This window comes from Indicator indicator, chromosome 24, assembly GCF_027791375.1.
Source record: "Indicator indicator isolate 239-I01 chromosome 24, UM_Iind_1.1, whole genome shotgun sequence".
Taxonomy (NCBI): Eukaryota; Metazoa; Chordata; class Aves; order Piciformes; family Indicatoridae; genus Indicator; species Indicator indicator.
The window spans coordinates 16,159,847-16,298,144 of NC_072033.1; the positions used below are offsets into that span (position 1 = coordinate 16,159,847).

The following is a 138,298-nucleotide window of genomic DNA, read 5'->3' on the forward strand; positions in this document are numbered from 1 at the left end:
TCCTGGAGGAGTTTTGGTGGGTTCCTGGAGGAGTTTTGGTGGGTTCCTGGAGGAGTTTTGGTGGGTTCCTGGAGGAGTTTTGGTGGGTTCCTGGAGGAGTTTTGGTGGGTTCCTGGAGGAGTTTGGGGTTCCTGGAGGAGTTTTGGTGGGTTCCTGGAGGAGTTTTGGTGGGTTCCTGGAGGAGTTTTGGTGGGTTCCTGGAGGAGTTTTGGTGGGTTCCTGGAGGAGTTTTTTGTTTCTGGAGGAGTTTGGTTTGAGGTTCCTGGAGGGTCTGAGGTTTGTTAGCAGTGTTTCCCACAGAGGCCTGATTTGTGTTCATTTGTCCTGCTCTGCTGAGGGGCAGGTTGGCTGCAGGATGACTCTGGAGTCACTGTGAGTGCAGCTGGTTTCACATTTCTTTCTAAACTACCTGGTTTTATACCTTGTGTGGAAAATGTTTTCTAAAGAAACCAAAGAATTATTTTATGATACAATTCTCTGTCACCAGAGTCCTTTTCTAGTCTCCTTTGGAGGAGAAGCAGCAGTGTGCTGAGCCCCAGACCATCACCTCTTGACTCTGCTTACCCCCTTGACCACTTCTCACTTGTGCTTCACCCCCTGATCACCCCCCATCAGCCACCCAGTGCCCCACCAGCCCCCCCCCATCAGCCACCCAGTGCCCCACCAGCCCCCCCCCCATCAGCCACCCAGTGCCCCACCAGCCCCCCCCATCACCCACAAAGGCTGCTCAGAAGAGGGCTGCAGCCTGGCTGCCTTAGGATGTGCCAGGGGCAGGGCCAGGGTGAGGCTCACATCTCCTGGGTCACCCCAGCTGTGTCACCCTGACCCCCAGGCCTGCCCCCAGCCTCTGTGGCACACAGAGATGCTGAGTCACCCAAGAGCTGTGCCTGGGCCACTTGTGCTGAGTGCAGGAAGGGGTTTTGTAAGCCCTGCAGCTTAGGGAAGTGACCTCCTCAGGCACACGATGACACAGAGCTGACAGCTCCTGCTCTGAGGCTCTGAGACTTTCTTAGAGCTCTTCTTCAGCTGAGTGCTTGCCAGCAATAGTTTGTGCTTGCATGAGGAAAATCTTCCCCCAGCCAGGAGCTGTTGGAAGTGCCTTGAGCCATGAGCAGGGTGGAAGGTTCCCCACGCTCCCCCCAGCTGTGTGAGGAAGGCAACCAAGGACAGGAGGGACTGGCACAGCCCAGGGCAGTGGGGGAGTCCCCATCCCTGGAGGGGTTTCAGAGCTGTGGTGCTGAGGGCCATGGCTTGGTGGTGCCCTGGCAGTGCTGGACTCCATGACCTTCAAGCTCTCTTCCAACCAAACCCATGCTGTGACTCTGACCAGCCTGCCTCCTGCCAGGTCAGTTGGACTTTCTGCCCAGCACAGCTGCTCCACTCCCAGGGAGAGTGCCAGCAGGGGACCTACCTGGCAAGCACTGACCTTCAAAACAGCATCCAACCACCCAGCACGTGAGGCCTGCTGGGCTCCCAGGAAATGAGCTGTGCTGGAAGAGCCTGCAATGAGCAGCCTGTGGGGCTGCCCCAGCTCCATCCCCACCACCCAGACCATGGCAGGCAGCCACAGACCAGCCTCAGATTACACTTGAGAAGGTAACTGAAGAGGACAAAAGCTCTTTTTGGTTTTCACTGAAGTTTCCAAAGCCTGGAGAGAGAAGCAGAGCAGGTGGCAGCTGAGCTGATGACTGAAATGCTGTTTAAATAAGTCCCTTCCTGAAGAGCTGAGGACATGGTAACATTGACAGGCGGAAGAGCTTAGAGTGGTCTTCCAGTACCTGAAGGTGGCTCCAGGAGAGCTGGGGAGGGACATCATGCAAGAGGTTGTAGTGACAGGATGAGGAGAAATGGATTTGAGCTGGGAGAGGGCAGATTGAGTGCAGATTAAGAGGAAATTCTTTGCAGTGAGACACTGGCACAGGTTGCTCTGCAAGGTTGTGGCTGCCCCCTCCCTGGAGGTGTTCAGGAGCAGGTTGGATGAGGCTGGATGAGCAACCTGGGCTGGTGGGAGGTGACCCTGCCCATGGCAGGAGGCTGGCACTGGATGATCTCTAAGGTCCCTTCCATTCTAGGATTCTCTGCTCTTAAAGGTCTTTTCCAACCAGAACAATTCTGTGAGTCTATGAAACCAGAGGGGGAATTCTGGAGGTATGCAGAGGGATGCCAGGGGATGTGACCAGTGCAGAGACAGGATCCTGCCTGTCCAAACAGCCTCCAGCCACCCTTGGCCCTGGGCTTACAACCCAGCTCCCAGCCAAGCCACTTCACTCTCTGCCTCTGGCTTTCCCCATGGTTTTGTTTTGCTGGAGGTGCTGCTTTGCCCCCTGCCCTCCTGTGTCACTGGCTGCTTGGTGCTGGGCTGAGCCCTCCAGACACTGTGGGAGAGGACCTAGGGAGTGCCAACAACTGAACTTGTCTGAATTAGCTCCTCACTGGCACCAATTTGACCTCCTTTTGAAGGATCCCTCCTGATGGCAGGGGTTGGTTTTTTGCTTTCACTTGCAGTCCCCTGAGCTGATTTGCCCTGCTGAGAGTTGTACCTCCTGGCACCTGCCACATCTGCAGTGACCAAACCACAGAGTGGGTTGGGTTGGAAGGGACCTTAAAGCTCATCCAGTTCCAAGCCCCTGCCACAGGCAGGGACACCTCCCACCAGCCCAGGTTGCTCAAGACCTTATCCAAAGGATAGGAGCAAGCTCCTCCAGTGCAGGTGGCAGGTGCTGGCCCTTGTCCTGTCACTGGGCAGCACTCCGCAGAGTCTGGTTGGCACCTGGCCTCTTTGTCTGGTGTAGAAAGCTCAGGCTGCCTTCAGGGCAGGCTCCAAGGTGCCTGTTGAGCCTCAGCCAGACTGCAGCTCCCCTGCTGCTGGTTTCTATTTCCCCTTTGGCTTCCTCTGTGACACTGGTGATTTATCGACCTTCTCTCAGGCTTCCCACAAGTTAAGACAAAGGCTTCTTCTTTAGGAAACTTTGCAGATGAGGAGTTGCCATTCCCCACCTCATGACTCTGAACCTGAAACAGCAGCTGGGCTCTGCCAGGCCCACCCCCACGTTCTTCTTTTGCCTGGTTTCGTGTGCTGCACCCACGGCGGCCCCCGGGACTGGGGCTGTGACTCAGCACCTCCTGTGTACAGCCCCAGTCCCACTCGCACAGCCCTGCTGGGGCTTCCACAGCCTGTCCTGTCAGCCTGCCTCTCCCCATGGTGTGAGGATGAGCTGGCAAAGTTTCCACCACGCTGAGGCTGTGGGCATAGGCTTGGGAGCTGCCTTCACACCCTGCTGGCATCTCCAGGGGAAAGATTCCCAGCCCAGGCGTGGTGCTCAGTGGATGTGGTCCCACAGGGAAAGAGAAGCTTTGTTTGTGGCAGGGGAGGGAGGATCTCTCTGCTCAGCTTCTGCCCTGCTAGGAAAGCAGTGGGCAGTGATCACAACACCCAGCAGAACCTCAGGGTGAAATCCAGAGGGCAGCTCTGGATACATCCCAGGCACCCTTCCCAGGGGTGCTCTTTGCCACACCAATTTCTGGGAGCAATTCCTTGTTCCTCTTTATGCCCTTCTCACAGAACAGCCTTCCCTTTGCCTCAAAAATGACACAGGCACAGAAAGCTTGGGGTTGGAAGGGACCTCTGGAGACCACTGAGTCCACCCCCACCCTGCCAAGGCAAGAGTCACCTAGAGCAGGGTGCTCTAGGTGGGGTTTGAATGATGTGAGAGATGGAGGCTCCACCAGCCCTCTAGACAGCCTAGAGGGTTGAGAGGCTGTTGGATGGAGGAAGGATCAGCAGTGCCTTTGTGGATGGTAGGAAGCCAGTACCACCTCTGGGCAGGCACAGGAAGAAGTGATTGCTCCTGAGGTAGTGCTGGGAGTGAGGATCAGTAGCTGTTCCTCCAGCAGGGATTTGGGCTCAAGGAGAGGATGCTTCAGCCCCTGTCTGCCTAAGCAAATACAGAGAATCCCAGAATGGGTTGGGTTGGAAGGGACCTCCAAAGGTCATCCAGTCCAACCTCCTGCACTCAGCAGGGACATCCTCCACTAGAGCAGCTTGCTCACAGCCTTGAATAGCTCCAGGTTGCCTCCCTGGGCAACCTGTTGCAGTGTTCCAGCAGCCTCCTGCTGCACAACTTGTTCCTCACATCCAATCTCAATCTGCTCTGCTCTCATTTCAAACCCTTGCCCCTGCTCCTGTCCCTGCAGGCCTTTGCACACAGTCCCTCTGCAGCCTTCTTGTAGCCCTTCAGCTACTGTCAGGCTGCTCTGAGGTGTGCCTGGAGCCTTCTCTTCTCCAGGCTGAACACCCCCAGCTCCCTCAGCCTGTCCTTGTGGCAGAGCTGCTCCAGCCCCCTGAGCATTTTCCTAGCCTCCTCTGGACCCTCTCCATCAGGTCCATGTCCTTCCTGTGCTGAGGGCTCCAGAGCTGGGCACAGTGCTCCAGGTGAGGTCACACCAGAGCATCTCCTGCCTCATCCTCACAAGGGCTGTTGACAGCACATGACATCATGACTATGGCAAAGGTGAGGCTGTGGCAAAGGCATCCTCCAAATGCAGGTGGGGAGCGTGGGAGGACACCACTAATGACATCAACACCTGGAAACTCACTGGGAATGGGCAGCTTTCAGGCAGACCAATGGAAACCTGAAGGAAGGAGGAGATTCCTGCCTCCAGAAAGTCATTTTGTTTCAGAAGGTCAGGCAGAATTCCACAACTGCCTCAGACACTGCAAACCTTCCTCCTCAGCTGCTGAAGTTGAGGTCATTTGTTCTCTGGTGATACTGAGTGCTGTGCTCTCCACAACATTCTCCCTGAACAAAGAAACCAAGGGGGAAGAGTGGGAAAGAAACCAATTTGCTGCTTGCTTTCAGCAGGAAATTCAAGCAGCACTCCCTCCTGAGGTGCTGAGTGTCAGGGGTGAAGGCTTTGCCATCCAAGCTGGATGGATGAAGCTGTAGGAGAGCAGCAACTCCTGGCAGCTGGGACCAGACCTTTCTTGAAGTGATTTTGGATTTTAAAAGCTTTAAAATGTGCATTGAGAAAGCAATGGAAAGTCCCCAGCAGCGGATGGTCTTACCAAAAGGGCAGCAAAACAACTCTTGAAAGGTTTTCAGAAGGACAAGAAGCAAAGAGCAGTGCTGGAGGAAGTGCTGTGATCCAGCAAACAAAACAGCCTTGTGCTAGGCACCAGGAATGTGCCAGGTGGGATTTCCACCCTGGGTAAAAACCCCAGTGTGAAAAAGCACCTGCTCCACTTCCCCAGCAGCCTTTGTCCTGCTCAGAGCCTTTGTCCTGCTCAGGTCAAAGGCTCCTCCCACACCTCTCCACTGCCTCTTACCTCCTTGGAGTTGAGCTTTGAGAGAAACTGTGCCCAGAAGGGGTTCTTGAGAGGGCAGCCAGCCTGTAGCCTGCCTCCTGGCAGAGTCAAGTCCAGCCTGGAGTTTTTCTCAAGTGGCTTTTGAGAAACCTACAAACACTTGGAGTAAATTTCTTTCAGTTCCTGAAGATGGTCCCAGAGCTGGTGGCAAGCTCAAGCTGCAGTGCTTCTGCTGGGAAAAGCTTGAGGAGGACAAGCAGAGCTGCAAGCACTTTTCTTTCCATGGGGATGCTGCTGTCTGTGGCTGCCAGTTGCCATCTCCACTCCTCACATCATTTTGTAATTTAAAGGAATATTGGCCAAGGTCTGGCACCAGCATCCCTGAGAAGCAGTCATACAAATGCTTGGATTAGAAGAGATCTTGAAGATCATTGAGTCCAATCCTTACCCCAGCACTGCCAAGGCACCACCAAACCATGGCCCTCAGCACCACAGCTTTGAAACCCTTCCAGGGATGAGGACTCCACCACTGCCCTGGCCTTGATAACCCTCAAGGGGAAGAAATTATTCCTCATGTGCAACCTAAACCTCCCCTGGGACAACTTGAGGCCATTTCCTCTTGTCCTGTTGCTTGTTCCTTGGGAGAAGAGCCCAACCCCCACCTGGCTCCAGCTCCTTCCAGGCAGCTGTAGAGAGCCAGAAGGTCTCCCCTCAACCTCCTTTCCTCCAGGCTGAACACCCCCAGCTCCTTCAGCTGCTCCTCCCCAGCCCTGTTCTCCAGACCCTTCCCCAGCTTCCTTGCCCTTCTCTGGAGCTGCTCCAGCCCCTCAGTGTCCTTCAGACAGGATCAGACAGCCCCAGCAGAATGTGCTGTAACTCAGTTATTGTCTCTTGCCACAGGCCAACAAGAAGTTGCCACTGGATGGCTACCACTGCAGGTCACACACGCAGAAGCACCACAGGCTGGGGGCTGTGCTTCAGGAATGCTCTTGCCTCCTGCTACCAGTATGTGCTTGTAGCAGCAGGAACATTCCAGAGGGGTGAGAGAAGGTTGACCTTCTGCCAATGTTCTCATCAGCTAAGGGGAGTAAGTGCCATGGTTATTAGACACTCAGCTTTACCTCAGTGATGGAGGAAAAGGTGAATTGGTTTCACCTTGGGAAAACTGAGAACCTCTCGAGAGGCTGTAAAGAGGCCTGGGCAAACCAGGTCCATCCCTAACTGATTAAGGTTGAACTCCTCTGAAATGTCCTCACTCTGGGTGGGGATGTTGCAGGGAAAGGTCATTTGCAATGCAAAAGGCTTTGAAACAGAAGTCTGTGCTTCCTGTAAGGGCTGAAGTAAAGCACAAGTCTGACATAGGAGCAGTTAGTGATTGAATTACTGATCAGAACACAAGTATCAGCTGTCAGCACCCTGCCTTAGACCATCCCAGAGGGAACAGCAGCCTGGCTGGTGGGAGGTGTCCCTGCCCATGGCAGGGGGTTGGAACTGGATGACCTTTGAGGTCCCTTCAACCCAACCCATTCTCTGATTTTCTTTCTGTGGAGCTTCTGCACTGGCTGCCCTCCCTTCCCAGAGAGCCTTGCCAGGTCACTTTGGGCCTCTTCCACTGCTCTGCAGCAGCAGAACAGACCTGGGAAGAGAACCTGAAGCTGCCCTAAGAGCGGCAGGAAGAGGAAGCCACCAGTGTCCCTGGACAGCCATTGATGGCCACCCAGAGCAGATCCACCTCCCCAGCTGACTCAGCAGCACTCCACTTGTCTCTGTGCCTCACCTAAAGGAGCTGCTCATGGTCCAGGATCCAGAGCAGATCCAGGTTGTGCTGGCACAGCACGATCTTCACCTTGCACCTGCCAGCTGATCAAGCTGGATTCCTTCCTTGCAGTCATGCTGCAGCATGGAGGCTGCAGCAAAGCAAGCCAGCAGCTGCCATATTTACCTGCCAGGCCTCCCCCAGCATTCAGGGAACCTTTCAACAGCATGAGGTGGAAAAATCTGGGTATGAAGCTCTTTCCTAAAACAGACTTTGGGAGCCAAGCAGCTGCATCCATGTGCCCCATCGTGTACCTGCTGCTCCTGCTCACTCTGAATGCGCTCAGCTCCTGACTGCTAGTGGCTGTGGACATCAGTGTGTGCTCTGACTCCTGCTCCACAGCTGATTCCTCTTGACTCTCCCAATCCTGAGATCTTGGAATTGTGAGGTCAAAACTTCTGCTGTAATTAAAGCCTCCTGCTGCTCTGTGCCACAGAGGCTTTGTGTCTAGAAACTTGTGACAACAGCAACATTTGAGTCCAAGCAGGAAATCTTCACTGACATTGGCACCTTGCAAACTCCAAACTCAGGGACTGCTGTTACACTTCTTCTAACAGCAGCAGAGGGGCTTGGTCTCTAACCTGACAGTTTGCCTCCCTTTCTCCTATCCTAGTGCTGCTGACAAGTAACATTCTGCATTCCACTGTGCAATTGTTTCCACTGACTTCATCTGCTCAATGACACACCCCAGCTGCCCTCATACTTTGACCCAAATGTGAGGGAACGAGTTATGTTCTCCCATTAAAAAGAAACCACATCTGCCATGAGTTGCATGCAGAAAATGTAGCAGAAAGTACTTCAGCAGATGCCAAGGAACTTCTTGTTAAACAGACTTCTGCTAATTGCTCAGACAGAGCTGGTACAGAACTTGCAGCACAAGAAGGACATGGACCTGTTGGAGCAGGGCCAGAGGAGGCCACAGCAATGCTGGGAGGGCTGGAAGCCCTCTGCTGTGAGGCCAGGCTGAGAGTTGGGCTCCAGGGAGACCTTCTGGTGGCCTTGCAGTGCTCCAAGAGGCTCTAAGAAAGCTGGGGACAGACTTTTCAGCAGGGCCTGTTGGGCCAGGACAAGAGGTGATGGTTTGAACTCAAAGAGGGAGATTCAGACTGGAGAGAAGGGAGAAATGTTTGACACTGAGGGTGGGGAGAGCCTGGCCCAGGCTGCCCAGAGAGGTGGGAGCTGCCCCATCCCTGGCACCATTGCAGCTCAGGTTGTGTGGGGCTCTGAGCAACCTGCTCTGGTTGCAAAGTCCCTCCAAGGAGATTGGAGTGGATGACCTTTAAAGGTCCCTTCCCACCCAAACCAGTCTGTGGTTCTATGAATAATGTCCCCTTAGTTCTGTAAGCAAACAGCACCCATTGCTTAACGCTGCCAGGACAAACTGAAACATGCAAAGGACAACAGCCACAGCCAGAGCACTGGAAACTACATCTGGAAAAAAGAGCTCTTGAGGGAAACGGTGGTGGTAGCTCAGCAGAAGGACCTGAGCAGGCTCTAGGAGAAGTGGGCACTGCTTATGACCTTGGGAGCTACATTTCTGTTCTCTCCTGCACTGCAAAGCACCAGAGGGCTCAGCACACCATCTCTGAACATCACTTGTTCCAGCAGCAGAAGTCCAAAGAAGTAAGAAGCTTTATTGCAAACTGATTTCTCCCTGCCTAGAGGTTCAGCTTTTGGCCTAGGAAGATCACAAAGGGCCTCATTTCACTCCACTTACAGAAGACACCAATTATTTTTATGATTAGAGAGAATTTACAATGGGAAGACTGGCAGCATGGACATGGCACCCATGTCCTGCTGCTGCCCACCTAAAGAGTGAACCACAGTACAGATGTTGCCTTCCACATCTGCATTTACCACAGGTAAAAGTTACAAATCAACAGGTTGGCTGAAAATTGAGTGATAATCAACCTTCTCTCCCCCCATTACACAAACAGCAGCATAACAGGGCCAGGAACACCACCTGCAGCAACCACAGGGCTGGAGCAGCAAAAGGGTTCCTCTGGGTGAGGAGAGACAGCCACTGCCCAAGCTCTCCCCTTCCTTCTCCACCATGACAGGTCCTTCAGGAGGTCCTTTCATGGCACTGGCCACCAGCCCAAGGATCACAAAGTAATACAGCAGAAGATGAAGTCCTGTGCAGCTGACCAAGTGTGGCTTGGCACTGGGTTTGTGCCCTCAGTGAAGAGATTCCCATCCCCACCCTGCTGCAATCCCTTGCTCAAGGCTTCTTGGTTTGTTTTTTTTTTTTTTGACACAGAAAAAGGTTTGTCTCCAAACTCAGGAAAGAATCAGCTGTAAGAGGAATCCAGTGGGCCACCTTCTTTAAAGGGAACACAGAACTGTGTGGAAAGAGACTGTCCACTCCTTGGCTGAGGGAGGAGTCCTTAGGTGATGTCCTTCTTCCTGGGGGGGCGGTGGATGTTCCTCACCACACACTTCACCATCCACTCGATCCCCTCGTGCACACCCTGGCTGAGGGGAGAGGAGCAGCCAAGATTAGAGGACCCCCACTGCCAGCCAAGGGCACCTCCCCTGCCAGCCAAGGGCACCTCCCCCTGCCAGCCAAGAGTACCACCCCTGCCAGCCAAGTGTACCTCCCCTGCCAGCCAAGGGCACCACCCCTGCCAGCCAAGGGCACCTCCCCCGCCAGCCAAGGGCACCTCCCCCTGCCAGCCAAGGGCACCTCCCCTGCCAGCCAAGGGTACCACCCCTGCCAGCCAAGGGCACCTCCCCCTGCCAGCCAAGGGCACCTCCCCTGCCAGCCAAGGGCACCTCCCCCTGCCAGCCAAGTGTACCTCCCCTGCCAGCCAAGGGCACCTCCCCTGCCAGCCAAGGGTACCACCCCCTGCCAGCCAAGGGCACCTCCCCTGCCAGCCAAGGGCACCACCCCTGCCAGCCAAGAGTACCACCCCTGCCAGCCAAGGGCACCTCCCCTGCCAGCCAAGGGCACCTCCCCCTGCCAGCCAAGTGTACCTCCCCTGCCAGCCAAGGGCACCTCCCCCTGCCAGCCAAGAGTACCACCCCTGCCAGCCAAGTGTACCTCCCCTGCCAGCCAAGGGCACCACCCCTGCCAGCCAAGGGCACCTCCCCCTGCCAGCCAAGGGCACCTCCCCTGCCAGCCAAGGGCACCTCCCCCTGCCAGCCAAGGGTACCTCCCCTGCCAGCCAAGGGCACCTCCCCCTGCCAGCCAAGGGCACCTCCCCCTGCCAGCCAAGAGTACCACCCCTGCCAGCCAAGGGCACCTCCCCTGCCAGCCAAGGGCACCTCCCCTGCCAGCCAAGGGCACCTCCCCCTGCCAGCCAAGGGCACCTCCCCTGCCAGCCAAGGGCACCTCCCCTGCCAGCCAAGGGTACCTCCCCTGCCAGCCAAGAGTACCTCCCCTGCCAGCCAAGGGCACCTCCCCCTGCCAGCCAAGAGTACCACCCCTGCCAGCCAAGTGTACCTCCCCTGCCAGCCAAGGGCACCACCCCTGCCAGCCAAGGGCACCTCCCCCTGCCAGCCAAGGGCACCTCCCCTGCCAGCCAAGGGCACCTCCCCCTGCCAGCCAAGAGTACCACCCCTGCCAGCCAAGAGTACCACCCCTGCCAGCCAAGAGTACCACCCCTGCCAGCCAAGGGCACCTCCCCCTGCCAGCCAAGGGCACCTCCCCTGCCAGCCAAGGGCACCTCCCCCTGCCAGCCAAGGGTACCACCCCTGCCAGCCAAGGGTACCTCCCCTGCCAGCCAAGGGCACCTCCCCCTGCCAGCCAAGAGTACCACCCCTGCCAGCCAAGGGTACCACCCCTGCCAGCCAAGGGCACCTCCCCCTGCCAGCCAAGGGTACCTCCCCCTGCCAGCCAAGGGCACCTCCCCTGCCAGCCAAGGGTACCACCCCTGCCAGCCAAGAGTACCACCCCTGCCAGCCAAGGGTACCACCCCTGCCAGCCAAGGGTACCACCCCTGCCAGCCAAGGGCACCTCCCCCTGCCAGCCAAGGGTACCTCCCCTGCCAGCCAAGGGCACCTCCCCCTGCCAGGTTCATGCAGCCCCTCAGTGAGAGAAGAAGGCTCTGCCCTGCAGTTTTTCGTTGCCATCCCTGCTGCTTTCTCACAGACACACACAATGAGGAGCTGCTGTCCTTCTCCTCTCTATGGAATCTCCATCCTTCCCTTTTCTGGTGTCTGTGCATTATCTACATCAAATGTAGTTAGTCACCAGCTCTGTGGGAAGCTTGGGAAGAACACACCTCAACCCATTTGACAGCTGCTCTGAGGTTCATTTTGCTACTAGCCTCAGGCTGGTTGGATCAGATCTCCCACTCCTGGCTCCAGCTGTTTGCAATCATCAGTGCTGGGGCTGTCAAGTCACCATCTCACTGAGGTCTGCACAGCTGCCCAGCCACTGCTTCCAGAACTTAAACTGAAAATTCCACAGAGATCAAAAATAGAAGTGGTTGGAAAATGCTGCACTTCATCAGATTATTATCTAAGCCTTCTCCTCCAGACAGTGCTTAACCATTGTTCTTGTAGTCATTCCTCTGCTGATTGGCATCTCTGGCTCTGAGCAAAGCAAAAAGATTTTTCCCATGGTTTAAAAAGCTTTTTCTCATCCTTTGCTTAGCTTGGACAAAACCAGGGATTGTTTGTGAGAGTAAAAATAGAATCAAGGAATTGATTTGGTCGGAAGAGACCTTGAAGGTCATAGAGTCCAACCCTTACCCCAGCACTGCCAGGGCACCACCAGACCATGGCCCTCAGCACCACATCTCCACAGCTTTGAAAGCCCTCTGGGGATGGGGACTCCACCACTGCCCTGGGCAGCCTGGGCAGGCTTTGACAACACTCAAGGGGAAGAAATTGTTCCTCATGTCCAACCTCAACCTTCTCTGGGTCCAGATCCCTCTGTAGTTCCTCCAACCCTTAAGCAGATCAACAATCCTACCCAGCTTGGTGTCATCTGCAAACTGAGTGAAGGTCCTCCTCAATCCCCTTGGTGTGAAAGTACTGAGCCCTGGAGAACACCACTTGTAACTGGCTGCCAACTGGATTTTACTGGATTTCACTCCATTCACCAAAAAACAAAAGGTCAAAGCTCTGGACTCAGGACAGGCAGTCAGACAGGAGCATTTCCAGCCATCTGAGCTCTTCACTCCAGGAACTGAAAGTGCAACCAAAGTCCGTGAGTCTCAATGTGCAACAGTGATGCTGAGAGGGTTGGTCAAGGTCACAGTGTGTGCCTGTGTAATCCTGAGTCTCCCAAACTCTGTCCCAAACCACAGGTTCCCCCAGCGTAAGAACACTCAGGGATTGCTGTGTTGTCTATATAACAAAGCTCATCTGCAGGCCAGAGCAGCAGAGTGGCTCTGCCAGCAATGGGAGACCTCTCCTGCACAGACAGCTCCAGCTGCAGCTCACCTCTTACACAAAACCCAGGAGCTGCAGCAAATCAACAACTGCAAAAGTGATTGGGTGTGGAGAAGGGATGAGAAAGGAGAAGCAGCAACATCTCCACACACCTCTCAGCCCTGCTGCTCTCAACCAGGAGCAGAGAAGTAGAGAAGAGAAGGCTCTGGGTAGACCTAATAGTGACCTGCCAGTAGCTGAAGGGCTACAAGAAGGCTGCAGAGGGACTGTGTGCAAAGGCCTGCAGGGACAGGAGCAGGGGCAAGGGTTTGAAATGAGAGCAGAGCAGATTGAGATTGGATGTGAGGAACAAGTTGTGCAGCAGGAGGCTGCTGGAACACTGCAACAGGTTGCCCAGGGAGGGAGTTGAGGCCCCATGCCTGGAGATATTCAAGGTGAGACTGAAAAAGGCTGTGAGCAAGCTGCTGTGGTGGAGGATGTCCCTGGAGTGCAAGGGGTTGGACTGGGTGACCTTTGGAGGTCTCTTCCAACCCAAACCATTTTAGGCTTCTCTGATTTTCACCCTCTTTCTTTCACAGGTAGGATTTAGAGGTGAAGTCAGTGACCTGGTGCAAGCCCAGGGTTGAGCAGGAAGCAGCTGTCAGTGCTGGGAAGGAGGCACAGCTCCCTCTCAGGGGTGATTAAATCTCATTGTGCTGCTCTGCCTGTGTGCCACCCTGCAGCTGTTCTGCTAACCCAGACATCCCCCATGCCCATACTCACCCAGTCAGAGCAGAGCAGGCCTGTGTCAGGCAGTCTCTCTTCCCAATTTTGATAATGCAGTCACTGAAGGCTGTCTTGATGTCAGGGATTGACAGACAAGTCTGCAAGGGAAAGAAGAGGAGAGTTTGTTTTCTATGCCAAAAGAGATGGGGACCTTCTTCCAAAATGAATCCTACCACATCCAGGGCTCAGATTCCCTCAGGATGGCACCACCCTGTTTGGCCAACCTCCTGTGCACCACTTGCAGTCAGATGTCACCACATGACAACACTAAAGGGTCTGCAGCACAGGTTCTGTGAGGAGGAGCTGAGGGAAATGGAGCTGTTCAGGCTGGAAAAGAGGAGGCTCAGAGGAGACCTTCTGGCTCTCTACAAGTCCCTGAAAGGAGGTTGGAGTGAGGTGGGGTTGGTCTCTTCTCCCAAGGAACAGGACAAGAGGAAATGGCCTCAAGTTGTGCCAGGGGAGGTCTAGGTTGGATATGAGAAGCAACTTCTGAGGGTCCTAGAATGGTTTGGGTTGGGACTTTAAAGATCCTCTAGTTCCAAGCTCCCTGTCACAGGCAGAGACACCTTCCACTAGACCAGGTTGCTCAAGGCCTCATCCACCCTTTTCTTCACTGAAAGGCTTCTCAAGCACTGGCACAGGATCCCCAGGGAGATTGTTGGATCCCCATCCCTGGAGGTGTTTCAAAGAGGCAGAGATGTGGTGCTGAGGAACATGGTTTAGAACCAGACTTGGTAGATTTAGAGATGATTGGACTGGATGAATTTAAAAGGGCTTTTCCCACCAAACTGACTCTGTGATGCTGTTTGGAATCTCCTCACTTCCCCCTGGGATGAAGCAGAGTAACAGAGCAGAGGGGAGAACACCACTGAGCCATTGGTTCAGAGAAGCTTTGTTTGAATGTTCAACAGGAAGCCACAAGCAGGAATCTTGTCTCACAGCAGGGGAAGAGGCAGAATAGCCACCAAAAAGGAGCATTTCAGCTTCACATGCTTGGGAGAAATGTCAGTGTCAAAGTTCCCCTTCTTTTCCACCTCCCTATCTGCATTACTAAATATTTGTTTACAGTGGTTTTGTTTCCCAGCTAAACCACACAAACCACAAGCAAAGCAGGGCAGTTGGTTCAGTGATCACATCAGCAAAGTATCCTTACAATACTAAATCCACAGATGACCTTTCTGAAGAGATGGTATCTAACAAACAGTTGAGAGGAAGCTCACACAACAGCTCTTATTTCTACCTCAACTTCCCCAAAAGAATGCACAGCAAAAAACAGCTTCTCATGAAAGTTCTTCAAGGCAAGAGTCCAGCCAGGACTGAGCTCCCTGCACAACCAAATTCCTTTTGTGAAGGCTTCAGAACAGCACCAACCAAATGAAGACTCAGGAAAGCTCCATTTCTGGAGTCACCTGCAAAAAAACCTGAGGTGTAGGCTGAGTTTAAATCTAAAAGGTTGGGTGGTGGAGTCTGTATCCATCCTCTGGTGAGACCTCACCTGGAGCACTGTGTCCAGCTCTGAGCCCTCAGCACGGGAAGGACGTGGACCTGATGGAGAGGGTCCAGAGGAGGCCAGGAAAATGCTCAGGGGACTGGAGCAGCTCTGCTATGAGAACAGGCTGAGTGTTCAGCCTAGGGAAGAGAAGGCTCCAGGGAGACCAAATAGCAGCCTGCCAGTAGCTGAAAAATCCCTACAATGATAAGCCTGGAATCACAGAGTGGTTTGGGTTGGAAGGGACCTCCAAAGCTCACCCAGTCCAACCCCCCTGCACTCAGCAGGGCATCCTCCCCTAGGTCAGGTTGCTCAGAGCCTTGTTGAGCCTCACCTTGAATATCTTCAGGGATGGGATGTTCCATTTGCTTCCAGAGGTCTTTGATTCTACTAGATCAGCAGAAGAGAGGCAGCTCTTCTGGTTGTCTAAAGCTTGTTGAAGTTAACTTGAATAATCCCAGAATCCCAGCATGGTGGGCTTGGAAGGGAGCTCTGGAGCTCATCCAGTCCAACCCCTGCTCTAGCAGGGCACCCACAGCAGCTTGCCCAGGAGCACAATGGCCAGGGGGGGTTGGAAGCTCTCCAGAGAAGGAGACTCTACAAAGGTTCTAAATCTGTGGACTGGTCTTGAACCCTCCAGACTGGGCAAGAAGTCAGCCCAGCTTTTATCTGTTCCAAACACCTCTTTCTAATCCACTTGGTCAGTCATGTCTCTTTAGCCTGGCTGGGTGCCAGAAGAGCTTGGCCTCTGCAGTGTGCCCAGAACAAAACATGGACATACAGCCATAAGGAAAACTGGAGCAGATTTCCAGGTCACTGCACAGAGTTTCTCTCTCAACAGCTGAAGGCAAGAGCACAGCCTGCTCCCTGCTGTAGAGCTGCAGTGTTCATGGAGACAGAAGAGTTCATATTCTGATTTCCACACAGAAAAACATCCCCCAAATCCCCCCCCCAGTCCCACAGATCACAGCTAAGTCAGGAGTTCTGCCTCAGTCTCACACTGTTAAGTAGAACTGTATTTTATTTCTATGACTGGAGAATCTTAGGATCATCCACAAAGCTCTGCTGTGCTCCACATGTGAAGTGTAACCAAATCCTCCTTTAAAGCCAAAGTTATTCCTCGGGAATTCTCAAATATTTCCTCCAAGGACACTCACTGAGGTAGGTGTAAAGGCCAGGGGAAGAAGCTGGGAATGATTTGCATACTTTAAAACCTATCCTTGATGATCACAGCTGCCAAGGCTGGGCCTCCAGATTCCACTGAAAGACTCTGGCTCCATCTAGAGCTTCATGACTCCAACTGCAGGACAGGAATTCCAGGTTCAGGAAATGTGGGAAACATCACAGAACTGTGGAATGGTTGAGGTTGGAAGGGACCTTAGAAATCATCAAATATGGGAAATATCATAGAATCCTAGAGTGGTTTAGGTTGGAAAGGACCTCAGAGATCAACTCCAACCTCCCCCACCACAGGCCTCCACACCCTCCCTAGGCAGCCTATTCCAGAGCCCCACCACTTTAGACATTCTCTTTCCCTTTTTTCTGTGCCAGGCTAGGTGAGGGCAGCCCTGGATGTGTCACCTCGACAGTCCCACTGTAGCAGGCACTAACTTGGCAAAGGAAGAGTTTTGCAGTTCTGGATGCGTAGGAAGAATCCAAGTCAAGCTCTCAAGAAGCAGCATTCCCTGCCATCCCCTGCTCTCAGTGATGGAATGCTGGAGGACAACCAGACAACCTGACCTGCAATGGGGCCAGGGATGGGGCAGCTCCCACCTCTCTGGGCAGCCTGGGCCAGGCTCTCCCCACCCTCAGTGTCAAACATTTCTCCCTTCTCTCCAGTCTGAATCTCCCTCTTTGAGTTCAAACCATCACCTCCTGTCCTGTCCCAACAGGACCTGCTCAGAAGTCTGTCCCCAGCTTCCTGCTCAGCCTCTTTGAGCACTGCAAGGCCACCAGAAGGTCTCCCTGGGGCCTTCTCCAGTCTGAACAACCCCAGACACCAAGTCACAGTACAAGAAAAACCTGCCACAGCTACAAAGTCTGCTCTGTTTGCATACAGACTGCCTGATGGATGCACCTGTAATTGATGCCACTGGAAAAGGGTTGGAGGAGAAAGGGAGAAAAACAAAGACTAAATTCAAAGATCAGTCCAGGCAAGAGAAACAAAGTTCAGATGAATGCAGAACTCACCTCTTCAAGGTTCATTTGCTGACCTAAGAAGGAAACTTGCAATAATCTTACCTCTACATCCTGCTTGTTAGCTAACACCAGAATGGGAACTCCCTCCAGAGCCTCACTGGTGATCATCTTCTCTACAAAGCACAACAAGAAAACCAGAGGTTTAGCCAGTTCTGGAAGACAGAGTTGTGCAAATGCCTCACACAGAAGAGGTGGACCCAGGGGTGAAGCAAGAAGGTCTCACACCATGGTTTCATTTGATAGAACCCTTTAGAACTATTTTCCTCACAGAATTTTTTTCCAGATCAAACTCCAAATTTTGTTTTGATCCACATGCAGGTTACAAAGGATCAGTGAGGTGCCAAATATAGAAAAAGGAATAAAAAAAAAAAAATCCAAAACCATTAGCAGAAGCACAGATTCAAGACCACTACAGGCAAAAAAATACATAAAATTGCAAGTTCTGTGTTACAGACCAGACAGACCTCAACAAAAGAAGTGCAAAAGCCTTCCATATGTGTCACCACACAGCTTACTTCAGGGACATAGGAACAGATGTGACAGTAATGAGAGAAGAGTGCCACAATCCATCACAAAAATCACCACAGAGGTAAAAGAAGGTGCTCACCAAAAGCTCTTTTAGACTCTGAGAGCCTCTCCTCATCAGTGGAGTCAATAACATAGATCACTCCATGAGACTCAGCATAATACTGGAAGGAAAACACAGAGAACAGTAAATCCATCCGTAGTAAATCTATCCCCACAGGCCTATTTGGTCCTCTTCCTGATTGCTTTTTAATAATACAGTTAGAACCAGTTGTTTCCTGGAGCTAGTGAAGGTGAGGCTGGAGAAGGCTGTGAGCAAGCTGCTCTGGTGAAGGATGTCCCTGTTGAGTGCAGGGGGTTGGACTGGGTGACCTTTGGAGGTCCCTTTCACAACCCAAACCATTTTAGGAATCTATCTAAGAGCCAAAAACAGATCTAAAAGGAAATAAAATACATCTCCAACCTTATCCCAAAGAGCCTGGAGCTCCTCCTGGCCACCCAGATCCCAGAACATGAGGCGAGTTTTGCCAACATCAATAGTACCAACTAGAGAGAAAGAAAAAAGAGATGAAGCAGTGAAAAGTGAAAGTGTTCCCTAAGGCACTAATATCAGAGTCATATCAGGGCAAATAATACCAGAATCAGGGAAATCCAGTGAGATTCAGCTCAATCTCTGAGTGTAGCACTCAAATGGGATACTTGGCTTGTAAGACTTTGGGGGTTTTAATTCCTAGACTATGAAATCCTGTTTTATTCTGTTACAAAAAGAACTGAAGAGTTGGGAGGTAAAATCTCTACTTCCAGGAACTGGGGACAGGCTGGGAGAATTGAGGCTGTTCAGTCTGGAGAAGAGAAGGATTCAGGGAGACCTTGGAGAAGCTTTCCAGTACCTGAAGGGAGCTACAGGAAAGCTGAGGAGGGACTTTTGACAAGGGCTGGGAGTGACAGGATGAGGGGCAATGGCTTTGAGCTGGGAGAGGGCAGACTGAGACTGGAGATGAGGAAGAAATTCTTGACAGTGAGGGTGGGGGAGACACTGGAAGAGGTGGCCCAGGCACCCTGTGGCTGTCCCCTCCCTGGAGATATTCAAGGCCAGGCTGGATGAGTCCCTGAGCAACCTGGGCTGGTGGGAGGTGTCCCTGCCCATGGCAAAGGGTTGGAACTGGATGATCTTGAAGGTCCCTTCCAACTCAACCCATTCTAGGATTCCATGATTTTCTTTTTGCCCTTGTCAATTCGGAACTGTGCAGGAAAGCTGACAACATTCCAAACAGATTTACTCACTGTTTAAGCCAACAGTTGTGGTGATCTTGGACAAACTCATCCCTTTGTAGTTCTTGTTAAATCGAGTTTTAGTTTGTTCAAGGAAGGTCTGAAAAGGAACAAGAAAAAAATAAAAGTAAAAAGTGTTTACTCAAACATTTTCCTAGCTGGAGCAATCCTCACCCAAAGGTCCCTTTTCATTTCTGCAGAATCCTCCTCCCAACAGATCCTACCCTTGGAACAAAGCACTCTCCTGTTTTAGCAAGGAAAGAAGGGATCACAGGTGATTACTGGATGACCAAACCCTCAGCTGCAGCAAGGAAAGCTTCTGCCACATTTAAGCAAGAGGCAAAAGTTGGTTCTTTGGCATGACATCACTAAAATGTCTCACACCACTGACCTGGCTGCTGGCAGTTTTGTCTGAGGAGGATGTTTGTAATTTCCTGTGCCCTCCACACAATTAGGGATAAGCAGCACTTACAGTTTTACCAGCATTGTCCAAGCCAAGGATCAAGATGCAGTACTCATCCCTCTGGAACATGTATTTGTAGAGGCCAGACAGCAGAGTATACATCCTGCTCCTGCAACAGGTACCAGGAAACCATTACCAAACAGCTCACTTCCAAAAGGTTCTCAGTCCACAGCACAGGTAAATACATCAGTCTCCAATACCAGCTAAATAAATCATAGAATCAAAAGGTGGGAAAAGATTTCCAAGAACGTGGAGTCCCAGCCAGCACTGCCAGGTCACCACTAAACCACGGCCCTCAACACCACAGCTTTGAAAACTATTCAAGGGTGGAGACTCCACCACTGCCCTGGGCAGCCTGGGCCAGGCCTTCACAACCCTCAAGGGCAAGAAATTGTTCCTCATGTTCAACCTGAACCTTCCCCTGGGGCAATTTGAGGCCATTGCCTCTTGTCCTGTTGCTTGTTCCTTGGGAGAAGAGACCAACCCCCACCTGAGTCCTGCCTCCTTTCTGGGAGCTGTAGAGAGCCAGAAGGTCTAAAAATAATACACAGAATGGGCATTTTGGGTAAGAATGTATAAGCCAGTCCTCCACTCCTTGCTCCTAATCCATGCAATAGTATTATGGGATCTTTGACGTTGTACTGAGTGCAGCATCTCTTCAAGGCAGATAAAACCCTCAGCTTGAGTTAAACCTCATCCAGCAACAATCTTGTGTTATGATTCCCACCACAGAAGTATTTCGTCATCTTAAATGCCACGAAGATGAGACAGGTCAGCTGACAAACCAAAAGCAGAAGAGCCACACTGAAGACAAAACAACACTAACAGCTCCAGAAAGGCACAGGGGGGTTGTTGTTACAGGATTTGCACAACAAAAGCAGAGATTTACTACGATTCAGGAAATTTTGGTAACAAGTGCTAGAGCTGACTCACAGAACATTGCAACAGCTCTTCTGTTTAAATACACAGAAAGCGAACCTCAAGGCAAAGACTTTGAGAGGCACCGGTCTTTGAGCAAGCGCGCCGATAAACAATCACTTTGAAGTCAACCAACGTGCCGAGAGCGAAAAAAAAGGCGTTCCGGGCCAGAAGCAAGGGATTTCTTAGCCTGGGGCACTCGGAGTGAGGACAGGGCACCTCAGGGCGCGAGGACTTTGCCCTCAGAGTGAGGAGGGTCCCTCCATCTCCACGCCACCCTCGGGAAGGCACCAAGGCCGCAGGCTAGGGACAACTCGCCGAGGCCCGCTGCCCTTTCGGGCCGGCAAGTGATCCTAGGCGTCCTGAACCACTAGCCCGCTCCCTCCAGACCCAGGAGATCCCTACCCCGCCACAGCCAGACAGGGCAGAGGGGGACGCCAACGCTCCTCGCCATTCCCCCCTCACAGCCGGAGCAAAGTCCCAGGCTAGGCCAGGCCAGGCCAGGCCGGACCGGCAGCACCTCACAGGCCCGTCCCAAGCCCAGCCGTTCTTTACGGCCATCCACCAAGGCTTCTACTCGTCCCGCGAGAACAGAAGGCGGAAGGCAGAGCCCGAAGCTCGCGGCCTCTCACCAGGTCCCGTAGACGCGTCCCGCCGCAGCTCCTCACCGCTCCCCACCGGCCCCGGCCACCGGCGCCATCCCGCGCGGCGCACTCTGGGAAAGGCAGTTCTGGTGCTGCCGCAGGCCGGGCCGGGGCTGGTGGGAGGACTGCAACTCCCAGCGTGCTCCGCGCCACGGCTTGCCGCGAGAACACATCGCGCTAGTGCATCCGCGGGAACGATCTGCCTCCTGAGTGGCGCAATGCGGTTGGCTAGAAAAACGGAAGTGGCCGTGCGGGGGACCGGAAGTTAGTGGGGCGTTATGGTGGCGGCACAGTAGGGGAAGGGGGAGCTGAGCGGTGAGCGCAACGGCTGAGGCGGTGTCAGCGTTGGGGATTGTTGCTAGCCCCGTGGTAGAGAGGTCGGGCTGCAGGATCTCAGGCTGCCAGGATCTCAGGCTGCCAGGGGAGCGGTGGCGAGATCGGGCAGTGTGATCGAGCGGGCGCCGTGGCAGGGAAGGGCAGGCCCCGGCCTCTCCTCAAAGACTCTTTCACCGTTTGTCTGCTGCAGAAGCATCGGCCTGGTTACTTCCGAGGGAAGAAGCGGGACGGCGGGGTGTATGGTTGCTTTTGTGACCGAGGGCTTGTTATCCAAGAAGCTGCTCGCCTTAAGTAAAGTCTGACTATGTTCTGAGTTCCCGGGAAGGAGTCGGTTCGGGTGTGTTTACACCTTTGTTCTGCTGATAATGGATGAAGAGAATCTGGAAGCTGCCATTCAGACCTACAATGCCCAGTTGCAGCAAGTGGAGCTGGCTTTAGGGGCAGGCCAGGACCCGTCACAGCAGTCAGACTTGATTCAGTTGCAGGAAGATTTAAAGCAGCTGATAGAACTGACCGAATCCAGCCTGGTGTCTGTGAAAAAGAGCAAACTTCTGGCTACTTTAGACCCGAATGCTGCCTCCTCCTCCTCCCTGGTAGGCCTGGAGCAGAACACCAACCCAGACAGCTCTGCCCAAGATGAGGAGTATGCAGCTTTTAAGGAAGCCATTGCTGAGCTTGGAGGTGATGAGAAGCATTCAGCTAACAATGATGAGATAGCATCAAAAAGAGAAACTGACAACAAAAATGAATCCAAGCACAACGAAGAAGAGAAAGAGTCAGACAGAGAGGAGGAGGAGGAGGAAGAGGAGGAAGAATTGAGTGGGATGAAGGTTAAAGCTCCTTACTACAGTTCTTGGGGAACTCTGGAGTACCATAATGCCATGATTGTGGGGACAGAGGAGTTGGAAGATGGCAGTGCAGGAGTCAGAGTGCTGTACCTCTACCCGACTCACAAGTCTCTGAAGCCTTGCCCCTTCTTCTTGGATGACAAATGCAGATTTAAAGAGAACTGTCGGTAAAGAAGGGAAAAGGGGAGGGAGGGCAGCATGTGTCCTTCCTCTAGGGAATGGTCTTGACCTTCAGAGGGATGAACCTCCTCTGACAGTACCATGTTTGGCGTTTTTACCCAGTGAAATTTTGCCTTTAAGCTTTTGAGGTATGTTACAGTAAGCAGTGGCTTCCCTCTGGCAGAGATGAAATGGAAAATCCCATGGAAATGGAAATTTCCTGGGCCAAGTTGCAGGAATTTGACATCAAGTAGCTAAATTAATAACTGATTATTAAATGAAGCTACCAAAGCTTGTCTGTCAATAGCTCATCCTTTCCAGATACACAGAGAGCTTGTGGAGTCTCCATCTTTGGAGACCTTCAGAACACAACTAGAAAAGGTCTTGAGCAGCCTGATGAGTATTGGAAGTTGCTTTTGCTCTGAGCAGGAGGTTGGACTGGAGATTTGTGTGACTCTGATCCTCCTTATCTCCAAGGGAATGTGAGCTTTGTAACTGAAGGAAGGAGAGTTTGGTGCTCTGCTTTTGGTGCATGGCCAAAATAATAAGATGAAGATGAAAACTGAATACCTGATGTCCCTGCAATAATCCACCACCAAACTTCTGGGGGTACTGATGAACCATAGAATGCTTTGAGTTGGAAGGGGCCTTTCAGGGTCATCCAGTCCAACCCCCTTGCAGCCAGCAGGGACATCTGCAACTAGAGCAGGTTGTTCAGAATCCCAAACAACCTCCAAGGATGGGGAGAGATGAGGATTCACCACTGACAGCTTGTTAGCTTTGCCTTTAAGGAGAGAAAGAATTTTTATTCCAAGCCTGCTTACATGAGGTAGAGATAATTCTTCTCCCACCTTTCCTGGCAGGTTTTCCCATGGGCAGGTGGTCTCTGTGGAGGAGCTTCAGCCCTTTCAGGAGCCCAACCTGAGCACACTGGAGGTAGGCTCAGCCTGCCTGGCCAAGCACAGTGATGGGATCTGGTACACTGCAAAAATCACTGGTGAGTTCTTGGAACCTGTTCTGCCAGGAGCCTGTCTGCAAAGTGGAGGCAGCTCAGCAAGAGCTAAAGGCTGGGGGACACAAGAGACTGGGGCCAGACTCTTCTCAGTGGTGCCCAGCCACAGGACATGGGGCAATGGACACAAACTGGAACCCAGGAGGCTCCATCTGAACAGAAAGAGAAAATTCTTTAAGTGTGGGGGAGTTGAAGCCCTGGAGCAGGCTGCCCAGAGAGTCTATGGAGTCTCCTTCTCTGGAGAGCTTCCAGCCCCCCCTGGCCATTGTGCTGCTGGGCAAGCTGCTGTGGTGTCCTGCTGGAGGTTGGACTGGATCATTCCAGAGCTTCATTCCAACCCCCTGTGAAAAAGGAGTGGAAAGAGGAGGAACATTGAAAGGAAATGACTCCAAGGTCATTACTGCAGTGAGGGAAGGGGCAGGGCTGGCAGAAATTTGCATGTGTTGGGTTTGAACTGCACTCCTCTGCTCTTCTTTAAACCAAGCCAGGGCAGCTGAGCCCTGCCCAGCAGCTCCCCCAGTCCTGGGAACAGTGAAGGTTTATTCCCTCTCCATCCTTCTCTGGCTGTTATCAGGTCAGATGGGAGCAGGTCACTTTATTTCCATTTCTCAGCAGCTCATCTCTCTTCTTTGTTAGAGATAAACCTTTAGGTGTTCTCACAGGCCCTGTGGAGATGGCTTTTCATTGCTTCTCCCTCCCAGCCAGAAATAAAAACCACAAAGAAAACTCAGATTTGTTGGAAATTCATTTTCCTTGGGCCTTCCTCTCCCACATCATTTCCACTGGAGCTGACTGCCTTGGAAAGCCCTCTGCCAGTTGCATACTGGAAACCCTTGGGGCTGTGGAAACTTCTGGAACTCTTGTCCTTGTTTTTCCTTCTGCAGATGTGGACAGTGGTTACTACACTGTGAAGTTTGATTCCCTGCTGCTGAAGGAAGCTGTGGTGGAGGCAGACAGCATCATCCCCCCGCTGCGCAGCGAGGACGGCACCCGGCCCGGGGACTCTGATGCAGAGGACAGTGATGATGACTCTGGTTATGCCAAAGGTAGGAGAGAGGGGACAGAGTGGGCAAGAGCAGCTTCTGATTGAGCTCAGCCTTGCCCTTGGACCTGCTGAATTGCTTTCCTGGAGCTTTCACTGTAAGTGTGTCATCTCTAATGAAATTTCTGGTGCCCCCAGCATAAGAAGCAAATGAAACTGTTGGAGAGGGTCCAGAGGAGGCCATGAAGATGATCAGGGGCTGGAGGACCTTCCCTACGGGGACAGGCTGAGGGAGCTGGGGCTGTTCAGCCTGGAGAAGAGAAGGCTCCAGGGAGACCTTAGAGCAGCCTTCCAGTACCTGAAGGGCACCAGGAGAGCTGGGGAGGGACCTTTGACAAGGGCTGGGAGTGACAGGATGAGGGACAATGGACTGAAGCTTGAGGAGGGTAGATTGAAACTGGAGATGAGGAAGAAATTCTTGAGAGTGAGGATGGTGAGACACTGGCACAGGTTGCCCAGGGAGGTTGTGGCTGCCCCCTGCCTGGAGGTGTTCAAGGCCAGGTTGGATGAAGCCTTGAGCAACCACGTCAGGGGGTTGGAACTAGATGAGCTTTAAGCTCCCTTCCAACCTATCTATGAACCTATGAACTAAGGAAGTCTGGAGAAGCAGCTGAATCATTCTGGGGTGGGAGAAGTTATTTGTACTGCCTTGTGAGAGGGGTTTGTGTGGTGTGAGTGCCCCAGGTGAAGGCTCTGTGTAGCAGCTTTGTGTCTGTGTTTCACTGATTTCTTCTCTTCTGTGCCACAGTGATAGACTCAGGAGTTCCAGAGAATGGGGAGTGGACTCCTGCCTGCAGTTCTTCTTTTGGTGGCTGGGAAGCTCACACTCGTGGTATTGGCTCCAAACTGCTGGTTCAGATGGGATATGAGTTTGGAAAAGGTAAGGGGAGAAGGTGGGAGTGGGCCTGGTGCTGCCAGAGCTTGACCACCTTGATGAGTCCTAAAGCTGGTTAAGAAACCCAAGCGTTTGCTAAGCTAAGCCTTTCCTGTGCTGAAGGAACCTGTGAGATAAGGCCTAAGCTGTGTGATGAGCTTAAGAGGTAGCTCCTTTGATTGAAGTTCAGAGCACCAAGGCCTCCATGGTAACAGCAGAAGGGGAAGGCATTTGGAGCCATGGTCAGGTTCATGATTGAAGCTGTGAGAACTGTTGTATGAGCTGTTCAAAAGGAGGAGACAACTGATCTCTGAAGCTTCTGATGTCTGTGTTGAAGCATCTCCTGGCTCTAGACATAGACTTCAAAGCCTGCTGAATGAGCTTCTGGCTACACAAATGAGCCTTGGGGGCCTTAGGAGGGCAACCTGCTGCTGCTTGGCTCTGTCCCTGCTTCTCCCAGAGGAACCAAACCAGTTTGAAGAAGAACCTGGCTCCAGTGAGAAGCTGGGAATGTCAGGTTGAACCCAGTTTCACAGAAACCAGCCTGATGGATGGCCTCAGGTTCTTTATCCTGTAGAAGCCCCATGCCTGGAACCATTCCAGGTAAGGCTGGATGGGGCTCTGAGCAGCCTGCTCTAGACTGCAGCAGGGCTGAACTAGATAACCTTTAAAGGTCCCTTCCAACCCAATCTGGATCAGGTTGCTCAAAGCCCCATTCAGCTGTGATCTGCTGCAGAAGGCTGCTGAGGTGGCTTCCACATCCCCTGAGCTGTGGCCTTTGCTGCTCCGCTTGGCTTGGGTGGTAGCTCCAGCTTGCTGTGCCTCCACTGCCTCTCTGCTTGATCTAAGCTTGTGACTGTCAGCATGAGCTTGTGGTAGGAAAGGGAGGACAGCCAGAGGGGATGTCCTCCCCTGCTGCAATCTCCTGAGGTGACCCCAGAGGGGATGTCCTCCCCTGCTGGAATCTCCTGAGGTGACCCCAGAGGGGATGTCCTCCCCTGCTGGAATCTCCTGAGGTGACCCCAGAGGGGATGTCCTCTCTTGGTGTCTCTCCACAGGGCTAGGGAAGAACTCTGATGGCCGAGTGGAGCCGGTGCAGGCTGTGGTTCTGCCCAGGGGGAAGTCCCTGGACCAGTGTGCTGAGGTGCTGCAGCAGAGGCGGCGCGGGCAGTGCCCGGGGCAGGGTGGCAGCTCTGGGCGGTGGCCCCGGGGCAGCCGCAAGGCTCCGCGAGACGTCTTTGACTTCTTGAACGAGAAACTGCGAGGGAAGAGCTCTGGGGACAGGGCTGCAGGCATGGCACTGCCCAAGAGGAGCAGCAAGGAGATCTACCATGCCAGCAAGAGCAGCAGGAAGGCCCTGAGTGTCCACCTCTTCCAGACAATGGAGAAGATTGACCAAACGCAGAGGGACATCATTGGGATCCAGCAGGCCCTGGAACGCAACCTCGGAAGGTAGGAAAGCGTTGGGACTGGGAATTCTTCTTGGAAGAATGGGAGGTGTAGGAGGAACAGTCACAGAATGGTTTGGGTTGGAAGGGGCTTTAAAGATCATCCAGTTCCAACCCCCCTGCCAGAGGCAGGGACAGCCTAAGATGAGTCCTGTAAGGAAAGAGGTCCAGCAGAAAGCTGGGGACAGACTACTGAGCAGGGCCTGTTGGGGCAGGACAAGAGGTGATGGTTTGAACTCAAAGAGGGAGATTCAGGCTGGAGAGAAGGGAGAAATGTTTGACACTGAGGGTGGGGAGAGCCTGGCCCAGGCTGCCCAGAGAGGTGGGAGCTGCCCCATCCCTGGCACCATTGCAGGTCAGGTTGTTTGGGACTGGATGGCCTTCAAATGTCCCTTCCCAGCCAAACCAGTCTGTGATCTTCAACTAGACCAGGTTGCTCCAAGCCCTGTCCAGCCTGGCCTGACAAGTGAAACACATCTGGATGAGACCTCAGGGGAGGTGGAGAAGAGACTTCAGCTGGTGCCAGCTTGGACACTGGCAGATGTGTCTGAGTCCCTTGGCTGGAGTTCAGGCTGTGGCAGTGGGAGAAGTTCTCTGAGGAAAGGTCCTGGAGTCTTTCTCATGCCCAGTGCTGCTGTTGAGCATGGCAGGAGGATCTTTCCTCACCTAGGTTGTGCTGAGCATCACATTCTTCCTGGCTTTCAACAGATCCCTTGTGCTTATCCCACAGGAAGGGGCAGAGCCTCCTGGGCTGATGACAGGGCTTTGGTCTCAGCATGCAGGGTGACATTGCCATAATGCTTTCTGCTTTCAGGCACAGTGTGGCCACAGCCCAGCTGAAGGAGAAGCTGGCCAATGCCCACAGGCAGCTGGGGCAGCTGCAGGCCCAGGAAGCCAGGCTGCAGAGGGAGCAGAAGACAGCAGACACACACAAGAAGATGGCTGAGTTCTAGTCTCTGAGGAAGGTTGGACTGCACTCAGTGTCCTTCTAGCCAGCCCCAGTGCTCATAGCTTCAGAGCCTGGCTGAGCCATTCCTGCTCCTCTGGGCTTTGAGCCACCCAGCCTGAAAACTGGGCTGAAAAGCAGCAGTTTCTGCAAAGTGGTGGTGCTGAGCTCTGGGAGAAGGGAAGGAGAACACATCTGTCCAGTGTTTAGTAAGCCTGAGCCTGCTGTCAGGGCTAGCTGTAAGGAACACTCATTCTCTGCTCTCTTGCACACTTCTGGTCCCTGTTCTGGCTGTGGCAGCACCTCAGCCACAGCCTGCAGCTCCTCAAGGTGACACTGCTGCTGGCAAACAGCTGAGAAGGGGCTCTGAGAGCCCCACATCCTGCCAGCAGCTGTGGTTGTGTTGGCAGCCAACTGACAAACAGGAGTGGAGACAGGGTCCTAAGCACATCCCAGTGAGGATGAGGCTTCTGCTGGGTAAAAACAACCAAGGCAAACTGCTTCAGCTGCTCTCTGCCTTCTGGGGTTTGCTATGGGATCCATCTCAGAACTTGAGCTTTCAGGGACTAGTTCCTTGTACTGAACAGACAGAAAAGTGGCAGCTTGGAGCTGAGTTCTAGAGGCCTCAAGCATCAAATGTCATCAGTGAGAGCATCCCTAGGATTTGCTGTAGCCCAGCTCATGACCCTGTGTGGAAAGCTGCATGGTTCCACAGGCAGAGTGCCACAGCTGGGGGAGGAAGGCAGCAGGGAAATGGGTTCCAGAACCTCCCAGCTAGGAGCAGCTCCCAGGGAGTGATTTTTGCCCTAGCTCTTCTCTGCTGGAGCTCTTCTGCCCTAGGTGGCTCCTTGAACATGGGTCCTGTCATTAAAAAAACCCTCAGGACCTAGATCCAGGTTATTGAAAGACCTCAAGAGCCACATCCAGGTGGGACTAGACCCTGGAGGAGCACAGGTAGGAGGTCTGTGTGTGCCCAGCACACAGCCCTGTCTGTGGGAGAGCTTCATGCCCTGCTGGAAGCAGGCCAGGCAGCAGAGTGTCCATCCCTGCAGCATGGAGAGTCCTTGGCCAGGGAGGATGTCTTCTGCCCTTGGTCATGCTCTGTGCCCCAGAGGAGATGGTGCTTTCATCAGAGCCAGTTCCTGGTGGGACTTGTGCACTCTAACTGCTTCTGTTGGCAGATTTTTGCCAACACAGGACACATTTTGGTCTCCACTTCAGAAGGGCTTTTATTCCAGGAGTAATTTTTCTCATGGGAATTTTTTCTCCCCTTGCTATCACCTTTTTTTATCTATCCCTAAGAAACTTCTGAAGCTGTCAGTCTGGGCAGGGCAGGGCCACACCAACTTGTAGGGTCAGGCTGCCAAACTAACCAGAAAGTCTGAAGCTGAAAGAGAGATAGGATCAGAGCTGTTCAGGTCGTGTGGGATTCAGCAGAGCTGCAGACACACCTCAGGAGAGACAGAGTGACAGCAAAACTTGGAAAACTTGGAGCTGAGCATCGTCAGGAAGCCCCAAGAGCTGAGGTGGAACCAGCAGGACTCTCTCTCCTCTGGGGAAGCTCTTGGATCCTGCTGTGGTGGGCACTGTGTGGATGAAGGGTGGTGAAGGGCTGGAGTCCTTCAGTCTCTTGGTTTGTAACTCAGTTGGCTGTAGGCTCTTCATTGCTCTGGGCTGGTGTTCTCCACACACTGGGCTGACCTCAAGGGCTTAGCAATGGCTGCTTAGGGCCCTGCCCTCACCATCAGCTGCTTGTTTCCCACCCTGGTATCAAGGATTAAAGCACCCAGCTGGCAGAAGTGGCCTGTGACAGCTAGCTGAGCTGGACAGACATTCCTTGGATTTGTTTTGTGTTCTGCCACTTTCACATCAGCATCTGTTGAAGACTTGGGGATATTGGTTGGCTCAGTCCTATTTTGACCCTTCCTTGGGATTTCCACAGCATCTCTTGGCAGGCTCCTCCTCAACCTGCCTCCCACCCAGGACACTTCACACTCCCTGGTGAATAAAGTGGAGGTTTGTTTCTTTCTCCTCTGTCCTTGTATGGTGGTGTTCATTTGCGAGGTAATTATGATCCCTGGCAACTTGTTCTTCCCCTGTGGGGAGAGAGCTGGCTCCAAAACCAGCCTGGTGGGAAGCAGAGCACAGCAGAGGTGCCCTGATGAGCTGGGAGGCGGGGACCAGCCCAGCCCCTGGGTGAAGCAACCGCCAGGAAGTGAGCTGTGGGCTGGGCTGCAGGGGGGATGCTCACAGCTGCCTGCTCTGGGAGGAGATCAAGAGATTGAGGTGCTTGACATGTTCAGCAGCCCCTAATATGGGATAGCAAAGCTCTGCAGCTCTGCTGGAGGAAGAGAGGATGGTTGGAGGCCTGCTCCCCATGCTCAGCACTGTCTGAGTCGTGCACAGTAAGTGGTGGTTGCTTTCTTGCCTGGCAGATTTGGCCAGCTGCAGCCAAAGCAGGGCTTGAAAAATGCTCTGAAACTCCTTGGTCTGTACAGAACTTGGGAGCTGCTGCTGCAGGGGGCTGGGCTTGGTGGGTGGGATTCCTCACCCTGCTTGGCTGAGCTTTGTGCCACTTAATCCTTTGTGCTCTGGAAGCATCTCAGCTTAACAAACAGATTAAAAGGGTGCTGAAGCTGGGCAGTGCTGCTGGGGTGCCATGGCTTGAACCTGGAGGCTGAGTGGGAGCTGTTTGCTGTTGTGGTGAATGAGTTGAGCTCAGAGGTGTGGGGCAGTGATTTTAGCAACAGCACATGCTCCAGTTGTCTTGGGAGGGGGACAAGAGTTTGTGACTGGGTGTGGAATGGCTCCTGGAGTGGGTGCTGAGCTCTTGGCTGCTGGTGAGGAGGCTTGAGAGGGCATGGGCATTGAAAAGCTGTCCCCTCCAAACCTGAAATGGACCCAAGCTGCTCCATTTGTGGCAAGAAAACCTCTGCAATAGGCAGGTGGCTGGGGAGAAAACATCCAAATCCTTACAACACCCACCCTGTGCTTTGCCAGATCTGCAGCACTGAGCTCTCTGCTGCTGTCCTGCTGTGGTTCAGCTCAGCAGAAAACACCTCCAGCAGGTTCTTGGTTTCTGCTGAGAAGATTTCCGTGCCCAGGCAAATGCAGAAGGGCAGGAAAAGAGAAAAGTAGCCTTGAGAGCTACATGGTGAGATCTGATAGAACTCAGCATGGCTGGGGTTGGAAGGGACCTCTGGAGTTCATCCAGTCCAACCCCTGCTCCAGCAGGGCACCCACAGCAGCTTGCCCAGGAGCACAATGGCTCTCTAGAAAGAGACTCCACAACCTCTCTGGGCAGCCTGCTCCAGGGCTCTGCACCCTCACAAGTTTCTCCTCCTGTTTAAAAGGAACCTCCTGGCTTCCACTTTGTGCCCATTGCCCCTTGTGCTGTCCCTGGGCACCACTGAGCAGAGTCTGGCCCCAGCCTCTTGACCCCCATAGCTCCTTTAGCTCTTGCTGAGCATTGCTCAGCTCCCCTCTGGGGCTGCTCTTCTGCAGGCTCTCAGCCCCAGGGCTCTCAGCCTTTGCTCCTCACAGAGCTGCTCCAGGCCCCTCAGCATCTCTGTAGCCTCTACTGGGCTCTCTGAAGTAGTTCCCTGTCTCTTAACCTGGGGAGCCCAGAGCTGTGCTGCTGCCACCCCAGCACACGAGGAGGGATCAGGGCTGTCACTAGAGCTGTGCAGCTGCTGCCATTCGGGTTGGTGCTTAGGGATGGAGTTCGTCCTTTCTAAAGAAAACATCTCCAGAGCAGTTTGACCACCGAAGAGTTTGACCATCAGCTGCTTTGACCATCAGGTCTCTCCATCCCTCTGCAGAAACACAAGGGAGGGGCTGAGATCTCATCCCTGTGCTCCACCTTCAAAATAGAAACTTTGCTAACTTCAAACTTCACTCACTGCATCCTCTGGGCTAGGGCAGCTTCAGCCCTGCTGATTTGACTGTTGCAGGGTTCTCACTTTTCAGAAGGGGAGAGCAAAACCAAAGATCTACTTCTGCTTCTGGGGCTTTTTTTTTTCTTTCAGTGCAAGTCCCCAGGGCACCTGAGCTGTGCTCATAATCACCTCTGCAGATCAGCTCAAGATGTTTGTCCTAGTTTCTTGCATGAACCCTTCTGGTGCCTTCACAAACTTTCCTCTCGTCACCCTGTGGGGTTTTATCTGGGTAGATGAATCAGAAGCCAGGCAAAAGCAGCAGCAGCAGCAGCACTGAATTCTGCAGTACAAGTTATCTCATTTTCATGAAAGCTGAGAAACCTCAGCTGCAGCAACCTCCAGCATGCTGAGGAAGAAGCCTCCTGCATTCCCCATGCAGGGATCAGGGCAGGGTTTTGCTGCCTGCTGGCTGGGCTGTGGGTGTGTGTCACACGTAGGCAGCAGCTCTGCCTGCTCTCAGCTTCAAAGCCATCCAGGCTGGTGGAGCCAGAGCCTTAGCAAATGCTGTCTGCTGAGTCTCCTGCCCCGGGGGAACAGTCCCAGGACTGGGAGATCGATAACTCTATCGGCATGAAATTCAGGTGTAGATTTTGGAAGGTCTGGTTGAAGCTTTGCCTTGCAAACCTGAGCAGTGCTACTTGAGAGGCTTCAGCCAGGCGCTGGGGGTTTAGAATCACAGAATCACTTCGGTTGGAAATGATCTCTAAGGTCGTTGAGTCCAACCTCAACAAGTTCTCTAACTCTGCCAAGCCTGGTGCTAAACCATGGCCCTCAGCACCACATCTCTGTGGCTTTTAAACACCTCCAGGGCTGAGGATTCAACCACCTCCCTGGGCAGCCTGTGCCAGTGAAGAAGTTTCTTCTAATCTCCAACCTAAACCTCCCCTGGGGCAACCTGAGGCCATTTCCCCTTGTCCTGTCTCTTGTTCACTGGGAGAAGAGCCCAACCCTGGCTGGCTCCAGACTCCTTTCAAGGGGTTGTAGAGAGTTGTAATTTGTAATTCTAGGATGGTGTGGGGGAGAGCCCATGCCACATGGCTTCTCCAAGAGCATGAGCTGGGTAGCTTTATAGGTCAGAAATGAAGGGGCAAGCTCTCAACCAACCTCCTGCAGAACACAAAGTAGGTCAGAAGAGTTTCTCTGTACTCATTTCAGCTTTGCAGGATCACAGCCTGGGTTGGGTTGGAAGGGACCTTCAAGATCATCCAGCTCCAACCCCCTGCCATGGGCAGGGACACCTCCCACCAGCTCAGGTTGCTCAGGGACACCTCCAAGGAGGGAACAAGTTCAGAAGCCTCTCCCTTCATTCTTCAACCCTAAAAGCTCTGGATGGAGAATCCTCTGCTCAGGGGAGCTGTCCTGTGTGTGCCTGCCAAACGCTGGCTCCTCAATGCCGCCACGGTGCCAGCTCCCAGCCACCCCCCTCGTGATCACTTTGTCTGCTAGACCTTGGAGCCTGCTCAGTTCCTCCTGAGAAGCTGATGCTCTAATGAGCTAAACAAGTTCAGCAAGGACTGGCTGCAGCTACTGCCCCTGCTGCAGGTAATCCCTGTAATTAATTCTGCTCAGACAGAGCAGCACTGCTGCCTAATTAAAACATGGCTGGAGAGGGAACAACCTTCCCAGCCCTTCCCAGCTCTGATCTGAGCCAGTCTGTCCAGTCCCCCAGACCTCTCTGCCTCACTCCAGGGGTTAAGGCTTCACCCAGGGATGTTTCCAAAGGCGTGGGAAGCTCTCAGCTAAAAGGGTGCTGCCCAAGGGCAGGGACTTGCTGGGTGCTGGGGTAAAGATGCACCAAAGATGCTGCCTGCTGACAGGGGAGAGCTCGGTGGGCACAGCCCTCCCTGCTCACCATGGGGCTGCTGCAGCACCCAACATTCACACAAGGTGAGGAGACATCTACCTGGAACTTGTCTGGGTGTTTGTTGTCTGGATTAGGAGGGTGAGAGGGTGAGTAGGAGGTGCTGAGGGTGTCCCATGGGATCTGTGTCCCCAGCCACACCAGTGGAAGATGTCCTGCTCAACTGGGCCAGTCCTGTCCTGTCCTGTCCTGTCCTGTCTGGGATCGTGGCTGCTTTACTTTGCTGCTGGGAACTGTCTGGACCAGGCCTTTTCCAGATGCTGATGGACACATCTGGAGGAGCACAGCAGCCTTTCTGGGGAACAGAGCTGGGAACAGCCACCACCATCTCAGCTTCAGGGCAGGTGAAGTGGTGTCAGCCTTTGCTTTGGGCTTTGCAGGATGCTGATGGCTGAGTGAGGACAGGGATGATGGAGTGGGATTGTCACCAAGAGCTCCCCTGGGATCCAGATGGGCTGGGGAGGATCTGCTCTCTGTGTTGGCCTTGAGCAACCTGGGCTAGTGGAGGGTGTCCCTGCCCATGGCAGGGGGGTTGGAACTGGATGATCTTTGAGGTCCCTTCCAACCCTGACTACTCTGTGAATCTGTGAATTAAGCTCCCCAGCACCTTTATGACTCTGTAGCTCTTGTTCCAGCCCCACCACTGCGGTGGTTTGCCAAGGAGGAACTTTTTCCTTGGATAAGGCACAGGGAAGAGGGGTGGGAAGGGCAAGGCAGAGGTTTTTCTTCAGGCAGAGGACAGTGGTCGCAGGGTTGGACGTTTTCTGCTTGTGTCACAGCACAGAGAGGCTGCAGAACCAGGGCTGTGGTGGAGGAGGGGATGTGGGGTACAGCAAAGACCTGGTCTGGCCTCCTGGGCTGGGGCTTGGCTGTGATCCCACAGCTCCTGGTCCGAGTGTGGATGTTGCTGGGATGCTGCAGGGAGTGCCTTGAGCTCCTGTGGGAGCAGAAACGTCATGGTGGGGTTTGCAGGACCGGGATGGGCTCCACCCCACGTGCACAGTGCTGCAAAGTGGGGGACACCAGGGACACCCTCACTGCCAGACCGAGTTTCTCCCTGGTGACTCCAGGTCACAAGACATGGGGGGGATGGGCCCAAACCCCACAGAGCTCAGGGTGGGAGAGGGTGCCCTGGAAGCTGTAGAGAGGTAGGGGTTGGTCTTTTCTCTCTAGTATCAGGTGACAGAAGGAGAAGAAATGGCCTCAAGCTGCCCCAGGGAAGGTTTAGGTTGGAGATTAGGAAAAATTTCTTTGCTGCAAGAGTGGTCAGGGATTGGAAGAGGCTGCGCAGGGAGGTGGTGGAGTCCCCATCCCACGAGGTGTTCAAGAAACCTGTGGCCATGGCACTTAGGGACATGGTTTAGTGGCCATGGTAGTGGTAGGTCAATGGTTGGACTCCTAGAGGTCTTTTCCAACCAAAACCATTCAGGATTCCATGATCTCAGTGGCAGCTTGGGACCTGGAATCCCACTGGGTTTGGATTGTTTTTAAAGGCACCAAAATCTGAAGTGTTTCCTGGGGGATAGCAGAGCACCCACTGCTGGCCATCTGCCCCAGGCTAGGCAGAGTGATGGAAGCCTTGTGGCAGCCCCAGGGAGTGCAGCAGCTGCCCAGAAAATGGGGACCGTGGTGCATGTCCCCCTGCAAAGCACCTGAAGAGAGCCCTCCCCTTCCCCTGGGGTCTGTGCTGCAGGGGCTCTGGCAAGCCCTGGGGGCCATGAAGCACCACCTCATGCCATGGTGAGCCCAGCAGCACCCAGCTGCACCCCAACTCATCTTATCTCTCCCAGATCTTGGCCCTGTGGTGTCAGAAGAGGGTCCCCCATGGCTGTGGCCGACAGCAAGGGGACCCTGCTCATGCCAGCCAGCGGTGCCCTGGCCCTGCTTGGTGTCCTGATCTACCTGGGGGCCCTGTGTGCTGCCTGCAGACGGTAAGTGCTGCCCATGGGCCCTCTGCTTTCCCTCCTGCTGCTGGGGACAGGGCTAGGGATGCCTTGGTGGCATTTAGTGGTGCCTCATGGAGACTGTGGATGTGCCTGTCCTGATCTGGGATCTGCTGCTCTGCTCACCCCTTACTCCCAGCTACAGCCCCTCTGCAACCCTGCCTGGCCTGATCCTGCACCCTTGTGCCTTGCTGCCTCCCCCACTGCACCCCCTGCACCCAAATGCTGTGCAGGAACAGCCTGGGCTGGGATGGGCAGGATGGGTGATGCCAAGGGTGATGCCAGCAGTGCCTGGCACAGCTCAGCAGGATGCAATCAAGACCTCCCCAGCCGGTATGGAGCCAGCTTGGGGCTGGTGAAGGAGCAGGGTTGTGGTTTGGCAGGGGCTGCTGCTCCAGCAAGGTGAGGCACAGAATGATGCCCACCACGGCCAGGCTGGGGGCCAGTCCTTGCCCCTATCCTGACCACCTGCCTTGAGCTCAGCCACGCTTCTCCTTGCAGCAAGGGCAGGAAGAAGAAGGTCCCTCCAGATGGGGTGAAGCTGGTGGATGAGGTAAGCAGATGCTGGGGAGGGCAGGATTGGCTCAGGGGGCAGCTCTGGGTCCCCCAGGTGCCAGCCATGCCCCTGACGTGTGCCCCACTGCAGGCCCTGCCGGGGCAGACACAGCTGCGCTCGCTCAGCAAGTCGGACACCAAGCTGCATGAGCTGTCCCGAGTGAAGGCCAGGGATGCCTGTGAGTGCCCAGCCAGCCAGGGCAGCCAACAGGGGATGCTGTCCCTTGGAGGGTGCCCGCTGTCCCCACACTGCCCAGCAAGCACATGGTGGCATGGACACAGGTGCCACGCTGCCGGCGCAGGGCTCAGTGCTTGCTGTGCTTCAGATTTCCCACATCTCCTGTCCTCTCCCTGCAGCCCAGTGCCCAGCCGGCCTGGATCTCCCGTGCCCCCCAGCCAGTGGTGACTCCATCAGCATCTTCCTGCACCGGGAGCTGCCCCAGATCCCTGGCCCCCAGCCCCTGGCAGCCTCCTCAGCCCCTGAGCAGACCTACTCCAACCTGCTCTGCACCCCAGCGCAGAAAGCGGTGCAGGACATTGTCTATGAGTGCGTGGCCATGGGGGCAGAGGATGCCCCAGTGCCCCCCGTGCCCACCAGCAGCCAAGTGCTCCACAGACATGCAGAGCAGGGAGCAGCCAACTACGCCTGTGTCCGGAAGGTGAAGAAGGCAGTGCCCACCGAGGTGCAGGATGGAGCTGTGGTGGCACCTCCCACAGCTCTACACTGCTGGGATGGTGCCCGCAATGCCACCCTGGCAAAGGTATGGTTCTGGGGTGGCAGGGATGGGCATGGGACTGGTGCTGTGCTTGCTGGATGGGGCACACACAATGCCCTGCCCCCCTGCAAGGCCTGTGTTTGGAGCAGGGTGTGAAGTAGGGTTCCCAGCAGAGCTTTTAAGGGGACAGGAGGAAGTTGAGACCCCGAAGGTGGGTGATGCCCATGGTGCTGCTCTCTGTGCCCTGCAAAAGGCTCCCTGTGCAGAAAGTGGGATCCTTCAGAGGGGTGCACAGGCATGGGGATACCCCAGGCTGGGCAGGGCTTGCCCCTAACCCCCCACCTGCCTTTTGCAGCTGGAGGACATGTACTCAACGGTGTGCAAAGCCACCAAGAAGAAAACCCAGGTCCCCACACCGTCCTCAGGGGAGAGGGGTGCTGGGTGGCCACCCCTGTGCCAGGACGAGGGTGCCCTGGCTGGGTGTTGGTCCCCTCCAGCAGCCCAAGGCACCCTGGACCCCTGCTATGAGTCCATCAACGACAGAGCCTGGACTGCTCAGGGCTGTGGCCCCGACCCAGACTACGAGGCTGTGGACCTGAGCTGGAGGAAGGTGGTGAAACGGGAGCCAGGCAAGGACTCAGCCCCCGAGAGCCTCTACGAGAGCGTGGGGGACATCTGGGCAGGGGAGCCCCGCAGAGCCCCGGCCAGGACAGCAGCCAGCGGGCTGGAGGTCTACATCACCAACCTATAGCATCCCCTGGCAGCAGATCCTCCCCACGGCGTGGGCCCACCCAGCATGGACACTGTTGGGGTGGGGGTTCCCCCAGGACTGGCTTTGCAGGGGGGTGGCCCTCACCCCGGGACAGATGTAGGGGGTGGGGGGCTGCAACCCTGAGAGCTTTTTCTGTACACACTTTCTGTTCTCTTGAAGCAGCCTTGTCCCACCCCACCCAGTGCCAGCAGGCTGACATTGGAAGGGGCAGTTTGCAGGTGCTGGGTGCCACATGGGAGCCCAGGGGGACAGGGCTAGCACTGCTACCAGGATGAGGACCACGCTGGGACTCGTTGTCTTTTGGGGCAGGTGGTGGCAGGGCTGTGGACCCTGATCCTCCCGCCAGGATCAGGCCCCTTGTCAGTGGGGTCATAGAATCCCAGGCTGGTCTGGGTGGGAAGAGACCTTTCCAGTCCAAGCCCCAGCAGTCCCCAGGGACATCTGCAACCAGAGCAGGTTGCTCACAGCCCCTAACCACCTGCACTGCAGTGGTGCCAGGGATGGGGCAGCTCCCACCTCTCTGATGCAGGTGGCTGCCTGTCTTCCCTCACTCAGTCCCACGCCTCAGACACAGTCAGGGGTGCCTCTATGAGCAGAAAGCTTTCACACTCCATTAAAAGGCTGGGAAGGGTTTATCCTTGTCAGGAGAAAACTCTTAAACTGGATCTAAAGCCTGGTCCTGGTGACTGGCGCTGGGAGAGGAGCTGCTGGCTGTGGCACCCATCCTGCACGGAGGGGTTTGCACCTCTGAGGTGGAGATGTGCAGCCAGCAGGAGCTGCTGCAATGGGCTGGGCCAGCCTGCAGCAGGGACCTGCCATGGCTGTGCCTAAAACCACGGCTTGAGGCTGTCTCTGGAGTCAGGTCAGAGCTCCCCTGCCGTGCCCTGGGGCAGGCATGAAGCCACCTGTCTGCCTTGGGCAGCTTTGCCCCTGCATGGCAGCAGGGGAGGTGGTGCAAACCGAAAACACAGGGCTCAGCAGAACCTGCCGAGGAGGCTTGCAGCCGGGAAGCAGCTCGGTGCCAAACCACAGAGCCCCAGAGAGAGGAGCCAGCCCCGGCAGCTGCTCCCAACCCCCTGCCAGATAAGGGCCCTGAGAGAAGATGCTGTGGGGCCGTGGGTGCTGGTGCTGCCACGCTCTTCCTGCTGCCAGCTGTGCCACCCCGGTGCGTGGGCTCCCCCCCGACTGCATCCTTCCCTCTTCTCTTTTTTCATCACCCACCCAGCAGCTCCCCAGGGCTGGGTCCCTCCTGCACCACACAAATCTCCTGGGAGCTGTGTTTGGGCTGAGAGCAGAACTCCCTAGGTCATTTGGGTTGGAAGAGAGCTTGAAGGTCATCAGGTCCAGCCCTTAACCCAGCACTGCCAGGGCACCACTGAACCAGGTCCCTCAGCACCACATCTACACAGCTCTGAAACCCCTCCAGGGATGGGGACTCCACCACTGCCCTGGGCAGCCTGGGCCAGCCCTTGACAACCCTTAAGGGGAAGAAATTGTTCCTCATGTCCAACCTAAACCTCCCCTGGAGTGACCCTGAACAGGAGCATCATGTCCATGAAGGAGCTTCTTCACTTCAGTGCAAGACAGGACTGGGCAGCCCACAGAGTTGGGACAGTGTTGGCACTGCCCATGAGGTCAGGTACCACTGTGCTGCTTTCCCAGTGAAAGGTACACTCAGTATGGCACTGGGCTGCACCCATCCAGGGAAATCTGCTCCTGCAGAGCTGGAGGATGGCCAAATCATCTCCCAAACACAACCCAGCAGCAGCAGGAAAGGCCTCATGTGCAGGGCTGCTGCTTGCTCCAAACACCTGCAGTGCCTGTGGGACTCAGGGGAGCCAGACTGGTACTGAGGTATGACAGCAACAGCCCAGTCCTTGGGGTAATGGAAAATGTGCCCAGAGCCCTGGCTGGAGGCCCAGAAACTGACTGGTGAGTGAAGGATGCATCTCAAAACACCACTTGGAGGGCTGTGGTCTTGCTGGGAAGGCTGGGGACAGTATCCGAGCAGGTAAGGCTGGGAAGACCTCTCCTCATCCCTAGGGATGGCTGGGTGTGGGGACCCCACAAGCTCCCTGTCACACTTCCAGGGGATCGTGCCACACTTCCCACCTCCTGCTAGAGACCAGTTTTGGGATGAGCTCCCTGTCACACTTCCAGGGGACAGTGCCACATGGTGCCATTCCCACAACATGGAGCAGCAGCCCAGCACACTGTTGCACTCACTCACTCTGTAGGGTGCTGCACTTTGTAGGGTGTTGCACAGTGCTGCATGGTGTCTTGCATGCTGCTGCATGGTGTCTTGCATGCTGCTGCAGGGTGTCTTGCCCGCTGCATGGTGCTTCAAGGTGCCTTGCATGGTGCTGCATGGTGCTGCCCTGCACCCTGTGTTCCTCTAACCCCCCCTTGTATGACTCTGCAACCCCTGTGGCTGCATGCAGCAGGTGGCTCTGCACCCAAGCCAGCCCCATACCCCACACAGCTTCACATCCCATATGGCCCTGTGCCCCACAGCTGGTGGGCAGTGCGGGCAAGGCCCTGACTCCCTCTGCAACACCCACCTGAGAGAGGGGCACCAGAGCTTGTTCCCAGTGATGGCACCCGGGCACCATGGGGGCATCTCCCAGGTATGCCACCCTGCCCGGGGAGGGGGTCGGGCTGGTGGCACTGGAGCCCTCGTTCATCAGGCAGACGACGCTCGGTGAGTTGCACAACAGTGAAGCTGCTGGAGCCGCCAGCTCAGCGTTTCGCCGGCGTTAACGATTAAACCGGAGTGGGGGGCAGCCGGCGGAGCCAGCGCCGCGGGCCTGCTGCGGCAGAGCTCCGTCCTCGTCTCATAACACCGCGGGAAGGAGAAGTGTGGTGCCAGCCCCGCGGCTGGGGGCTCGGACATCAGTGCCTCTGGGGACATGCTAACGAGGGTGACAGAGCCGTGGGATGGGATGGAAGGACCTCCTGCGCTCCCCACCGTGGCACTGCCAACTGCTGGGGATGCTGCTGGTCCCCAGTCCCCGGCAGCTCAGGGCAGGTTTGGAGCCCCATGGGTACCCCAGTTCCGAGTGGGACACTGCCCTTCACCTGGCTGCTCCTCTGCTGTTCTGTGGCATGCAAGGGGACCCCAGGGGTGGCCGTGCCAGGGTGGCACCCAGTCTCTCGGCCGGGCACACGGGGGCTTTCCCAGTTTCCTCGGTTTTTTTCATGCTTACGAAAGCTTCTGGCCTCGGGCAAGGCACAGGCTGAAGGTGACAGCTCCAACCACCCCCGAGGGACAACCGGGGGGACAAGCACCTCAGGACTCCTGCCCCTCTGCCACAGTGGGGACATTACCCCTCCAGGCAGGGGATGCCAACCCCCCATGGCCCCGCGTTAGCCAGCCCTGGGCTGCCGCGGGACAGTCGGAGGTGGACAGACTAGGGAGGGACCGGCAAGGGCCACCGTCTGGGACAGCTCCACGGACTCTGTCCTGGCCTTCAGGCTGCGGGGTGGGAACTCAAACACCGGCCCCGCACCGGCACCTGCCGCGCTGAAGGTTTGGAGCAGGCGAGGAGCAGAGCATGGATGGGCACCACCCTGGGTACCCTGAGCACCCTGGGCAGGCCGTTACCCCCAATACTCCATGCACTTAGGGCGCCCTATGCACTCTGGTACCCGAGGCAGCCCTTACCCCATGTGCCCAGAGCACTCCATGCACCCCAGATCGCCCACGTACTAAGGGCACCCACATGCCCCATGTTCCCCACCTGCCCCATCCACCCAAGGCATCTCAGGCACCTGGGCAACCCACATACCTCATGCCCCCCGTGAATCCCCTGCACCCCAGATCTCTCATGCACCCCAGTACCCCACGCACTCCACCTGCCCCACGGACCCCACACACAGCACTCCCCTTCTGGGTGGCTTTGGGCAGCATTCTCTCATGCCAGGCAGGACTGACCCAACCCATCCAGGTTTGGGGACCCCTTTCCTGCTGGGAACCTCTCTCTAACCCCCAAAATCCAGGCGCTTCCCCCCCCCCGCAGAAAGACAGTTGTAACTTTTGGAGGTCGTACAGCTGATGGGGGACCTCTATTACTTTTTGGGGAGCCCCGTAACTTCCAGCAAGTCTCAAACTTCGGGGGAACCCCGGTAAGTTTTGGGGAGCGTCACTTTGGGGGCGCCCTGAAACTTTTGGAGAATCCCTAGTACTTCTTGGAATCTTGAAAATTTGGGAAGCACAACTTTTGGGGGGCCCCTCCTGCTGCAATTGTGACCCTTTAACTTGGCAGGAGCCAGAGGAGTTTTGGGGGTCCGCAAGCTGGCGGTAACGCCGCCACACTGGGGACAACCCCCAGTTCCACCCGGTTGTGGTAAACCCCCAACTTTTGGGGGACACTCTGCAACTTTTGGGGTGCCCCGATTTTGGCGGGAAGTGGGGCGGGGACGTCCCGGGACCCACCCGTCATTGCCGGAGCCCCCAGAACTCCCGGAGGGGGGTCTCGAAAGGCGGGTCCGGGGGGGGTGCGGATGGAAGGGGGTGGAGTGGGTAGTTTGGGGGGGAGGGGGGCAGCGGGAGGGCGGGGCGCGCGAAAATGGCCGCTGGCGGCGGGGGCGTGTCCCGCGGGGAGGGGGGGCGGCGGGGGCGTGGCGCGGCGGGGCGAGTGGGCGTGGCGCCGCTCGCACAAGTGGCAGCTGGCGGCGACCAATCAGAAGCGAGAAAAGCGGCGGCCTCGTTCCAACCCGCGGGCGCTGGCCAATGGCGGGCCGCGGGGGGGGCGTGGTTTAACCGGCGCCGACACCGGAGCGCGCTCCCCCGCCGGGCCCGGCCGCGGCCGCCGCCGCCGCCGCCGCTTCTTCTTCTTGGCCCCCCCTCTCCATGGAGCCTCCGCGCCCGCCCGCCACGCTGCTGCCCTCTGCCCGCCGCCGCCGCCGCCGCGACCCTCCGCTGCCTCCTCCTCCGGCCGAGCCCGCCGGCGGCACCGGCACCGCCCTGAAGGTACTGGGGAAGTGGGGGGCGGTGGCGGCGGCAACCGGGAAAGTGGTGGTGTGGAGGGCGGGGGGATGGGGGGGGAAAGAACCGGGGGTGGGGGGGGGAGGCGGGGTAGGGGGTGTGGGGGGGCGGTGACAGCTGACAGCGGCCCGCCCGAAACTTTCCCCGCCGCTAAAATGGCGCCGCTCGGGGACAAACTTCGGGGGGGGGGGGTGGCGCCCCCGCTGCCAGCCCCCTCCTATCCCGAGAGGGCTCCCGTAGCTCCCCGGTTCAACACCTCCCACTCCACCGCCACCCCGGTGGGAAAAGGAGGTCGCCGGTTGATCCTGCACCGGAGGAGTCAAGTAGATCCCCGCTTCATACCACCCACCCCCGGTGGGATCCGATAGATCCCCGGCTGATCCCGCAAAGGCGAGGTGGGGGAACCCCCTCACCCTGCCACACGCACACACCCCGCCGGGATCGAGTAGATCCCTGGTTCCCCCCCGCCCCGGGTGGGATCATGTAGAGTCCCGGCTGATCCCACCATGGGGGAAGCAGGGGGGATGAGTGGTGGCAGGTGCCCACGTCCCCACTGCCACACACCCCTGCCCCGCTGTCACCAAGTGGATCCTCAGCTGGGGATCTCAGGGAATCTGCTTGATGCTTGGGGATACTCCCCCCTTGGAGCACCCTGCTGGGGTGATCCTTGTTGGATCCCAGTCCTAGGGAATCCACTTGGAACCTGGCTGGTGAGAAGGATCCCCTCAGCCGATCTGTGGGTACTGCTGTCTCAAGCCAGCTCTAGCTGCTGCTTGCCCAGCAGAGCTGCCAAGATATTCCTACTGGATCCCAGCTCTGGCCCTGAGGATCTGCTTGGGGTCTGCCTAGAAAGGGATCTACTGAGTGCTGCCACACAGCCAGAGGTCAATGATCTCTTGGAGCAGCCCCCAGCTGCTCCTTGCTCTGCACAGCTCCAGGAGGATCCCTGTTGGATCCCCAGCCCTTTGGGATCTTCCTGGAATCTGCCCTGGAGGGATCCATTTGGTGCAGACTGCCGATGGACATGGTTGTCTCGAGGAAGCCTTGAGTTGGTTCTTTTCTTGGCAAGGCTCAGGGGAGATCCCTGCATGATCTGAGCCCAGGGTGATCTGTTGGAGGATAGCTTGTAGAGGGATCCACCCCGGGACCAACTGTCCAATGAGAGTTGCAGGCCTGGGTCAGCCCTGCAGGAAGGGCTGCTCCTCGCTTCCCAGGGATCCCCAGGCTGATGACCTGGGATCCACCTGGAGGGGGATCCACCTGGAGGGAGATCCACTTGGTGCTGGCACTCAGCCAGTGTGTGCTGCTGTCTCAGACTGGCCTGGCAGGGCCAAGCCTGCTTCCTGCTCTGTGGACTTCTGTGGGGATCTCTGTTGGATCCTGGGTGATCTGTTCAGAGAAGGATCCACTGGGTGCTGCCACCCTGGAGCCACCCTTCAGGAGGGTATCTGACTCTGCAGGGATCCCTGCTGAATCCCCACTGTGGCCCTGGGGATCCATCTGGGGATCCCTGTTGGCTGACAGCAGCCTCACAGGAGGCTATTAGAAACTCTCACTTCTGCAGAGCCCCAGGGGGGGATCCCAAACACAATCTGATGGGATCCATCTGGGATCTACCTAGAAGTACCCACTGAGTGGTTGTCAGGATCCCACAGTACCCCTGCCTGGAGGTGCTGAGCTGCCTCCCCAGCACTAACTCTCCTTCCTTACCAAGATTCCCACAAGATCCCATGCTGGGGGTGGGGATCCACTTCCTAACTGCCACTTTCTCTCCCTCAGGCTCCTTTCCGGGGTCTGGCAGCAGGAGCTGAGGGCTGGTTGCCACGCTTGGGAGAGCCACTGCCACGCCAGGATCCACCCAGCCGGGATCCACCTAGCCGGGAAGCCATGCTGCGGGCCCTGGATGCCGGCCTGGAGCAGTGCCTGGCGCTGCACTCGGCCTACATCCCTGTGCCACCATGCCACAGGTAGTGCCCCTGTGGTGACCAGCTGGGTGACAGTGACAGCCAGGCCCGCTGGGAGCTGGGATCCTTTCGTCCTCCAGCTGCAGGAGGAGGACTTTGGCCACTCCAGCACCGGGAGCTCTGGCTGGGACTGGCTGTCCCCTGGATGGCAGCACCGAGGGCTGTGCCTGGCTGTCACCCTGCTGGGGACAAATTGTAGGTGCCATATCCAAGCATCACCCACATATTTAACCCCCATTCCCCCTACTTTTTTTTGGTCATTTAATGTTTTTTTTATTAGTTTTCCCCCTCAGCTCCAGAGGGTTTTGGTTGGCTGCCCGATGGGGTTTCCAGTGTGGATCCTGGGATGATGCCTGGCTCAGCCCAGTGATGCCCCCAGCATGGTGTAACCCTGTGCAACCCCTGTGCCCCTCCCTGTCACAAGCCATTGCTAGTCTGGGTGCAGACCTAACCACCATGGAGGTTCCACTGCCTCAGTGGGGGATGGAGGGTCCCTGGTGGGGTTTGTCCATCCTCACCACATCCCCTCCCCTCAAATTCTGCTCCCCCTGGCAGGAAGCTCTCGGGCAAGGCAGGCATCGATGAGGTGATGGCAGCCACGGTGCTCACCAGCCTCTCCACCAGCCCACTGGTCCTTGGTCACCCACCAGCCACCCCTGCCCCAGGTAAGAGCAGGCTCCTGTCCCTCCCAACCCATCCCTGGACACATATCCTACTGCAGGACCTGATCTTCCTCTTCCTCTTTGCTAGAGCCAGGTGGTGAGGTCTGGAAGGAGGTGCCTGCCATGTCCTCCAGCTGCAGCAGCAGCAGCAACACCAGTGGGGACTGGAGCTGGGACCCCCCCAGTGACCGTTCCACGCCCTCCACCCCCTCACCTCCACTCTCCAGCCATGTGCCCAGCACCTTCCTGCCCACCCTGCTGCCCGATGAGGAGCCCGACGGCTCCCACTTCGTCTTTGGGGAGCCCATCCCAAGGAAGAGGAAGGTGGGATGAGCTTGGGGGACTGGGGGGGCGGGGTGAGGCTGGGGTTGGGAATGGGGATGGTGCTAGTGGGATGGAGGTGTCAGAGATGGGAATGATGGCAGAGATGAGGGTGGGGATGGAGGTAGTGAGGATGGGAGTGAAGAGCAGGATGAGGCTGGGGATGGGTGATTGGTTGGACTTGATGATCTTGGAGGTCTCTTCCAATCTGTTTGATTCGGTGATGGGGATGATGGTGGGAATGAGATTTGGGATGTGGAGGATGATCTGCCTGGATGTGTTCCTGTGTGGCCTGCACTGCATTATATGGTTGTGTGCTCCTGCTCTGGCTGGGGGATTGGATGATCTCCAGAGGTCCCTTCCAACCCCTAACATCCTGTGAGCCTGTGATGAGGTTGGAGATGTGGAAGATGGTGAGGATGAGGTTGGGGATGTGGAGGATGGTGAGGATGAGGTTGGGGATGTGGAGGATGGTGAGGATGAGGTTGGGGATGTGGAGGATGGTGAGGATGAGGTTGGGGATGTGGAGGATGGTGAGGATGAGGTTGGGGATGTGGAGGATGGTGAGGATGAGGTTGGGGATGTGGAGGATGGTGAGGATGAGGTGGGGATGTGGAGGATGGTGAGGATGAGGTGCGGATGTGGGTAGAGAGAACAGGGATGAAGAGAATGAGGTCAGGGGTGTAGATAAGGATGGGGATGAAGATAAGATTGGGGATGACAAGAGGGGTGGAGGTGGGGTTGAGGATGGGGGTGCTGCTGGGAATGGGGCTGCCAGCCTGATGCCTCTCTCCTGCAGAACTCCACCAAGGTGATGTTCAAGTGCTTGTGGAAGAGCTGCGGCAAAGTCCTCAGCAGCTCCTCAGGGATGCAGAAGCACATCCGAACCCTGCACCTTGGGTAAGCGACGTGGGTCCTGCTGGACACCCCCTGACCCCACCTCTGGCGCCCCCTGCAGGGCCCTGCCATGGGGAGGGGCAGAGGAGCTGCCCCAGCCAGACCCTGCTGTCCCTGCAGCCGCAAAGCCGACCCGGAGCAGAGCGATGGAGAGGAGGACTTCTACTACACAGAGCTGGACGTGGACGTGGAGTCGCTGACGGATGGGCTCTCCAGCCTCACCCCGGTCTCGCCCACCTCCTCGGTGCCGCCCACCTTCCCCGGCCCCGAGGCGCCGCCGCCACCGCCCAGCCCCCACCCGGCGCTGCTGTCTCCCTGCAGCCCCGCAGCTCCCCCGGGGCTCTGCCACGTCCACACCGACCACGCGTACCAGGTGAGGAGGGGCACAGTGGGGGGCTGGGGAGGTGCAGCCGTGGTCCCCACCCCATCACCACCACCACCATCACCATCACGAGGGGCAGTGGTTTTAAAGTGGAGCACGGCAGGTCTAGGCTGCAGCAGGAGCACTGTGGACAGCAAAGCAAGAGAGGGGATTCTGCCCCTTGGCTCTGCTGAGACCTCACCTCCAATCCTGCCTCCAGCTCTGGTGTCCCCAGCATGAGCAGGACACACTGCTGCTGGCATGAGTCCTGAGGAGGCCATAAAGATGACCCAAGGGGTGGAGCAGCTCTGCTGTGAGGACAGGCTGAGGGAGCTGGGGGTGTTCAGCCTGGAGAGGACTCCAGAGGGACCTTAGGGTTGTCCTGAAGGGACCCTACAGGAAGGCTGCAGAGGGACTTCTCCTGAGGGTGTCAGAGACAGGCCAAGGGGGAATGGTTTGAAGCTGAGGCAGAGCAGGGTTGGACTGGAGCTGGGGAAGTTCTTCTGTAGGAGGCTGGTGAGGCTCTGGCACAGGCTGCCCAGGGAGGCTGTGGCTGCCTCCTTCCCACAGGTGTTCAGAGCCAGCCTGGATGTGTCCCTGGGCAGCCTGCTCTAGCTGGAGGTGTCCCTGCTGCCCGCAGGGGGGTTGGACAAGATGCCCTTGGAGGGTCCCTTCCCCCCTGAAGCCCCCCGTGCCCTACCAGCTCAACACTGACGCGGGGCCCTGTCCTCTCTCACCAGGGCTGCCCAACCCCACCACGGCCACCGGTGCCCCCTGCCGCCGCTCTGGCCCCACCGCCACCTAAGCCACCAACCATTCCCAGGTGAGCCACTGCCATCCACACCTCCCCTGCGCCTCTGCTGCCCCTCCCCCACCCTGTGACACTTCCCTCTGCCCGCAGGAGGCCGCGGGGGGAGGCCAAGAAGTGCCGCAAGGTGTACGGCATGGAGAACCGCGAGATGTGGTGCACGGCCTGCCGCTGGAAGAAGGCCTGCCAGCGCTTCCTCGACTGAGCTGGACAGCAGGCACAGGGGGACAGCAGTGCCACCAGTGCTGCCAGCGCTTCCTCGACTGAGCTGGACAGCAGGCACAGGGGGACAGCAGTGCCACCAGTGCTGCCAGCGCTTCCTCGACTGAGCTGCACAGGGGACAGTGGTGCCAGCGGTGCCATCAGTGCTGCCAGCGCTTCCTCGACTGAGCTGCACAGGGGACAGTGGTGCCAGCGGTGCCATCAGTGCTGCCAGCGCTTCTTCGACTGAGCCGGACAGCAGGGACAGGGGGACAACGGTGCCACCAGTGCTGCAAGCGCTTCATTGACTGACCCTGCCAGCGGGCACAGTGGGGACAGCAGTGCCAGCGGTGCCACCGGCACTGCCAGTGCCACCAGTGCTGCCAGCACTGCCTTGACTGACCCTGCCAGTGGTGCCGGTGGTGCGACCAATGCTTCCTTTGCTGACCCCTGGCAGCAGTGCCAATAGTGCTGGCAGTGCCAACGGCGATGCCAGTGCCGCCGGTGCCATCAGTGCCACCGGTGCCATCAGTGCCACTGGTGTCACCAGTGATGCCAGTGCCGTGCAGCCTGTGCCGCCAGTGCCACTGGTGCCGCCTGTGCCACCAGTGCCGCCAGGGCTGGCAGTGCCAGCAGTGCCACCACGGAGCTCCCTCCTTCTTGCACACTTTGCACTCGAGGTGCCTTTGCGCCCCCTCTCCCCACCCCAACCTCTGCTGCCGCCCCCGGACTCAGGGATCGGTTCCCCCACCCCCAGCCAAGCTTTATGCACACAGAACCTCCCTCCCCATCCCCTGCCGTGGAGCTTCTTGTCCCCCTCAACCTTTTTTATCCTTTGATAATAAGCTAAATCTGCCCCCCCAGCTCCCACCTTTGCCAGCACCGGTGGGGCAGCCAATCTGGGGAACACCCCTAAGGGGCTGGGGGGGAGGTTGCAGGGGGGGCTGCCCATGGCTCATCTAAGCTGTCCCTGCAGCTGGCAGGGGGGACTCAGCAAAGGGGGTGTCTGTTCCTGCCCCCCCCCCATCCCAGGGCAACCCCTGCCCCAAGTGGGCAGAGATGGGCACCTATCCCCCTACCCTTTACCCCTCTTCCCCAGGGGTGGTTGGTTTGTGTTTTGGTTTTTTTTTTTTTTTTTATACTCTTTTTATGTAATTTTTTTCTCTCTGTTGTTTTTTTCATTGTAGGGGGAGCAGCTGCTCCCCCCGGGGCTATGCTCCGGGAAGTGCCTGCAGGAACTGCACCCATTTGCACTAAGCCAAACTGCACAGAGGGGTTCTTTGCTCTTTTTTTTTTTTGTTGTTGTTTGGGGTTTTTTTGGGGGGGGTGGTGGGGAGGGTTGGCTTTTTTTTTGGTTGGTTTTATTTTGGATATTTTTTCCCCCCTTTAATTTTTTCCCCTTTGTGTGTTTTTATTTTTTAAATAAAATATATCAGAAAATAAAACTAAAAAAAAAAAAAATCCTATTTTTAAATACTGCCCCAGCCCAGGGTGCAGGGAGTGAGTACACTGGCTGCAGTGTGATGCCTCCAGCCCTTCTGGGGTGGGGGGGGGAGATTTAAAGGCCTTTATTCCCTTCAAAATCCCCTTTTTCTTCCCAAATCCCCTTTTTTTCCTTTCCTTCCTCCTCCTCACCCTTCTTTCCCTGCCTCCACAATCCCCACTTTCCCTCCTTCCCCCCCAAAAAATAGAATTTTTCCCTCCCAAACCGTTTCTCCCCTCTCATCCTGCCCAGGCAGTGGCTCAGGGCTGGGTTTGGCAGAGCCATGACCTCCCCTCCAACTCCCAATGCAGGGATGGAGACAGCCTGGCACTGCCACCCACCCACCCTTGCACCCAAGACAGGGCAGGTCCTTACCCTTGCAGGGAGGATTTCCTTTGCAGCAGGGACCCCTCCCCTGCTTGCAGGGTACTCCCCCCCCCTCCCCTCCCCCCACCTCGCAGGGGGTCAAACCGCTTCAGCCGCATGGCTGGGCCGGCGCCAGGATAGGCCTCCCCCTGCTTGTGTCCCCCCTCCCAGGGCTGTGACCTGTCAGCTCCGGAGTTAAAAGAAATAAATAAAATGTTTGGATTCTTTGTTTTTTTTTTTAATGGTTCTGGGTCTTTTCTGACTTCTCAGATGGGCTCAGTGCTGCGGGGAGAGGGTCCTGGGACCATCGCCAGCCCCGAACCTGCCGCTGGCACCTCCCCTCCTGCATCCCGCAGCCCCCGGGGGTGCCATCGCCCCGGGCTGTGTCTGAGCCCAAGCCGTGCCCGAAAGCGAGGAAAGGAAACGGCAGCGGCACGGCGGCACCGGCTGGGGGCGGTGGGGTGCAGGCCGCCGGGAGAGAGGGAAAGGGAAAGGGAAGAGGGAAAAGAAAGGGGGAAAAGGAGACCGGAACGCGGGGAAAACGGGGAGCGAAGGGCAGAAGGGGGGAAAAGGAAAAGAAAGGAAAAAGGGAGAAAGAGGAAAAGGAAAAAAAGGGGGGGAAGAAGGAAAAAGAAAGGAAGAGGGGAAAAGATAAGAGGGAAAGAGGGAAAAATAAAAGGAAAAGGGGGGAAATGAGGCAAAAAAGAGAAAGGGGAAAAGAGGGAAAGGCGGGGGGGAGGAAGAAGGTAAAAAATGAAAAAGGGGAGAAAAGGGAGGGGAGAAGGAAAAAAGGGAAGAAGTAAAAGGGAAAACAGGGGGAAAGGGAGGAAAAGGAGAGGGAAAGGAGGAAAAAAGTAAAAAAGGGAAAACAGGAAAAGGGGAGAAAGGGACAAATGAAAAGGAAATGGAAGCATCATGCCCAGGCTGGATTCCCTTCGGGGCAGGGAAGGATTTTGGGAAGCAGGGACCTCAGACGGCCCCAGCTCAACACCCAGGAGCGTTGCGGGGGGGTCGGGAGGGGGAGGAGACAGAGTGCAGGATCCTGCAGCACCGCAGGGCTGCAGCTGGGTGGTGCCCGTGGCCCCGTTCCCATCCCATCCCTTCCCATCCCATCCCGTCCCGTCCCACACGACGAGGAGGACGAATTAACGATGCTTTGGGGTTCCCCCCCGCCCAAAACCAAGACCAAAACTGGTAGCAGCAATTTCCCAATTTATTGATCCAGATCGATCGTTGCAGGTTTGTCTAAGCTAAACCCCATCACAAAGCCATGACCAGCACCCAAGCTGGCCACCAGTATGCCCAGTGCAGGCTAAGAACTGAGAGAGCAACTAAAAAAAATATAAAATAATAATAATAATAATAATAATAATAATAATAATAATAATAATAATAATAATAATAATAATAATAATAATAATCCAAGTTCTATTCACCTGAACTACAAAAGTGACAGCAAATCAGCACAACAAAGCCACCACCTTCTCCCACTGGCACCCTCCTGCCCATCAAACCTCTTCAGCCTTTCCCCCAGCCCCCCTCAAAATATTAACCACATCTTTCAATACAAACACAGGTTGAGAATAATTAATATAAAGTCAGTAGAATATAGAATATTCCCAGCAAAAATAATCATCATCATAATAATAATCATCATCATCATTGGATAATCTTCAAACACTGTCCTTAGATTTATTTATAATTTTGTGTGTGTTTAGCTTTATTTTTTTTTCCCCCAGACAGGTTTAAAGCACGTTGGAAAATAAATATATTATAGATATGGAAGCATACACACAGCACTCTTACTATGCATGGCTGAAGGGGAAAAAAAAATACCACCACCCCAGAAGTTCCAAACACAAAATAGACCCTAAAAAAAAAAAAAAAAAAGCAGGAACCAGTACGGCTTTCTTAGGAGGTGCACGTCCCCAAAGGAGCTGAAATTCCAGATTATTGCCTCCAAATTCCAGTTTTTTGCCCTCTCCTTTTTTTTTAAAGTGGAGTTTCCTAAAGGGTGATGTGTAAAATGGGAGTTAGCATTGAGGAGGAGGGGTGCTCAGCACCAGGGTGGAATTGGGGTTCCACTCCTGAACTGAGCCTTCACCCAAGTCATTGAACCCCACAGCCTGCCCCAAGCCCTGGAGCAATGTGGTGCTGGAAAGGCAGAGTGGGGAAGGCAGGAGTGGGGAGAGGGAGTAAGCCAGGCTCCGAATGCCAGAGGGGCTTCCCTTTGTAGGGAACCCATTCCTTTTGTAGGCCAAACTGCTGGATTTTGATCAAAACAGAAGGGAAAGGCCAATGAAGTTTGCAAACCATCATCAGACACATCAACCTCTCAACTCCCCAGAGAGTCACCCCCACCCCCCACCCCCCCACCCACCCCCCCCCCGCTGCAGCTGGGATGCCTCAGGGTAACTTTAAAATAAACAAAACTGGGCAATTGGTACTTTTTACAAACCAGTTTGGGGAAAGAAACCACTGGAAAGCCACACAAGAGCCTCCTTTGTCTTCAAGACCTTCTCCAACAGCATCCCCAGCCTCGGGCCCCACGTTGAGCAGGACACAGCTGACGACTTCTCAGGACTTCTTGGAATTGTTGTTGTTTGGTTGTTTTTTTCAGGGCAGGCTGGTTGTGCCCTGAATGAAATCATCTTGGTAAGTCCTGGCACAGTCTTGAGATTTAAATAAAAACAAGGTAAAAAGGAAGAAATCCAGAAGGGACATTTACAAGGAGTTAAAAACCACCCCAAAAGGAGCTGCAGGTTCTCAAGACCTAAGGGTCTTGATTTTTATTTATTAAGCTAAAAGGGAGTTAATTTTTAGAACTAAATCTGTATATATATATACACACACACCCCCTATATATATATATATATATATAAAACAATAAAAAAGGGGAGCTCAGTGAAGTAGACAAAGCCCTGAAGGGAAATACAAAGAGGAGATGCCAGAGGCTTACTCAATGCTTGTATTGGTGGAAGGGTTTGGGGTTGGATTTCAACCCCCAAAAGCTGAAGTTTGCATAGGCAGAAAATCCCAGAGAGGAGCCCCAAGGGGTCCAACCAAGCCATGGAGGAAGTTTTGTAAGGTTTCAGCATTTAAAAAAAGCCCAAATTCCGTTAGTTTGTTTTTTTGTTTTAGTTTTATTTTGTTTTGTTTTGGAAGCCAAAGCATCACTGCAGCGCCTGGCGGAGGGGGGGGGGGAGGGGAAAGAGAAATTCCTGCAGCTGGAATCACAGACACAGAGTGAGAGGGGTTGGAAGGGACCTCTGGAGACCATCTAAGTCCAAACCAAATCTTCATTTCTCCATCAAACTACTCCCAAGGAAGCTGGAGCCAGGTGGGGCTTGGTCTCTTCTCCCAAGGAACAAGCAATAGGACAAGAGAAAATGGCCTCAGGTTGCCCCAGGGGAGGTTTAGGTTGGACATGAGAAGAAATTTCTTCAGTGAAAGGGTTCTCAAGCACTGGGAGGGACTCCCCTGGGAAGTGGTCGAATCCCCACCCCTGGAGGTATGGATGTGGTGCTGAGGGATGTGGTTTAGTGGTAGGATTGTAAGTTCTAGGTGAGTTGTAGGACTTGATGACCTCAGAGGTCTCTTCCACCCTCAACAGTTCCATGACTCTTCTCAACAGAGCACTTGAGATACAGGTGAGGTGTTGGGAGGAGCTGCTCTGGTACACAGAGTGTGTGTTAGTAGTGGAGAAGCTCAGGCTGGAGCAGAAGGCATGATGTGGGGGTTCTGATTTTCTCTCCTTTGATTCTTTTTTTTTTTTGCATCCTCAGCTCCCAGAGCACCAAGGTGGCACTGCTAGGAAACGATCCTAAAGCCACCTGGCTTAGTGACCACCCTTGAAAGGAAGAACAAAAAGAGAGAATAAAAAAATATTTCTAAAGGATTTAATGGTCAAGTGAAAGCTCAGCACCCCCTGAACAAACTTGAGTCACCCAGGGGCACAGCAGTGAGCAGAGAGGAAGAGGAAGGCTCAGAGCAATCCTTTTTGTCCTCCTCAGAAGGTTGGAGGAATGTCACAGGAAACCAGGGGGAGAAGATGAACCATTTGGGGCTTAAAATTGAGTTTTAAATAGATTTTTTTTTTAACATATAAAAAGCAAAGCTACAGGTGAACTTTAAGTACTGTATTTGTCTACGTGCAACAGATGAGGCTGCACCTTCGAGACCTCATGTCCACCCCTACCACCCCCCTTCCATATTTACAGGATAAATGACAATAAATACAGAGCCAAAAGGCCAAACTCAGGGTAAGGAACCAGCAACCCTGCTCTGAGAACCCCCCCCAGACACCTCAGCTGCTGGAAAAAAAGGGGCTCCAAAGGCCCAGTCGTGGCTCATGGGATTTTCAATACCTTCACAAGAAGGTAAAATGCAAAAGGAAGATTTTTCCAGCCTGAGAAAACTGCTTCTGCATGACCCCACTGCTCTGTTCTTTGTTTCCAGAGGGTTTATCCACCTGCACCAGCCAAGAGCAACCACTCTCCCTCCACTCCTCAGGAGCAGCAGCAGCAGATGGTGCTCGTGTGGCCTCCTTGAGCTAAAAGCGGAATTGAGGGAACTTTCCCATTCCCAAATCATCACTGTGCACCCAAAACGACAGAGCAGGAGCCTGGCACCTGCTGGAGGCTCCCAGTGAAGGTGGTCACCAGCATGGACTGCAGAGAGAAGGTAGCCAGCAGCTAGAGGAACCTCAGTTCCTGAGAGGAAGGAATCAGACACCATGAACCAGGACGTGACTGGAATCCGAGGATGAACAAAGAACCTGCAGGTGCCAGGATGCCACCACTGCACCAACTCCTGGCACCAAGCAGTGGGGGTTGATTAGAATCATAGAATCAGTCAGGGTTGGAAGGGACCACAAAGATCATCCAGTTCCAACCCCCCTGCCATGGGCAGGGACACCTCACACTGGATCAGGCTGGCCAGAGCCTCATCCAGCCTGGCCTTAAACACCTCCAGGGATGGGGCCTCAACCACCTCCCTGGACAACCCATTCCAGGCTCTCACCACTCTCATGGGGAAGAACTTCTTCCTCACCTCCAGTCTGAATCTCCCCAATTCCAGCTTTGTTCCATTCCCCCCAGTCCTATCACTACCTGAGAGCCTAAAAAGTCCCTCCCCAGCTTTCTTGGAGCCCCCTTCAGATACTGGAAGGCCACAAGAAAGTCACCTCAGAGCCTTCTCTTCTCCAGACTGAACAGTTCCAACTCTCTGTCTGTCTCCATAGCAGAGCAGCCCTCTGCTCATCCTGGTGGCCCTTCTCTGGACACCTCCCAGCATGTCTAGATCCCTCTTGTAATAGAGGCTCCAGAACTGGATGCAGTACTCCAGGTGGGGTCTCACCAGAGCTGAGTAGAGGGGGAGAATCCCTTGACCTGATTGTACAACATCCTTCACTAGGTGGAACCAGGCCTTTGCCTAAGGCCCACCAGCCCTGCAGGGATCACTGCTCCCACCAAGGGAGCAAAATAGCACCTTGAGTCATTTGGCTTTCTGCTAACAGGTTGCCTTCTGTGGCAGGTTTCATGCTACCATTGTCACAGACATGGTATAGAATTGCTCCACAGCAAGGGAAGAGTGAGGTCAGCAGCTTGGGGGTTTTGTTATTTAGCAAAGCACCAGAAGCAAAGAGGTGTAAGGGTGAAAGAAAAGCTTCTCCTCAGAAGCTTCCAACACACTTTTGGTGCTTCTGTCATTCAGGTGGAGCTGGAAGAAGGCAACAGTGGCCGATATGGAAAAGGAGAAGCCCCCCCAGAGTCTGTTTGGAGAGGCTGGGAGAGAAACCTGGGTCTTATCTACCCAAAATTTAGAGATTTCTTTGAAAATTTCCATGAAACCACTGAAGGTTTTCATCAAGAGTTAAGCAGCTGTTGTGCCTACCCGTGGTGAGTGAAGGTTTTCAGACTGCCAAGGAAGAGCAAGGAACCCAGGGGAAATCCTGCTCCCACAAAGGGCAGGAACAGCAGGACTTCCACCCAGCTGGGGTCTGCAGTCTCCTCACCTTGGCTTCTCTCCTTTCCCAGTTCCTCCTGTGCTCTGCTAAATGCCTCTTTTTTTTGCTACTGTTTGCATATATTTATGAAAAAGGCAGCTGGGCCAAAGGACCAGAGTGAAGATACCTGCAGAGGAGGAGGAGAGGCAAAGAGTGCCCCACGTCCCTTAGAGCAAAGGGTGCTCCTGGCAGCACCATCAGGCATGGCAGTGAGCATGGAGGCTGGAAGACAGGAGGTGGGTAAGACACCAGCAGGACCAAGGAGCCTCAAGATCTTCCCTGCTCTGATGGTGACTCCTTTGGAAGGAAAGGATCTAAGAGAAGAGCTCCTAAGGCTAGAACCTGACTCTCTTCTTGATCTACTTGGCTCCACAAACACCACCAAAAGCTCTCCTGAAATGGCTTTGCCAAAGGCCTGCTTCATGGGGGGAAGCCCTCCAAGGCTCACAGCCATCTGCTTCCACAACCTTACCTTGGAATTCCACTGCTGCTGGGATTTCAGCACACAGCTAAGGTGGTAAAAAATAAACCAATAACCACCACCACCAAAAAAAACCAACCAACCAACCCTGCTTTGGCCACACAAATCTCCCCTGAGCTGGGCTGAGCGTGGGAGGAAGGGTCTGAGGCCTCATGCTGCACACAGCCTCCCCAGGGCACAGCGCTCACACCTCAGGCTGGCTTGGGGCTGCTGGTGGAGGGAGAAGTGGGGGAAGGCAAAGTCAGTTGTGTTGCTGGAAGCAACGTTGCTAAGACAGTGTCTGAGTGGGACAGAGAAGGACTTGTTTAGAAAACACAAGAGTTGTTTTGCACACATGGACGACAACAAGGCTACTGAAGTTCTTTTTCCAACGTACTCCTTCCTCCCCCTCCCTTCCCCTACAAATGACAGAGCCAAACAAAAACAAAACAAAAAAACCCAAACAAAACAAACCCCAACCAACCAAGCAAACAACCAACCAAAGCAAACCCCAACCAACCAAAACAATTCCCTAAGAAATCCAGGTGAAATCCTTGTCGTTCTCCCCAGAGTTGTCCTGCTCCTGCGGAGAGTCGACATCTTTGTCGTCATCTAAAATCACATCATCCTGTGACATTCCCACGTCCTCCTTCCACTTGATGTCCTCCTCCTCTCCCATCTCCTCCTCTCCTTCCACCTTGATGTCGTCAGGGTCTTCCATGTACTGCCCTTCCCCGGGGTAGCACTCCTCTGGGGAGCCCCCTGCCCCGTTGTGGTCCAGGTGCGGGGCGATGCCCCTGCCGGAGCAGTCTGCGCAGACGCCGTGGCGCCGCGAGCCATGCTTGATCCCCACGCTGGCTGCAGACATGAACACTCGGTTGCAGACCTTGCAGACGTACTTTTTGTCTTTGCTGTGGACCTGCAGCAGGAGAACCAGCAAAAAAAAAAAAAAAGTTCATGCCAGTGGAGATGGAAGAGAGAGATGGAAGGAGATGGAAGATGGAAGGAGAGACACAGGTGAGGACAAGCTGCCCGGTCCCTCTGCGAAGGCAAAACCACCACGGGCCACGAACGCAGCCTGCGACTGTCACAGAATGGCAGCATGGAGGGGTTGGAAGGGACCTCTGGAGATCATCCAGCCCAACCCCCTGCTCCAGCAGGGCACCCACAGCAGCTTGCCCAGGAGCACAATAGCCAGGGGGGTTAGAAGCTCTCCAGAGAAGGAGACTCCACAACCTCTCTGGGCAGCCTGCACCAAGCCTCCACCACCCTCAAGACACCAAAGAAGTTTCTCCTCCTGTTCAGATGGAACCTCCTGGCTTCCACTTTGTGCCCATTGCCCCTTGTCCTGTGGCTGAGCACCACTGAGAGGAGTCTGGCCCCAGCCTCTTGCGCCCCCCACCCTTTAGCTCCTACAGCCTGTTTGGTGTCCAGGGATTTGAAGTCATCCAGAACAAACCGTTCAGTGCAGACCAGAAGCTCTCAGAGTCTCTGGGCACATCCCCTGTGCCTAAGCCCTTTCTGAACTCATTTATCCTTTCCATGCTGCTCACCATGACCTGCAGGAAGGGTTCTGCTGGACAAGCCTCCTTTGCATAGGAAGGCTCTTCTTTTGATTTGGAAGCAGCTGCCTGGTGAGGCCAGTTCCCTGCTCCTGCCCCAGCAGGGGATCGCCTGCCCTCCCAACTGGATCACCCTTTGCTCCGTGCTTATCCAGAACCCTCAGCTGAGCTGAAGGTATTTGAGAAGAGGACAAATTGATCCATCCTACCCCTCAGCCCTCACTACTACAGGATTTGTACTGCACCAGCCCCAACCACCTTCAAAGCCTGAGAGCTCCTCTGACGTGCTCCAGCTCCAGATCGTCCTTGCTCTGAGTGAGTCCCCATGACCTGTTCTTCAGCAGCATCACACACAGCCACTCCCATTGGAGTTTTTAAACTTTAAGCTCTTTTTAGCAGCTGGACAGGACAGGGCAGAGCCATCTGGCAGGATCTGTAGGTATCCCCCATTTGGAGCTGTTAGAAGAATGATTTTTCAGGCATCAGAAGCTGAACAGGTTACAGAAGGTGGTGATGGGTACACAGTAAGGATGAAAAGAGCCAGGCAAAACCAAATCCCTAACATTTCTAGTCAAATTTTCTCCAAAAGCTATGAAAACCCCACTTTTTAATCTAAGTTGAACTAAACCAGGCCCTTCTGTCTTTGGTTATTGGTTGAGGAACTGAGAGAAACAAAGTTTTTGGGGTGTTAAACCAACTTCCATTCCCTAGGTGTTATTTTTATAGCATCTATTTTTATTTGATGCTCACCAGCCTTCATCTTTACAGATTTACTCAAGACTTGATAACTAAGCCCCAAAACATCCTGGAAATCAGCTGAGAAGAGATGCAAAGTGCCCAAAGCCGGGAGCTCATCTCACCACAAGCACCCAGCCTGCACCAACACCTTTGTCAATGAAGACTGCAAATGAAGGCTGCATCCAAAGCAGTGTGGCCAGAGATGGAGGGAGGGGATCCTGCCCCTCTGCTCTGCTGAGACCTCATCTACAGTGCTGTGTCCTGCTCTGGAGTTCTCGGCACAGGAAGGACATGGACCTGATGGAGAGGGTCCTGAGGAGGCCACAAAAATGCTCAGGGGGCTGAAGCACCTCTGCTATGAGGACAGGCTGAGGGAGCTGGGGGTGTTCAGCCTGGAGAAGAGAAGGCTCCAGGCACACCTCAGAGCAGCCTGACAGTAGCTGCAGGGCTACAAGAAGGCTGCAGAGGGACTGTGTGCAAAGGCCTGCAGGGACAGGAGCAGGGGCAGTGGTTTGAAATGAGAGCAGAGCAGATTGAGATTGGATGTGAGGAACAAGTTGTGCAGCAGGAGGCTGCTGGAACACTGCAACAGGTTGCCCAGGGAGGTGGTTGAGGCCCCATGCCTGGAGCTGTTCAAGGAGAGGCTGGAGAAAGCTGTGAGCAAGCTGCTGTGGTGGAGGATGTCCCTGCTGAGTGCAGGGGGTTGGACTGGGTGACCTTTGGAGGTCCCTCCCAACCCAAGCCACTCTGTGATTCTATGGAGAGGCTGCTGCTGTTAGCATAGAGGAAATCTTCCCTTTTCAGAAGGAACTTCAGCTAAATCCTGAAACTTGAATTCTTCTGGGGCTTTACACAACAGTACCCAAACTCCTCCATAAATCCTTGTCCCTTTTTTTTTTTTTTCTTTAGTGCATCCATGCCAGGCTAACCCAGAGTCATTTATGGCTCTTTGGAACAAATTAGTGTTGTCAGGATTGCACTTTCCTCAGCAACTGGCACTGAAAATTTGTGATCCAGCTGCTGTTCCCTAAACTAGCTTCATTCCTGCCATGGAAGGAGTCACACAGAGATGCAGACAGACAGATATCTCCTCCTGGATGTTTTCACAAATAGCTGATTTCATCTCTCTGGGTGACTTGAGACTCCACAGAATCAAATCACTCACCTGGAATGATTCCAGCAGTGAGGGGAAAAAAAAAAAAAAGTCATTTGTAGATCACCTCATTTTCCACCCTGAAGGATATGGAATCATGGACTGGTTTGAGGAAGGAAAGACCTTTAAAGGTCATCCAGTCCAACCTCCTGCAGTCAGCAGGGACAGCTGCAACCACAGCAGGCTGCTCAGAGCCACAAACAACCTGAGCTGCAATGGGGCCAGGGATGGGGCAGCTCCCACCTCTCTGGGCAACCTGGGCCAGGCTCTCCCCATCCTCAGTGTCAAACATTTCTCCCTTCTCTCCAGCCTGAGTCTCCCTCTTTTGAATTCAAACCATCACCTCTTGTCCTGTCCCAAGAGGTCCTGATCAAAAGTCTGTCCCCAGCTTTCTGCTCAGCCTCTTTGAGCACTGCAAGGAAGGTCTCCCTGGAGCCTTCTCTTCTCTAGGCTAAACAACCCCAACTCTCAGCCTGGCCTCACAGCAGAGGGCTTCCAGCCCTACCAGCATTGCTGTAGCCTCCTCTGGTCCTGCTCCACCAGGTCCCTGTCTGTGCTGTGGCCTCCAGAGCTGCCCCAGCACTGCAGGGGGCGTCTCAGCAGAGCAGAGCAGAGCAGAGCAGAGCAGAGCAGAGGGGCAGAATCCCCTCCCCTGACCTGAAGAAGCCTTCAAAGGAGCTACAGGGCAGGGATCAAAATCCAGAGGTAATGCTGAGGCAGCTCCTGCTGCCTTTAACCTGGAGCAATGAGCTGCTTTCAGGGAGCCCCTGGAGCTGCCTGGGGTGCCTCTCACCAGGGTGTGCCTCTTCATGTGCTCCCGGCGTGTGAACTTCTTGCCGCAGATCTCGCAGGGGTAGGGCCTCTCCCCCGTGTGGGACCTCATGTGTCTCTTCAGGATGCACTGGTGCATGGCTGAGAAACTGCAGTATGGGCACTTGAACTTCTTCCTGATCACTGTGAACTCGTTGACTGCAAGAGAGCAGGAACACACAGGGATTACTGTCAGGACACCCCAGAGCAGTCAGGCTCCTGCTGCACTGCCGAGTCAGGGCAGGGTGAATCCCACCCTCAGCCATCTTCCCCACCCATCATGGTTGCAAGCCCTGCACTGGTTTATTGCACTATCAAAGCCAAGAACTTTGAGTACCTTCACCACAGCAGCTTTGGAAGGAGCCAGCACACAAACATTTAGCAAGTTTGTAACATTGCCTGCATCACAGAAGGGGTTGGGTTGGAAGGGACCTTCGAGATCACCCACTTCCCAGCTGGGGAGACACTGGCACAGGTTGCCCAGGGAGGCTGTGGCTGCCCCCTCCCTGGAGGTGTTCAAGGCCTGGCTGGATGAGGCCTTGAGCAACCTGGGCTGGTGGGAGGTGTCCCTGCCCATGGCCCATGGATGATCTTCAAAGTCTCTTTCAACCCAAACCATAGTTTAGTGGCCATGGTAGTTGGGTTATGGTTGGACTCAGTCCTGAAGGTCTTTTCCAATCTTAATGGTTCTATGAATTCTATAATCCACCACATTTTGATTGATTACCCTAAAGACCAAGCTCTAAAATTCCAATACTATTATACTTGTGGAAGAAGGAGAACAGACAACAGCATCCCAACAGTGCCACCATGCTCTGCAGCTTGCTTTATGGGGTGATGCGAGAGCATCAGCACACAGCCCAGGAGTGTGGCAGTACAGGGGCAGAGAGCAGCCAGGATTAGCCAGAAGAGACAGGACCCTTACAGCCACCACATTCAACACCATCCAGCTCCCAGCTAGCATTTCCAGCATGGCACGGATACAGAAATAGGATAAAAGGATGCAGAGTGCTGAATGAGAGCATGACCCCTGCCAGACAACTGCAGATAGCCTTTGATGGGACTTTTTTTTTCCCTCTTCCCTTCAAACGTGTTTTGCTCAGCCAGAAAAAGGAATGAATTCTCTGAAGTCCTTCTGACACTGTTGATTCTTTCCTTCTTGTCATCTCCTTAGAAGCACACAGAGAGCAGGCCCAGGGGACACAGAGCAGGACTGACAGCCTAAGGGTCTAATTTGCCAGCAGAATGTTGGTATTTCCTCCTCCAAACACAGTCAAAGTGCAATATGTAAACCACAGCAGGTGAAAGCACAGGCTTTGCTGCTCCCTGAGGACATCCCCCAGCTCTGGGTTTGGAAGCTTATCCCCAGGGGTGGGGATGATTTGAAAGCTCCACCTTCTAATAATTCCATTGCTTTCCATTAGGATGTTAGTTTCCAGCCACTTTTCTGCTGATTCTTCTTATTCTCAAAGCAAAATCTTGTTGACATAACAAGGCAGGGAAAAAGAAGAAAGCCAGTTGTGGTTAATCACCTTAAGGCCCTTATCAAGCACGGAAATGGCTGGTGGTAAATGGAAAGGGGGGATGGAGGAGAGCTGAGGGAGTGAGGGAAACACCAGAGCTGCTGAGCAGCTCCTCAGAGGCAGAGTATTTGGCATTTATTGAGCTGCTATCTCCCACAGACACCCAGCAGAGCTGAAGGGACAGCAATGTGGTAGGAATAGCCCAGAGAATGCCCCCAGAGTTACACCACACCCTAACAAGCAGCTACTAAAGAATGGCTTTATAAAGAGACCAGTGCTGTTTAATGCCTTCTTTGGGGGCTTGTTGCCTCCCCTGCTCTCTTGTCTTTGTACTACAGAAAGCCACCAGGAGCAGAACTGCATTGGTCACTCAGGTGAAGCACCAACTGCACAGCTCTGTTTAGAATCATCCTTAAAGAAAGCAACACAGATTCACAGAGTGCACCAGGTTGGAAGGGACCCCCAAAGGGCATCTTGTCCAACCCCCCTGCAGGCAGCAGGGACACCTCCAACTACAGCAGGCTACCCAGGGACACATCAAGTCTGATCTTGAATGTCTCCAGGGATGGAGCCTCAACCACCTCCCTGGGCAGCCTGTTCCAGTACTGCAGCACCCTCCCTGTGCAGAGCTTCCTCCTGATGTCCAACCCAAACCTCCCCTGCTCCAGTCTCAAACCATTGCCCCTTGTCCTATCCCCACAGCCCCTTCTGAACAGTCCCTCCCCAGCCTGCCTGTAGGTCCCCTGCAGATACTGAAATGCAGCTCTGAGGTCTCCCTGGAGCCTTCTCTCCTCCAGACTGAACAGCCCCAACACCACCCTCTGTAATCAGATCAAACACCTCAACACAAGCTCACTTTAGAAAAGGGTTTTTTGTGTTCTAACAGACTAAAAGCACAGTTTGAGATCTCCAAAGCTGCCATGGTAGGAATTTTGCCCTAGCATTTGGTTTGGACTACTTGTAATCAAACATCCAGGTATCAGAAACAACTGGAAATGAGGAAGAAGCCTTTCCAGTGAGGGTGGTGAGATATTGGCACAGGTTACCCAGGGAGGTTGTGGATGCCCCCTCCCTGGAGGTTTTCAGTGCCAGGCTGGATAAGGCCTTGAGCAGCCTGGGCTGGTGGGAGGTGTCCCTGCCCATAACAGATTGTTGGAACTGGATGATCTTTAAGGTTTCTTCCAATCCAAACCACTCTATGAATATTCACAACACACTGATTTCAAGACCTTCCTTTTGCCTGCATTCAGCTCAGCTCACTCAAGAAAACATTCAGCTTCTACCACTCAAAACCAGAACACTTTTTGCAGCTGCACTTTTATTGAAAACTATTTCCCTTCTTTTTTTTGCACCAGATAGCCAGATACTTAGTTCTTGAGGCCACAAAGGTGAGAGAACAGCACTGCTCATTGCTCTCACTGCTGGAGACCAGCAGTGCCAGAAGTGTTGCAGAGCTGACAGTTCACATGCACCCCCCCAGTCCACAACCACCCTGGTGTGGGTTTAATCTTCTCTCTCAATGACATATTTGAGAAGAGTTTACAGACAGCAGCATTTTAAGGTCCTAAGAAATAATCTTTGAATAAGATCATTAAAATCCCAAACAGGAGGTAAGGAGCTCCTGGACACAGATAGAGGCAGAAGAGCACCAAGGAATGGAGATGGGATAAACAGTGCCACAGTGAAAAATAAATCCCTGTGCTGCAGCAAGTCTGGAGAGGACACCAAGCTGAGTGGTGTGGTTAAGTCTGAAGGGTGGGATGGGTGCCATCCAGAGGGACATGGACAGGCTGGAGAAATGGGCTGAGAAACTCATGAGGTTCAATAAGGCAAAGTGTAAAGTCCTGCACCTAGGTCAGGGCAATCCCAGATATCATTCCAGGCTGGGGGATGATTTGGAGCAGCCCTGCAGAAAAGGACTTGGGGGTGCTGGTGGATGAGAAGTGTGAGCTTGCAGCTCAGAAGGCCAATGGCAGCCTGAGCTGCATCCAAAGCAGAGTGGCCAGAGATGGAGAGAGGGGATCCTGACCCTCTGCTCTGCTGAGACCTCACCTACAGGGCTGTGCCCAGCTCTGGAGCTCTCAACACAGGAAGGACATGGACCTGATGGAGAGGGTCCTGAGGATGCCAAGAAAATGCTCAGGGGGCTGGAGCACCTCTGCTATGAGGACAGGCTGAGGGAGCTGGGGGTGTTCAGCCTGGAGAAGAGAAGGCTCCAGGCACACCTCAGAGCAGCCTGACAGTAGCTGCAGGGCTACAAGAAGGCTGCAGAGGGACTGTGTGCAAAGGCCTGCAGGGACAGGACCAGGGGCAAGGGTTTGAAATGAGAGCAGAGCAGATTGAGATTGGATGTGAGGAACAAGTTGTGCAACAGGGGACTCCTGGAACACTGCAACAGGTTGCTCAGGGAGGGAACTGAGGTCCCATGCCTGGAGCTGTTCAGGGTGAGGCTGGAGAAGGCTGTGAGCAAGCTGCTGTGGTGGAGGATGTCCCTGCTGAGTGCAGGGGGTTGGACTGGGTGACCTTTGGAGGTCCCTTCCAACCCAAACCATTCTCTGATTCTATGCCATAGGCTCCCACATTCCTGAGGTGAGAGAAAGAGCAGCACTGGTGATGTCCTGCCTGAGAGAGCTACTTGGAATTAACTCTGCAAACTGACAGGTAGTTAATAACCACTGAAATAAAATGGTCACTGAAATAAGCACTCATTTGCTTAGTGCAAAGAACTGACCAAGAGAATTCTTGTCCACTTCATCCTCATGATATTTCAGGTTGCAAAGAGCAAGAAGCAATTTACCTCTCAAGCTCACACTTCCCATCATCTTCCCAGACCCTTTTCTCACACACAATGTTTTCTCCACTAACCCTGGAAGCCTCTGCTCTCTTCTATTTATTTATGTGTTTAAGGTTCTGACAACTTAAAAGTCCTACTCCTCATCCTGAAGGGAAACACTGGAAATTCCCAGTGCTGAAGTCAGGAAGCACTCTGATGTACAGGCCAAATAAAATACTACTAAAACCTCTGTGAGGGTGAATGGGTTGACCTGGCACTACAGAAAACCAGTTCCCTGCTGAATTAAACTCTCCAGTAGAAGAAGAATGATCAAACATGAACCATCATTAGCTGCTAGCAGGTGGATGAAGCCTTTCAAAGTCTGCTGAAATCATTTTTGCTGGCCTCTTGCCCTTCAGATTCAGACAAACCCTACCACAGTGCTCCCTAACCACCAGACAAGACTCATCTTGGTCACAACTCTCTCTTCTGGCTCAGCTTTCCCCTTCCTCACTTGCTAGTTATTTAAGAGCAAAACACATATTGAGGCAATGAAACTGACATCTGTAACAAGGGAAGCTGACAGACTATAAACTCCAAACATCCACAGAGAGCTGGGATCCAGGATTCCAAAGATGTCAATGGGAACAAGAGCACAAAAAAACCAAACCTGACCTTGCGGAACAACCAAGTTATACCCAGAAATGAGTGGAGGGCGGAGCAGTGCACTGATTTCACAGGCACCTGTTCTCACCTCTGACCACACACTGCTCCAAGAAGGAGGCACAGCAAAGCCAAGCAGGAAAACTCTGGCTTCCCAGCCCTCACAAGCCCTCCATGGAGCCTGAAGCTCCGACTGGCAGCAGGGAGAGGCAGAGCTGCACTGCCCAGCATATTCCTGTTCCCTCCCTGCCAGAGCAAGGCAGCAGGAGCTGGATGATCTCTCTCCTCCAGCTTTCCACAGGAAACAGCTCTGCAAGAAACTCCACTGGAGACCTGCAAGCTGCTCAAACCCACTTTGTGCACAACCGTTTCTCATTTTTGCCTCCCTAAGATGCAACAAGATGACAAGAAAGAACACTGTTGAGGAACTCTAAAGATGGTTTGTAGGAGCTGCTTTCATCTCCTCAGCTGTCTCTCCTGCACCTGAAGGAAACCAAACCCCCCCAAGACTAACACTGCTGAGCTGTGCTGTGGGAAGCACCACACTGAACGATGCTATTTTCATTTCACAGTTACTAGAATCTATTTTATTCATATAAATATAGAGCAAGAGGCACAAATATTTAATCTGAAAAAAAAAAAGTTATTTCATATCATAAAATAGGAATTACAGCAAGACTTTGACACACACCCCTCCACCCAGAGATAACCATTTATGGGCTTTTTATGTGCACCTTGAGTTGGATTTGTGTAAAGCCTCCACTCCTCAGTTTCCACAACATTCAGTCTGGCCAACTTCAATACATTGATACAAAACAAAGTCAGAAACATTTAGAGAAGCCCTGAAAACCACAGCCACATTCACAGTACACTTTAAGAAGTCCTAAAAGCACTCAAACACGACAGAAATATCAGAAACAAGGCTTGCAGCAACTTTCAAGCCCACCCTGTTGCACACAGCAACTAGTAGCACTTTTTTCTTCTTTAAATAATATAAAGTTCAAGATTTTATAGAGACCTTACACAGAGAGAAAGCCACAGAATCCCAGAATGGTAGGGGTTAGAAAGTAACCTCTGGAGTCCAACCTCCTGCTCCAGCAGGGCACCCACAGTAGCTTGCCCAGGAGCACAATGGCCAGGGGTGGTTGGAAGCTCTGCAGAGAAGAAGACTCCACAACCTCTCTGGGCAGCCTGCTCCAAGGCTTCTGCACCTCTCAGCTCCTAATCTCAAACCAAAGAAATCCTGAACTGCCTGAATTATCTCATGGACTGAGCCCTAGATCACAGCTGAGAAGACTGAATTCTGCTCTTCGTTCCGTGGGTACCACACTCACCAAGCTGAGGTCTGTTACTTCCCAGGGAGCATGAGGGAAAGGTCACCATTTCTTTTATAAAGCACTTTGAGATCTGCTGATGAAGGGAGTGGAGGGCTGTGCAAGCACACAGGAGGACCACACCACCTGAGTGCCCACTGCATGGACTGACAGAAGTCACCTTTGACCACCACCTGCCCTGTGGCTGCAGCTACACAGAATGCTGAACCACGTCCCCACCGTGACCAGCTGTGGGGGGACTGTTGTCTTGCAGAGTTATTTGCAGCATAAGAAGGATATGCTCTTCCTAGTTTCAAAGACACAGCTCACACACACCCCAGCAGCTACACGTCCTCAGGATCCTCATTTGGTCCTACACTGTCCACAAGCTCCAACCCTCCCAGGTAACACACTCTGAGGTGGTTAGTGAGGGTCTTCTGTGCAGCAAAGCCCCTGCCACAGAAGAGACAGACAAAGATGTGCTGGCTGGAGTACACGGACAGCAGGTGCTGGGTCAAGTCTGTCTTGTCTCAAACAGCTTGGCACAGGTAGGACACTGCATCTTCTTACAGTTGAAGTGGATGGTCTTCTCGTGCCGGTCCATGTTGGACTTCAGGGTGAAGCTGGCAGGGCACTTGGAGCACTGGAAGCGGGAGAGCTGCCCGGGAGGCACTGCCTCGGCCAGGCCGGGCCGGGCGCAGTCAGCAGAGTCAAAGGGGAGGAGCACGGAGAAGGCATGCTCGTGGATGTGCTCCTTCAGCTCTTCAGCACGCTGGAAAACCCTCCTGCAGAACCCACAGGTCAGCCTCTTGGCTAGAGCTGAGTCCAGGAAGAGGCTGTCACTGTCCATGTCTTCGGAGCGGGAGAAGCTGGCATCTAAAGCAGAGAGAGCGCCAGGGACAAATCAGTGCCCTCTGGCATGCCACCGGCAGGGCTGAAAGCAAGGCTTTGCCCTCTGCTTACCTGAATCAGGGTTATCAAGCTGCCAGAGTGCTAAAATTCCATCACCAGTGGCCTGCAAAGGAAAAGCACACTCAAGTTAAGGCGGGCATTGAGACAAGAGTACACCTCTGTAGTCAGAGCTCAGACCCCCAACTCACCACCCCCTTCACTCCCTCTTCAAGGGTGCCTCATCTGCCCTGCCAACCCTGCCTGCTGTTACACAGCTCCCTCTGGCAAACAGCCAAGGTAACTGGGCCACGTTTTCAGGACAGTAACCAAGAAATGGCCTCAAGTTGCCCCCGAGAAGGTTTAGGTTGGAGATTAGGAACAATTTCTTTGCTGCAAGAGTGGTCAGGGATTGGAACAGGCTGCCCAGGGAGGTGATGGAGTCCCCATCCCTGGAGATGTTCAAGCAACCTGTGGCCATGGCACGTGGGGACAGGGTTTAGTGGGCATGATGGCACTGGGTTGATGGTTGGACTCTATCTTAGAGGTCTTTTCCAACCTTAATGATTCTATGTCTGCTTAGGTCTTGGGCAACCTAGACCTCAGCCTCACTAAGCCTCTGTGGCTCCCAATTAGGCCAACAGGGAATGCTGGAAAGAAAATTTCCAGCAGATACAACAGAACTGGAGAATTTTCCCTTAGCCCTACATAGCTGTTTGGGTTTGTTAGGTTTTTTTCTTTCCACATAGGGAAGTCCATAGAAAACAAACACCTTCTGCACAGCTGCCTTTATGCAATGCTCTCTGGCCCTGCTGAGCCAAATTCTAAATAAAAGCTGATTTTTTTTTCCCTTTTTTTCCCCCTTCATGACCCATGTGCAACATGCCAGTGTGCAGCAGATGGCAACTCTCTATGAGGCAGGGGCATGATGCAGCCTGGACAGGTCTGCTGGAGACCAAGCAAGTGGCTACCAGCTGTTCTGACCACTTTGCTCCAGGGGAAAGCAAACGAAAAGCTGTGCTTTCACCCATTTCTTTAACAGAACTAAAATATCACTCCAAAAATCTGAAGAAATTCCTCAGAAAGGGAGGGATTTCAGGTCAAACTCCTGACTGCTTCACACAGAAAGCTTCTGTCTGAATTTAGACAGAAATGGGAAACACCACAAGTGGGCAATGGATAGTTGGGGTCTTTGCTAGCTCTGTGTCATGGTATTCTTAGAATCCCAGACTGCTTTGGGTGGGAAGGGACCTTTCAAGGTCATCCAGTCCAACCTCCTTGGAGGGACATCTGCAACCAGAGCAGGTTGCTCACAGCCCCAAACAACCTGAGCTGCAATGGTGCCAGGGATGGGGCAGCTCCCACCTCTCTGGGCAGCCTGGGCCAGGCTCTCCCCACCCTCAGTGTCAAACACCTCTGCCTTCTCTCCAGTCTCCATCTCCCTCTTTCAGTGCAAACCATCACATCCTGTCCTGTCCCAACAGGCTCTGCTCAGAAGTCTGTCCCCAGCTTTCTGAGCTTTGAGCTCTGTCCCCAGCTTTGAGCACTGAAATCCCACCAGAAGGTCTCCAGGCTCAAGAGCCCAACTCTCTCAGCCTGGCCTCACAGCAGAGGGCTTCCAGCCCTCCCAGCATTGCTGCAGCCTCCTCTGGACCTGCTCCAACAGGTGAAGGTCCTTCTTGTGCTGAGAGCTGCAGAGCTGCCATTGTATGTAATGGTTTGCAAACAAAGGATTTACAATCAAAAGACACAAAGACTTTACTTTTTTTTTTATGCAAGTTCTGCTGAGTGAAGGCAGAAAAGGCTAAAATTAGGCCAGCACCAGCCCTGACCTCACCAGACTTCTAGTTTTAAAATAACCTGTATTTAAAAAAGCAAGCTAAGAGATCAAAGTATGAGGGGCTGCAGTCTTTCAAGTGCTCCTAAGTGGGGAGAATGTGATTAAACAGCTCCCTTGGCATTTAAATGTCTCTTCAGTTCCGCCCCTGGCTCTTACCTGGGTTGTGGAGGGCACCTCTCCTTTGATCATGGTTTCTGGTGACCTATCACCAGAAGAGCAGATCTCAGGGGGGCTCTGAGTGGGAGGGTGTGATGAAGGCAGCGGGGGAGATGGTGCTTCCACTTTGCCATCACATTCACCCCTTGAACGATTCGAGTTGGTGCCAGGCCCTGGGGAACACAGGAAACGAATCTCACCCACGTGAACCAGCACCAGCTGGTGCTCGCAGGAGGCCTCACGCAGGATCTTCTGTCACGGGGAGGGGATGCAGCAGGACACTGATGCCAGGTGCTTTTCTTTTGGTTGGGTTTGGGGTTTATTTATTTATTGATGGACTTTTACAACCAGCCTCCCCACCCAAAAGGCCTCCTCTGTGTGTGGGGTATGCAGAGGAGCTCTATCGCGTGGCACAGGCACTACAGAGTCTGTGGGGAGAAAGCAGCACAAATATCCACAGCAATCATGTTCCTGAAGGACACCTCCTGGAGAACCACCATGGCAAACAGACATTTCAAATGGTGAAGGAATGCACACACCTCCCCAGCTGGATCCTACCACCCTCTGGCTTCAAAATGCAGGTGAGAGCTGTGGAGCTCAGGATGTGACCGTGGTGTTTTCTTTAGTACTCTCAGTCCTTGATCTCAAAGTGCTTTACAAAAGATGGGCAAGAGTGCTCCTTTCCTTCAGGACTTTGCAAGCATGGAAGTTCAAACAGTTGTAGAAAACAAATCAATAAAATGATACTTGACAGCCATTACACTGACAAATCTGCCACAGCTGAAAAGGAAAACATTCTTTGTTTGGCCAAAGCAGAACTGCACCCTCTTGCCTATGCTGCAGCAACAGCCAAATGGTGACTGCTCCACAGAGTGCCCTGAGAACCAATTGACAGATCTCAAAAGAAAGAACAACTGTGTGGTGGAGATCAGTGTGCACCATGTCAAACAAACTTTACCAGACACATTGACTGCATATTGGGATGACACATCCAACAGGTGGTTCTTTTTGAGAAGCAAGCAGGCAGAATCCAAAGTAAGCATGGTGTAAATCAACAAAATCATACTCAAAGCACTCTAGCCTCTAAAACCTTTATTTCTAATTCAAAAGAGTTTGATTGCAACCTTTACAGATGTAAACCCCACACTCAGTAACACAGCTGCAAAGAACAAGTCAAATTTCTAGCTGCTGTGATCTGGGTCCCAACAAAGCCTCTGGTGAAATCAGCACCAAGGTTTCTCACAATGAACAATCCCAAACTTTTTATCAGCTCTCAGAGAGAGCTCTCAGAGCTCTGTGCTCCTGTGCCATGAGCTGGAGGTTGGAATTGCTTCCCTCTGCTATGATTGCAGACAGGAAGCTTCCACAACTTGGTTAACTCTATTTGAGTGTGGCAGCAATACTTGGGAGTTTTCCTCCTCTCTTGCTGTTGGAATTTAAAGGCAGGACAACAAAATGCTAGACCTCTGTAAACTCAGTGGGGAAATAAAGCAAATTCCTCAACATTTCATGTCAGAATCTTACCAGCAATCCAGCTCTCCAGGGCCAGAGCAGAATTCCTGCCTACACATGGTTTATGGCCATGGTGGTGTTGGGGCAATGGTTGGACTCGATCTCAGAGGTTTTTTCCAACCCAAACAATTCTGATTCTCCCTTGTTTCCCCCTGAACATTTCAAACAGATCCAAACAGCTCTTCTTATAGCAAAGCTAGATGTTATGACCACAGAGGCATCTCCAGGTTGCCCTCCCTTAACCAAACAGTGTTTTAGCTTATGGTAAAGAGAAGCCAGTGGGGTCTGGCTTGATTCATTCTTTAGCAGTGTCTCTATAGAGCTCCAAAAGTTCTTAGTGGTGAGCTTGGTAGAGTAGGGTTGGACCTGATGATGTCAAGGGTCTTTTCCAACCTGAGTGATTCAATGATTCTCAGATACCATCCACCACTTAAAGCAGAAGTTAAAGGTTGCTGAGTAAGCCATGAAACAGAGCAAGGAGAAACAAGAAACTCAATCACCACCGTGAGCCACAAGGATGCCCAACAATCAGGTACAACAACAATAAATATTTATTTGGTTTCAACAACTGCAAGTAACACAAGAAAAGAACACCCAGAGCAACGACCTGTACAGACAGCACCTGAGTTTGTGTTGTCCCATTCTGACTAGTACCATAAAAAAAAGCTTTTGTTCCTTCCTAAATTTATGTTGAAGTGAGAAATATTTTAACTTCCAAATCAGACCCCAAAAGCACTTCTCCTTCAGGCAGCTTTGGGTACAGCAACAGCATTTCTATGAATACAGGACTCTGACAGCTGGACAGAGGTAAAGAGACAGGCAAAAGTTATGAGACCTCATTTAAAATCCCATCCAGTCTCTCCTAAAGCTTCATTCACCACATACAAATTTTCCACCCCAGACTGAATCCCTTTAGCTCCCTCTTGACCACGTGTAAAATGCATTCCTTGAACAAGCACTGCAAGTGTAAACCATTGACTCCAACGACCCACTGACTAAAAATAACATTATTAGCTGCTCTGCCCCAAAGAAGAGGGCTCTGTGTACCATGCAATCACTTCGACAAGGAGCTTCATAGCCATCGACTCTATAAACAGTGTCTGTTGCAACAGGGTAAACAGGAAAAGCCAAACTTAGAGAAAAGCAGGCAGTGTACTCCTCTGGCCATGTGGGAGAGGTGCCCTTTATGGCAGTCAGTCACCCCCAAAGCTGACAGTTTTCTGTAAATCAACCAATTAATTTCATAGATTCATAGACTGGGTTGGGTTGGAAGGGACCTTCAAGACCATCCAATTCCAATCCCATGCCATGGGCAGGGACACCTCCCACCAGCTCAATCTGCTCAAGGCCTCATCCAGCCTGGCCTTGAACACCTCCAGGGAAGAGGCATCCACAGCCTCCCTGGGCAACCTGTGCCAGTGTGCTCTCTCAGAGGGCAACCAAAGCAAAGTGCCCTCAGCCCCTTCTGCAGGAAGCTGGAGAGATGTGGCCCCATAGCACCTGCAGCCAGGTGATGATGGTGGGTGGGGGATCACCAGCTCCCTGCCTACCTCTTGGGAATACTCCTCCTTGGGGCACACCATGACTTTCTAATGAATATTAAAATTCTCTGGATTATACTTGGCAAAACCAGCTACAAAACACTCGAGCAAAGCCTCTGAGAATTCTGTAATGTGGTGTAAGCAGGCAGAACAACAGTACCAAAGGTCAGCAGCTCAAGTGAAGTTAAGACGTTGTCAAACCAGGGAGCTCAGCAGAACAGCACTGCTGGAGCTGGCAGCCAGCAAAGAATAATCCACTTTTACAAACTGGGAAAACATGGAAAGAGGAGGAAAGCTGAGTCTCTTATTTATAAATACATCTCCAAGCACACACTCTGCAGGATCAATAACTAATGGTTCCCAAGGGAACCTTCGTGTTACCCAGGAATAACTGACATTTTTCTACCCAAACCTGCAGGCTCTTGAGGTTTCTGGCCAGTACATGAACAAGGTCAATCCTGATCACACACCATCAATGTCATCAAGTCTCAGGGCCCCTCAGCTGCGGGTTATCTGGCAACTGGAGCACCTCAATAGCAAGATACTTGATTTTTCCCCCCTTCTGATTTTAAATTGAAATGGTTAACTTTAGAAATGCCATACTGATGTCTGACTGCATCAGAGTGCTACAACAGCCCCTGCACATCCCAGACTTCATTTCCCATCAGCTGAACATTAATTTCACACCTCACACCATCATTACAATCCACAATGAATCAGGGAACATGAGGTAAAATGAAAACCTTGAGGTATCTTCTAATGGTCCTTACAACAACTTAAGCCATGAGGAAGAAAAAAAAAAAAATGAAACCCTGTAATGTCTGCAGGAATCTGGGGAGGGATACCCCCTTCAGAAGAGGCTCATCAGCTTAGACATGGATAATACACTCTTAGTTTTCTTTTCTGTCCATCTCCATTACGTTTTTTTCTTCCTCCAGAAAAGAAAAATAAACAAGAACACAGCTCCTTGAGTCAGTAACTTACTGCAGTGCTTCAGGAGAGACAAGCCAGGGGCAGCAGTTCAGATTAAAACCACATTTCATGTTTTTAAACTCAAGTGAAATTGATCACTTAAACTTGTTCAAATTAATGCCTTTCCTTTTCAAGCCAGAGCACTGAAAACTGCTGCTTTTGGGTTTAAAAGGAAGTTTCTTTTTCTCCCCACTGTCTCCTGCCTACTCCCCCCACCTGTTTTTTGCTGTTGTTGGTTTGGTTTGTTTTCTTTCATATGACCCAGGACTTAAAATGACTCAACATCCTCAAATTGTGTTTGAAGAAAGCCCTGAAGAACACCCACAAAGCAAGCACCAAGCTGGACCCTGCTTCCGGAGCACCAGGACCTTCTTACTATGGGGTTTACAGCCTGAAGATCCTCATGAAGCTTGATGGCCCATTGCATGCAGTAACCACCACTTCAAAGCAACTGAGCCTTAGATCAGAACATCTTTTTCAAGTGATTAGAAAGAAATCAATACCTGTGAATCTGAGTGAGATGAAAGAAAAATGCCTCCCTTCACTCCCTGCTTCTGTAAAAATCCTCTTACCAAGACACAGCCACATCTGCTGGGGTGAGAGCTCCAGACCAAGTGAGCAGTTGTCTTTTTCTTTTATGCAACTACCTTTCCCTCCATAAAGAGAAAAATCCTCAGCCTGGAGAAGAGAAGGCTCCAGGGAGACCTTCTGGTGGCATTTCAGTGCTTAACAGCTCCCACCAGAAAGCTGGGGACAGACTTTTGGGCAGGGCCTTTTGGGACAGGCCAAGGGGTGATAGTTTGAACCAAAAGAGAGTGCCATCAGTGATTCCTCCCAAACATCCAAGCTATAGAATGAGGTACAAGAGTTTATTTTTCCTCTCTAAACTTAGATATCTTAAAGGTAATTCTACAGCTCAGACATGATAAAAAGAGCTCCTGAGACTGATGCTAGGTTGTGCAGTTAGTCCCTTTAACATACAAGTTGAGTGACTATTAAAAGTTACCTTTTAGCACTGAGAAAAGTAAAACCAGAAGAAAAGAAGAGAGATGAAGTGAACTTTTCATTCTATTTAATTAGCTTTTGTTTTTTTTTCCCAGCATAGATGAAAACAAACCTTTTCTGCTGGGAGCTAACACACAGCACTCAGAAAGGTATCACTTGCTCTGCTTTATGTCACAAGTTCTATTCCCATCTCCTGAGAGCATTAGCAAAAATCAGTGTTCATTAGCAATTCTTTGTACACAAGGGAAGTTTTTTTACAACTGCAATGAAGAGAACACAAAAGTGAGATGCAAAATAAGCTGCCCACACAGAATGGCACACACCAGCTCTCTGCAGCACATGACCAGCAGAAAAACCAACTTTCACTTCCACATTAAATGTAACAAAACAATCCACAGCTGCTCCTTGCTGAGAGATCTAGAAGTGACCAGCTAGAAGATCAGGCAATCCACCAAGCCACAGGAGTGACAGGCAAGGCTTTAACAGCAGTCAGCTTTGGATGCAAAACCTTTGGAGTCACCTGGCTTAACATAAGGCCCCTGACCACCTTTTTGGTCGCCTCAAGGCCTCCAACCACCTTTTTGGCCACCACAAGGCCTCCAATCACCTTTCGGGTCACCACAAGGCCCCCAAACACTTTTTATTTTGGTTGTAAGTAGCATTTTGCAAACAAGTAGAGGAGGAATTTGAAGACAAAGGCTACATATATACACACACTAAATACTTCTTCTCATGGCTTCAGCAATTAACATGAAAGTTGGATCAATACCAACCACAGGTTTCCAAATATTATGGAAAATGGGATTAAGCAGTACTTAAAGCTGGCTACAAGCACATCAGTGCTAATAAACAAGGCAGTGACCTGGGATTTTCTTCTCATTTAAAGTGTCAGTAAACCACAACAAAAAGATGAGAAGACAAACTTACGAGAGAGAGAATGGGTGCCTTTGGGCAGGTACTCAAACAGCAGGGAACTGTCCTCTCCCAGCATGTCAGCTTTCAGAGACAGCAAACTGTTCTTACTCATGAGAGCTGCGCGCAGGTTGGCGACGGTGGCGGCTTGGAGGGCATCCTCCTTCTCCGGAGTGAGGGGCTGGGAGCTGTAGCTGCCCTCTCCCCCCAGCAGGGCTTCCTCTGCCTGGCTGAAAGGCTCTGGCCGCTCTACTCTGTTGTCAGAGCTGCTGGGCTCTGTGGCTGTCACATCAGCACCTGCAGGAGGAAAGATGCTGTCAGACACACAGAGTCCCCAGGCACAGCGACCAACTAACCAAGAGGCAAGAACTGATCACCACTGATTCTGGCCTGACTGTCACTCCTCACTTGCTGTGACCAGCAGGACAAGGGAGCTGACTCTTGTCTCAAGATCATCAGACCTTGTCCTTGTGGGGGACTTTAACCTACCAGACATCTGCTGGGAACTTAATTCAGCAGAGAGGAGACAGTCCAGAAGGTTCCTAGAGTGCATGGATGACAACTTCCTGATGCAGCTCTTAGGTGCACCTACCAGGGGTAAGGCTCTGCTTGATCTGCTGTTCTCAAATAGAGAAGGGCTGGTGGGAGATGTGATGGTTGGAGGCTGTCTAGGGTGCAGCGACCATGAGATAGTGGAGTTTTCAATATGCAAGGAAATAGGGAGGAGCAGTAACAGAACCCTCACTTTGGACTTTCAGAGGGCAAACTTCAGGTTGTTCAGGCAACTTATTCGGAAAGTTCCCTGGGTAACAGCCCTTAAGAAGAAAGGGGTCCAGGATGGTTGGACCTACTTCAAACAGGAGCTCCTAAAGGAACGGGAACTGGCAGTTCCCACATGCCGTAAGACGAGCCGGCGGGGAAGACGATTGGCCTGGATGAGCAAGCAGCTCCTGAAGGATTTAAGGGAAAAAAAGAGGGTTTATCGCCTTTGGAAAGGGGGGGAGGCAACTAGTGATATGTTTAAGGATGTTGCTAGATCATGTAGAAGAAAAATTAGAGAGGCAAAAGCACAGTTAGAAATTAAACTGGCCGCTTCCGTGAAGGACAACAAAAAGCATTTTTATAAATATATTAATGCTAAAAAGAGGGGCAAGAGGAGCCTCCACTCTTTATTGGACGTGGAGGGTAACATTGTAACTAAGGGTGAGGAGAAGGCTGAGATTCTAAATACCTTCTTTGCCTCCATTTTCAACAGTAAGGCAGGAGGACTTCAGGATAACTGGCCTCCTGAGCTGGTCGATGGGGTCAAGGAGCAGTGTTGTACTCCTGAAATCCATGTGGAATTAGTTCGAGACTTGTTGAGTCACTTGGATATTCACAATTCCATGGGACCTGATGGGATTCATCCTAGGGTGCTGAAAGAGCTGGCAGATGAGCTGGCCAAGCCTCTCTCCATCATTTGCCACCACTCCTGGCTCACTGGAGAGGTCCCAGAAGACTGGAAACTGGCCAATGTGACACCCATCCACAAGAAGGGATGGACAGAAGAACCTGGGAACTACAGGCCTGTCAGCCTGACCTCAGTGCCAGGGAAAATCATGGAGCAGATTGTCTTGGGGGCAATCACTGCGCACCTGAAGGATGGCCAAGGAATCAGGCCCAGCCAACATGGATTTAGGAAGGGCAGGTCCTGCCTCACCAACCTGATCTCCTTCTATGCTCAGGTGACCAGCCTGGTGGACGTGGGAAAGGCTGTGGATGTAGTCTGCCTGGACTTCAGCAAGGCCTTTGACACTGTCCCCCACAGCAAACTCCTGGCCAAGCTGTCAGCCTGTGGCTTGGACAGCAGCACTGTGCGCTGGGTTAGGAACTGGCTGGAGGGCCAGCCCCAGAGAGTGGTGGTGAATGGTGCCACATCCAGCTGGCAGCCTGTCACTAGTGGTGTCCCCCAGGGATCAGTGCTGGGCCCCATCCTGTTCAATATCTTTATTGATGATCTGGATGAGGGGATTGAGTCCATCATCAGTAAATTTGCAGATGACACCAAGCTGGGAGCAGATGTTGATCTGTTAGAAGGTAGAAGGCTCTGCAGAGGGACCTTGAGAGGCTGGACAGATGGGCAGAGTCAAACAGGATGGCATTCAACAAATCCAAGTGCCTGGTGCTTCACTTTGGCCACAACAACCCCATGCAGAGCTACAGGCTGGGGTCAGAGTGGCTGGAGAGCAGCCAGGTGGAAAGGGACCTGGGGGTACTGGTTGACAGCAGCTGAACATGAGCCAGCAGTGTGCCCAGGTGGCCAAGAGAACCAATGGCATCCTGGCCTGCATCAGGAATAGTGTGGCCAGCAGGAGCAGGGAGGTCATTGTACCCCTGTACACAGCACTGGTTAGGCCACACCTTGAGTACTGTGTCCAGTTCTGGGCCCCTCAGTTTAGGAAAGATGTTGAATTGCTGGAGCATGTCCAGAGAAGGGCAACGAGGCTGATGAGGGGCCTTGAGCACAAGCCCTATGAGGAGAGGCTGAGGGAGCTGGGACTGTTTAGCCTGGAGAAGAGGAGGCTCAGGGGTGACCTCATTGCTGTCTACAACTACCTGAAGGGAGGTTGTAGCCAGGAGGGGGTTGGTCTCTTCTCCCAGGCAACCAGCACCAGAACAAGAGGACACAGTCTCAAGCTGCACCAGGGGAGGTTTAGGCTGGAGGTGAGGAGAAAGTTCTTCACAGAGAGAGTGGTTGGCCATTGGAATGTGCTGCCCGGGGAGGTGGTGGAGTCACCATCCCTGGAGGTGTTCAAGAGGGGATTGGACGTGGCACTTGGTGCCATGGTTTAGTGGTCATGAGGTTTAGGGTGACAGGTTGGACTCGATGATCTTTGAGGTCTCTTCCAGCCTTCTTGATTCTATTCTGCTCTGCTGAGACCCTACCTGCAGCACTGCATCCAGTCCTGCGCCCCCAACATAAGGAGGACATGGAACTGTTGGAGTGGGTCCAGAGGAAACCACAAAGATGATCAGAGGGCTGGAGAACCTCCCCTGTGGGGACAGGCTGAGAGAGTTGGGGCTCTTCAGCCTGGAGAAGAAAAGGCTCCAGGGAGACCTTAGAGAAACCTTCCAGTGCCTGAAGTGGCTCCAGGAGAGCTGGGGAGGAACCTCTGACAAGGGCTGGGAGTGACAGGGCAAGGGACAATGCATTGAAGCTTGAGGAGGGCACATTTAGACTGGAGATTAGGAAGAAATTCTTCAGTGAGGGTAGTGAGACACTGGCACAGGCTGCCCAGGGAGGTTGTGGCTGCCCCCTGCCTGGAGGTGTTCAAGGCTAGGCTGGATGAGGCCTTGAGCAACCTGGCTGGTGGGAGGCGTCCCTGGGATTGGAACTGGATGCCAACCCAAACTATTCTATGATGGTTTCCTAAAGTCCACAGGCAAACCTGGCTGTTCAGAGACTTGACAGAAAGCACCACAGAAACCACCCCACAGCTGAGGGTTTGTGTTCTTCCAGCCTGTGCCCATCTGCACCACCAACAGGCTGAACCTTCAGTGCCAGGCATTGTGCAGGCAGAGTGGAGGAGGAGAGATGGGTACAGCCTCCCCACAACCAATAAATCTTTGATTGATGGAAGGATTGATTTGAAGCTGAGATTTCGGGACACTGCTAGTAGTGAAATTACACTCAAAGTGTTTTAAGTTCTGGGGGTTATTCATCATTTTATTCCACTAGTTCAACTTTTCAGTCTTTCATTTCATCCCCATGATGAAGGTTCTGAAAACTGCAGTGCTAAGCAGCCTACACCAGGAGCAGGCTGCTGATTGGAGTAACTCCCTTCAGGGTCACTTATCTGCAAACCACACAGCAATCAGTGGGTCCCAGCACCTAGCACAGGGCAGGTTTTCTGCAGGGGTGACAGTGAACAACAAAGCACAATGACACAGATTAGCCACTTGCCACCAGGTGCCTACAGAGCAGCTGTTTAGAACCTTCATGGATTATTAACAAACACATCAATTAGTGAATGCAAACAAAAAAATGGGAAAGCTGTGAGAAGCTTAATTCCTCCCTGCAAATTGGTTATTTTTTGAGAGGTCTAGTTAAAGATTCTATTACTTGAACTTTGACTCTCTTAGAATCTTAAATAATCAGGGGGCTGGAGCACCTCTGCTACAAAGACAGGCTGAGGGAGCTGGGGTTGTTCAGCCTAAAGAGAAGGCTCTGGGGAGACCTAAGAACAGCCTTCCAGTAGCTGAAGAGGGCTACAAGTAGGCTGCAGAGGGACTGTTTGCAGACTGTTTGTCTAAATGCTAATGAAGTTTGAAAATCAAACATTTGAGCATGAAGGGAAATTCCCAGGATTTAAAACCCAGCAGCTGCATCAGAAGGTGGTGAGGAAGGCAAACTGCAGCCCATTAAAGTGGTAAATGGTACAGACAGCTTTATCAAATCAATGCCTTAGCACTGCTCTGCCTCTGCTCCTCGCTGCCTCCATGGAGAAGCCCCCATGCCTCCTGGGGCCAGAAGGGCTGTTTGACAGCAAACTGGTGCTGCCAGCTCACTGGGCAGGCAGGAGATCACCTTGTGCTCTCTCCAGTCCCATTGCAGAGCCAGTTGCAGATGCTGATTGACAGTTGCCAGAGCTTGCTGCTGCCTGCTGCACATAAACACTAATTGCTAAAGCATACGCAGATTAATTGTAACCACAACAAGGCATTAAACTCTCCTCAACAGCCAAGAGCAGAGACAGGCACTGAAATAGAGGCTTCAGAGCTTCCAGTATTTATAGCTGATGTAACCTAATCAAACACACATTACAGCAAAATAAATATCTCACTTAGTCACATCAGGGCTAAAACGCTCTGGCTACCCCAAAACCCCAAACCCCATCAAGTTCCTCTTCATGGTGCCTCCAAAGCCACTTCTCCCTTTTCTCCTCAACACAGATTCTGGGGAGACTTAGCCAAAGAATTCTCTGACTCCAAGCCCCTGCCACTTCCCAGGCAGCTCAGCTGTTCACTACAGCAGGGAACCCCAGCTTTAGGAAAGGAGCTCCTGGTTTGCAGTGAGTCGAGGCAGAGGGATCATGTGGGGCCACTCCAGAGCCCGTTTCTCACGCTGCCAAGCCAGCCCCTGCCCTGCACAGGCTCCCACCACTGCTGGTAGGAACTCCCAGCCAGGGCAGCCAGCTAAGCAGGGGATTAATGCTGCTGGCAAAACCTGAGCTCTTTAGTCTCTTTAGCAAATCATTATTTTGCAGTTACTCTGTGACACCAGCCTGCTTTCCCAAAGACAGAGGCTTTAGCAAAGCTTTAGGAGTTTGTTGACTTGGATAGATTTTTTTGTTTTTCATAGATTTGGGTTGGAAAAAGACCACTAAGAAGATCCAGTCCAACCATCAACCCAACACCACCAGGACGATTAAACCACATCCCAAAGTGCCATGGGCACACGTTTCTCGCATACCTCCAGTGTTTGAGGCTCAGCAAACTTCTCCCAGGGCATGATGCTTCTGGTCTGTGAGATGAGAAGCCCCTGGGCAGACCTAAGAGCAGTAGCTGCAAGGGCTACAAGAAAGCTGCAGAGGAACTGTGTGCAAAGGCCTGCAGGGACAGGACCAGGGGCAAGGGTTTGAAATGAGAGCAGAGCAGATTGAGATTGGATGTGAGGAACAAGTTGTGCAGCAGGAGGCTGCTGGAACACTGCAACAGGTTGTCCAGGCAGGCAGCTGAGGCCCCATGCCTGGGAGCTGTTCAAGGTGAGACTGGAGAAAGCTCTGAGGAAGCTCTGTTGTGGAGGATGTCCCTGCTGAGTGCAGGGGGGCTGGATTGGGTGACCTTTGGAGGTCCCTTCCAACCCAAAGCATTCTATGATTCTACCTCCTCAGCATCTGTTTCTCTTACACCATTTACTCCTCCTTTGTCTCCTGTTTTTACCTTCCCAGTAACCCCCCAGTGGCATTCCCTGTTGTTCCCCAGACTCCCAATCCTATTCTTGTCTTTCATAATTGGTTCTCTGTTGTTCTGGGTTTTTTTAATAATTTTTCCTTTCTTTCAACTTTCATCCCTGCTCTCTCATGTACATAGTTGAAGATCTTCTAGAAATCGGTAGCTGGAGGACTAAACTCATGGGAAGAGAGAAAGGTGTGAATAAAGGCCAAATGGACTTGCATCTGCTTCTGGAGAATTCAAAGCAGAAACAATGCACTGAAGGCAATGCTCTGCCAGGTCATTATTCCTCAATATTGCTCTTTTGATTAGAGTCTCAGGGTAAGAGGAGATCCAAGGAGCCTGTCATCTTCTCTTCAAAGCCCCTTTCTCTTTGGCAGCAATTCAAAGCAGCAATGCTTCTCCCATGGTCTCCTGCGCCTCCAGGATGAACGAGGTCACACAATAGGCTTCAGCAAGCCATTGCCTACCTAATCAGAATGCCCCAAGTGCCAGCAAGCTGGGGGCACCCAGCCAGCCAACATGCCATGGGCAGCCTAGCACTGACAGCCAAAGCTCTGAAGTCCTCTTTGTCAACCTGGCAAATTTCAGGAAGCTTTCAGGATCCCCTTCCACCTCTTGTCCTGTTTGTTTGTTACTTGAGATGAACTTCAGATGGTAATCAAAGTGTTAAAAATAAACTGGTTTGTTCAAAAAGTTATTTTAAACCCCACATCAGTTCCCCAATCCAAGTCAGTCCAGAACAACTGCAGGACACCATGAGGGTGCTTAAATTAAGTACCACAGGAAAGTAAGGGCTTCTTGAACTCAGCTTTCCTTTCAAGGGCACTGGCTAAACCTTGTCCTGAGCTAAACTCATCTGGAAAAACTTACCTGAAATTAAAGACTTAATTGTCTGAGGTTCTTCTACCTGTGTTGAGTATCCTCACAGATCTGCCTGACAGATCTGGGCTTCCCTGTTCAAGAAAGACAGGGAACTACTGCAGAGAGTCCAGCAGAGGCTCCAAAGCTGCTGAGGGGCCTGGAGCAGGTCTGTGAGGAGCAAAGGCTGAGAGCTCTGGGGCTGAGAGCCTGGAGAAGAGCAGCCCCAGAGGGGATCTGAGCAATGCTCAGCAAGAGCTAAAGGAGCTGTGGGGGGCAAGAGGCTGGGGCCAGACTCTGCTCAGTGGTGCCCAGGGACAGCACAAGGGGCAATGGGCACAAAGTGGAACTCAGGAGGTTCCTTCTAAACAGGAGGAGAAACTTGTGAGGGTGCAGAGCCCTGAAGCAGGCTGCCCAGAGAGGTTGTGGAGTCTCCTTCTCTGGAGAGCTTCCAACCCCCCCCTGGCCACTGTGCTCCTGGGCAAGCTGCTGTGGGAGCCCTGCTGGAGCAGGGGTTGGACTGGATGAGCTCCAGAGGTGGTTCCCAACCCCCCAGCATGCTGGCATTCTGTAACAACAGATTTACTCTAAAGTTTCAGGGATGATGTTTCTTGTGTAAGTTTATGAAAATTTGGTTTGATCTCTTTCTGTTCATTAATTTTTAAACTCACAAGGAAAAAAAAAAACCAAACTGCTTTCATTTCCTGGTATTTTCTTGGGAATACACCAACCAAACAACAACAAAGGAGCAACAAGGCTAGAAGAAAAATGACAATCTTTTACCAGCTGCTAAAAACATCCTTGCTGCTTGTATTTCAGATACCTCCTTCCTCACAGAACTCCTTCCAAACTGTTTCCCCAGTCACTATTTGTTCAGCAAAGCCCAGCACCCTCACACTCTGCAGTGCTCACACAGGGAAGCAATGCCATGAGCTGGGTTGGCTTTGATTAGAGCTGCTTCCCAAAGCTCATGGCACATGTGGATGCAATAAGTGTGCACAGCTTCAAAATAAGCTCCAGTTTCATCACTCAGGAAACTACCAGGCAAGCTTAGATATTTGACCACAATGTATATGATCATTAAAAACTACCACTATGTTAAAGACTGTTAAGATCTCTTAAGTGGATCCTTATGGAACCTTCAGGCTGTGCTTTCCCAACTCTCTTCTTGCCACTTTGCTCTGGTGAGACCTCACCTGCAGTGCTGCATCCAGCTCTGGAGCCTTCAACACAGGAAGGACATGGACCTGATGGAGAGGGTACAGAGGAGGCCAAGATGATGTTCAGGGAGCTGGAGCACCTCTGTTATCAGGACAGGCTGAGGGGGCTGGGGGTGTTCAGCCTGGAGAAGAGAAGGCTCCAGGCACACCTCAGAGCAGCCTGACAGTAGCTGAAGGGCTACAAGAAGGCTGCAGAGGGACTGTGTGCAAAGGCCTGCAGGGACAGGAGCAGGGGCAGTGGTTTGAAATGAGAGCAGAGCAGATTGAGATTGGATGTGAGGAACAAGTTGTGCAGCAGGAGGCTGCTGGAACACTGCAACAGGTTGCTCAGGGAGGGAGCTGAGGCCCCATGCCTCCCTGGGTAACCTGTTCAGTGTTCCACCACTGTCACGGTCAAGAGCTTCTTCCTAATATCCAATCTAAATCTGCTCTGCTCTCACTTCATTCATCCTGTCACTCCAGGACTTTAGAAACAGTCCCTCTGCAGCATTCTTCTAGCCCCCTTCAGGTACCTTTTGAATGCAAAAGCAGCACCTCGAGTAGGAAAGGGGAAGCTTTGAACGGTGATGACTGCAAAGTAGGATTAGAATTTAACATTCAAAAACCTCTCTTGATTTCTCACTTGGAACTTCAGTAAAGAAATAAAAAAGTATAAACTCCCATTTTTGAGAGGTTGGGATCTTTGTAAAAAGGAGTCTGGTGTAAGCTTGGCACAAGGAACAAATAAATCATGAGAAGGACACCCAAGAGAGGGGAAGTGCCTCTGATCTGAGAGTTAAGGCAGATATCAGAAGCAGGGCTGTTACCATAGGCAGGAGGAAGAAGAGGAGGAGGGCTCTGGAGCCTGGGGAAAATGGAATGCAGGGTGGGGAAAGGAAACAGACACCAAGCTTTGAGCTAAAGCTGGTTTAGGGTGGAACCATTTTAAAGCCAGGGTGTAGCCAGGGAAGAAGTGTCTGGGCTCAAAGCAATGATTTTCGTTTCCAAACTTGAAAATAACCTGACCTAACCCTTTGAACAAGCACTCCAAGGAAAGTTATTCCTCCAAAGACTCCTTCCTAATAATTGTGTTAGCTTGTAACTGTGGTGATAGGGAGAACTGGAATTACTCCATCAGCACTCTGCAGTCTTCCTGCAGAATTAGGCCCAGAGACACAGAGGCCAGCAGGGTTTGGGGTTGGTTTCATTTGGTTTTGCTTTTTGCTGCAACTTGCAGTGACCTCCATCCACACAGTGAGCTGAGCACTTGGTGCACATGAAGAGAGTTAAGTCCCAAAGAGGGTCTACAGAAACCTGGGCAGCTCTAAGCCAGAGGAATGCAGAACACAGGCTAAGCTGATTTTGGAGCTAAGAAAGAATTCTGGGGGTGGCATTAGAGCACAAATCTGTAACCCCTCCAGGGCTGGCTGTGAAAGGAGGCCTGGCATCACCAACTATCACTGCTTAAGGCATCAGAATATCTCCCCAATAAAACCAGCATTAAAACTCCATTGGTCACAGCATCGAGCAGCCTCCACCAGAGATTCCAAAGCCCCATTCTGAGCTCATTCACACTGTGTGGTCTTTATTTCCCCATAAACAGAACCTTCAGTGCTACCTGCACATCACCTTTTAATTCCTTCTCTTTTAAACACCAGCTCTCCAGGCCAGGTAAATGGATTATTTCCAAAGCATCACTTAAAGCCTGAAGGTGCTGAAGTATCACATAGTTCTTTAAAACACCTGCAGCTTGAATACAAACACCACTCATCGACTTTCCTCATTATGGAAGATCAATATTCCACTCCTTGAATTGATATGTTCACCGAAAATCACCACAGAAGAAAGGGAGATTGCACTGGGTTCTACCAAAATAATTAAAATATCAAGGGAAGCTTTGAAGATTTGCACTGAAAAGGTGAAAGAGTTACTTGAAGCCCAGCAGCTTGCTGAGAACATTTTTTTCTGCATGGGTAAAAATCCCAGAATCCCAGAATGTTAGAGGTTGGAAGAGACCTCTAAAGATCATCCAGTCCAAGCCCCCTGCCAGAGCAGGATCACCCAGAGTAGGTCACACAGGAACACATCCAGGTGGGTTGGGAATGTCTCCAGAAAAGGAGACTCCACAACCTCTCTGGGCAGCCTGCTCCAGGGCTCTGTCACCCTCACAGGGACAAAGTTTTCCCTTTGGTTCCCATGGCACCTCCTCTGCTCCAGCTTGCCCCCAGTGCCCCTTGTGCTGTCCTTGGACATCCCTGAGCAGAGCCTGGCTCCAGCCTCCCCACACTGCCCTGCACATCTTTATCACCAGCAATGAGGGCAGCCCTCAGGCTCCTCTGCTCCAGGCTGAAGACCCAGCTCCCTCAGCCTTTCAGTGGCCTCTTCTCCAAGCTAAAGAGACTCAGCTCCCTCAGCCTGTCCTCAGAAGGGAGATCATCATCCTCTACAACAGTATCCACAGCCACCTACCTTCACCCAGGTCCAGAGACCTCATCTACACAAAATTACAGTTCACCTACACCCAGCTCTTCCTTGCCTCCCTCTGAAGCCTTCTCACATGTCAGCTCCCTGGATAATCCAACTGTTCAGCCTCTCTGCTCGCCAACAACTCCTGTCATCATCATTTGCTCTCTAGAAACCCACACAGAAAAAGGGATGGGAAGAGGCTCCTGACAGCAGCTGCCTGCAGAACCAGCAGCACAACTGCCTGCAGCAGGCACAGAAATCATCATGTCACTGGAAAATGCTGAGCTGAACCTCACCATGAAGGAGGAAATTTCTGCATGGCTGAAGATGCTGATGGGAAAATATTAAAAGGAACTTGGAACTCTGCAAAGTCAGAAGGTCCTGTCCACCCCTCTCATGAAGGTCACCACTCAGGGTGTATTTAAATCCTGAAGCTCTTCTTCCAGAACACAACAATTTCACTGCATGTAACCAAACTACAGCAGGAAGTTCCCAAACTGTCACAGCTTTGGAAGTGACTGGTTTGGAAACAATCACTTTCATTTCACAGGCAACTGGCACAGAAAAACTCACTCACAGCTTCAGGGTGCCAAGGCTCCCAAGACATGTGGGAGTATTTCCTTAGAAATAAATGCCTGAATCACAGCTACTCTGCTTGAACCAACACAGCAATAAACCCATCAATAAATTCTTCACAAGACACCCTCCAACTGACAGAGGTTTCCATTGTATGAAGAGGCAAAAGCATCAACATTCTGCAGCTTTTCCAGTGGAGGTAACTGTCCTCTTTGGCCAGAACCAATTAAACAACACCCAGCATGCAGCCCAGGCATTTGGGATGTGTAACCCTGTAAAATCTGTCTCCAGAGATGTTAAAGGAACAGCAACTTCATCAAGTTCAACATGGCCAATGCAATGCCCCACACCTGGGTTGGGGCAACCCCAAGCACAAATATAGACTGGGTGGGCAGTAGCTTCATAGCAGGCTTGAGGAGAAGGCCTTGGGGGTGTCATTTGGTGACAAACACCCAGGAGCCACCAGTGGTCCCTGGCAGCCCAGCAGGCAGCTGTGTGCTGAGCTGCATCCAGAGCAGGGAAAGCAGCAGTACAGGGAGAGGATTCTGCCCCTCTGCTCTGCTCAGACCCCACCTGCAGCACTGCCTCCAGCTCTGGGGCCCCCAGCACAAGGACATGGAAGGGGGTCCAGAGGAGGGTACAAAGATGATCAGAGGGCTGAAGAACCTCCCCTATGAGGACAGGCTGGGAGAATTGGGGCTGTTCAACCTGCAGAAGAGAAGGCTCCAGGAAGACCTTAGAGAAACTTTCTAGTACCTGAAGGGGCTATAGGAGACCTGGGGAGGGAGCTTTTACAAGGGCAGTTGTAATAGGATGAGGGGGAATGGATTGAAGCTTGAGAAGGGCAGATTTAGACTGGAGATGAGGAAGAAATTCTTGAGTGTGAGGGTGGGGAAACACTGGCAGAGGTTGCCCAGGGAGGCTGTGGCTGCCCCCTGCCTGGAGGTGTTTAAGGCCAGGCTGGGTGAGGCCTTGAGCAACCTGGGCTGGTGAGAGGTACCCATGGCAGGGGGTTAGAACTGACTGATCTTTAAGGTCCCTTCAACCCAAACCATTCTATGAATGTATGAATGAAAGTGAAGATGCTCAAGGCAGAAGACTTCTGAGTTTTAGCTCTAAAAAGTCAGACTGACTTCTAACAAACCCCAGTTAATTTTCTTTTAGGAAACCCATGAAAGTCAAGAATAAAGGGTTAAAAATAAAAGGTAGAGCTGTTATTTGGGCACGCCTGTGAAGGGAATTCTTCTTGGCTTGTTTAAGAACAGTTGTTCTTTCTAAAGTCCATCTTCAGTTCACTTTGGAGAGCTGCTGCTTCGAGCTACACCATGACTCAGTGACGCCAGCACAGCTATCAATGTTTCATACCCAGACTGACATCCTCAACAACCCAAACAGGATGAGGAAGATAAAACCCAACGTGTTTTATGCTAAACAGAGAACCCAGATTAGGAAATTGAAAGTAGCATGAAAGGATGGTGCTCACCAAGCTCTGTGCTTGACTGACAGAACCCTGGAGAAACCAGGAGCTTAAGCACGTTCTCAGTCTGGCACCCTGACGTGGTGGGGGTGCCTTTCTTCCCAGGAGGGGGAAGAGATTCTCTTCATGGCAGAGGCAAAAAAAAAATCTCTTGCTTCAGTGGCTGTTTCCATGACCACAGAATTGTTTTGGTTGGAAGAGACCTTTAAGATCAAGTCCAACCCTTAAGCCAGCACTGTCAGGGCACCACCAAACCATGGCCCTCAGCACCACATCTCCAGGGCTTTGAATCCCTTTCAGGGATAGGGAACTCAACCCCTGCCCTGGGCAGCCTGGGCTAGCCTTTGACAACCCTCAAGGGGAAGAAATTGTTCCTCATGGCCAACCTAAACCTCCTCTGGTGCAACTTGAGGCCATTTCCTCTTGTCCTCTCTTTTGTTCCTTGGGAGAAGAGACCAATCCCCACCTGGCTCCAGCCTCCTTTCAGGGAGCTGTAGAGAGCCAGAAGGTCTCTCTGTTAGTCCTCCAGTACAGAGGCATTTGAAAAGGGTGCCCAAACCACCCCTGCTGAGGGCTTTCAGACTGAATCAGCAGCATCTTAAAATAACCTGAATAGAGCAGAAAAGTGAACGGGCCTCAGAGAACAAAGAGTTCTAGGTAAGTTTTGTCCTCTGAGCCACTTCTGAAGGAAGAGTCAACACCCATTTCCTCAGCCAAGGAGCACCTTTCATCTCAGCCACCAACAACACAGCACAGGCAGGGACACTTACTAAATAACTGAAGTGGGGGAAAAAAAAAAAAAGAGCCCTACACTCTGATGTCTGTTTTAAAGAATGAAGCCTGATGTTGCTAAATCAAAGACAACTTCAAGCTGAAATACATCCTGAATGTTCCTCACACACTGCAGACTCTCGCCTTTGCCTGTGTTCACACAAGAGAACCATTTTTCCTTTGTGGATCGGAGCTCAGCCTGCTGCTTCTGAGAAGACTGACACTGGAGATTAGGAAGGAATTCCTGACAGTGAGGGTGGGCAGACACTGGCACAGGTTGCCCAGGAGGGCTGTGGATGCCCCCTCCCTGGAGGTGTTCAGTGCCAGGCTGGATGAGGCCTTGAGCAGCCTGGGCTGGTGGGAGGTGTCCCTGCCCATAACAGATTGTTGGAACTGGATGATCTTGAAGGTCCCTTCCAACCCAACCCATTCTGCGAGTCTAGGAATGAACCTGGGGCGCCAACAATGAACCTCAGCAGAACCCCAAGCCTGGCAGCCTGGAGATGGAGCAGTTCACAAGAGAGCTGCTTCTCCATGCTGGAGATGGGAAACAGCAATGGGAGCTGCATTCCTGTGTCACTCCAACACATGTGCTGCACTTCACACTATCCAAACCCACTCCCCCACCTCACAGCAGCTCAAGTGACAGAGTTCTTTTGATGGGATGCCATGAAGTGGAGGCTATTTGGGCATGAGCAGCACACCAGGCAATCCATGCTGCATCCTGGCTCAAAACAACCCTGACACGCATCCATCATAACAGAGGGCTCGTCATAAATCACTGTTATCTCACCTGATCTCGCATTTTGCTTCTAACTGCCATGGTTGAGATGTTATCATCAGCCAATCAGAATAACTAGAGGCAAGTTTGCTGCAGCAGATAAGTGTAAACCAGCAGAAATCTAAAGACACTAACAGAGAGCTTCCCCTTCAGGGAAAACCACATTTAAACTTCAGTGTGTAAGCAACTTCAACATCCTTTTTTCAGCCCACAAAGACTCTTCAGACTTTCAGTGCTATTTATATTGCTCTTTTCATCTGCGTTTGGCAGCATAAGGGTTTATAATGTCACACACCCTTCCCCTGGCTGACTTGGGTTCTGGTGTGTCGTGAAACAAGGTAAACTCACAGCACAAAGCTTTTCAAGTCAGCTTGAGGAAATTTAGTGCCACACTCCCTTCAAGTCCTTAGGAAAAACACCCAACCTTCCATCTCAGTTCACTCCTGGATCTATTAATTGCCAGTGATTAATGAATCAAGTAAGCCAGTTATCTCCAGACAGAAAAGTAACTACTGAAGATTCAAAAAGAAGACAAGAAAACAAATCTTTTTTCTCCCTGGTGATACACTTCAGAAGCAGCCACTCATCTTGAGTTACAAGTAGTCACACATCAAAACACATTTTAAGCCCTAGTAGCACCTCAAAAAAATCCATTATTCTCCACAGTTCCCAAACACTTATCTTGCCATTGCCAGCAACAAGCTCTGGAGCTTCTCTTGCACATGAGAAAGCGACACCTGAATATCAGGAAATACTGAAGATGGTATCACTGAGACTAAATTACACCTGTGTGTGGTGTAATTACATCATCAATCTACTGGGCAAGGGAAATTCTTCAACCTTGACATCAGTTTGTGCACCTGCTAAAATAAATTCCAACCTTTTCTCTCATTAAGCTCAACCATTCTAATGGTGTTTTCTAGGGGGGGATTTAGGTTAAAAAGAAAGGCACCAGCTTCTCTCACAGGAGAAGCAGCCTGCAGTGCTGTGACACTGAGGTTCTCAACAGGGATGGTGTATGCCGAATAAACGTTGAGTTTATTTGGGATAACTGAACAGGGAGCAGATCTTATCACAGATACATGCTGACAGCCCTGAGCCACCTCCACAGCCTGAGCAATCCCAGTCTTGAGGATCCCAGTAGGTCCAGGGACAGCAGTGCACAGTGGTAGATGCCCCTCCACGCAGGGCACCATTGCAGGTCAGGCTCTTTGGGGCTCTGAACAACGTGTTCTAGTTCCAGTGTCCCTGATGACTGCAGGGGGTTGGACTGGACGACCTTGAAAGGTCCCTTCCCACCCAAAGCAGTCTGGGATTCCATACGTAAGACAAATTCAACTGAAGCCCACAGTGCTTGGTGCTTTTGGCTTGCTGGCAACACAGGCTTCTGCATTTTTCAGCTCCTAGCCAGCTGAAGCATTTCAGAGCCTGGTAAGATCACACCATCAATAGATCTAATGAACTTAACTCAACTTTTCATTAACTTCAGCCAAGAAAATGGGGGAAAAAACCCACAACAACTTACTTGGGTCTCTGCTGTATGGCCACCCTGAGGCAGGTAAAAAAGATGGCACTGGAGAACTGGCCCTGCTGTCATCCTCCACTTGCTGTGTGATGTGCCTCACAGTCTCTTTGTTTTTCCTGTTCTTCCTGCGCCCAGTGGGCTGCCAGCCATCCCCAACTCCTTGTTCTGAGAAACCAGTCTGTATTGCACTATCCTTGGCACAATGTAGCTCCCCCCCTCCATAATGGGAGGGGGAAACCTGTTCCTCTTTGATCCGTAGAGACCCGTAGCCCACGTCACTGGACCAAAGGGACTGGGACGAAACGTCTTCGTGGCTGTCTGCTTTTGGCTCTGGATCCTCTTTGCCATAACTGCTCCCTCCTTCATGGCAGCTGGCAATGGCTGAGTCGCCAGAGGAGTTTGCTGGGCTGGTTCTCCGAGCCAGCCAGGGAGATATGCTCCTGCCAGCCACCACCGCCGAGATCAAAGCGTCCGTGCTGCTGCTGGAAGGGGCTCCCAGCTCGAAGTCGCCCAGGTCATCCGAGGCGTCCGACTTGATGCTGATGTCCAGAGCTGCCTTGATGAAGTTGTGGCAGGCCTGGACGATGTCTGTCATCTGCAGGTAGCTGGCAGCAGACATCACCTCGATGACGTTCCTGCTGGTCAGCGCCAGGTGCGCCGAGTACATGAAGTCAATGATGGCTTTGAAGCCCTGCGCCGTGACGATGTCCAGGTGGGTGACGGTGGCCTGCTCAGAGGTTTTCTGCACCTGGCAGTAGAGAGTCTTGAAGTAGCGACTGCTGCCCAGGAGGACGTTCTTGTGGGCTTTGAAGATCTTGCCCTCGACGATGATGCAGACGTCGCAGAGGATGCCGTGCTGCCGCTGCTCGTTCAGCTCGCGCAGCAGCTGCCGGTAGTGGGAAGCTATCTCCATCTCTTCCTTCCGGTTGTTCATGGGGAAGCCTTTGTGTTTCCTCTTCCACAGATCCTGCGTGGGGAAGCAAATGACAGCATTACAGAGCTCACAGGAGCACTGGGGGAAGCTCCACTCCTGCCAGGCTGAGTGGGCAGTTAAGTTACCAGAGGAAGGCAATGTGCCCTCGTGGCCAAGAGGGACAGTGGCATCCTGGGGTGCACCAAAAATAGTGCCAGCAGGTCAAGGGAGGGTCCCCTCCCCTTCTACTCTGCCCAGGTGAGACTACACCTGGAATACTGTGTCCAGTTTTGGGCTCCTTGATTTACCAGAGACAGGGATCTGCTGGAGAGAGTCCAACAGAGAGCTGTGAGGATGATGAAGGGACTTGAACATCTCTGCTAAGAGAGGCTGAGAGCCCTGGGGCTGTTTAGTCTGGAGAGGAGAAGGCTAAGAGGGGATCTGATCAATGTCTATAAATACCTGAGGTGTGGGTGTCAGGATGAAGGTGCCAGGCTCTTTGGTGGTGCCCAGTGGTAGGATAAGGAACAATAGATAGAAACTAGAATTCAGGAGGTTCCACCTCAACATGAGGAGAAACTTCTTTGGTGTGAGGGTTCTGGAGCCCTGGAGCAGGCTGCTCAGAGAGGTGATGGGAGTCTCTTGCCATTCCCACCTAGCTTACTCCACTGATTTGGAACTTACTGTCAAGATTTATCTCCCATGTAACTGTGGTTTAATGGTCCAAATGATGAAGGGCACCAAGCTGCCACACAACCTGAAGGATATCTTACTCCCTTCCCACAGTAAAATGGAGCTGTGGGTCCCCATGCTGGGTTAATGCCTGGACTTGATGACCTTCAAGGTCTTCTCCAACCTAAATGATTCTGTATGTCAACATACAACTGTAACATTGCTCTCTGCTGATGAGACCAAATTCCAAGGGTGATTATGGGCAGGCTCACACATCAGAATCCTGGATTGAGGCTACTGGTGGCTGCTGCTAAAACCAAACATCACTTTATTTCTGAGGTCCCCTGGTCTTGAAGTCTACATGGTTAAGCCCAAGCACTCTCAGGAAGGAGGCTGATGTGAGCTTGAAGCAATTTCCTCACATACAGGCAGTGCAAACAAATTCAGTCCCATCTGTTCAAGTCTGCTCACAGCAGTGGGCAGCCCTAGGACAGCCATGAGTAAGGAACGAGACATGCAAGTGGGTTTCTCTTCTCCTAGTCCATGCTATTATTATCATCCACAGGAGCAAAACAGCTAAGGTTCAGCCAACACCACTGGCTAGGAAACAACATAGGGGACACACAGGGATCTTTCTCCTACAAAGCCACTTATCAGTCAAAAGTTCAAGTTATGCAAGACTGATTCCATGAGCTTCTGCTGGGCTGTCTCTTCAGCAGTGTCAGAAATGCTGATTTGTGAGACCAGCTGGTTCCTGATCATTGAGAAGCATTTGCTTCCCTCCAGAGAGGAAGTACCACCTTCCTGGGACACCAGCAGGCTGAGCTGAGGTTCTTCTAGCTCAGATCCACGTGGCTTTTCTACAGAGCAAAGCACACAAGGCAGCCAATCTTTTTTTGGGTGTTTGAAGTGGAAGAGGTCAGTAACAGTGCTGCTCTGCACTGCCTGAACAATGCTACCACTGAAACCTGCACAAGACCTCCAATCAAACTCACACAGAAGGAATCTTCATCTCAAAAAAATGAACTAAAAGTCATATCAAGAATCAGTCAGAAAGAAAAAAATGAAAATTAAATTTTCCCAATGTTTGGCCTGAAAAGGTTGTGAAGGAAGCAGCCAGCACAGCAGCTCTCCAACCCAGGCTCTGAAGGTGGCTGCCACCACTTCCCAACATCCTCATCTCAGAGAGCCACCTCCTAAGGCAGAATGACAGTTCAGTTTTGTCTTCACTCCAGAAACCACTGCTGCATCTACTTTTAGGAGCTGAAGAGTCAGCATGGTCCCCTCAGGAAATATGGATTGCCACACAGCATCAACTGAGTCGTCCATCACCAATCCTGTCTTCAACAGCTGCCACATCCACAGCATTCAGGGGAAGATGCAGGAAGATCTCACAGCAAACAACATGAAGCCAGCAGAAGGTTTCATATGTGGCACTTCCTTTTGCTGTTCCTACATTGTGAGGGTGCTGGAGCCCTGGAGCAGGCTGCCCAGAGAGGTTGTGGAGTCTCCTTCTCTGGAGACATTCAAAACCCACCTGGATGTGTTCCTGTGTGACCTGCTCTAGGTGATTCTGCTCTGGATCTTTCCAGGTCCCTTCCAGCCCCTAAAATTCTGTGATTCTATGATCAAAAATCCACATTTCTGGGGGGAGAAACCCCAAACAAATCCAATCCAAGAATATTTCCTGCAAAGATAATTTTCTCAAACCAGCACACCCAGATAAGGACCAAGAGCATCTGTCAAGGTCTTCACCTGCTTTGGGGAATTCATCCCACAGAGGCTTTTTCTCCTCAATATTTTTCACTGACTCCCTGAGAATTGATTTCTTTACTACTTCAAGAATTTATTCAGCATAGTTAGGTGGCTTGGATCCCCCCCTCACTGTTAGAACAATCTGGTTTAGATTCACCTTGTCCTTTGTTTGAGATGTTTAGGGCAGGAACCCCAACCACCTCTGGTTTAGACTGGACCAGTCTGAGGTTCTGACTAATCTGCTGCTTCTCAAGGGTGAAGCACTTGGGAGCCTCTTTAGGGAACAGCTTTTCTCTGACTTGATTTCCTATCAAGGGATTTTTACTGAATGCAAACAGACAAAAATATCTCTGCGAGATTCCTCCCTGGCCTCCCTCCCACCCACCAAGCTCCTGACAGAAGATACCCTCCAGGCAAGCCTTGGATGAAGAGAAGCTTATCCTCACACTGAGATTCTGCAGTCCTTGTGTCTTATTTGCCCACATCTGCAAGGACACTGGGGACAAGAGCAGAGGATGGATAGGAACATTTTGGACAAGAAGGCAGAAAATCCCTGAGAGTCTGGAATAGCATCAATGTAAGAAAACAAGTGAAAAATAATGGAATCATAGACATGGCCTGGGGGGGAAGGGACCTTCCAAGGTCATCTTCTTCAACCCCCCTGCAGTCAGCAGGGACATCTGCAACCAGAGCAGGCTGCTCACAGTCCCAAACCACCTGACCTGCAATGGTTCCATCTCCCACCTGTCTGAGTAACCTGGGCCAGGCTCTTCACCAGCATCAAACATTTCTCCCTTCTCTCCAGGTTGAACCTCCCTCTGAGTTCAAACCATCCTCCCTTGTCCTGTCTCAACAGGCCCTGCTCCAAAGTCTGTCCCCAGTTTTCTGCTCACCCTTTGAGCACTGCAAGGCCACCAGAAGGTCTCCCTCCTCTCTCAGCCTGGCTTCACAGCAGAGGGCTTCCACTCTCCCATTATTGCTGTGGCCTCATCCATCCCCACTCCAACAGGTCCCTGTCTGTGCTGAGGACTCCAGAGCTGGATGCAAGACACCAGGTGAAGACACAGCATGGAACAGAGCAGCAATGACAATAGAGTCCTCAATGAGAAGACAACTTGTCCTTGTTTCAAGACGCTGGAACATAAAGAAAATGGAGGTAAAAGGGGAGGATGCCCATAAAGAAGCAGCAGCCCTTGCTCTGATGGTGGGACACAAGGCAGCACTCACAAGCATTGCTGTGGGTACTGCAGTGCTCAGTCTAACCCATGGAACATAACAGGCTCCAGGCAGCCTAAGAGCAGCCTGCCGGTACCTGCAGGGAGCTACAAGAAGGCTGCAGAGGGACTGTGTGCAAAGGCCTGCAGGGACAGGAGCAGGGGCAAGGGTTTGAAATGAGAGCAGAGCAGATTGAGATTGGATGTGAGGAACAAGTTGTGCAGCAGGAGGCTGCTGGAACACTGCAACAGGTTGCCCAGGGAGGGAGTTGAGGCCCCATGCCTGGAGCTGTTCAAGGTGAGACTGAAGAAGGCTGTGAGCAAGCTGCTGTGGTGGAGGATGTCCCTGCTGAGTGCAGGGGGTTGGACTGGGTGACCTTTGGAGGTCCCTTCCAACCCGAACTATTCCAGAATTCTATGTCCTGATCTTCCTTTCTCTAGAGGCCCCCTACCTCACACCCAGGGCTCCACATTCAACATTTGTCACAGCATTGTACCTCTGCAACAAGAGCCCTTTGGGGGAGAAAATGAAAGATGCCTCAAATTCAGAGGAATTAATTAGTTCTGTCTCCCCATGTCAAAGCAGAACAGCCATTTAAGGTCAAGGACCACCAGGGAATTCAGCCAAGCTAAATTCCAGGCAATTTGCTAGTAGTTAACAATTCAGGAATCTTTAAAACCCTGTGGCCCTGGTGTTCCAATTCTTTCCTGCTAGTTTGGGGCCTGATGTTTGGGTTATTTTCCCCCTCTGCCTAGCAATGATCTTCATCTCCACTTCCAGATTCATAGAATGGTTTGGGTTGGAAGAGACCTTAAAGAACCACAGAATGGTAGGGGGGTTGGAAGGGACCTCTGGTGATCATCAAGTCCAACTGCTAAGGCAGGTTCACCTAGAGAAGGTCACACAGGAACACAACCAGGCAGAGTTTGAGAAGCTGTAGAAGTATTTCTTCAGAAAAGCAGCACCCTTCAAACTGCCATGAGAGTGATGGGAAAGATGGAATAAACTCTGGAGATTCTCTTAGAAACAGACCTTGAAGATCAATGATCTTCTTTTTGTTGTTGTTTTACCTTGGGTCTTTTTTGAAGGCTGAAAAACTTCAAAGTTGAGCACCCTACTAAAATCCTTCTGATGACAGCACATGGCCACAAGACAGCTTTCCACAAAGCCAATGGACCTGAAAGCTCATCTGAGGGTTTTCCACAGAATACATCACAGCAGAACAGCCTTTCTTCAGAAGTCATTCACAGGCAGGGCAGTCACTCAACTCTATTGCTCTTCCAAAACCAACTCCCAGAAACCTGCCCCTGAACAAACAACACTGGCATGGAACAGCAGAAAGACCAAACCATGAGGGGATTACTAAATGCAAACTTGTGTCAGGATACAGCCCAGCTTTTATATTCTTCATGCTATCAAACCCTGGCTTTAAAGCAAACATTTCTACTTTATATAATCTTTAACCCTAGGTAGAATAAATCTGCTTCTGCAAATACAGCATCTCTGAGGAGTGTTGATTTTGTGCTATCAGAACAGTTATTTGAACATGAAAATATCACCTGAATGAGGCATCAGGCTCATTCAGGCTGGAAAAGATCTTTAAAGTCATAGAATCCAACTCTTAAGCCAGCACTGCCAGGGCACCACCAAACTATGGCCCTCAGCACCACATCTTCACAGCTTTGAAACCCCTCCAGGCATGGGGACTCCATCACTGCCCTGGGCAGCCTAGGCCAGGCCTGGACAACCCTCAAGGCGAAGAAATTGCTCCTCATGGCCAACCTAAACCTCCCCTGGGGCAACTTCAGGCTGTTTCCTCTTGTCCTCTCTCTTGTTCCTTGGGAGAAGAGACCAACCCCACCTGGTTCCGACCTCCTTTCATGGAGCTGTACAGAGCCAGAAGGTCTCCCCTCAGCTGCCTCTTCTGCTCCTCCCCATCCCTGTTCTCCAGACCCTTCCCCAGCTTCCCAGCCCTTCTCTAGACCTCCTCCAGTCTCCCAATGTCCTTCTTGGAGTGAAGGACCCAAAACTGAACATAGGATTTGAGATGTGGCATCACCAGTGCCCAGGCAGGGACACAAACCTTGCCCTGCTCCTGCTGGCCACAGCATTGCTGCTGGTGACCTTCTTGGCCACCTGGGCACCCCCTGGCTCACATGATGCCATGAACAGGATTTTCACCTAGTGCTGGAAAGGTTTTAAGGAGGAAGCAGTAACCCTCACAAAGCCAAGCTCTCAGCACACATCCCCAGGAGAGGCCTCCTGAGCAAAATTTTCACACCAGTCACATCATGGGGTACAAAGTTGCTGCCTCTCAAACTCTACCATGCTCAATTTTGACAAAAAGCCACCAACAAGAAATGGAGCACACACAGGAAAGCCTCTACAGCCCAGCCCCTGGGGAAACAGTGGGGACAAAAACTCCACAGTGATGGAAAACAGGAAAGGAAAAGGACTGGAGGGGTTTGCGGGGGAGGGGAATTGGTGGTGGTAGGGTTTTTTGTTTACTTTTTTGGCTCTCTCAGAATACAAGCAAAGCAAAAATTTAAATGGCATGACATGAAGTCTGGTAGAATTTTCTTCTCTTCAGCCTAAAGGACACAAGTTAGAGAGTACCAAAATGTTCACTCAGTGCACTCCTCCACCAGGCACTCTGTGCTCCCTAGAGAAAACTTGCCAACTGGAATTTAACCAAAAATGTGTTGTTTCCTCCTCCCCTCCTCTCCCTTCAGAGAAAAGTAAAAACAGATTAAGGAAGAAGTCAAAATTCACTCCAATGGTTCATTGTACAGAAACCCAACAAACACACCCCACTTCTCTGCTTCCCCTGTGTCCTGGCCCTGTCTCCACTCCCAAGACATTCCAACATTTTTTAAATTCCTCTGCAAAGTTGCTCTGAAAGGTGAGGTTGGGCTTGAAATGCCTCCTTGCACAAGACTGAGGGTGTACAAGCTTCACTTTATCCAACTAAAGACAGGAGAAACAAAAAGGATTCCTCTCACCCCTGTGCTGAAAAGAAGGGAACAAACATCCCCAAGTGTAACCTGAGTTGCTGAGGAGGGTACCCAGACTTCCCCAAAATGAGAGCAAAGGCAAAAGACTCAGGATCTTCATGGATGTGAAGCCCCTGCTCATGAGCTTTACAAGCACAAATCTCCTGAAGAGTGTCCAAGGAAGAAATTCATACCACAGAATCCTAGAATGGTTTGGCTTGGAAGGGACCTCCAAAGGTCATCTGTCCACCCCCCTGCACTCAGCAGGGACATCTCCACCACAGCAGCTTGCTCACAGCCTTCTCCAGCCTCTCCTTGAACAGCTCCAGGCATGGGGCCTCAACCACCTCCCTGGGCAACCTGTGGCAGTGTTCCAGCAGCCTCCTGCTGCAGAACTTGTTCCTCACATCCAGTCTCAATCTGCTCTGCTCTCATTTCAAACCAGGTTGAAAATCCCTCTTCTCTAATTTCAAACAGGTTCCCCAGGGATGTGGTTGATGGTTCTGGAGACATTCAAGACCTGTGTATCACCATTCACAGAATGGTTTGGCTTAGAAGGCACCTTAAAGATCAGCTTGTTCAACCCCACTGCCCTGGGCAGGGATACCAGGACAGACTTAGTCAGGAAATACAACACATTTAAAGCCAAATCATCAGCTTACAATTGCTTCTACCATGAAAATCCAGAGATCCAAATGGAATTGGGAATTAAAAAGGGCCAATTTCAGCAAGAAGAATAAGGACATGCAAAACACCACACACTTCTAGTCACTCACATCATCAGAGCTTTGTTTCCACAATCCAAATAAACCACAAGCAAAACCCAGCTCCACTAAGCAGAACATAAATTAACAAGGAGCTTTTGCTGAACATTTCACTCTACTCCAGAGCTTTAACCAGCAACTTGGCTTTGGCCTGTGAGTTGTCAAATCATCCCCATGAAGTTAGGGGGCCAGCCACAGCATGCTGAAGCTGGATACTACAAAAGTGAAACTAAAAGAAAGGAATTCAGAAGGTATCTCAGAACAATCCATTTCTTAACCTGCACTGACAGCATGTGGAGAATTCCAAGAGAAAACCAGGTCTGAAAATGAAAGCTAAGGGAAAGCTGTCAGCCTTCAGGTTGTGGAAGGAGGGCAAGAAGCAATTAGAAAACTAGAAACTGGAAAGCTAAAAATAGATGAAAGAAAAAAGATAAACCGAACGATGAAGAATACATATCACAGAATCTTGGAATGGTTTGGGTTGGAAGGGACCTTAAAGACCATCTAGTTCCAACCCTCCTGCCATGGGCAGGGACACCTCCAGATCACTCAAGGAGGCATCCATAACCTCCAGTGTCTCACCACCACCCTCACTGGCAAGAATATCTTCCTAATGCCTAACCTAAACCCAGCTTCCTCCAGATTGAAGCCATCACCCCTTGTTCTGCACTCCACTCAAAAAGTCCCTTTTCAGCTCTCCCGTAGTTGCACATTTTGCTGTAGCATTCAGAGATTCATAGAATGGGTTTGGGCTGGAAGGGACCTTAAAGATCATCCAGTTCCAACTCCCTGCCATGGGCAGGGACACCTCCCACCAGCCCAAGTTGCTCAAGGCCTCATCCAGCCTAGCCTTGAACACCTCCAGGGAGGAGGCACTCACAGCCTCACTGGGCAGCCTGTTTCAGCACCTCACCACCCTCCCTGGAATGAGTTTCTTCCTAATGCCTAACCTCAGTCTAGCTTCCTCCAGTCTGAAGCCATCACCCCTTGTCCTGTCACCCCATACAAGAAGTCCCTTTTCAGCTGCCTTGTAGCTGCCAGTTTTGCTGTAGAACAAGGCCCTTTTCAGCCCTCCTCTAGTTGCCTTTTTTGCTGTAGCATTCGTCAGTAACAAGCAGCGAAGAGCTTTTTACTGGGTTTGTAGGAGAAAAACACCAACTTGCAATTAAAAATAATAACAATAAATAAGATCCAAGACAAAGTCTCCTTACCAGTAACAAACTGGGTTCCAGGTCTAGTGTTTCTCCTACACCAGCTGAGGACATCAACAGCCCTAGGGCAGAACAGGTAGTGCAATGTCTGCAACCTTCTGATAGTGCTGGGCTGAGCTCTTGGAGGGGAAAGGCAGAGCTATAACAGAGAACAGAAACAGGAGGTTTTAGACTTAAACTACTAAATCCCTGAGCAACAGGGATACATTTGGAGGGGTTTTCCCTCCCAGCTCACTGTTCAAACACCTCTATTTATGACTTAATGATCCCCAGTAAACATTAACTCGAAGCCTATCAGCAAGTTGCAGGTAATTAAAGCCTGGTTATGTTTTTTGGTAAGAAAAGAAATGAGAGTTACTTAAAGCATAGGAAAAAGGAAAAAAATAAAGTCTAATTTTAGCTACTAAAACTTCAATCAGATCCTTCAACCAACAGTGTTTCCTGTTTGGGAGCTTTTCAAAACATTCTCACTTTAATCGCTTTTTGAAGAGAGGTTTGTGGCCTGAAGGTTTGTGGCAGTTTGGGCTGGGTGCCCCCTGCCACTGCTGCATGAGATACACCTCTGGTGTCCCAGGTACCCACCCAATAGGGGTGGACACAGGAAACGGCGTATTTCTACCCATAAATCCTGCGCCCTATAAAGCCATCTGCAGAGTCATCCTCTTCCTCTTTCTTCCCTCTCTGCTCCCATGGGAGATGTCCTCTCTTATCAGGTAATGCCGGGGGGGTATCTCAGGCCTCTTAGGCCTGACTAGGCCTAATGCCAGGAGGAGAATGGAGGCGGGGGGGGGGGGCAGTCTCAGACCTGGCCAGCCTGAGACTTGCCTAGCAGTGGGAGGGGGGGGGGAAGGAAGAGCCCTGAGGGATTGGGTAGACTCTCAGGTGGGAGGAGGGAAGGATTGGGGAACCTCTGGGTACTGTGTGGGGGACTCTGTATGCTTTGGGATGTTCTTTTCCACTATGCTTTGTAGTTTTTTTCTGTATTTTCACCAATCGCTTTTTTTTTTCCCACTTAAACTTTCCATCAGTCTCCAATCCGTTTGCGTGTGTCATTCTTTTGTCCCTTTCAGGGCAAGAGATGTCCTGGCTGGCCTCAAACCAGCACAAGGTTGCTAAGTCACCTTACCTGACCCATCAGATACGAAGGGTAAGGAGCTACCAACACAGCCCCTGAGAAGAAGCAAGTCTGCAATGGAATCTTGAAGAGAATTTTCCCTTCAAAGTGTTTAATGGACACTTTGATTTGGGGTTAAAAGTCTGAACAATCCTAAGATTTTGAGAACTCTGTGAAATATAGAATCATAGAATCACTTAGGCTGGAAAAGACTTTTGAGGCTATCAAGTCCAATCCTTACCCCAGCACTGCCAGGGCACCACCAAACCATGGCCCTCAGCAACACTTCTCCACAGCTTTGAAACCCTTCCAGGCATGGGGACTCCACCACTGCCCTGGGCAGCCTGAGTCAGCCCTTGACAACTCTTTAAGGAGAAGAAATTGTTCCTCATGGCCAACCTAAACCTCACCTGGGGCAACTTAAGGACATTTCCTCTTGTCCTGTTGCTTGTTCCACGGGAGAAGAGACCAACCCCCACCTGGCTCCAGCCTCCTTTCAGGGACCTGTACAGAGCCAGAAGGTCTCCCCCTCAGCCTCCTTTTCTCCAGGCTGAACACCCCCAGCTCCCTCAGCTGCTCCAAGACTTGTGCTCTATACCCTTCAGCAGCTTTGTTGCCCTTCTGGACCCACTGCAGCCCTTTGTGTATCTATAAGCACTTAGGCAAAGTAGAAGAGAGAAATGTTTGACTCTGAGGGTGGGGAGAGCCTGGCCCAGGCTGCCCAGAGAGGTGGGAGCTGCCCCATCCCTGGCACCATTGCAGCTCAGGTTGTTTGGGGCTGAGAGCAACCTGCTCTGGTTGGGGATGTTCCTGGGGACTGCAGGGGGCTGGACTGGATGACCTTGAAAGGTCTCTTCCCAGCCAAACCATTCTATGATTTCTCTGTATTTCAGACATCTACACCACAGAGATCAGCTCTCTTAATTAACTGTCAATCAATAGCTCTGATTGGAAGACAGACCTTCTGTAGTAACAGACTGAGAAAGCAACCACCAGAAGATACAAGTGAGAAGAGCTTTTCCAACACAAACCAATGTCATTGCACATGCTGAAGGAACTCAGCTAACAAACACATGAAGTCATCAGGAAAATCCAAACATTCTGATGGCAATAAGCAGAACTGTGAAAACCTTGCAAACAAATTTGACCCACTTGAAGCAAATCCCACAGACTCTGTTGTCTGATTTCTATTTCAAGAGTGCCAAGTCTTAGCCTTTCCCTGCTTCTGATTGCTTCTCCACAGAAATTGTTTTTGTCTAGCTCCTTTTATTCCTCTTATTTAGACAGTTAAAAAGATAAAATGGGTGAGGGAGGGAGCCAGACAGGCAGAGACCCACAGGAAATCACTTGATTAGCAAAGTAAAACATATCTTTTCACTTGGAGTTAGGGCTGGTGCTGTTCAGGCTCGTTTACACCTGTCCCTGAGTCACAAAACGAGCTGAGACACTGTTCTGCACTGCTCTGCATTTTCTACTTCTTGCTGTAAGCTCTGCACCTGTTTCCCTCTTCTAATGGGAGAGATGAGAGCCAAGTGACCATGATTAATGGAGACAGCCCTACCACAAGGTAGGAAGTAGGAGAACAGCCAGAGGGATTTCCTCAGCTTCTGCTGCTGGGTAAAATGTCTCCACCAGTCCTTGTTACCCATGCAAAGGCAGATCCTCACACAACTGTGAGCTCTCAGAACAATGCCATCTCCAGCTACTCTTCCTCCTTCCCTTCCCACACTGAGAAAACATCTTTAAATGCTGAGAACTCACCAATGTTTGAAGATATTTCCTGTCAGCAAAAAGAAGGGTCAGGATGTTTCAGGGCTGGATGGTGCATGATTTAAGGAAGAGAGGAAGGTCTCTGGTAACAAGCTCCAAAAGGATCATCAGGTGTCCTGTATTTGAGAATGGAAGGAACAGGAGGCAAAAATTAAGAATGTACATTTTCACTGACTGCAGAACCCTTCACTGTCACCAGCATTGCAGAACAACTGCTCATTTATAGCACTGTTTGTCACTTCAACCCAGAAATACTCTGATAGGCTTCTAGAATTAAGCAGACAGAATTTGTTAAACACTTAGCACAAAGACTTTTTCAAAAGACCTTTCCTGAGACAAACGCAAAGTCTAAGGTTAATAACTTCTGACTGGGCTTCCAGAAGTGCTTGGAAAAAGCTACTGTAAAAACCCAATAGTTTGAGAGGATCTGAATTTTACAACCACTGCCTTCATTATTATCAGCATTTCAGTTCATGTTCCTGCCACACCTGCCCTGCACACACTTTCAATGGGGTTGGGATTCATCTCACCCCACCAGTCACACTGATTCCCCTCCAAAATCTTTGCCTAAGGCTACAGAAAAATTCTGTGCCCACGTAATACTGAAGTAAGAGGTTTGAGTTCTACTCCAACCCACCTCCACCAAGCCACAGCCTCCAAAAGCCAGCAGCACCCTCACATTAAAGAGCAGCATGCCCAAAGGTGCTGAGTAAAGCATTTTGCTTCTCTTACAGCTTAAAACCTTCTGAAAGAAGAAACCCACAAAGGTACAGAAAAGGATACAAACAGCTCACAACAGAGAGGGAAAGTTTTCTTTCCCATACTCTAAAAGCCCAGCAGCTAACCAGGATATTCCAATGGGCAGAAATCTGCCAGTACAACAGGATGCACCTTTCCATCAGGGCATGAGGTGCATGCTGCCAGCTCCAGATGCTCCTTTGCATTTCCTCCACATTTCACTTACTCATTTCCCCTCATTTCCAACTCTGCCCTCTTGCCCATCTCTCCATCCTGGTACAGACATAGCTGCTTGGCTCATTCCCCTGGTTTTGATCTCTGTTCTCTTTCTCATCTGGTCACATCAAGAGAACAACTGCAAGCCTACCCATACCTTGCAGAAAGCAACAAGAACATGGAGGAGCTGGCCAGCACCAGAACAGAAAGTACTTGAGAGGGTATCAGGCATGAGAAGTCTGCTGATAGCATCAATTGTGGCCTTTTGCTAGCTCCAGGCTCCCCAGGTCAAGAGAGACAGGGAACTACTGCAGAGAGCACAGCAGAGGCTCCAAGACTGCTGAGGGGCCTGAAGCAGCTCTGTGAGGAGCAAAGGCTGAGAGCCCTGGGGCTGAGAGCCGGGAGAAGAGCAGCCCCAGAAGGGAGCTGAGCAATGCTCAGCAAGAACTGAAGGAGCTGTGGGGGGCAAGAGGCTGGGGCCAGACTCTGCTCAGTGGTGCCCAGGGACAGGACAAGGGGCAATGGGCACAAAGTGGAAACCAGGAGCTTCCATCTGAACAGGAAAAAATTCTTTGGTATGGGGGTGCTGGAGCCCTGGAGCAGGCTGCCCAGAGAGGTTGTGGAATCTCCTTCTCTGGAGAGCTTCCAACCCCCCCAGCCATTGTGCTGCTGGGCAAGCTGCTGCGGCTGCCCTGCTAGGTTGGACTGGATGACCTCCAGAGGTCCCTTCCAACCCCACCCTGCTGGGATTCTAGGATCTTAAGCTTCCATTTAGAAGTCCCACTAATAATTTAACCAAAAAGACTTTGCCTTTGTGCATCATTACCCACAACACAACACAAAAAGCACCTTCAATCAAAAAAAAGAGGATCAAGAACTGCCATGACATCAGGCTTGAGAACTGCCTTGAAGAATGATTTCCCCCAAACTTTCTCACTGGTTTTGGGGTTTTTAACAAGGGGATCTTTGCTAAAATTCTTAAAGTCAGTAGATGAAAAGGGTGGGAACCACAGAAGGAGGAAGAACCATGGGGTGATTTTCAAAGAGATGTACAGCAGTGTGAGGGACTGAGAGAAATCATCTAAGAGACAGAAAAGACACTGCAGGAGTCAGGAATAATCTAGAAGTGGAAAAAAAAAAAATCAAGCAGTGTAAAAGTGAAGAGAACACACAAGGTGCTGTGTGAACCATCTCTTTGGGTAATTCCCAGCACAAGCACTTTGTGCCTTGGGTAAGTTCCCTTTTTACCTTTAAAGAATCAGTCTCATCATCCAGATTTGATCAACTATTATAAAACAAGAGGAGAAGCCAAGACGAGAATTACTCAGTGGTGTTAAGGAAGTCAACAAGCCAGTTTTATATTTAGCCACCACCTCATTCCCTAGTGCCACAGTGGCAGGACTTCAGGAGAGCTGTCTCCCAACCACTCTGTTTATCAGTACTTAAATTAGTTGGGTTTGGGTATTTTAAGCACCTAATTGCTAACACAGAACATTGATTCTTGTGTTTCAGAGCATGGCTTGAGCACCAGTCAGGAATTTCAATATTTTAAGGGGAGCAGTATTTGGAGGGGGCTACAGCTGGAGAGGGACTTGGTACAAAGGCAGGGAGTGACAAGATGAGAGGTAATGGCTTCAAACTGGAAAGAATTGGATTTAGATGAGACACGAGGAAGAAACTCTTTACAGTGAGGATAGTGAGGCACTGGAACAGGTTGTCCAAATAAGCTGTGGAGGCTCCAAGCCTGGAAGTGTTCAAAGCCAGGTTGGGTGAGGCCTTGAGCAACCTGGGCTAGTAGGAGGTGTCCCTGCCCATGGTAGGGCAGGGATGATCTGATCTTTGAGGTCCCTCCCAACCCAACCCATTCTGTGAAGGCATTTCCTCCAATGGTGTATTACTGCAAAAGGAGCCAATTTTTGGTTAACTCTTTTCCTCCACATGAGCAAGCTGGTTGAAATATCAACTCTTCCTGCAGAGTTGTTCTTCACAAGGTGGGCAATAGCAGAAAGCAAACTGGCTTGGAGTAAGTAGTTTGTCCAACACCATGGTGAGGGAACAATGAGTTAAGATAACTAGGTGTGTCAGTATAGATAGGTTTAAACATATTCCTTAATATGGAAACCCCCACTGACTTCTCTGAACAGGGTTCTTAAGCAGCTAAGCTCCTGGAAAACCCTCTGACATTGTTGTTCCTAAGTTTATTTTAATCCATACACAAACAGCTATGTTTGTGGAATAAATTTCTGACACTATGTTGCCTCCCTCCACGACAGGAGCCCCCCACTCAGTTTTACTCCAAAGCAAATGCCAGGCAGCTTCCACCTGCAGAATGTTTTTCTTTCAGAGGGCATACATGAGCCAAGTGGCCTGGGAAAAGCGAGCCACAGCCCCAAAAAATCAAGGCAACACAGGTTGAGTTTCAGCTGTAACTCAGCATCTTACATTTCAAAGCTCCAGCACAGGTGGGACATCCTTACCTAGCTGTAACAGGACACCAGGGAGTGGAACACATTTCCATCCCATTAGAATTACTGTCGCTGATCTCATCCTACCTGAGCAGCACTCAGGAGCTATTGAAAACCACTACTTCAGCAGCAGTCTGGTGTTTGTTCAATGTATGGGCAAGAAAGAAAGTTGAAGTGACTGTTCAGGAACTAACTGCACCACAGCTGACTTGGTAAGGGGCAGAAAACGTCCCCTGTGAGGCTCAGATCTCCACCTTATCTGGTAGGAAACTCAGTGAGGGCTTCACACTACTTTGTGCTTGAAAAACACTTATTCTCTACAAACACAAGGATGATTTTCATCAGTATAACAGAAAATGTTTTGGAAAAGCCAAGTAAACCTCAGAACCCCTGTTTCACAGAAAAGGAGGCTGATAAAAAGCAGCTGCACCATCAGTACTCAACAGCTACAAGATGAGGACTGAATCCCAAGCAGTTCTCCCTCCACATCAGACATCTATGTGTATCCAAACATACCAAGGCAGCACCAACCCTGTTTAGGGATGCTAAGGTGCCTTCCTCTTGCATCTCAAGTGAAAGAAGTCCTGCAACACATTTGGATTTCTCATCCTGCTTTAAGGATCTAGAAGGAACTGAGGAAGCCAGTGACAGAAAGTTGTGTTTAAGGCAGGTTGTAACACAAACATAGCACTTGCTGAAAGAAAAAAACCTTCATGAAGGAACAAAATGATGTTCTGAGGCAATGCATTTTAACACTGGAGTCCTGACTGTCAATTCTGCTTGACCAAAACAGGCTAAAATCACTCCTGGAGGTCTTTAGGTAAGGAGCAGGAGCACAGCACTTCCCACAAACACCTCCCTCTGCCTCCCAGCCTTGGAAGGTCCTTGGTGCTCTCGCCTAACGTGACCCCTGCTATCTGCAGACAGCCCCACAGCAGGCTGGCTTTCACTGGACAGACATGGCCAGTCTCAAATGTCACATAAAACACAGGTAAAAGCCACACACTTCCAAAGGTCCCAGCCACTCCTAAGCCAGGGGAAAAGCTAAACCCGGCATTAATCCTTTCTCTCGGCGTTTTCTGGGGTACCTCCGGCAGCCAGGAACGGCAACAGATCTCTGCCCCCTGGGAATCGTAAGGGCCATGTGGGATAACCATTACCACTGCAGGTAGCTCTTCAAAGACTCAAACTAAGTCCTCTTTGCCCTTTTGTTTGCCTATTAAACTAAGCACACAGCAGCAAGGCAAAGCCCAGTGAATGCTTTTTTGTTTAAGGTGTGGGGGGATGTCTGGAGAGCGTTAAGAGCACTCTGGAGCAGCCAGTAAAGGCAGCAAGGACATGAAGGGGGAAAATGTCCTGGGAAAGGTTGAGCTGTTTATGAAATAATTCTCCTCTGGAAGCAAGCAACAAGCCAGTTTGGATTGGGTGTTAGCCTGCTGCTGGGAGGACAGGAAACTTTGCTTAGAAACTTCAAAAACATGTCTCTTAAAAAAAAAATAAAATAATAAATAATGCAGACAAGTGGGAGAGCAAAGACCAAAAGAAAAGGCTCAGGCTCACAGAGGCACAACAATTTCCCGGAGGAAAAGCAGGCTTATGAAGAGCAAATAACAGATCTTTCCAATGTGAGGCATTCTCCCTTTTGACAGAGGGCTGCCAGGGAGGAGGAGGGGTGCCCCTAAACTGGTTTTCCTCTCAGCACTTCCAGCCATGAAGACTAAAATGCAAAAAAACCCTCTTGCAAAGAGCATCTCCAGCGTTGTACAACTGTCCCAGAAAACAAAGACCACGGGGAGCAAGTGGCCCATTTTCCTCTCTGCCTCCAAAACCCTGTGCACAGGTCGTGTCTGCCAAGGCTCAGCCCTCACACGCTCCAGAAGGAAACAGCATTTCAAGGGTGGGAATAAACAGCCAGCACCAGGATGCCCACAACACCTAAGGGGCTTTTGGTACCATGCTAAAACTGACTCAGTGACACCAAAGTCAATATAGAATTTATGAAAACAACCAGCAGAGAAGTTTAGCTGGGAGTGAGTTTCCCCCTCCTGGACAGGCTGTATCAAAACCCAAACCCTTCCTTTTCTCACTCATTTTCACTTACACTTAACACACCAACAAACCAAACCATCTCCTATTTTTTTTTTTTCTCCCTCAGGGACATACATTTGGAAGCTCCCCTAAATCCCCTTTTCCAAGCTCCCAGAGCAGACTCCTCTACCCCTTGCTCCCCAAAAAACCACTTTAAAGCAGTAATTCCTCACCACAAGCTGAAAATACTGTGACTAGTAACACACTCCACCCTTTTTTTTTTTATTTTTTTTAATTCTTTCTCCCCCCCCTTTGTCACTAAGGATTCCAAAATATAAAGCTTGACAAAAAGCAAGAGAACCTCTTTGGAATTTAGGTGGGGGGGGAAAGGTAGATTTGATTTCCAGCTGACACATGCTCTAAAAGCATAAAATGTTCAGCAAGGTGTTAATGAAAGAGGAATAGTTATCCAGTCATAGCAAGCCTCAAAAAGAGGGTTTTTTTTTTTCCCCCTCACTCTTCATGGAGAATGGAGCTTTTTTCCTTTTAATCCCCTTGGCCAAAAAAAAAAAAAAAAGCCAAACAAACAAAAAAACCAACATGAACAAGGCAAAACACTCCTGCCTTGGGAAAAATTTCATCTCAAGCATTAGCAGCAAGGCTGCTCTCCGCACACAGAGAACCCACACTTGTGAGAAAGACTTGATCGAGTTCAAGAGCTGAGACCTGAATCTGTGTTTCAGCCACTAAATGCGTCTAAAATGCTAGCAGTGATGCAAGGAAAAACGCACAGCACAACTTTGGTACAGGTGTCTTCCAGCACTGCTGTTTGCTAAACACATCTCCTAATTAGCATGGCTTTAAACAATGCTGATCATAATCCCGGCTCCCGGCGAGCTTGCCAAAGGGAATCATTGAGATTGCAAAATAAAATAAAAAGGATGAAGAATTCATTAAAGAGCTGTTTAAAAAAAAAACCAAAACAAAAACAAACAACCACCAAACAACTCTCCTTTTGTTTATCTTGCCCCTGTCAGGTGGAAGAAGAAAATCAAATCTGGGTTGATCTCCCCAGATTTCATCCCAACAACGCTCAGCTTCACAATAAGGAGCAGCTCCTTAGGAGGCACCAACGCTGCTGCTTCTTTTTTTTTTCTCCCCTCCTCTCTTCTCTTTCACGAGAGAAAATCCTCCCACTGTTACAGTCCTGAAAATCTGCTCCCGTCTCTATTTGTCATCGGGGATTGAGTTATCAGACACTACTTGTATTACTTTGGGAACTGACATGTCTATTTACAGAGACACAAAGGCAATCCTGCAGCACAACCCCTTCTCTCCTACTAGCACCTCTCCCAACACCTCTACTTCTCCCTCTTGACAAAATTTCACCCCCACTTTTTTCTGGGGGAGGCAGACACCTCACTAGTTGCCCAGAATGACAGAAAACATTTCCAGCCACTTTTGCACTTGTTACAGCTTTATGAAAACCCACCTATATCCCCCCTACCCCCCCCACTAAAGGAACAGCAGGAGTTTTTTTGCAAGGTTTTTTTTTCTGTTGGTTTGTTGGGTTAGGGTTTTTTTGTTTGTTTGTTTTCAAAAAGAGGGTCACTTCCCTCATTTCAGCCTGCAATTAAAATGGAGGCAAGGCCAGGCGATCTATGGCTGGCTTTAGGGGGGAGACAATAACCCAAAACAGGCCTGGCTTTAGGGAAAAAAAAAAAAAAAAGGAAAAAAAAAAGGAAAAAAGGGAGAAAAAAAAGAAGAGAGGCAGAAAGAGAAAAGAGAAACAGGCAGAGAAAGAAACACAACATGCTTCACCAGTATTATTACCTCATCCCTTTTTCCAAGCAGTTTTGAACCACACTCCTGACAAACTCTTGGTCCAACTTGCACGGATGCTGGATTTTAGGGGGCGGAAAGGGTTTTAATGTTGGAGCCGGGATTGAGGCTTGGCTATTCGCAAGTGGAGCTGCTGTTAAAATGCCCCCTTGTCTCTTCTCCTCTCCCTTGAGCTGGGTGTTGACGCAGCAGAAATTACCAGCTGGAAAATTCCCCTTTTGGAGGTTACGGGGAGGGGGGGGAACGAGGAGGGGGGGGGGTTGGGGAAGGAGAGGGGGGGCGGGCGGAGGAGCAAGGGGAGGGCCGGGGGAGGGGGGTTAAACCCTGCCACTTACCAAGTTAAGCCATCCACCCACACCAAATAAGCCATCGCGTCCCAAAGAAGGCACCGTGCCCCCTCCGCGGGCAGGGAGGGGAGCAATCGGCCCCCGCTCCCCCCCGCCACGGCCGGCGGGCTCAGCCCCAGGCAGAGGAGGGTGGTGGGGAGAGGAGGGAAGGGGTGTGGGGGGTGATAATAACGATGATAATAAATGAGGCGGCGGTGCTGGAGCAGTGGAGCTAGGGGGGGGTGCTCCCCGCCGCCCCCGGAGCGCTGCCCGCCTCGCCTCGCCTGAAGGCAGCCGCGGGGATGGGGACGGCACGGTGCTGCCGCCTGAGGGGAGGGGGCGGGCAGGCGGCCATGGCGACCCCCTCCCCTGCTCGCCTCAAAGGAGGCGGGAGAAGGAGGGGAGGGGTGAGAGGCGGCGCGCTTACCTGGGCCCCATGGAGGAGAGCGGGGTCTCGGAGCGGCCGGAGCTGTGGCTCCGTCGGTCACTCCGTGCCTCTCCTCCCGGGTGGGAAGGGGAAAGGGAAAGGGGGGGAGGAGGGCGGAGGAGTTGGGGAGGGGGGGAAGAAGCCAGCGGAGAGGGGGGAAGGAGGGGGGGAAGAAGGGGGGGGCGCCCGGGCGCGCTCCCGCTGTTCCCCCGGGCGCGCGGGGCGCGAGCCCGCGGCATGAAGGGGCGGAGCCAGGCGGCGCGTGCTGGCGCTTTCACCGCCCCCTTTCCTCTCCTGCCGGCTGCCGCTGATTGGGCACCGGCTCACAGTAGGCCCCGCCCGCCCCGTCTTGTTCCCGCCCACTCCCTGCCCCTTTGCGCCGCGGGGGGAGTAGGGGCGCCGCCGCCGGGTTTGCCACTGCCGGACACCGGAAGTGAGGGAGGGCGGGGGGCGCGCGCCTGGGCTGTGCTGCGCGGGGCACGCTGGGACAATGCCGGAGCAGCGCTGGGGCTTTGGGGGGGTGCGGTGCCGCGGGGTACGGGGGACCATGCAGCGGTCCCGGTGTTATTTCGGGCACCCTGGGGAGGAGCGGGGGGTGGGGTGTCTCCAGCCTTCCCTTTGCCGTGGTGGGCAGTTGCGCCTGGCCTAGGGAGAGGCCGCGCTGCTGCACCCGGTGGTGTCCCCTAAGTGGGCTTCGTCCCCTCAGGCCTCCCCCGCGGCCTCCCTGGGCAGGGTGAGAGTTGCCGGGATGAAGGGCAGGGGGGTGATCATCACGGGAGTCTGCTCCCGGTGGCGCTGGGCTGCTCTCTGTTGAGCTGTGTCCTCGGCGTCTTGCTGGGGTACAAAAGCACCATCTCTCTGTCTTAAGAAACAAGGTGCATTCACACAACCCCATGGGAAAAAAGAGCCAAGATCTGCAGCTCTGCAGAGTTCAGAGCCCCCCAGCTGGACTAGACAACAGGGCGCTGGCCTGGCTTAATGGCTGGAGAGCATGGCTGGAGGTCTGGAGAAAGGTTGTGCCGCTGCGGAATGGAGATCACAGTCGCTCATCGGCCCTCAGATCCAGGGATGGAAAACCTCTGGCTGCAACAAAGGGCAGGATTTCGCCCTTTTGACTGCTGCGCTGAAGGATCTGACAGTGCTCTGTATTTCAAAGGACAGAGCTTAACAGTACGGGATAGGTCTGGAGCGCGGAGGAAGCCGAGGTTGATGGTCCGATGGCTGTGGCGAGCGAGGGAATCGCTTTTCAAAGCTGCGTGGTTGCTGGATTGTGAAAGCAGGAGCTGGTCCAGCATATAAAACGTTTCCGAAGTGTTTATCAACATTGGCACACTGTGATCGTGTCCCAGACTGGGGAAATTGACACGGAGGAGTAACTGGGGTTGGCTGTTTGTTTGAGTAGTTAACTGGCTTAGGTGTGTAATCACACTCACTGCCCAGATAATTGTGTGCCCGAGGTTTAAAAGTTTCCTCCGTGGTTTCCTTTCCTTCACCCAATAGATTTTCTTCTCTGGCAGTAAGCAGACCAGCTGTTGAAAGCTCAGTGTGGACTTTCATGCCTACTCTTTACTCAAATCTCTTTCTACAAGGTGCTTTTCAACTCTGGGATGTCCCCTCACAGAAAGTGTTTCCCATTTCTTCAATCTGTGATTTAAATAAACAGATGTTCCACCGGGTGTTTTTTCCTCCCCCTGTTTCCTCCTACGTATTCTAAATACCTTTTAATTTTGAAAAGGCTATGAATAAACCTGATTCATGAAAATGAAGTGTCTTTCAGCTTTGGTGTGTCTTTAATTACCCCTTTATTTTCTATTACGACAGAGGCCAAGCAGCACCTTCCTAGTAAGAGCTCCATTAAAATGCAAATGAAGACTTTGCAGAAGTTGTCTGGTAATGCAATGAAGGACCCAATTTCTTCGACTTCAGCCACACCAAGTCCTTTCCAGGCAGGGTTTCCCACTGTTCCTCCAGCACACGCTTCCCCATGTGTTTGCCTCATCATACACACAGTTCCCTCTCTGTGTCACCTGTGGGGGAAAAGCGCTGGATCTAAACAACCAGAATCCATTTTCCACCCGAAATGCTCATATGGGTTCTCGTGTGGAGCTCTTCCTTCTGCACCTGTGGGGTTTAGCTCTTCTTTGCTTTAAATCTTTGGGCTTTTTGAGTCTCCACACTGAAATGTGAAAGTTACAGAGGCTGACTGAAGAATGGAGCTCTATCTGCATGCAAATGCAGATATTTTGTATCAAATCTATATCATACCTGGTTGCAGCTTTAAGCTCTCCTGCTTTTCCTCTCCCCTCTGTGTTAGAGACTCCTTCCTGTTATCCCTGAGCTCCTCGGGTTCAGCGTGTCCTTTCCCTTCCTCTCCTCCTCCCCAGGGTTTCTTCCTCAGGTTCTTTGTTGGAAGAAAGTATTTATTGATGTAGTATTTATTTGTGTGTCAGGCCAGGCTGACTCCCCCAGAGCAGCAGCAGCTGCAGCCTGGGCACTGCCCTGGGGAACGCTCTGAAGAGGGGGAGGGTGGCAGCAGGCTGAGTTTCCCAAAGCTCTTCCACACAAAGGATTGCAGGAGACTTGGAAAGGTTTCGTTTTCTTTTGCCGGTGGCACCCCTCTCCTCCTTTCATTAGGAGTTGGTATTGTATTTGAGGTAAGTCCTGCAAGTGCTCAGCCTGTCCTTAGAGGAGAGGTGGTTTCTCCTCAGAAAAAAAGGAAAGAATGTGGAAAAAAAAGAAGAGAAAGGATGAGAATAAGAGAAAAGGAAGCAAATAGAGGAAAAGAAAATTAGTAACGAAGGAAAAATAAGATAAAAAGGAGGGGGAACAGAGAATAAGGAAAAGGAAGAGACTGTAAAGGAAAAAGAAGGCATAGTGAAGGAAAAGGGAAGAGAATAGCAAAAAGGAAAAATGATAAGCAAAAAAGAATAAAGAAGAAAAAGGAGAATGAAGTAAAAAATGAAGAAAAAGAATAAAGAAGGGAAAGGAAGAGAATAGGAAAAAAGAATAAAGAGAATAAAGATGGAAAAGGGAAGAGAGAAAAAAGTATAAAGAAGAAAAAGAGAAGAAAGAAGGAAAAGAAGAGAAGACAGAAGGAAAAAGGAGAATAGAGGTGGAAAAAATAAATAGCAGAAAAAGAGAATAAAGAAGAGAAAAATAGGAGAAAGAGGAGAAGAAAGGAGAAAGAAAAGAGTCAGAAAAAGATGAGCTGGAGGGAACACCAGGTTGGTTCATGTGATTTTTGGTGTGTGAAGTGCCACAACCCATGCACAAAGGAGAGGTGAGGATAGGAGTGTAAGATGCACCTCTGGAGAAACAGCAGGGACCAAGGTCCCTGTGCTCCAGCTGGAGCTGATGTCCTCTGCACACCACCATGGCACAGATGCCATTGAGACATCTGCCGGAGGTGAGGGCTTTATCTCACCGCTGATGGCTTTTAGCCTCTGGGGAAACAGGCAAGAGTCATCATCTTCCTGCAACACAGGAGAGCTTGGAATTGCCTGGAGACGTTGCTTGGAGAGGACAGGAGTGCTCAAAGGTACCTGCAGCCACTTGCCAACGTTCAGTGGCTCATCATAGTCACTGCTGCACAAATTGAGTGTTCATGGACACGTGCACCTGCCTGGTGTCCCTGTGCCTCACCAGATCAGCTCAGAGACCTCAGCAGTGTCCTCCTGTGCACTGTCCTCCTGCTATCCTCTGTGCTGGGCTGAGCTGGGACTGAAACAGGGAATGGTGACAGAAGAGAGCTGCCTGGGCTGCTGCTTTCAGACCTCGTCCTGTTTGCAAAACCATTGCTAATGCGAAGCATTCTCATCACAGCTCCTTTCCACAGGGTGCTGGACCATCTTACCTAGATCATGGTTTTCCCAGATGGCCCAGCAGAAAGATGGGAACAGACTTGTGAGCAGGGCCTGTTGTGACAGGACAAGGGGTGATGGTTTGAACTCGAGAGGGAGATTCAGTACGGAGATAAGGGAGAAATGGTTGTGAAAGCCTGGCCCAGGTGCGACCTGCCCCATCCCTGGCACCATTGCAGGTCAGGTAGTCTGGGGCTCTGGGCTGGAAGGGGTCCTCAAAGGTCAGCTTGTCCAACCCCCTTGCAGTAAGCAGGGACATGACCCAGCTCAGGATGCTCAGGGCCCCATGAAGATTGATCTTGCATGTTTCCACAGGTGGGACCTTGGTCATATCCCAGGCAACCTGTTCCAGCATTTCACCATCCGTTGTGAAGAGCTTCCTCCTGATGTCCAAACTAAATCTGCCCTGCTCCAATTTCAAACCACTGCCCCTCATCCTATCACTCCAAGTCCTTCTGAACAGTCCCTCCCCAGCCTTCCTGTAGGTCCCCTTCAGATACTGAAGTGCAGCTCTAAGGTCTCCCTGGAGCCTTTTCTTCTCCAGGCTGAGCAGCTCCAGTTCTTTCATCCTGTCTTCATAGCAGAGGTTCCTCAGCCCTCTGATTATCTTTGTGGCCTCCTCTGGACCCTCTCCAGAAGTTCCATCTCCCTCTTGTGCTGGGGGTCCCATAGCTGGCCACAGTACATGGAAACCCTGGGAGCATCAAGCTTGCACTCACATTGAGAGCAGCTGGCTGAGGAAAGGGTTAAAGGACCCACATTCCTGTCCCTACTGCTGGGACCAAAGGTCAGGCAGTTCTTTAGGTGAAGGAAGGGAGGGAGGTTGGGGAAGCTCTGACCAGGTCACTTGAGGAGTGAACCACATCTGAGGCGAGCTAATGAAGCAGCATTTGTCTCTCTCCCAGGCACACACTCCCGGGCTGTGCTGGGCAAGTTGGAATTCCTGCTCTAGTGGGAGTGAAGCTGTCAATTGTGTTTTTTCCATGATGTGTATTGAGGCATTTGCTGGGTTGTGGGAGTAAACACTTGGGGGAATTCTCCATGAGCTAGCAAGGGCAAGTCACAAACTTTCTCAATATGGGGAATGGAGAATACCAAAAAAAAAACCCCAAAGCCCTGGAGAGCTGAACTCCTTCTTTCCACTCCATCTCCTCACCCCCACCCCCACCTGGCTTTTCTCAATTATCCTGCCCTGCTGGCTCAATCTGTTGCCATTTGTGGGACTCAGCACATGCTGCTTGCCTTAGGTTTTGTTTTCTGGTCAGCACTGGGCTGGCCCTTCAGGTCTTCTCCCTATCCAAGACAGACCACGCTGGCCCTGCTCGAGAAAGCAGAGACACCAACACCAACTATTCCGTGGAGGGCAAACAGCAGGAAATGCTCTTGGGTCTGTACATACTTGAGGGGGTGAGAGATGATGTTCATGGACGAAATATTTGACCAGCCTCATCCCACTGACCTCCTTTGGTGCTGCTCTTGAAGGGGATTGGCCCAAGTCTGAACCACTTGATCTTTAATGCTCCAAAAATACCTCCCCTTGCAAAGCCTCTCAAGTGGAGAACCATCCAGGCTGCCAAATTTGGTCCCAGCTCCTCATGACCTGGGTGGGCTCAGCTCTGGGATGTTTGTTTAGGTTCACCCAAGGCTGTAGGTGATGGGAAGGATGAAAGGTGCTGGGCCATGGCACAGCAGGGTGCAGGATGTGTATGGTAGGGACAGCAGCAAGCCCTGAGAGGAGACCTTCAGGCTCTCTATGACTCCCTGAAAGGAGGTTGAAGCCAGGTGGGGGCTGGTCTCTTCTCCCTGATATCAGGTGAAAGAGTGAGAGGAAATGGCCTGAAATTGTGCCAGGGGAGGGTTAGGTTAGAGATAAGGAAAAATTTCTTTGCTGCAAGAGTGATCAGGGATTGGCACAGGCTGCCCAGGGAGGTGGTGGAGTCCCCATCCCTGGAGGTGTTCAAGCAACCTGTGGCCATGGCACCTGGCGCCATGGTTTAGTGGCCATGGTTTAGTGGCCATGGTGGGGTTGGGTTGAAGGTTGGACTGGATGCTCTCAGAGGGCTTTGCCAACCCAAACAGTTCTGTGATTCCATGACTGTGATTCCATGCTCTTGGCTGGCTGATGTGACCTGTAGCCAAAATCCTGATGCTGCCTGACCCCGGGGAGAGCCCCGCCACGGTTCCCAGCCCTCAGCTCCCACAGGATTTCCTATCTGGGCTGAGGCAGGGTGGGCAGGGAGGGATGCAGCCGGTCAGCCCGCAGCCCCCAGCCCTCGCCCTGCCGCAGGAAGCGCCGCCCCGCCGGGTGGGGAAAGGAGAGGAGGAAAATGGGGACCCGCGGGGGGAGCGGCCAGATAAGGGCAGGCTGGAAGCGCCGAGCGGATGCAGCTCCGGGCCGGGGCTGGGAACTGTGCCCCGGTCACTTCCCTCGTGTCAGCCTCCCCGAGCGGACACGGGAGCCCGTGGATGGAATTACAGCCGGGGACAGCCAGCACCTGAGCCGGGGCCGGGCAGCGCACGGCGAGCAGGCGGCGGAAAGACCGTCCTGGAGCCAGCCCCCCGGAGGAAGAGGTTTCCTCTTCTCCTGCCTCTCTTGGCCAGCCAGGCAGAGCCCAGCATCACCCTGGGGCGGTGGCTGGGGGGATGCTGGCCTGGAGGGGTGTGAGGGTCACAGAATCACAGAATTATTGAGGCTGGAACAGATCTCTGAGATCATCAAATCCAGCCTATGACCTAACACCACATCAGTCCACGTCCCCTAGGGCCTGATTCTGTTGCCCAGGCACCAGCAGCCTCCCCTGCTCTCACCTTCATCCCTGGGCTGTGCTCAGCCCCACGCAGCAATTCTCACCTCTTGCATGCAACCCAAGTCCAGCCAAAATGCTGAGCCCTAAAGCCCATCCCCAGTGGAGCTGTGCTGGCAGGGCTGGTCAAGGTTCAAGGCTCAGCATTCCCCTCAGTGCTCTTAGCTGAGTGTCCCATGGGCCCCACAGTAGTTGCTTTTGAGGCTGGACTAGATGACCTCAATTTGGACTAGGTGGGTTTCAACATCCCTTCCAACCCCCCCCATTCTCTGAATCCATGAACCTGGCGTTGGTCTAGATGACCTTTAAAGGTCCCTGCCAACCCAATTCCTGCTGTGATTCTATGATCCCACCTTCAGGGATGCTCCCAAGCAGAAAGAGATGCAGAAAGATTTTCTTTCCCCCTGGATTTAGTAGTTTCACCCCCTCCCAAAAAAACCCGATCTGTGCTGCCTTCTCAGCTCTTTCCACAACCCAGCCCTCTCTTTTTTATGCCTCCTCTGGGATTCTGGTCCCCATGATTCATTGCCTGCTCCCTGCATTGCTGCACCAACCCTGAGCTTCCATTCCTGCCCTTGATTGCTGACACCAGTCCAAGCAGCCTGGCCGTGCCTCCCCTCTGCACACCTCCTGCTCCATCCTGGCTTTTCATGGTGAAGGCAGAGCCAGAGCTGCCCAGCTGGTGGTGTAACCTCTCCCAACACCTACAGCTACATCCCTTCACCATGCCCCTTCATCTCTGGCCTCTGAGGGTGTTTTGGGGTGAGGGGAGCAGAGCTGCCCCACAGATGTGGGCTCCCAGTCCCAAAAGTCATGTCAATCCCCCAGGCAGCATAGGGACACCCTGGGCCTGAGACCCTCCCACCCTGGGCATCCCATGGGCACGGGCAGGGCTGAGACCTGTGTGAGGGAAGATGCAGACCAGGACCAGCAAACCCTAAGCCCTCTCTGCTTTCCCTGCCCGGGCTGGGATTAGCAGGCAGCAGCCACTGGGTGGGTTTGGTTTAATCTGCAGGGAAATCTTCACAGCTCTGTTTGCTCTTTCCCTTGCCAGCCCCTCCGCCTGCCAGCACATCACCTTGGCAGGGCAGCTGCCCAGCTGCTGGCACTCATGGGGCTGGGGGTTTTTCAGACATTTCCCTCCCTTCTTTTTCCATCCTTTTCTCCTCCCTCCCTCTTCCTCCTCCACCCATGCAGTCCCCTCTGCTCCTCCTCTGCTCACCCTCAGGGGCACCTTTTCTTTCTCCACACATTTATTGTTGCTGCAGCAGGGACGCAGCTCAGGGGGACAAGGGAGGATGGAGAGACGCTGTGCTCTCTGTGCTGGTACCTGCACCAGCTGGGATTTGACTCTCCCAACCTCCAACAAGGGCAGCTGGATGAGGAGAGCAGCTTCCAGCCTGGCACACAGATGAGCAAACCCTTCCTGGGGCTGGAGATGTCTCCTCTGAGGACAGGGTTAAGGCAGCAGCCATGCTGCCTGCTCTGTCTGAGTGGGGTGAGAAGGGGTACAGCCTGCATCCGTGCAGATGTGAGTGTGTTTATTCTTACCAGATAGTTTGATGGCTTTATCTGATCACAGGTTTTCCTGAGGAAGGAAGGGTGAGTCTGAATCACTCAAAAAATAGGGGCCCTTCATCTCTGGGTAGGACTGGTGGGGCCTTGGATATGAACAGAGATGTGCCCCCCGTGCTGGGTGGGCATCACCATGGCCACGAACGGCTGAGAATCCACCACCAGTGATGCTGAGTGTGTGGGAGAGATGCTGTGGCGTGGGTGTCAGGAAGCAGCAGGACCTGATGCCATGAAGATAATTTACTGTGTCCATGCTGTGCAAGGAGGGGAGCTGCTGACACCATGCCCCTGGTGCAGAAACCACCAGCACAGGCAAATTGAAAGTGAGAGATAAAATCTAGCAGCGATTGATAAATTCAACAGAGACAGGTTCATGCCCTCCTAGAAGAGAACCCAGATAATTAAACTCCCTTGGTCTGCTAAAGCCTTAGTGAGGGGCTGGGGGAACCAGCTGATGTGAGCTCATCCTTCTGGGTGCAGAGGGGTGATGGGGGAGCACCATTTTCCCAGGAGATGGGAGGTGGGGTGGAAACAACTCTGGCTCCTTGAACCCAGGGAGATGGGCTGGGGCCTCCCCAACCCCCAACACACAACCCAGCATCCTTCCTGGATGCCTCTGTGGCTCAGAAAACGAATGAATTTTCCATCAAGTGCCCTCAAAACACTCACTCTGCGTTTTGTGGAAACCAGGGGGGGGCTTTCAAGCCAGGCTGCAGCAAGGGGAGAGGAGCTGGCGATGCTGAGCTGCTGGATGCACACAGAGCCGGGCCCTTGGGGTCCAGAATTAATAGGACAGAGCAGGGGCTGTTCCCTGCATGTTTTATTTATGGGAATCAGGCCAGTGAAGTTCCCTCAGCTCACTGAAATAGTCACAACCTCTGCTTTGTGCTGCCCACGGCCCTGACCTTGAGAAACGGGTCAGTGCCCAGCCCCTCCCCCCACTGTGCACCCAGCAGGATGCTCACCCCATGGGAGCTGGCCAGACACCCTCCTCCCCGTCCCTAAAACGTGGCCTTGAGGACCTGAAACACCTCTCATGGGCACTGGGTGTCCCACCACAGGCTGCCAGCTCTGCCCACAGTGGGAGACCCATGGGAACTCCACCAAAAATCCCCCAGAGACCAAGTGGGTGGCAGGCATCCCCTGCTCCTCCCTTCCCAGAGCAGCAGACACCAAGGGCCACGTCCCAGCACCAAGCTGACGTTTGCCTCTCACACCAAACTCAACTCCTGGGACGCTGGAGACCCTGAAACAGGAACCAAAAGTGAGGCTCTGCTTGCTTCCTTTCTTGGTTTTCTAACCTGTGGGTTTTAGCCATTTCCAAGTGCCAGGTCTCGGGCACAGCCTTGCCATGCTCAGCCCCACGATGGCATCTCCCATTCAGCAGCCCCGAGGCCACCAAAGCATCCCCATGGCAGTACCTGGAGGGGAGGGATGCTGCTGCCAGGGAAGATCCAAGCCTGTTGCCCTGATTTATCCAGAGCAATTGCAGGTTTGCATCCTGGCAGTGGGGCAGCAGGAAGGATGCTGAGCCAGGCAGAGCCCTTCTGCAGGCAGCTCAGCACCATGCCCATGGCTGAGGTCCTCACCCTGACTGTACCAACATAATGTGAGCAGCAGGATCAGGGCAGGGATTGTCCCACTGGTGAGTCTGCACCTTGAATCCTGATTTCAGTTGTGGGCCCCTCACTCCAGGAAGGACACTGAGGGGCTGGAGCAGGTCCAGAGAAGGGCAACAAAGCAGGGGAAGGGTCTGGAGAACAGGGATGGGGAGGAGCAGCTGAGGGAGTTGGGGGTGTTCAGCCTGGAGAAAAGGAGGCTGAGGGGAGAGCTTCTGGCTCTGTACAGCTCCCTGAGAGGAGGCTGGAGCCAGGTGGGGATTGGGCTTTCTCCCAAGGAACAAGCAACAGGACAAGAAGAAATGGCCTCACGTTGCCCCAGGGGAGGTTTAGGTTGGCCATGAGGAACAATTTCTTGCCCTTGAAGGTTGTTAAGACCTGCCCCAGGCTGCCCAGGGCAGTGGTGGAGTCCCCGTCCCTGGAGGGGTTCCAAAGCTGCCATTCAGGGCAGCAGCAGCCACTCTTTTCCTCCACCCAAGAGCATCAACAAGGTAGAAAATGACCTAAACCAGGGGATGCTCTTTGGGCAGGTGAGTGCAGGCTTCTCCCCATGCCTGCAGCACCTCCCTGCTCCCACAGCATTCCAGATGGAACTGGGAGAGATCCAAAGCTCCACAGCAGCACGGCAATGGCTGCGGTGGCTGAAAGCTCGTTATGGGTGTCTGTGTTTGCTGATTATGGAGCAAAGTGGCTTTCCCAGGGCAGCTGGTGAGTCAGTGGTGGGGCTGGGAGCAGCAGGGTTCCTCTCCCCACCCTCCAGCCCCGGCACAGCATCTCCCTCCCCACTTCCTTCCCTTGCCGATAATTAACTGGGATTGACTCTCCCGCAGCCTTTGCCGTTCCCGGGGATTTCTGCTGGCCAAGAGCTGGGAGGGAGATGTGAGACTGTGAGACCTGCACCCGTGGCAGCTCCCAGCACGGGAAATGACCACGAGTGGCCCCAGGAGCGGGGAACCAGGGAGGAGTTTCCCAAAAATCCCACGGCTGGGAGAGGGCTGAACAAGGGGCAATGATGCCCCTTGTTGGTGCAGGAGATCCTCCCCTGAAGCCCAGGAGGTCTATGGAGCATCTCAGCAGCTCCAGGATCTGCCCTCCCCAGGTCCCTCACCGCAGGGCAGCAGGCAGAAGGTTCCACCCCAGGAGGGACCCGCAGCTGGGACACCCTGCACACCCACCCAGTGCTTGCTTGCTGGGAAAGAAGGGCAGCTCCCAGCTCTGCCAGTCCCCAGGGAGGCTGTGGGGATGGGGATGGGGCCATGTGGAGCCTGTCAAGGTCCTTCTCATGGCTGCTGCCAGCAGAGGCTGACAAAAGGCTCCAGCTGCCCTTCCTGAGCCTCCAAACCACATCCCCACCCTGGCCCCGGCCCTGGCTGCTCCAGGTCCTTCACGGCTTGGGGTCCTGCGCAGCACCAGCACCCCCAGAGCTCTGCTTGCTGGAGTGTCTGAGGCTGGGGCTGGGATGACATTAGGCCACCTTGGGCTTCCAGGAGCTTGTGGGATCTGCCTGCCCATGGAATCCCAGCATTGCCTAGGTTGGAAAACACCTTTAAGGTCATTGAGTCCAACCCTCCTTCACTGCCCACACTCGCTCACAACCAGGATCTGCATCCAGACTCATCCTGCCATGTGCATGCCAGGGGACACATGGATGATGTGACCTTGGCCCTGCCACCTACCTGGAGATCCACCCTTGCAGGACCTTGATAGGATGATGCCAAAACCCTGCCACAGCCCTGCTCCATCCCATCTGGAGCTTGACCACCTCCATCTCCAAAACCTCTCCAGGATGGCCCATCCAGAACCAAGCACTGCTGCTGCTGCAGCTCTGCTGGGCCTGGGGATAAGCAGAGTCTGGGGATGAGCAGAGGGTTTGGGGATGAGCAGAGGGTTTGGGGATGAGTTCAAGGTTTATCTCCAGCCCCACCAACACATCCAACTCTGCTGGGGCCAAACCCCTTGAAAGCCCAGCAGCAAAGTGCCCTGTGAAATAAGGGTCTGCAGGGACCAGGGGGGTCTCAGAGGCTGGCAGGGAGGGGTGAACAGAAGCCTTTGTGATCCAAGGGGTCTCCACCGCTTCCCCCACAGCTCCCTCCTCCCAGCTCCCTCCAGCTCCACCTCCATGTCAGTTCCAGGTGGAATATCCCCATTGGGCACCATCCTCCATGGATGCTCAGTGTGTGGTACCTGGCACCAGGAATTTCCTTTCCTAAGGAAAAGCAGCACCTGAAGCCTACAAAAAACCAAACCAAACCAAACCAAAAAGAACAACAACCACCCCACCCCCCCAAAAAAAAAACAACTAAGAATGGATGAATTCAGTGAGTAAGAGGAGCCCTGTTAGAGTAGTGAAGTTATTTACTGAGGGGGGGGGGGGGAATTTGCCAAGGAAAATAAACCTGAAGCAACTTTCCCTCATCTTCCCCTGATGCCTACTGGGGTAATCAGCTGTAGGTTATTGCCACTGATGACTCTTTGGTTGGGAACAGCCAGGCAGGGCTCAGGTCACTTCCCCTGGATCCTGCCATGGGGTTTTACCCTAGAACAACTTCTTCAGCCCAGGGAGAGGTTTGCTGCCCTACAAGCTGCAGGTGGCGTGAGGTTTGCTCTTGGAAGGGAGCAGGCCTGGAAGCACTGCAGAGATGTCTCCAAAGAAGGGATTTCTCCTTGTCTGCTCCAAGCTGGGCTTACCTCCTTCCACGCTGCCTCCCCAAGGACTTGAGAGGCTTTCTCTGCAGGTACTGTCCTCCAGCAGCAGCTCAGAGGCTGAGCAGTCAAATCAATAACAAAAATGATGCTCAGCTCCTCTATGGAGCTTTACATCTTCAATGCCCTTTACTCGCATAAAGTCATTAGCAGGGAGGATGGAATTCCTGGTCACACAGGTCCCAGGGATGCAGATCTTGGGGGTGATGGACCAGAACATATTGTAATAAGAAATGGCTGCTGTCAGTGGCCCTGCATGCAGGAGGGCCCTGAGGAGCTGGGCAGAGCAGATGGAGAAGGGAGGGCTCTGATGGAAACCATGCCCAGGGCAGGCTGGCAGCATCCTGGCAGCAGAGCTGCTTCCCATCCCTGTGGCAGCTGGTGGGTCAGGATTGGGAAGCTGAGTCCAGTGCTCCGCACTGCCCCCTCCCCCAGGGGCTCCCAACACAGGGGAGAAGAGTTCAGCATCCTCTCACAGGATCATAGAATGGTTTCATTTGGAAGACACCTCTGAGATCCTCAAGTCCAACCTTCAGCCCCTCTGCAGCTTCTGACCCTGCCAAGCCCCTTTGTGCCATCCCAGTCTGCTCCAGCCCTGGCTGCCCACTCTGGGAGATTTGCTTAACACGAGCCAAAGCAAATGGAAAACTGGGGATGTTCCATGTGGATTGACAGGGATGGGGTGGGCAGGGGGCTGAGAGCAGAGGAGGGAGAGGTGGGGAGGCTGCAGCCCTCCCTCCACAGCGTGGGGTTCAGCACTGCCATACCCAGCACAGAACATGGTGTTGGATGAGGGGAAGGGACCAGGGTGACCATGGTCCTCATGTCCTGTGCCCCATCTCCCTGGGGTGGGATCCTCCTGGACCCTTGGCACCCCCAGCAGCGCCTACTCAGCCCATCCCACCCAGAGGAGGGATGCCTGGGGATGGGTTCCAGCCAGGATGTCCTCCACCCCGGGACTTGGGGCACGCTCCCACCCATGGCCCTGGCCTCATGCCCATGGCTGGGTGGAGAACCACAACTCCTATTTCTGGTTTTGTCCCTGGGAGGTGCTCCAGGAGGGAGGACAGGAACACCCTGACCTGGTCCCCAAGGTCTCTGAGGTCACTGAGGGTCCCTCTCTGGGATGAGACAAACACAGCCGTGCCCAGGGGATGGCTGTGGTGGGACAGGGAGGGCTGTCCTGCTCCTTTCCTCTTCACCATCCTCCTGCTCGTGCTTGCTACCCTCTCTGTCCCCATCCCTGTCTCTCAAGCTGCTGCTGCTGCCTTCACCAAGCCCCCCTGGGAGGCTCCTGAGCGTGCAGGGGCACTGAGGGCTGCGGGGGCACGCAGGGCTGCAGGGACACGCAGGGATGTGGAGGCTGAGCTCATCCTGGGTTACCTTGGAAACGGCGCCCGAGCCACACAGCCCTGTCAGCACCAAGGGACCACGCTGATGGCCAAAGCCTGCTCACCAGCTTGGGGTGACAGCAGGGGTGTGGGGAAACCTGTGTGTTCCCCTCCCCCTGCTGCTGGGTGATGCGGAGCAGGGAGCAAAGTGGCTATGAAGGGGGTTGTTTGTCCCCCCTGGGCAGAAGGGCATCGCCCAGCCCATGGGGGCAGGGTAGGGGCAGGAAAACAGCCCCAGCACAGCAAGGGTGGCTGTTGGCTGCTCCTGCCAGTTGGATCCACCCCAGCAGGACAGGAGCTCCTGCAAAGATGGAGCTTAAAGTAAATGAGGAGCTGCCGACATCTCCTGGCTGTGCTACCTGCCACATGCTGGGAGCCCTCCCCAGCAGCCCCCACACTACAAATCCCTCTGGGAATGGGGATGGTGGCGCTGGGAGCTTGGCCTGGGCTGTGGGACACCTCGGGGAAAAGGGCTGGGGATGTCCTGGGGGGTCAGTGTGTCTCTGCAGGGTCAGTGCTGGCTGATGGCATCTAAGCCTCTGCTCAAAGCCTCCTGTGGTGAGGCACCAGGGATTTAGAGGCTGGAGGTTGGTGGGGAAAGAACCCTCCCTGTCTGTCCTGGGGTGCTGGGATGGCTGTGAGGATGCAGGAGGGATGTGGGGATGTGGGCAGGGTGCAGGCAGGACAGGAAGATGAAGGCAGGGCACAGGCAGAGAGCAGGAGGACAGTAACCATCCATTTCTCCCTGATGGAAGATGCTTCACTGCAAACTGCTCAGCACAGTGGAGTGCTCCAGGAGCCTGCAGGGATGCAGGCAGGGGGGGAAGCAGGGGAGGAGGCAGGAAGGGGGAAAGCAGTGGGGGAGGCAGAGATGCAGGCAAGGGGGAAGCAGTGGGGGAGGCAGGCAGTGGAGGAGGTAGTGGGGGAGGCAGGGATGCAGGCAGGGTTCAGGCAGAGGCCAGGCAAGTCGAGCAAACAGCAGAGGCAGAGAGGGGAGGGGTGGCCAGCAAGCCAAGGAGCCCGAGAGGGCAGCCACAGGCTTCAATTAGGCAAAGAGCAATGGCAGGATCCTGCCTTAAATAGAGGCTCTGTGCCCAGAGACTGGGAACTGTGCCCATGGGCAGCGTGGCCTGGCACCCAGCACTCAGCACCCAGCACTCTCCAAGATGCAATCAGGGTGCTGAGGGGCTGCGAGCGGGCAGGGGGCTGGCATGGCTGGGGTAGGGGCTGCTGGAGGGGGAGTCGGGCTGGATTCTGATCCAAAAGCAGCTGGGAGGAAGGAAGAAGCAGCTAAATTAAGCAGGTGGGTGGGCAGGGAGGAAATGATAGTGAGGCTGATAAGGAATGGGCTGGGAAAGGGGGGAAAGGACAAAAATGTCCCCAGGAAATAGGAACTGGCCCCTGGGATGCAAAGGGAGGTCATAGGGGCAGTGGCACAGAGAAAGCATCCTGAGTGAAGAGGTGTCAGAGGGAACTTGGGGGAACAGGGAGCAAGTGGGGGGTCCTGTGCAGCTGGAGAGGGTCAGGGAAGGGCAGGACGCTCTGGCCAGGAGTGGGGTCAGCCCCAGCCCCCACCTGCCCACCCTGCAGGGCAGGGACGCAGCAGGAGGTGGATGCAGCAGAAGCACCATGAGCAGCCTTGGAGGATGGGTGGGAGCCCCCCAGGAGGGAAATGCCAGGAAGAGGTGGGCAGCACCCAGCTCCGGGTGGTTGGTGTGCTGGCAGCTGCTGGCTCTGCCCCTGGAATGGCCTTGCTCAGTCATGGAGGCGGAACAGAGACACAAACCAGCTGCTCAGCATCCAAGGAGCAGCTTGGGCTGGACCTGAGGAGACAGAGCAGGGATGGCAGAGTGCAAAATGTTCTCTCAGACAGGGCCATTCCCTGCTCCTCCTCTGCCAGCATCCCAGGTTCTTGCTGCCACAGCATCCCAGGGGCTCCTACAGCATTCCAGGGGTTCCTACAGCATCCTGGGCTCTCCCACAGCATCCTGGGGTCTCCTGTAGCATCCCAGGGGGTCACTCCTACAGCATCCCCAGGGCTACCACAGCACCCTAAGGTTTCCCTCCCACAGCACCCCAAGGGCTTCCACAGCATCCCAGGAGTTCCCACAGCATCCAAGGACATCCCGCAGCATCCTACCTCCCCTCTGTGTAACCAAGGCTGGGGGCTGGCCGCCATGGGGGGTGTGGAGATGTGGGGCTGGGGTCAGGACCAGCCGCGGTGCTTGTGCAGAGGTGTCGGGGTGCTGGGGGGTGCCCGACGGGGCGGCAGGAGACAGCTTGGCCGGAGCGCAGGATGCAGAGGCTGCTGCGGCTGCTGCCCTGGGAGTTTCCACCCCAACCACACACGGTGCGCAGCGCAGCTTTTCCCCTCGCCAGGGCCAGCGCTGCCGGGGGGTTATTTCCTGCCCTTTGCCTTTATCCCCCTACATCCCCCCCCCCAACACCGCCCTGGCCTGCCCCAGCCCCGGCTGCTTCCTCTCATCCGCCCCGGGGGGGTTTCCATGCTGCCAGAAAAGAAATCTCCCGCTATTTTTATAACAGAGGGGAAAAAGCCAAGGTCTCCTCCAGCCGCGGTGCTGATGGGCACCCCCGGGCACCCCCGGAGAGATGGCAGCAGCAGGGAGGATGTGGGCAGGGAGGGCAGCCTGAGCCCCTCTCCTATCCCCCTCCCTTCGGGCAAGGTTTTGGGGGAGACAGAGAGGGGAGTGTGCTGGGAACCACCTTCTGCTCCACCACAGCCTTTTGCAGCAGCCCCCAGCACAGTCCCCCAGCCCAGCCCCCCTTGGTAATGCCACCCAGCAGCCCCCAGCACGGTCCCCCAGCCCAGCACCCCCTGCTAATGTCACCCAGCAGCCCCCACCATGAGGGCAGCCAGGGAGGGGGCAGACAGATTGGGTCACCCCATGTCCACCCCAGCTGGGAGGAGATGGAGTGACCAGAGATAACAGCCCTGACCTTCCTGGAATGGGATAGGGAGAAACCCACGCACAGAAGGGGGCAGTGCCAGGGTGTCCCAAGGGAGCTGGGGACATGGGAGGGTCCCCTGGGGTCAGGGCTGGGACAGTTGCTGTTTTTAACCCCTGTAAGTGCCTTAGGGAGGCTGGGAGCAGGATCAGCTGGCTAATGCCTGGGGGACAAAGGGGGACTGGGGAGGGGATGGAGCTGATCATAACCGGGGGGCACAGAGAGGCTCCCCAGTCAAGGCTGGGACGCTGCTGTCCCCTGCTAGCTGTCCCCACTCTTGGCCCATGAGCATCTTTCTGGCTGCAGCAACTAGAGCTGGGCCACTTGCAGGTTGCCCTGAGCCCAGGAGCTGGGGGAGGTTCTTCTATGCAAGGCTCCTCCTGAAAGCTTTTCTCCAGCAGGCGTCCTCCCCCCCCACCCCTGTGGAGGTCCCAGCTCTCCTTCTGCCCCCGGGAGATGTTGTGCAAAGCCCACAGCCAGCAGAAATGTGGGAAGCAAAGCAGGGAGAGAAAGAGGAGCAGGGAGAGAAAGAGAAGCAGGGAGAGAAAGAGGAGCAGGCAGAAGAAGAGGAGCTGCTTCCAAGCAGTGGGTGGGAGGAGAGCAGAAAACAGGAGGTGGAGGTGAAAATGTGAAACCCATCTCCTGCCCCCGGGGCTGATCGTGCTGGGGACATGGAACTTGCTGGTGACTGGTCACAGAATCACAGAATGGTTTGGGTTGGAAGAGACCTTCAAGGAGTCCAACCCTTACCCCAGCACTGCCAGGGCACCACCAAACCATGGCCCTCAGCACCACAGCTCCACAGCTCTGAAACTCCTCCAGGCATGGGGACTCCACCACTGCCCTGGGCAGCCTGGGCCAGGCCTGGACAACCCTCAAGGGGAAGAAATTGTTCCTCAAGTCCAACCTAAACCTCCCCTGGGACAACTTGAGGCCATTTCCTCTTGTGCTGTCCCTTGTTCCTTGGGGAAGATCCCAGCCCCCAGCTGGCTCCAGCCTCCTTTCATGGAGCTGTAGAGAGCCAGAAGGTCTCTCCTCAGCATCCTCTTTACAGGCTGAACACCCCCAGCTCCCTCAGCTGCTCCTCCCCATCCCTGTTCTCCAGACCCTTCCCCAGCTTCCCTGCCCTTCTCCCAGCACCTCTGGCACAGTGCTGGTGGTGGGAAGGGCTGTTTGACACCCACTGGTGCCTTGTGTCAGTAGGAAGGGTGACCTGTCCCACCGTGTGCCTTCAGTCCCGTGGGTGTCCCTGGGGCTGGCAGATGCCTGGGTGGTGAAGCTCTTTGTGGCTCCCTGCCTCCTGCCCAAGAAGGGTGACAGGGGAATGGCTTTGCTCCATCTCAGCCCAAGCTCCTGGGAGAGGGATGGGAATTCTCAGGGTGCAACACAGGGCAGAAACTCCCAGGGCTGGCCAGGATGGGAAGGGCTTGGCCACGTCCCAGCATCACCCCAGGCTGGGGGTTTCCAGCACTGGGTGCGGGACAACCCCCATGCTGTGGGACACACACAAAGCTCCAGGCTGAGCTGTGCCTGTCCCTGGCCTGTCCTGATCCTGCCCATGGGGAAAACCCTGCTCTGTGCCATGCAACACCCTGGACCAGCCCTGGAGACTTGCCCTGGGAAGGGGACAGCCAGAATCTGAGAACCATCCCCACCACAGGGCCCACTGGGATCACCTGCAGGGTGCTTGATCCTGCTTTAGGGATCTGATCCTTCAACAGGGACAGTGCTGAGGGGCTCTGCCTGTGGCCAGATGGCTCTGAGGAGCCCTAAGCTCCCCATAATGCCCCTAATTGTCCCCCAGCTTGGGAGGGGTGGCCCTGCCCAGCTGGTGCCTGTGTCCCCCTGCGGCGGTGGCTTGGGGACCTCTGGCTATTTTTACTCTCAAGAGCTATTTCTGGGGCCAGAGGCTGCTTTCCCTGCCCGAGGCTAATCCTGTCTTGCTTTCCAACATTACCCAGCTATTTGCCAGGGCTGGGCAATGGGCAGCTCCCTGCTCAGGGCATCCTGCATCCAGAAGGATCTGGAGCAGAAGAAATTGTTTGCAGATGACACTAAATTGGGTAGGAGGGTTGATCTGCCTGAGGGTAGGAAGGCTCTGCAAAGGGATCTGGATCCATGGGCTGAGGGCAGCTGTGTGAGGTTCAACAAAACCAAGGGCTGGGTCCTGCACTTGCCTCACAATAACCCCAGGAAGGCTCCAGGCTTGGGGCAGAGTGGCTGGAAACAGCCCAGCAGAAAAGGACCTTGGAGTGCTGGGTGACAGCAGCTGAAGATGAGCCAGGAGATGCCCAGGTGGCCAAGAAGGCCACCAGCAGTCTGGCCTGGATCAGCAATGGTGTGGGCAGCAAGAGCAGGAAAGTGATGGTGCCCCAGTACTGGTGAGGCCACACCTTAAATCCTGGGTTCAGTTTTGGGTCCCTCACTCTAAGAAGGACATTGAAGGGATGGAGCAGGTCCAGAGAAGGGCAAGGAAGCTGGGGAAGGGTCTGGAGAACAGGGTTGGGCAGGAGCAGCTGAGGGAGCTGGGGGTGTTCAGCCTGGAAAGAAGGAGGCTGAGGGGAGACCTTCTGGCTCTCTACAGCTCCCTGAAAGGAGGCTGGAGCCAGCTGGGGGTTGGGATCTTCTCCAAAGGAGCAAGAGACAGACAAGAGGCAATGGCCTCAGGTTGCACCAGGGGAGGGTTAGGTTGGAGATGAGGAAAATTTTCTTCGCTGCAAGAGTGGTCAGGGATTGGCACAGGCTGCCCAGGGAGGTGGTGGAGTCCCCATCCCTGGAGGTGTTCCAGAACCCTGTGGCCATGGTTGTGTTGGGTTACTGGTTGGACTGGGTGGCCTTAGAGGCCTTTTCCAGCCCAAACAATTCCATGAGTCTATGAATTGGGTGGGAAGTGTTGGCCATGCTGGGGTGATCCTGCCCCCTCTCTCTGCTGGGTCCCCAGGCTGCTGAATGCCTGGCCTGGCACTGGGCAATGTCATCATGGTGTCATGGAACCACACCATGTGGGGACATCTGGGACCCCACAGGAGCTGGGAAACCATTGAAGGATGGGGATGCCAGAGGTGACAAGGCCACAGGTCCCCTGGGCATGGGGTGACCACAAGGTCCTGGGAGCGCCAACGAACTGGGACTGAACTGGAAGCAGGTGTTGGGCACATCCTGGAGGAAAGGGTGGGGGTGCAGGGGCGCGGGGGTGCAGCCCATGGTGGAGGGAGCGAGGTGCACATCTGGCGGCGGGGGGGGTGGCAGGAAGCATGGCGCTGGCTCGGCTGCCTCAGGGTCCCGGGGGACCACGCCGCTGCCAGATGTTGTGCAGCTGTCTCCAGCGCTTCCTCTCCCGCCGTGCCCTGCATCCTCCGGGAAGCTCTCCCCTGTGCTTCCTCGGGGGGGAGAGCAGGGGGCGACGCCCCAGCCCCCTGCTCCTCCATTCCCAGCTTCCTGAGCCCTTGGGGCTGCCTGCTGCCGTTTGGCTCTGTGCTGCCAGCTCATCCCCTTCGTCTCCTCTCCCACTTCTTCCCAGCCCCTTGCTCCCTTTCTTCTCCTGCCAGCTGCTCCTCAGCACCCTGCTCTGGCGGGGGTTGTGCCCCCCTGGCCGTATCCTGCACTCCAGCCCTCTGCCCTCATCCTGCAGGGACGTGGGTGCGCTGGGAATAATTTATTGCTTTTCTTCCCTCTTCCCTCCCAGCATTTTGCATTTTCCCACAGTGCAGGGGCCGTATCCTGCCCAACATCCTACCAGCCCTGGCAGCATGGGCAGGGAGAAGCCGGGGAGGCTGCAGTGAGCATGGCCACAGGCTGTGGGAGCCCGGAGAGAGGCTCCCTGCCGGCGGCTGGCAGCGGCTGCGGGGCGCAGATAGGATTCGGGGATTAGAGCAGCTTAAGGAGCAGGGTTTTTCCAAGCGGCAGATGGTGCTGGATGGATCCCAGGGTGAGGTTAGCAGGGTGGGAAGCAGGTCCCTGAGCAGCCCTGGGCAGGGCAAGGGAAAATCAGGCAAGAGCAGGAAGGAGGAGGAGGATTTTTTTGCCCAGCCTGTTTCCGGCCAGGAGCAGGAGGGAGGGCTGGAGGGCCAGATCCTTCCCTCACCTCCCACGGGTGCTGGGTGCCAGTGATGACACAGAATCACAGAATGGTTTGGGTTGGAAGGGATACATCCCACCAGCCCAGGTTGCTCAAGGCCTCATCCAGCCTGGCCAGGGAGGGGACATCCACAATGTCCCATGATGACACCCAGGGCTGGTCAGAGCCATGCTGGCAGCAGGGTGACTCCTGCACCCTGTGCCCTCGGGAATCATCTCTTGCCCACCAGACAAGCCGTGGAGCTCCAGGTCCTGGGGATGGGATGTGGCTCCATCACCCATTTGGTCCCTCAGCAGCACATCCCCAGCAGTGTGCACGCTCCCAGGGGATGCTGCACAGCATTCCATGAGTGCATGGCAGACCCTGTGACCAGAGCCTTCCCTCCATGTCCCACTCCATCCCCCGAGGGGGGACTTGGCCATGGGGCTGGAGCTTGTGGGCAGCAGTGTGATGCAAGGTGGCTGGGACAGGTGATCTCTCCTTCCCCAGGACACTGGTTGCTCTGCTGTGACTGCAGGATGAGCAACTTCACCCCAAACACTGCTGGGGGAGTTCCCAGTGACGAGGGTGGAAATGAGAGCTGGTGGCTGGCTCAGGAGGTGACAAGGTAGGGACCAAAGAGAAACCCCCTGGGTGGGGGATTGGCCCCATGTGTTCAGCAGCCAAAGGAGCTGGGGTAATGAAGCAGAAAGGAAGGGATCTGTTTGCAGGCAGAGGGATGCAATGAGGGGCTCCAAGTCTGGCCCCCAAGGAAGCAGGAGGAAGATGGTTCATCCTGGAGAGGAGTCCAACCTGCCCCAGCTGGGATCAGTCCCATGGCTCCTGAGGGTGTTTGGGGTGGGATTTGGTGGGTGAGGAGTCACAGACACTTTCTGAGGAAGAGCAGGATCCGGGTGGGAATCCCTGGACAGCCCATGGAGGTGTGGAGCTGAAGCAGAAGCAAAAATGAAACAGAAGCTCAGGGTGGGAAGATGGGCATGGGAACCCCTCAGGAGATGCCAGGATCCCAGCCCAGGCTGCTCCATGGGATGCAGCCACACAGTCCCTGTGTCCACAGTGGCAGGGAGATGGCAAAGTGGTCCAGATCCAGTCCATGGTCCCACACCTGACATCTGCCCTCCGGCCCCAGCAGCTGCCCCCACGTCCCCTCGGCTCAGCCCTGCTGAGTCCCTGTCCCCTCCGCAGTGGTGGTGGCTTGGAAAGAGGAAGTGTCACACACCCCCCCTCCCCCCCGCGGCCTGGGGACTATTTCGGGTTTGGAGGAAAGCAGAAGCCAGCAGCAGCGGCGATGCCCCGCAGCACGCAAGGGATGGGAAAGAGGAACACCAGCACCAGCCGTGCCCCCGCTACCACATGGGGGCAGGGAAGAAGGATCCCTCTCACCTGGAGCGTCCAAGGGCGGGGGTTGGGTGCACAGGGAAGCACGGGCAGCCCCCAGGGTAACGTCTGGGGAGTGACACTCGCAGGAGCCTCCCCTTATGTTCCTAGCTCCCAGCTGCCACCTTCGTGTCCCACTGGAGGAGGAGGCTGGTGCTATTTTTAATGCTGTGTTTTGCGTTTAAGTTGTGTTCTGCCATCAGTGCTCAGGGAAGTGCCATCCTGGGCAGATGCCCACTGTGGGTGACACTGGGTGGGTGACACTCCTTCCTTCTCCAAGGAAGGGCTGGGGCTGTAACTGCCAGTGGAGGTATGGGTGTGATGGGGAGCCATGGCTGGCTGGATGGGCAGACGGACACCGAGATGAATGGTTGGATGGATGGATGGATGGATGGATGGATGGATGGATGGATGGATGGATGGGCAGATGGATAGACAGCATGGTTACATTGCACTCACACTCCATTGTTGCACCCTTCTGCTGATGCCATGCCCCCCGTGTCAGCCCAGGCCTAGGGTGGCACACACACCGTGCCTGGTCTCCCATCTGCAGCACACAGTAGCCGCAGGGGGCACCTCTCCTGCAGCCGGGCACAAGGCAGCAGGGCGCTGGGTGCTCCCGCGAGGCTCGGAGCCGCTGGGGGGCGGGGGGGGGGCAGAAGCCAGAGCTGCCTGCTGGGCCCCTTCCAGCTGCTGGAGGAGCGAGGAAGAGAGCAGAGCCCAGCCGGCACTGCAGCAGGCAGGGGAATCTAGGTCAGGGCTTGCTTTAAAAGGGGGCACAGAGCCCAGATCATGTCGGCTTCCGAGCGAAGCCACGGAGCGGCGACGCCTGCCCCAGCCCAGCGCCGATGGAGGCCGGGAACCACGCGAGACCAGCCCGAGCATCGCCGCCCTGCAAGGGCAGCCACGGGTGCTGCTTCCCAGCTCCGTGGCTGTGCAGGCAATCCCTTGTTTTGCTGGGAAACAGGCGCAGTTTGGAACCCGGGCTCTGGCGGGGCTGGAAAGCATCGTGCCGCCCGGGCAGGTGAGCTTCCCAGAGACACTGAGCGGTGCCCAGGCAGGGGCGATGCCGCCCGCCTTATCAAAGCCGGCCCCGTCCAACCCCTCTGCCTCCGCCGGGCTGGAAGGGGATCAGCCAAGGGAACCAGCCCCAGGCTGACATTTCAGCATTCACCAGCAAATGTGTGGGGGGAAAAAAAAAAAAAAAGCCCCAAGCAAGCAAAAAGCCCAAGAGCAGCAAAAGGGGAACTCAGGGAGACACCGAGGATGCAGAGCTGTGACTGCTAGGGCAAGCAAACACTTCTCCAGACATTTTGTCCCCAGATTACTGCCCAGCCTTGGTGGACCCACACCAGGTTTGAACAAAAGCAATGATCTCCATTAAGAGGATGGAGTTTATTTTCCCCCCACCCCCCAAATGCAGACTGGCTCTCCGCTGCCCAACACCCTTCAAGGGCTCGGGATGGGGAATAATTAAGTTGACAGCGTGATGCATTTAATTAAAGCCAGGGCTTGAAGGAAGAGCAGAATTAGCCACTGGGGCGGTGCAGCTTTGGAGGAGCATCCTCTGCATCCCTACAAGGCACAGCCTCATCCCTGGCTGCATGGCGAGGATGGACTTGGCAGTGAGGTTTCATGCCTGGCAGAGCTGGCAGAGGCCACTGCAGCTCCCTGCAAGCCACAGCCCTCCTGAGCCGCAGCCCTCCAGGCTCCTCCTGCTGCAGCCACCTCTCAAGGCCAGGTTTTCAGGAGTCCAGGCTCTGATGAGCAGGGGAAAAATCCTCACTTTTCACATGGCCTCAGCATTCAGCCACTCCCCGGGTCTGCAGCGAGCTCAGCTTCAAAACGATACCTGTGCTGAGGCTTTGAACTTGACAATAATCCCTCCAGAAACCCCCTAAACAAAAAGCTGAGCTGTCCAAGTGCTCCTTGTCCTTTCAAGGACGGCAGGGATGGGCTGTGTCCCAGAAAGGGCATTTCCAGGAGCACTGGCAGCACGAACTGCAAACCTTCTGCTCAGGCAGGCGAGGCGTGCTGCTGGGAACGGCTCTGAAATATTCATGCCCGTTTCCCCATTTATTATTCGCTTCCCTTTTCACGCCTCATCCTCAGCAACACCAAGAGACTCGGTGGGAACGGCTCTGAAAATGAAGGTGGCTCCGAGCGGGGTTTACAATGAGGTGGGTTGCAGATCTGATGAACTCAGGCAGCCCAGAACTTCCCCCTGCCCTGAGATGATTCTCAAAACTGAGGCAGGCATGGTGATGCTGCTGGGGAGTTTTGGCTCCTGTCCTGCTTCCAGCCCCTCCAAAATGACTGGTGCTGGGGGCTGAGCTCTGCCTGCCAGCAGCAAGGAAGGGTGAAAGCTCCTCTCCTGCTATTGCTTCCCCTTTCTGGTGGCAGCTGCAGGTGGGCACTTAGTAAAAACAGAATTTTTGAGGCACATCCAGAAATAAGCAATAGCATCCAGGGCTGGGCTGGGAGTGCTGGGGAAGGCACTGGGCACCACAGCCACTCTCAGATCTACCTGGGAGCTCCAAACCCTTGCGGGTGCTGGTAGGTGGAAAGGGTAGAAATGCACCATGGCTCATTAGCATGGTGAATTATCCTAGAAACCCAGACTGGTTTGGGTTGGAAGGGACCTTTAAATGTCATTCAGTCCAACCCCCTGCAGTCGCCAGGGACATCTGCAACCAGAGCAGGTTGCCCCCAGCCCCAGACAACCTGACCTGCAATGGTGCCAGGGATGGGGCAGCTCCCACCTCTCTGGGCAGCCAGGGCCAGGCTCTCCCCACCCTCAGTGTCAAACATTTCTCCCTTCTCTCCAGTCTGAATCTCCGGCTCAGCCATCACCTCTTGTCCCGTCCCAGCAGGCCCTGCTCAGAAGCCTGTCCCCAGCTTTCTTACCAGCCCCTTTAAGCACTGCAAGGCCACCAGAAGGTCTCCCTGGTGCCTTCTTTTCTCAGGCTGAACAACCCCAACTCTCTCAGCCATCAGCTCGGTGGTAGGAAGCTGCCAGCACCGGCCTGCAGCAGCCCCCTCGGTAACAAGGGCCGGGCCTCTCGGGGGTCGCTCGGGGGCAGTCCCGGAGCGGGGCCCATGGAGGCGGCGGGGCCCCGAGGGGCCGTTTGTGCCCGATGACAGGGCCGAGCCAGAGCGCCCCGTGCTGGTGCTGCCCCCTTCCCTCCGCCCGGCCGAACGGCACTGAGGACCCCGCCCGGCCGCGCTGACCACCGCCCCGTGACGTCACCCCGCCCCGTGACGTCAGTCGTCTCCTGGCCGCCGTTTCCGGTGGCGGGGTTGGGTGGGTGAGCATGGCGCCGTCCCCATGGCGACGCCGTTGTGACGTAATCTCTCTGCGACCCTCCCCGGAAGTGGGCGGGCGGCGCGACAGTGATTGCGTCACGGGGGGCGGTGGCGCCTTCTTCAGCAGCGGCGGCGGCGGGACGGGCCTGAGGCTCCGCCATGGAGAGTGCGAGCCAGGGTAGGGGCTGCGGCGGCTGCGCTTTGGCTAGCGGGGACCAGCTTTCGCCTCCGGACGCTTTGTGGCGAGGGGTTCCGGAGGACGGGGTCGAGAAGGCCCGAGGCGGCGGCAGGGGGAGGGAGCTATCGCCGGGAGGGGGTGATGGGCCCCGGGTGTGTGTGTGAAGAGATGGCCCTGGTGAGGAGAAGGCTCAAGGCGGGGCAGGGCTGTTGCCGTGAAGGTGGAGATGGCCGTAGGAGAAGCGGAGAGACGGCTCGGCGGTTGGGGGGGTAGGGGGTGCCGTGCCTGTGAGCCTTTCTGGGACTGTAATGGCAGCTTCTAGCCTGCGATGTGGCTAGAAGCTTGTTTGGCTCCCCCGGGACAGGTCCCCTTTCTCCCCGCGACGCTCGTCCCCGTATTCCCCCGGGGCTTGTCGCCTTTGTCCCTCGAGGTTCGTCGTGTCTCCATTCTCTCCGAGGGCTCTTTTCCCTCACCCCCCTCCACCTCCCGCCCCCGGAGCTCGTCCCCCCCGAGCTCACGTGGGCCCTGCGGGTATTTAGCAGCTGGTGCTGGGCAGAGGAGCTATTTTGGATGAGCAGAGCCTGGTGCTTCTGTCGCTTCTGAGAGATGCTGATGGAGGAAACCCCACCGGAGGTTTCTCTTCCCCTTTCTTCACCTTTCCCATCAGAGTCCCCAGGTTTGCCTAACGTGCTTGGCTTGCTGGCTGCTTATTCTGTCTGCCCTGTGCTCCTTGTCTGTGACAGATATCAACCTTAACTCTCCCAACAAAGGTCTGCTGTCCGATACCATGACAGATGTGCCTGTGGATAGCGCGGCCTCGGCCAGGACCTCTGTGCCCGAAGGGTTGACTCTAGCTGAAGAGGAGGAGTTGAGATCTGAGCTTGCCAAGGTAATGGAGTGTTTGCCAGTGGGGGGTCTGTGTGGCCTCAGTTGTGATCTGCTGGGAAAAGGAACAAACAGGAGCAGCTCTTGGGGTGGTTGTTTTTCATTCTGCAGTGCTGTTACCTTTGGATCTCCCAGCTGATTGTTAAAAGGCACAAAGCTGGCAGATACATCAAACACTGCAGCTCTTTCCCAGAATCACTTCATTTAGAGCTCTGAGGAAATAAGTGGGTTGTGATGCTGCAAGCTTAATTTGGGCTCTTAGCTCCAATTTGAAGCAAGAAAACACTTTAGGCAAGTGGTATGCAAAAGAAACTAATTTTTCCTTAGGAAGCTGAGACAATGGAGCACTTAACATGCTTTCTTTTCTAGCCTTTTTCTCTTAAATATTTATTATGCTTTACAGGCAGCTATTTTTGGTGTCTGTGTACTGTTGAAGAGCTGAGAGTTTG

The 138,298-nt window shown here is 53.2% G+C and overlaps 6 protein-coding genes across 16 annotated transcripts in view; 4 read left to right on the forward strand and 2 right to left on the reverse strand.

Annotated features, from left to right (window-relative positions):
• Nucleotides 1–8,779: 8,779 nt before the first annotated feature.
• On the reverse strand, nt 8,780–19,279 carry ARFRP1 (ADP ribosylation factor related protein 1). The gene is made up of 7 exons (XM_054391877.1): nt 19,187–19,279; nt 18,727–18,814; nt 17,906–17,988; nt 17,525–17,606; nt 16,960–17,030; nt 13,227–13,327; nt 8,780–9,596 (listed from the first exon to the last, which is right to left on the reverse strand). Exons 1-7 carry the CDS (start codon nt 19,277–19,279, stop codon nt 9,509–9,511), a joined length of 606 nt encoding a protein of 201 aa, XP_054247852.1. The 3' UTR covers nt 8,780–9,508.
• A 2,108-nt stretch (nt 19,280–21,387) lies between these two features.
• On the forward strand, nt 21,388–27,539 carry ZGPAT (zinc finger CCCH-type and G-patch domain containing). Of its 3 annotated transcripts, XM_054391749.1 has the most exons (7): nt 21,409–21,668; nt 21,717–22,090; nt 22,946–23,079; nt 23,979–24,140; nt 24,885–25,016; nt 26,069–26,462; nt 27,273–27,539. In XM_054391749.1, the coding sequence occupies exons 1-7, from the start codon at nt 21,441–21,443 to the stop codon at nt 27,409–27,411; spliced, it is 1,563 nt and encodes a 520-aa protein (XP_054247724.1). In that variant the 5' UTR covers nt 21,409–21,440; the 3' UTR covers nt 27,412–27,539. The 3 variants fall into 3 exon arrangements, with proteins under 3 accessions (XP_054247725.1, XP_054247724.1, XP_054247723.1); XM_054391750.1 differs by having other exon boundaries at nt 21,388–22,090; XM_054391748.1 differs by having other exon boundaries at nt 21,409–22,090; nt 23,979–24,128.
• Nucleotides 27,540–35,027: 7,488 nt separating this feature from the next.
• LIME1 (Lck interacting transmembrane adaptor 1) lies at nt 35,028–37,168 on the forward strand. Its single transcript, XM_054392111.1, has 5 exons — nt 35,028–35,134; nt 35,648–35,699; nt 35,793–35,880; nt 36,059–36,462; nt 36,773–37,168. The coding sequence occupies exons 1-5, from the start codon at nt 35,028–35,030 to the stop codon at nt 37,166–37,168; spliced, it is 1,047 nt and encodes a 348-aa protein (XP_054248086.1).
• A 6,883-nt stretch (nt 37,169–44,051) lies between these two features.
• SLC2A4RG (SLC2A4 regulator) lies at nt 44,052–47,394 on the forward strand. Its single transcript, XM_054392052.1, has 7 exons — nt 44,052–44,143; nt 44,696–44,805; nt 44,891–45,126; nt 45,923–46,023; nt 46,141–46,393; nt 47,122–47,204; nt 47,283–47,394. Exons 1-7 carry the CDS (start codon nt 44,064–44,066, stop codon nt 47,392–47,394), a joined length of 975 nt encoding a protein of 324 aa, XP_054248027.1. The 5' UTR covers nt 44,052–44,063.
• A 7,852-nt stretch (nt 47,395–55,246) lies between these two features.
• On the reverse strand, nt 55,247–110,472 carry ZBTB46 (zinc finger and BTB domain containing 46). Its single transcript, XM_054391832.1, has 7 exons — nt 110,345–110,472; nt 103,056–103,180; nt 100,181–100,319; nt 90,658–91,624; nt 75,083–75,364; nt 59,953–60,128; nt 55,247–56,625 (listed from the first exon to the last, which is right to left on the reverse strand). Exons 3-7 carry the CDS (start codon nt 100,232–100,234, stop codon nt 56,239–56,241), a joined length of 1,866 nt encoding a protein of 621 aa, XP_054247807.1. The 5' UTR covers nt 100,235–100,319; nt 103,056–103,180; nt 110,345–110,472; the 3' UTR covers nt 55,247–56,238.
• Nucleotides 110,473–136,936: 26,464 nt separating this feature from the next.
• Nucleotides 136,937–138,298, forward strand: part of TPD52L2 (TPD52 like 2) — an 18,415-nt gene continuing 17,053 nt past the window's right edge. For 7 of the 9 annotated variants that reach the window (XM_054391727.1, XM_054391728.1, XM_054391729.1 and 4 more), the window contains exons 1-2: nt 136,946–136,964; nt 137,708–137,853. In XM_054391727.1, coding sequence (XP_054247702.1) covers nt 136,946–136,964; nt 137,708–137,853 — 165 coding nt within the window. Of the gene's footprint in view, nt 136,965–137,707; nt 137,854–138,298 lie in introns of all 9 variants that reach the window. The other 2 variants (XM_054391730.1, XM_054391734.1) reach the window with 2 other exon arrangements.

Coding starts and splice junctions, on each gene's coding strand:
- ZBTB46 (XM_054391832.1), bottom strand. CDS start 100,234: ATGTCCTCAGCTGGTGTAGGAGAAACACTAGACCTGGAACCCAGTTTG. Junction 75,365..90,657: donor GCCATACAGCAGAGACCCAA/GTAAGTTGTTGT, acceptor TTCCTCCTGCAG/GTGCTGATGTGACAGCCACA. Junction 60,129..75,082: donor AGGCACCCATTCTCTCTCTC/GTAAGTTTGTCT, acceptor GCTCTCTTGCAG/TCAACGAGTTCACAGTGATC.
- ZGPAT (XM_054391750.1), top strand. CDS start 21,441: ATGGATGAAGAGAATCTGGAAGCTGCCATTCAGACCTACAATGCCCAG. Junction 25,017..26,068: donor GGGATATGAGTTTGGAAAAG/GTAAGGGGAGAA, acceptor GTCTCTCCACAG/GGCTAGGGAAGAACTCTGAT. Junction 26,463..27,272: donor CTGGAACGCAACCTCGGAAG/GTAGGAAAGCGT, acceptor TTCTGCTTTCAG/GCACAGTGTGGCCACAGCCC.
- SLC2A4RG (XM_054392052.1), top strand. CDS start 44,064: ATGCTGCGGGCCCTGGATGCCGGCCTGGAGCAGTGCCTGGCGCTGCAC. Junction 45,127..45,922: donor CCATCCCAAGGAAGAGGAAG/GTGGGATGAGCT, acceptor TCTCTCCTGCAG/AACTCCACCAAGGTGATGTT. Junction 47,205..47,282: donor AAGCCACCAACCATTCCCAG/GTGAGCCACTGC, acceptor CTCTGCCCGCAG/GAGGCCGCGGGGGGAGGCCA.
- ARFRP1 (XM_054391877.1), bottom strand. CDS start 19,279: ATGTATACTCTGCTGTCTGGCCTCTACAAATACATGTTCCAGAGGGAT. Junction 17,989..18,726: donor CACAACTGTTGGCTTAAACA/GTGAGTAAATCT, acceptor CTTTCTCTCTAG/TTGGTACTATTGATGTTGGC. Junction 13,328..16,959: donor CTAACAAGCAGGATGTAGAG/GTAAGATTATTG, acceptor TTTCCCTTGCAG/ACTTGTCTGTCAATCCCTGA.
- LIME1 (XM_054392111.1), top strand. CDS start 35,028: ATGGCTGTGGCCGACAGCAAGGGGACCCTGCTCATGCCAGCCAGCGGT. Junction 35,135..35,647: donor CTGTGTGCTGCCTGCAGACG/GTAAGTGCTGCC, acceptor TTCTCCTTGCAG/CAAGGGCAGGAAGAAGAAGG. Junction 36,463..36,772: donor GCAATGCCACCCTGGCAAAG/GTATGGTTCTGG, acceptor TGCCTTTTGCAG/CTGGAGGACATGTACTCAAC.